The 144179-nt window shown below is 43.3% G+C and overlaps 2 protein-coding genes across 3 annotated transcripts; both read right to left on the bottom strand.

Moving 5' to 3' along the window:
* Positions 1-73204: 73204 nt before the first annotated feature.
* On the bottom strand, positions 73205-116386 carry cops8 (COP9 signalosome subunit 8). 2 transcript variants are annotated; one of them, XM_084310877.1, is made up of 7 exons: positions 116255-116386; positions 115181-115251; positions 99925-99973; positions 99226-99367; positions 86764-86871; positions 78555-78617; positions 73205-74524 (listed from the first exon to the last, which is right to left on the bottom strand). In XM_084310877.1, the coding sequence occupies exons 1-7, from the start codon at positions 116324-116326 to the stop codon at positions 74445-74447; spliced, it is 585 nt and encodes a 194-aa protein (XP_084167003.1). In that variant the 5' UTR covers positions 116327-116386; the 3' UTR covers positions 73205-74444. The 2 variants fall into 2 exon arrangements, with proteins under 2 accessions (XP_084167003.1, XP_084167004.1); XM_084310878.1 differs by lacking the exon at positions 86764-86871.
* trim63b (tripartite motif containing 63b) lies at positions 89566-91166 on the bottom strand. Its single transcript, XM_084310876.1, has one exon. It carries the CDS (start codon positions 91040-91042, stop codon positions 89987-89989), a length of 1056 nt encoding a protein of 351 aa, XP_084167002.1. The 5' UTR covers positions 91043-91166; the 3' UTR covers positions 89566-89986.
* Positions 116387-144179: the final 27793 nt, after the last annotated feature.

Here is a 144179-nt window from a genome sequence, read left to right as displayed (position 1 = left end):
AAGTACTTCCATGCAGTAGGACTAGCTAAGGTACAGATGTGCTTTCGGGCAGTGAGACAACATTTCTGTTTGACCATGTAAAAATACTTACTGTACAGAAACACACACACACACACACACACACACACACACACACACACACACACACACACACACACACACACTGAAAAACACAGAGGAGAAAAGCAGAGCTCCCCTTTTTCTTACTGACCATTGGTTTGTGAATATTGTTCATGTCAAACAACCTGTTTGTGTAAATTCTGCTCACCAGTTTATCTGTATTCACTCTCTCTCTCCATTTACCTCTCGCAATTACACAAGTCTCAAGGTTAGGAACTAACCTCAGGACCAGGATGTAAATGGAGGGCAAACGGTGGAACCATGAATAAAGTCCCAATCACTTTTGGCTAGAAGCCCTGCCATGTTGGCCGATCCAAGTCCTACAGGATATCTCAACTTGTAATAGTGCTTATCTCCTCGATGAGAGATGTGACGGATTGGGGCCCATAGCCATATCCGCTAACGCTTTCACAGCGGTTGCATAGAATGGAGAAACAGCTGCATCTAAAAGTGCATCTAATTCTCCTTCCGTGAGAATTAATTCTCACCTTTTCTTTTGGTTCTCATGGGCTGTGGGGGTCTACTAGGTGGTGTGGTTAATGTATGCAGTTGACAACCGCTTCATCTTGTCTGTCAGCAACTCTGAGCATGTTTCTGCCACGTACAAATGGTAAATGGACTGCATTTAAATAGCGCTTTTATCCAAACATATGCCTCACATTCACGGCAGAAGGAACCATGCAAGGTGCCGACCTGCTCATTTGGGAGCAGTTATGGGTTAAGTGATTTGCTCAAGGACACTTCGACACGCTGCCGGGAGGAGCCGGAATCAAACTGGGAACCTTCCGATTACCTGCCGGCTGCTCTACCTCCTGAGCCCCAGTATAGCTGCCTTCGTAGAGCTGCTTTCTTCTATGTTCACCTCAGGATAAACATGAGTACATTTCTGTCTCCCAGTGGAAATTGTTGACACTGTTGACACTGACACTACTGTTACTGTACCAATAGTAACGGATCTGACATCTAATAATAACCGATCAGATGTGTCCCCTTCATGTCAATCACACACTTTTACTTAATCAAAAACAAGAAGTTCATGATAAATAACATTAAGTAGTATAATACTACAACAAAGCAGCAGATACGGCCGCAATCTGTTTTTAAAGAACTGTAACAGGTAAAGGTGGTACACTTCACAAGAGGATCAAAATACTCTCTCAGAAGATAATATAAAGTGCATCGGCTTCCAGATCTAAGGCAGCGCAGATTTCCCAGGCCTTATCCTTATCTCTGTCTCTCATCCTCTTCCCATTATAGGAAAGAACTATCTGTGTCCTCTGTACGCACCCACGAACAACACCCCCCCCCCCCTTGACTTTTCCCTACGCTCTCCCCGATCTCCCTCCTCCCACTCCTCTTTCTCCAATTCCAATTCCCCCTCCCTCTCTCTCTCTCTCTCTCTCTCTCTCTCTCTCTCTCTCTCTCTCTCTCTCTCTCTCTCTCTCTCTCTCTCTCTCTCTCTCTCTCTCTCGCTCTCTCATCATCTCTTTTTCTTTCCAATCTCCCACATCCTCTTGGATGCTAGTCTGAGTCTCATGCGTATGACTCACCGTCCCACATGGAAACAGTTTCACTGTGTGGACGTGCAGGGAAGGTTTTTTTCTTTTTCTTTTTCTTCTTCTGTTTTTGTTAATGAAAAATTAAAGGACCCCCCCTCAAGAGGCAGAGGTGAATGAAAACACATGAAAAACATCTGTAGAGCTTTTATTTTCATGTCCATCATGTACTTTGGATGAATGCTTTTTAAACATATTAATTATGCTTTTTTTCATCTTTTCGAGAGTGTTTCGTGGCAGATATGGCCCTCAGCTTTCGGGGGCCCATTTACAGTGAGTAAAGAGTGCCCCCTACTGGTTCAGCCCCTGCAATAGCAGCTCCTCTATTCAGTGGTTCCCAAAGTGTGGTGCGGGGAGGGATCCTTCAGGGGACTTGGAGAGCCACGGGCAAACCAGGAATAATTTTATATTAGCAATATTTCAAATACTACATTTGAAAAAGAAAATGTTTAAGAATGTCATCGCTGTTACCTCCTATGTACCTCCACCCACCATATTGGCTCCCACTCAAATATGGGATACACATCAAAATACTTCTTATCACCTTCAGAGCCCTCAACAACCTGCCCCCCCCCCCCTGACCTCAGGTCGCCTCAGGTCTGCTGACGTCATCCTCTTACTGCTCATCAGGACAAGCTCCAGACCTGGGATGACAGAGCCTTTGCTGCAGCTGCCCCCTCCCTCTGGCATGCCCTCCCCAGCCACATCTGCAATGCCAACACCCTACAGTCCTTTAAAACAGCCTCACAACCCACTTTTTCACTCTTGATTTTGACCCATAGTTGTTGTTGTTTTTTTTGTTTTGTTCAACCTGTGAAACATAATTACGAAAATAACGTTGAAAAATTATTTCACGCCAGACGGCTCCAAGTTTGACAGAGGCTGGCTTGAGCTGGGTAGTGTAGTTTTATGGGGACCCCACAGCTTAACAGGTTAAAGCATCTTTGAGCACAGAGAAAAGCGCTATATAAATAAAATATATTATTACAATTATTATTATTATTATTCTTTAGGGCCAATGTAATTTTCAATTGGCTGGGAAAGTTGGCAACAATTGCAGCGTGGTACTTTCATTTATTTTCCTTCCTGCTATCGGACTTGGCTGAACTTTATCCCAGTTTTAATCTAATTTGTCACAGACCAGCACTAAACAGTCAAGGGGAAACTGAAGCAAATAGACCTTTTCAGAAAAGTTTCATTGCTAGCTAACAGTTTTGGCCTCTGTTTATTTCCTGTCAGCTACTGTATTAACAAACATTGCAACAGGACATACAAAGGGGCCTATTTAGAATTTGTATGTTATGTTCAACTTGACATAGACACAATAGAGACCAAGCTAATAAACAAAAATGGACATCAAACTCTGCACATCAGTTTTTGTGGCAGATTAGCTCCTCCTGCCACCTTCTAGCCACACATCCCGCATGTGTTTCTTCACAACAACAACCCCCAACTCTGAGTGAAAACAGGTGAAGCCCGGAAACACACCTGGGCCCTGTTTCTTGTACCTGGATAACTGAGTTAGCCGGATAACTTTAACTGGATAACTGGGTTAGCCGGACTTTCCGGTTTCATGTACGTGGATTTTCCAAATCACCATGACAACATATCCAAAAGTTTGAGCCTGGTCGAAAGCAGAGTTCAAGTTCAAGTTAGCCTGAACCATCGCCACGCCCCCGCAAAGAAGTGACAGCCCGTTTCCTGAAACTATTCCCACAGTCTACGATCTGCATTATACCATTCTGAATTACGTTTTTGTGCTCCATTCTTCCAGAGGGGGCTTTTGAAATGTAAAATAGACCCAAAATGCTGATACTAAATTCACTTTGTCCTAAATAATGCACGTTATATATACCGTGGCGACGGTGGCGCTCGCTCGTGCGATGTACACATTATGTGGTTATTTTAATTGTAACTGGGATTAAGATGTCTGATGAGATGCGCTGTTTGACGGATTTGAGAAATTGAATGAGCCGTTGACGTCACATTAATGAATGAGGATAAAGAGATAAACTTCATTCAAAACAAAGGATATTCTAAACACGGGTCTCTCGTTCATTAATGTATAAACAATGAATTTATCCCATCTGGCCCAGTGGCCCAGCGGTAGTGCTCAAGCCTGCCAACCCAGTGACCGGGGTTCAAATCTCGGTGTTTCCAATATGATTTTTTTGAATATAATATTAATGATTATACGCCAAAGTAGCCTGGTTTTAAGTTAAAATATTATAAATCTACATGCATTGAGGATGTCATTCTTTATATAGCTCTCAACGTGCACCAAATTGAATTATTCCTATATTGCAAAAAGAAGGAGACGACTAGGGTCTTGAACCCCGGTCGTCCGTGTGAAAGTCAAAAGAACAACCCGTTAGACCACATTGGAGATAAGTTAAAGATTGACTATACATCAATCAATGGGTAAGAGAGCCGTATCGTAATTCTGTATAACAGTTAACTAATTATTTTCGCTAGCAAGATCTCATTTGATTATTCAATCCAGCAGGCAAGTTTAAAGAAATATAATCTGATTGATTGAGGTAATGAGGGACTTAGAATTAGCCTATAGATAACGCATTTAACTTGTCGGCGAGGCGATTGAGCCGTATTGCAATCTGTCAATAAAGTCTTAAATCAATTAATCAATCAATGCCGTTGAGAATCAGGATCTCTGCCATCGATACGTGCTGGCTTTTCACCTAAAACGGCCGCGCGCATTTAGCCTGAGTCGCAAGTCTGGCTTGAGTTAACGAGACTGAATCCACCTTCGTGAAACAGGAAAATCCCGGCTTCAAACATCGGGTTAACTGAAGCTGGATAATGACATCTTGATCGACTTAGTTGAACCACGTACAAGAAACAGGGCCCTGGAGGCCCCACTGACTTCAGTCAAATATCCCAAATAGTAAATACTATTGGCTGGTTTGTAACACTTTTCATGTCCCCCGATTTATACTGTCATTAGCCTACCTTGTTATTACGGGATCCTAATATGACAAAAATTTACTTCAATTTAGTCATTAATTTGCTTGAAAATCTTATGGAAACAGGGATCTAGAAGCCATTTTCAGGACCAGAAAACATTGGACCCTATTTGCCAAGGCCTAACAATCTCCCCACTTTGATGTTACTTTCACATGCAACTTTTGACTGGGTAGATGACAGAATCTCAGAATCTGGTATGAATCCATATGGTGGCACGAGAGCAAAGGTCATGGGGTATCCAAAATCAATAGGTTGTATCTTCTTGGCATCATGAATGTTCACAGTAGATTTCATGGCAATCTGACCATTACTTGTCTAGATATGTCCCGGTCAGATACACACACACACGCACGCACGCACGCACACACGCACGCACGCACGCACGCACGCACGCACGCACGCACGCACGCAGACTTGTTGGTGGAATGTAGACTCCCGTTAGTTGTGGCCAGAGATGGCGGGATGGGCATGAGCTCATGCTGGAGGATATTGTCAAGGTCTACCTTACGACCTGCTCTGTAAGCTGTGATGAGCATTTGTAGAATCTGCCTGTCCACTTTGATGGTGTTTTGCTTGTTCTTGGAAAGTTGCACAACTTCATACAAAGAGGCAAATGTCTTTGGCTTTGTTCTTTCGAATGGGTGATTTCAGGTTCAGGTGCTGGTCACTATCTGGAGGTTCACACAAACGTTTGTCCACAAACATGTTCAGTTGTGCCTGTCCAAGGTGTTCTGCGCCAAGTATGGATTCTTGAATCTCCGGTGTGACTACGTCCTTGTTGATGTATGTAGGAAAACTTACAAAAGCACATTTAATTCAGGTTTGTACCTTGTGTAGTCACACTTAACTCATTAAGCCCCACCATTTATTTTTTGAAAATTCGCCTAAAACAGCATGCTTACATTAAAATGCTTATATATCCAGATTTATAAGAGCTACTTGCATAAACTTGGTACCTGAAGAAAGCTAAGACTTGGGGGATTCTAATGTTGGTGTCGAACACTGTACAGTTATTACCAAATTGCTGTAGTATTCCTGCAAACACTGAAGAAATGTCATTTTTTGTATCCTCACCTATACAAAGATTACAGTTAGACAGTCAAAAACACCCTGTTACTCATGGTTGCACCCCAGCTATATTCCTACTTTCTTCCTCCATAGGTGGGCTTCGGCGGCGGCGCGCTCTGCTTCGGCGGCGGCGCGCTCTGCTTCGGCCCGGTCTCTTACCATATTCTCTTCCGTCTGAAGGCGTCTAATCTCTAGACGTATACGATCTTCGTCGCTCCGTTGCTGCGCTTGAAGGCGTTCTCTTTCCATGGAAGAATGTTCGCGCTCGCTAAGCATCTGTGCTTGGAGTCGATCGCGCTCTGTAGAGGCTGCTAGGCTGGCGAGGAATGCCTGTGCCAGCATCTTGTCCGCCCCGCTGGGGGAAGACGCTGGTTGAGGTGATCCGCTCCTGGCAGTACTCGTTGGAGATCTGTTCTCCTGTGGCGAGTCCTGGAGATCCATCTCCGGGGTCTCTTCTTCTTGTAGCGGGTAAAGTTCCATCCCTGGAGAGCTGTCTTTATCCTGGAGCTCTCCGGGGACTACTTCTTCGGTCTTGGCGGGGGGTAAAGTCGTGTCAGGTCCCTCCTGGTCCCTACCGTGAGCTTGGTCAGTTACATTAGAACCCACTAGGGCCTCTATTGGCGGGGTAACCTGGGCGATAGGGTCGGACATAATTTTACTATCTACTTTTTCCGCGTTTACCGTCTGTAGAAGGCTAGGTAGTATACTGGCAACGTAATCCTCTAAGTACTGAGGTGTCTGCTGTCTACGCTGCGGGCGATCTACTTTAGGAGAACCGTTTTGTGGAGTGTTCATCATAGGCCATGTCAATATTAATACCACTATATTAATATTACACTAGTTACCCTCCGGCTTGTAGGACCAATTGTAACTGAGGGGTACAATTCCCTGACTGTATTGATAAGTATGGTATCATTAAACCACTACCGCTTTATGTACTTGTAAGGCAAAGGAGTATGCGTAGGCAAATCAATAACGAATGTCCATTCTCTGGTTACGCAGGAGGTAATTATACAACCTGAATCTTAGGGAATTATATCTATGGTACACTAGTAATATAGCGGGAGATACTGGAAGGGGTTCCCACTGGTTGTAAGCCAGCAGGGGGGGTAGAAGATCTGTCGGTAGTAGGACGTCTGGTCAACGATGACTAGGGAGACTTCAGGTACAGAAGCCGGTGCAGTAGCCTCTTGATCCACAGACGAATACAGCTTGGTTCCCTTGTAGACTGTAGCTCCACAGTGAAGAAAGCTAGTCGACCTCAGGCTCTCTGAAGCGCCGACTCGACTTGACTCCTCTCGGGGTAAATCCAACACGTGCAGGCGTCGGCGATTATCCGCTCCATAAATCACAGGACCAAAGCAAATATATTCCAGCCGCAAAGGGCTATGCAGTCGTCGGGTAGATTAATCCAGTGTACATGTCCATACGGCTCTCGTCTAGGTCTCCTCGGGTGAAAGCGCCATGTGGTCGGCCCAGCCTGGATAAGAACTCTAGCTAATACGAGAAAGCGTTGGAGATGCTGATCACTGTAGAACTTTAACTGCACGATACACTATACACAAATAGACTATTAATGACTCAATAGAAATATGTCGCACTCGACGGTATAGCGCCAAACTCTGACAATTCAGTTATTAATTCGCACGCGGTCTCAATGCTCTATTCTGGGGCCAAACAGGCCATACTTCACCGCACGTTGTATCGTGGGTGTGGCTTCAACTTATCGGTAACATACTAAGGAAGGTAAGGGTAGGAGGGTAAGGGCTAAGGGGCTTCTATATTCACCTGCGCCGTATTTATACGCACGGTGAACAAACTAGTTCCAATCTCATCTCTGTCGCGTATCCCTGGGCAAGGCCGGGCATGTCCAGACACATCTTGACGGTGACTTTGAACCTGGCTCCGGAGGCCGGTCCCTGGCGCCGGTGGACCGCTGTCCAATAGGAGAATGGAATATTATGGTCTGGGCTAAAGGGATATTCCGTGTATATGTACAAGGAATATACAGGGGATATCAAACGATATACAAATACTATGCAATATATATCAATAAATAAATATATATATTCGGTTTAATCTGATCCTTTGTAACACAATGCAATGTGGATATTGAGGACAATTAACTATACAGGTATGTGATGACAGATGAAAGGTCTGCTTAAATTTTGTATTGCAGTGTTAAGTTACTTTGCAGGTCAAACAAGAAGAATGCACTCAATGCAGACATTTGCCAAGGCCTAACAATCTCCCCACTTTGATGTTACTTTCACATGCAACTTTTGACTGGGTAGATGACAGAATCTCAGAATCTGGTATGAATCCATATGGTGGCACGAGAGCAAAGGTCATGGGGTGTCCAAAATCAATAGGTTGTATCTTCTTGGCATCATGAATGTTCACAGTAGATTTCATGGCAATCTGACCATTACTTGTCTAGATATGTCCCGGTCAGATACACGCACGCACGCACGCACGCACGCACGCACGCACGCACACACACACACACACACACACACACACACACACACACACACACACACACACACACACACACACACACACACACACACACACACACACACACACACACACACACACACACACACACACACACACACACACACACACACACACACACACACACACACACACACACACACACACACACACACACACACACACACACACACACACACACACACACACACACACACACACACACACACACACACACACACACACACACACACACACACACACACACACACACACACACACACACACACACACACACACACACACACACACACACACACACACACACACACACACACACACACACACACACACACACACACACACACACACACACACACACACACACACACACACACACACACACACACACACACACACACACACACACACACACACACACACACACACACACACACACACACACACACACACACACACACACACACACACACACACACACACACACACACACACACACACACACACACACACACACACACACACACACACACACACACACACACACACACACACACACACACACACACACACACACACACACACACACACACACACACACACACACACACACACACACACACACACACACACACACACACACACACACACACACACACACACACACACACACACACACACACACACACACACACACACACACACACACACACACACACACACACACACACACACACACACACACACACACACACACACACACACACACACACACACACACACACACACACACACACACACACACACACACACACACACACACACACACACACACACACACACACACACACACACACACACACACACACACACACACACACACACACACACACACACACACACACACACACACACACACACACACACACACACACACACACACACACACACACACACACACACACACACACACACACACACACACACACACACACACACACACACACACACACACACACACACACACACACACACACACACACACACACACACACACACACACACACACACACACACACACACACACACACACACACACACACACACACACACACACACACACACACACACACACACACACACACACACACACACACACACACACACACACACACACACACACACACACACACACACACACACACACACACACACACACACACACACACACACACACACACACACACACACACACACACACACACACACACACACACACACACACACACACACACACACACACACACACACACACACACACACACACACACACACACACACACACACACACACACACACACACACACACACACACACACACACACACACACACACACACACACACACACACACACACACACACACACACACACACACACACAGATGGCAGCAATTGCATAACCTCCATCAAGGCTTGGAGGAGATCATAGCAAAATATGTTTCTCATTCTCCAGAAGATTGAATTTACCAGACTTGTATTTCATAGCACTGAGCAGCAGATGGTGGCATTATTAGCATATTACCGATACTAGTGATATTTGATGCATTTCAAGTGTCTGAAATGCTTAAATGGGCACTCTGAAATGCTTAAATGGGCACTGGCAGGTCACCCAAAAAACAAAACAAACTAAAAGAAACATATTTTTCCTGTGTGATTTGCCTAGTTTTGGAGATAGGAGGCGGAGTCCACTCTGTCTGACCAGACGAAGGGCACAGAAGGCGAGGTGAGTTGGGTGAGGGGTGCAGCGACCCGGCTGTATAGTCCCTGATGAAATGCCGGTAGAAGTTAGCAAGCCTTGCTTCACAGTCACGAAAGGGGCTATGCCGCGGGAGATTTACCACAGCAGGTAATAGACCTGTTTTTTAAAGATAACACAAATATTTCATCTAGAAGCAGACAGAGAGGGTTACAATATGCAGTGGAAAAGTACGTTCATGAGATACACATTTACCTTAGACCTCCATGGTGATGCAAGCATTAGCTATAGATAACGTTGCATTACTTACAGTTGACTTGATTGAAGATTACAAGAACTATGACGATAATCCATGATTATTACTATTGCTGATACATTTAGTTTAAGGCTAGTGGGCCAACGCAGTATACGAGCTAGACCCGACAGTTGTGTCACTACTAGTCACTAGAATGAGGAAAAAAGTGAGAGCTGTCACTTGCCTACAATCCTCATACATAAAGGGGTGAGACGTCAGAGAATGGTATGCTGCACATTCTAGTGTACATCAGGTCAAATGATTGATTACACTAACTATAAATGTATAGTGATAGAGACCAAAGTAAAAATACCTAATAATAAAATAGACCTAATAATAGACCAGTGGCTTGGGAGTAGAGCAGTCGTCTGGTAATCCGGAGGTTCCTGGTTTGATTCTCGCTCCTCCCAGGCAGCGTGTCGAAGTGTCCTTGAGCAAGACACTGATGAGCAGGTTGGCACCTTGCATGGTTGCCTCCACCGTCGGTGTGTGAATGTGTGAGTGAATGGGTAAGATGTGAGAAACAAATTGTAAAGCGCTTTGGATAAAAGCGCTATATAAATACAGCCATTTACCAAAATACCTGTAAATCACAGTGGGTACAGGACATTTTCTTTTTCTTATAACACTAAGTATAAGTTATATTTAATATAAATATAAATAAATGCATATACAACACATTCTCAAGATAGATCACTCTGATTAGAAAAGAAAACCCACAACTAAAGTGTACATAAATAGCCACTATTTTTAATATATACAATAAATATACATGGATTTACAGTTACACAAATGGATGTACTGTGGTGACCTATATTAAGAGACATTCACCAAGGTGGGCTTGTGCCTTTAAGAGTGTGGGTTTTACTGTTTAGGTTATTTGTAAATGCTATGTGAGTGAGAAGTAAAGTACCTCAACTCGAACCACGTCTCTGGCTCGCTACTTTCTTATCGCCACATTGGTGACCCTGTGAAGAACATTTGTAACGTTAACAGCATTTAGCGTTATGTCTCAAGACAACGGCGTCGCGCAACCGCAAGCACCCGCACCGAATGCTAACGACGCTAACATGCTACAAGCGAACATTTACGCTGCAACCGTCAAGTTGCCCGACTTTTGGCAGCATAATCCCCGGCCGTGGTTTCAACACATCGAAGCCCAATTCCAGCTGAGAGGAATAACACAAGATCTAACTAAGTACTTCCATGTTGTGGCGGCGTTTGATGCTTCAACAACGGCACGGGCGATGATGCTGTTGGAGGATCCGCCGGCAGCTGACAAGTACAATGCGCTAAAGACATTCCTTCTGAAGTTGTATGAACTGTCAGAACTGGAGAAAGCGGACCGCCTGCTGTCCCTCAACGGCCTCTGCGATGGCAAACCGTCGGAGTTGATGGAAAAAATGCTGGCTGTACTGGGATCAGCTGATCCCTCTTTTCTATTTACACACATTTTCTTGCGACAGCTTCCAGTGCCTGTGCGCACAGCACTGGCGAGTTCCCTCCTCTCCTCCACCAAGGACTATCGCGGCCTGGCTGCAGAAGCAGACAGGGTTTTCCTGGCCAACAGGCAGCAGCAGTTTGTCCATGCGCTGCTGCCCCACCAGGGCACCTCTGCCCCACCACTGGAGGCCTATACAGACACCGCTGCTGCGGTGACAGCCCGACGCCAACCCGACGATGGGCTCTGCTATTACCATGCCAGGTTTGGGGACAGGGCCAAGCAGTGTCGCAAGCCATGCAGTTTCAAGGGGCAGGGAAACGCCAGGGCCGGCGCTCATTAGTGGCTGTGGGTGCCGGCCATGACTGCAAGCTATTGTTTATCACCGACTCCTTGTCTGGCCGGCGGCTGCTGGTGGACTCGGGCGCGCAACGCAGCATCCTGCCGGCACAGGGCGTGGACACCATGGACGGCAGACACGGGCCCCAGATGGACGCAGCGAACGGTACGCCCATACGTACCTACGGCACCAGGTATGTGGAGGTGTGTTTTGGGGGGCGCCGTTTCGGCTGGGGTTTTGTGATGGCTGCGGTGTCCACGCCGCTCCTGGGAGCAGACTTCCTCTGTGCTTTCAGCTTGCTGGTAGATGTTAAAAACTGTCGCTTGATCGATGCCCTCTCTTTTTCCTCTTACCCCTGCACACTTGGGGCGGTTGGGGGGGGCGGAGCTCTCTGCCTGTTAAACACACTTGCCACCGGGGACCCGTATGAACGCCTGCTCGCCGGGTTCCCTGACCTCACCACACCCACGTTCTCATCTGCAGTGGCCAAACACGGTGTGGAACACCATATTACCACAGAGGGCCCCCCAGTCTATGCCCGGGCCCGGCGCCTCGACTCAGCCAAGCTGGCAATCGCCAGGGGGGAGTTTTCCACCATGGAGCGACTTGGCATTGTGCGCCGCTCGAACAGCCCGTGGGCTTCTCCATTACACATGGTTACAAAGGCTGGCGGAGGTTGGCGCCCCTGCGGCGATTTCCGTCGCCTTAATAACGCCACAACCCCCGACCGGTACCCTGTTCCGCACATACAGGACTTCTCTACCCACCTGGCAGGGGCTGTCATCTTCTCCAAGGTGGACCTGGTGCGCGGTTACCACCAGGTGCCGGTCCATCCACGGGATGTGCCAAAGACGGCTGTCATTACACCCTTTGGGCTTTTCGAATTCCTAAGAATGCCTTTCGGGCTCATGGGGGCGGCGCAGACGTTTCAGCGCCTGATGGACTCTGTGCTCCAGGACATGCCGTTTTTGTTTGTATACTTGGATGACATTCTTATAGCCAGTACGTCCATAGAGGAGCACATGACACACCTCCAGCAGCTGTTTGAGCGGCTCAGTAAGCACGGCCTCATCGTAAACCCAACCAAGTGCCAGTTCGGGCAGTCCTCCATCACTTTCCTCGGACACCATGTCGCTCCACAGGGAGCCACCCCACTCCCCGCCAGGGTGGAGGCCGTTGCCAGTTTTCCTCGTCCCCGCACCGTACGGGCTCTACAGGAGTTCCTGGGCATGGTGAACTTTTACAACCGGTTCCTTCCCCATGCTGCCCACCTCATGCGGCCCTTGTACGAGGCCCTGCGGGGCAAAGTGCCTAAGGACGAGTTAGATTGGTCTTCGGGGATGGACAGCGCTTTTGGGGCTGCCAAGGCCGCGCTAGCCAACGCTGCTCTGCTGGCGCACCCCTCTCCCACTGCCCCGGTCGCCCTCACGACAGACGCCTATGACTATGCAGTGGGGGCGGTGTGCGAGCAGTGGGTGGGCGGTGCCTGGCAGCCACTGGCCTTTTTTAGCAAACAGCTCCGCGACAACGAGCGTAAGTACAGTACTTTCGACAGGGAACTGCTGGGTCTGTTCCTCGCCACCAGGCACTTTAGATTCATGTTGGAAGGCCGCCAGTTCACTGCCTTTGTGGACCACAAGCCGCTAACGTTCTCCATGGCCAAGACCTCGGAGCCGTGGTCGGGACGTCAGCAGCGGCAGCTATCGGCGATCTCCGAGTTAACCACGGACATTCAGCACGTGGCGGGCAAGGACAACTTTGTCGCCGACTGCCTCTCTCGGGCGGTCATCGGGTCCGTCCACTTGGGACTCGATTATGCCGCCATGGCGGCAGACGAAGCCACGGACTCAGACATTCAGGCCTATCGGACGGGTCCTACCGCACTGCAGCTGGAGGATGTGCTGTTCGACACAGCTAACGCCACTCTCCTCTGCGACATCTCCACTGGCCAACCGCGCCCTATGGTGCCTACGGCCTGGCGGCGCCGGGTTTTTAACATGATCCACAGCCTTTCCCACCCAGGTGTGAAGGCCTCGACTAAGCTGGTGGGGGTCAAGTTTGTGTGGCCTGGCCTCCGGAAGGATGTTAGGACCTGGGCTAGCTCATGTGTGGCGTGCCAGCGTGCCAAGGTGCACCGCCATACCAAAGCCCCTTTGGCACCGTTTATAGTGCCGGAGAGGCGGTTCGACCATGTGAATGTGGACCTGGTGGGCCCCCTGCCCCCCTCCCATGGATATACTCACCTCCTCACCATGGTGGACAGGACCACCAGGTGGCCGGAGGCTGTTCCACTGTCCTCCACTACGGCAGCGGAGGTGGCCCGGGCGTTCATCGGCTGCTGGGTGGCCCGTTTTGGCACACCGGGGGACATCACAAGCGACAGGGGCCCCCAGTTCACTTCGGAGCTCTGGACTGCAGTTGCGGAGCACCTGGGGGTGAAGATCCACCGCACTACGGCGTACAACCCGCAGGGCAACGGACTTTGCGAGCGGTTCCATAGGGACATGAAGGCCGCTCTTTGGGCTGCCCTTACGGATGGCGACTGGGTTGACCGCCTCCCGTGGGTCTTGCTTGGTCTTCGTTCTGCCCCCAAGGAGGACCTCCAGGCCTCGTCCGCCGAGCTGGTGTACGGCCAGCCGCTGCGGGTCCCTGGGGAGTTTCTTCCGGAGGCCACAGCGTCCTGGTCCGTCGCCTCCCATCGAACAGTGTCCCGGGGTGTTGCCGATGCCCTTATTCCCATTCCAACATCCCGCCACTGCCTTCCCCAGTCCTACATCCCCAGGGACCTGCCATTGGCCAAATATGTTTTCATCCGGCACGACAGCCATCGGACCCCGCTGCAGCCCCCTTATGACGGGCCTTTCCGTGTCCTGGAGGCAGGCACTAAAAACTTTGTTGTGGACATGGGAGGCAGGCCGGAGCGGGTCACTATAGACCGTCTTAAGCCTGCTCACTTGGACAAGGACGAACCAGTTAAGTTGGCCCTACCCCCGCGGCGGGGGCGCCCCCCGGTTTCGGCTCAGACCCCTGCCCTATCCTCTGCTGGTCCCACTTATCTCCCTTAGTCCCCCTCTGGTTAAGCGCAGTCGGTTCGGCCGCTTGATCCGTCCCCCTCCACGTTGACTATTTCGTGCTGTGATCTGTTCACTGATGGACTGTTCACTGGCTATTAATTAGTTGCAGTTTTTGTATGGGTGAATTCTGGGGGGGCCTGTGTGGTGACCTATATTAAGAGACATTCACCAAGGTGGGCTTGTGCCTTTAAGAGTGTGGGTTTTACTGTTTAGGGGACAGGTTAAATACCACTTCCGGTTCCGGGTTAACTTTGTTGTTATTTGTAAATGCTATGTGAGTGAGAAGTAAAGTACCTCAACTCGAACCACGTCTCTGGCTCGCTACTTTCTTATCGCCACAGTACGATATAAACTGGAATAGCGAACAATATCATGTGTTGTTGTGATACATCTATGGTAATTTACCATTATATTCTTGTAGCCAAATGAATGCTGTGACGAGGCTTAAAATTGATTTTGTCCCAACCCCAGACCCATAGTTCACAAATCGAATTAAAATGTTATCGCTGGATGCACATTGTCAATCTCCTGACCCGTTAGTCATAGTCACAACATTTGCTGTGATTATTGATGACCCTTGGAAGGAGAAACAAGTTGATTTTGGTTACCCTTTCTTCTAGTACCTCCATTATGGATTAATAGCCTGGTCTGTTGACATTTGCAATATCAGCAACTGTTGATGAAGATTAAGTAGTAGATGCCTATAGAATATGTACTGTACTTTTACTTTTGAAACTTAATACAGTACTGTAGTGATTGTAATGGTACATAATTCACCCACGGTCCTATTGTTAGGAACATTCTAGAAAATGAGTGCCGCCCGAACATTCTGGAACGTGTGTGATGTTATGGCAGTACATTCTAGAACCTTAGTCTGTCCGATCATTCTGGAACGTTGGTGATGATGTCATAGTAGGACTTTCTAGAACCTCTAACATTCCTATAACATTTTAAGCATTCTTTAGCTTTCTAGTAATGTCCACCTTCCGGGGAGCCTGCTCCACAGGCCGGCACTCCTCATCTGGAGTAAGAGGGGAGGAGAGAGGGGTGATGGATAAGGAGAGAGTGGTGATGGATAAGGGGAGAGGGATGAGGGGGAGAGGCAGTAACATCTCCAGCACACCTCATTCTGTGAAAAAAACACAAAAAGCTGAGTATTAGCTAAGCATAGACAGATAATAATAATAATAGTTAATTTATGGAGCATCTTTCATACATAAAATGCAGCTCAAAGTGGATTTTATTGATTCCTACAAACTGGTTGATACACTCACACTCATCTGTGGCCTTTTGGAATAAACCTAGTGGCTACAGTCAGCGTTAGAGTATGGTCAGGGTTAGCTTATGGTTATGGTTGGGGCTAGGTTATGGTTCTGTATATAACCTTTATTTACCAGGGTAGGTTCTGTGTATAACCTTTATTTACCAGGGTAGGTTCTTCTGTGTATAACCTTTATTTACCAGGGTAGGTTCTGTTTATAACCTTTATTTACCACTAGCTGGCTCTACTAGTACTAGCCCTGCTATCAATCCAGTCCAGAGTATAGCTAGTTATGATGCAGAAAGCTAACCTTATGATGCAGAAATATCTGCGGTATCGTTACATGTTGGCAGCTAACGTTAGCTAGCTGCTAACGTTAGCTAACTGGGCTGGATATACGATAGCTAGTTCGCAGTCTAATTGATTGATTGATTGAAAATTGTATTAACAGATTGCAGAATGGGTACAGTACAGTACAGCTCAATACAAACAATTGTTAAGGGGATGCAGACCAGAGAAAGACTTTTGTCTTGTTTACATCAGGGTCCCCCATTTTCAATTCATCATAACATATATGACATACATGACATACAGATAGACAGTACTGCTACATCTATACATTTATGACATACCAGATTTGCAAACACAGTACTGTTTGTGATACGAAAAGAGTCCAGAAAAGAGAGTATATACATTTGACATAGAAACTGTACATTGGAGGAGGTTGGGGGGGGGGGGGGGGGGGTTGGGTAGGAGGAGTGGGTGGGGGACACTGTACAACTGAACAAGCAAAACTGTACATTGGAATATTGACAAGACCATACTTGGTCATTTACTGTACATTGGGGGGGGTTGTGTTAGGACATTTACAGGGGCCAGTTTAGAATTGCAGTCTCCCGTAGGTGTTTTTTGAGAGTGTTTTTGAAAGTGGGTAGTGATTCACATTCCTTTACAGCTTTGGGTAGGGCGTTCCACATTGATGTGGCATAATTGCGAAACGTGTTTAGTCCCTTGTTTGAGCCGAATCTGGGTTTAACATGATTTGTGGAGCTCCCTCTGGTGTTGTGATCGTGGTATTCACTGACCTTTGGGAAGTATTTTGACATGTACATGGGTACCTTGGTCGTGTAGTGTATCTTGTAGACCAGGCCCATTGCAAGTTGCTGTACTCTGTCGTCTACTCTAAGCCATCCTAGGTTGTCAAAGTGGGCAGGGGTGAGGTGGGTTCTAGGAGTAAGGTCAAGCAGTAGTCTGACCAGTTTGTTTTGAGATGTTTGTAATTTTGTTTTTAGCGCCTTTGAGGTGCTTTGGTACCATGAGGTGCATGCATAGTCGTAGTACCCTTTAATGAGTGCTCCTGCCAGAGTCTTCAGGGTATTCTTGTATTCTGCTCTGAGTTTCGCAAAAGTCAGTCAAAGCTTACCATAAGCACGAGCAGTGAACTCCAAGCCCACGTGACTGAACTCAAACTGGAAAGAAACAGACTAAGAAATGATGTAAACTCCATGATCAAAACAGCAAAAAAAAATGCATCAATGACAAAACCGAGGAAAACAAAAACAAACCACATGAACTTTGGAAATTATTCAATAACCAACTAGGCCGCAGTAAAAAACTTAAAACCAGATTCTCAAACATAAACATAAAGACAGACAACACGCTCATCACAGAAAAGCTGGATGTAGCCAATTACTTAAATAGTTTCTTCACAAACATAGCCACAACACTGGTAAACAAACTACCCTCCCACTCAGGGCATTATGGGGTAGAACACATAGTAGCATACTACAAGAACCTAGGGGTCCACAAAGACGACTTCAAACTGGAAATGGTAACAACAGATGAGGTACTCAAAAAACTGAGCGCCCTCCAACCTAACAAGGCCACTGGCCATGACAACATCCCCTCCAAATTCCTCAGAGACTCAGCAGCCGCCATCACCCCAGTCATCACACACATAATAAACCTCTCCATAAAACAGGGACACGTCCCCAAGGACTTCAAAATTGCGAGAGTGACCCCTCTGCACAAAAAAGGCAGTAAATTAGACCCAGGCAACTACCGCCCTGTTTCTATCCTTACCTCCATCTCGAAAGTCATGGAAAAAATTGTATACGAACAGGTCGAAAAATACCTCACGGAAAAAAATCTAATCTACGAATTCCAATCTGGCTTCAGAACATCCCACTCCACTGACACATGCCTTCTCTATTTAAACGACCACATCAAACAAGAGGTGGACGCGGGCAAATACTGCGGCATGGTCATGCTGGACCTACAAAAGGCCTTCGACACTGTCAATCACACCATTCTGATTGACAAGCTAAAAGCAATTGGTTTTGATAGTCTATCAGTGAGCTGGATGCAATCCTACCTGGAGGGGAGAGAGCAGATGGTGGAGGTAAACGGTACCCTATCCCCCCCCACTCACAGTAAGCTGTGGTGTTCCACAAGGAAGCATACTAGGTCCGCTACTGTTCCTAATTTATGCAAATGACATGTCGTCAGCTTGTGACTGCAACTTGTTCCTGTTTGCGGGACGACTCAGCCCTGCTGGTCTCTGACAAGAACAAGTTACAGGTTGAAAAAACCCTCAGCTCAGAACTAGGCAAAATCTGCATATGGCTCGCTGATAACAAACTATCATTACACATGGGCAAAACAGAGTCCATTCTCTTCGGTTCAAATAACAAACTCAGCAAGACCGACGGCTTCTCAGTTACAGTGGGTGCCAATATTGTCACAAGGAAAGAAGATATTACCTACCTGGGTTCCATCCTAGAGGCAAATCTTTCCTGTGACAAAATGGCATCCAATGTAATAAAAAAAGTCAACCAACAAACTCGATTCTTGTACCGGATCTCCCCACTGGTAAACAAGAATACCCTGAAGACTCTGGCAGGAGCACTCATTCAAGGGTACTACGACTATGCTTGCACCTCATGGTACCAAAGCACCTCAAAGGCGCTAAAAACAAAATTACAAACATCTCAAAACAAACTGGTCAGACTACTGCTTGACCTTACTCCTAGAACCCACCTCACCCCTGCCCACTTTGACAACCTAGGATGGCTTAGAGTAGACGACAGAGTACAGCAACTTGCAATGGGCCTGGTCTACAAGATACACTACACGACCAAGGTACCCATGTACATGTCAAAATACTACCCAAAGGTCAGTGAATACCACGATCACAACAGCAGAGGGAGCTCCACAAATCATGTTAAACCCAGATTCGGCTCAAACAAGGGACTAAACACGTTTCGCAATTATGCCACATCAATGTGGAACGCCCCACCCAAAGCTGTAAAGGAATGTGAATCACTACCCACTTTCAAAAACACTCTAAAAAAACACCTACGGGAGACTGCAATTCGAAACTGGCCCCTGTAAATGTCCTAACACAACCCCCTCCAATGTACAGTAAATTACCAAGTATGGTCTTGTCAATATTCCAATGTACAGTTTTGTTTGTACAGTTGTACAGTGTCCCCCACCCAACCTCCTACCCAACCTCCCCCCCCCCACTCCTACCCAACCCCCCCCCACCCACCCACCCACCCAACCACCTCCAATGTACAGTCCCCCCCCCCCCCCACCCTACCTCCTCCAATGTACAGTTTCTATGTCAAATGTATATACTTTTTTTCTGGACTCTTTTTGTATCACAAACAGTACTGTATTTGCAAATCTGGTATGTCATAAATGTATAGATGTAGCAGTACTGTCTATCTGTATGTCATGTATGTCATATATGTTACGATGAATTGAAAATGGGGGACCCTGATGTAAACAAGACGAAAGTCTTTCTCTGGTCTGCATCCCCTTAACAATTGTATGTATTGAGCTGTACTGTACTGTACCCATTCTGCAATCTGTTAATAAAGTTTTCAATCAATCAATCAATCAACCAGTGAGGAGATCCGGTACAAGAATCGTGTTCGTTGGTTGACTTTTTTTTATTACATTGGATGCCATTTTGTCACAGGAAAAATGTGCCTCTAGGATGGAACCCAGGTAGGTAATATCTTCTTTCCTTGTGACCATATTGTCACCCATTGTATCTGAGAAGCCGTCGGTCTTGCTGAGTTTGTTATTTGAACCGAAGAGAATGGACTCTGTTTTGCCCATGTGTAATGATAGTTTGTTATCAGCGAGCCATATGCAGAGTTTGCCTAGTTCTGAGCTGAAGGTTTTTTCAACCTGTAACTTGTTCTTGTCAGAGACCAGCAGGGCTGAGTCGTCCGCAAACAGGAACAAGTTGCAGTCACAAGCTGATGACATGTCATTTGCATAAATTAGCGGACCTAGTATGCTTCCTTGTGGAACACCACAGCTCACTGTGAGGGGGGGGGGGGGGGTAGGGTACCATTTACCTCCACCATCTGCTCTCTCCCCTCCAGGTAGGATTGCATCCAGCTCACTGATAGACTATCAAAACCAAGAGGGGCGGAGCCAGGCGTTCATGGGGTGAGACGTGTTTCACGGGAGCTCCCTATTATTGTGCGAAAAACACTGTCACCCCACTAGTCTTTATTTTATTTGTATTTCTTATTGATCTTTTTGTTGAGTGGTGGAGCTTCTACCACTTTCATCGACCTTTTTCGACTTTTTGCGATGTCGAAGCCGGGAACCAGAGCCAACAACGCTTCAGCCGACAAAATGGCACCGGGCCCGTCCTCGCTTTCGCCTGAGACAAGCGAAATTCTCTCGGTCGTGACCAAACTCCATGCGGACTTTGAGGTACGCTTCGCCGAGGCGCAGTTGAAAGCGCAGGTGGAGCTTTTTGATGCCTTTCGTCGGGCAATGTCGGAGGAGATCGGGCTGGCAGTGGGCCCGTTGAAAGAAAAGATGGAGTCACTGCACGCTGCCACCACAGCTAACGCTAACAAAGTAGCCTCGCTAACGGCTGAGGCCTCTCAACAAGGCGAGAGGGTAGCGGGTATGGAGAGCTCCCTGCTGGCTGCGCAAGCTGACGTCGCCAAACTGCAGTCGGTAATTGTGGAGTTGCAGTCCAGGGAGAGACGATACAACATCAGGATTGTCGGTGTACCGGAGGGCGGTGAGGGAGGACGTCTCTCGGAGAACATGCCGGAGCTGCTGCAGAGGATACTGGGAAAGGATGTCCTTCCCGATCCGCCCTTGTGTGAGTCGGCCTACAGAGCGGGCAAGACCAGTCCTGGTGTGGGCAAGGAGCCGAGGCCCATCATTGTCAAGCTAAACAGGCTACAACAGAGAGAACTTATCATGCGGTCGGCCCGGGCCAGAAGGGGGGATCTGGGTTTCGACAATCACAAAGTGGCCATTTTCGAGGACTTCACGCCGGAGGTTCAGGCACAGAGGGGCGAATACAAACTGGTCATGACCAAGCTTTGGAAACTGGGCTTGAGGCCTACGCTATTCGCCCCCGCAAGATTGTCTGTGCTTTGTAAGGGCGATGACCGTCGCTCATTTTGGTCGTTGGCCAAAGCGCAGGAATATCTCGGGGGGTTGGCCGAGACGGTGGCCTGATAGCTTTGTCGGGTGAGTAATTTAGCGTTGTGGACCTAAATACATTGTTAGGGCGGACTACACACAATTGCTTGTTATCAGGCCCAGACAGGCTAACTACCAGCTGCCCATCCGAGCTCTATGGAGGCTAACGAGCTAACTGAACATTGTACATGACAGATTCTAGCGTGCTAGCCGGATTCGTCACTAGCTTGCGTGCTGGCCTCGGGCTGGCTAGCGGGCTGCGTCTATCGTCTGCGCCGTGACATTCGAGACCCGTTAATGGTTACGTATTTTGGTTGCTGTTGCTGTTCAAAGTGACATGGGTTTGCACAATTCAAGGGTGATCGGGTCCTTAACTAACTTCTTGTATGCTTTTATTTTTATATCCAGGTTGTTTTGAGCTTTGGGATCCAATAGTAGAAGCCAAGGTCGGTTGAATATGCATATACAATATATGATAACAGGTTGGGTCGAGTATGGCTTGCACTTTATGGCTATATGGTTATATGGCTTGCACTTTAGCCATAACCCTCTTTTCCTTTTTTTTCCTTATTGTCGCTGTTTTTATGTCATCTGTATGCGCGATTTAAATGTGATCCGATTCTACCTTGGACTAACTGCTGATATGCCTTAATTTTGTTTTGAATTTTCCGTGATCCATTTATGCTATAACGTTCCGACATTAATATGCAGACTCCAAGGTAGATGGTTACAGGGTTGATGTTGAGTAATTATATAATAATGGCTAATTTTTCCATTATAGCTGTCATATTAGGGCCAATGCTCACGTTGGCTCTCGACCGAATATACATAAAATATGTGATAACAGGCTGGGTCAGGTTTAGCTTTGCTTGCACTTTAGCCATAACCCTCTTTTTCTTTTTCCTATTATTGTCGCTGTTTTAATGGCATTTGAATGAGCAATTTAACTGTGATTCGATCCTACCTTAGACTAACTGCTGATATGCTTTGATTTTGTTTTGAATTTTCCTTTATCCATTTATACTATAACGTTGCAACATTAATATGCAGACTACGAGGTAGATGGTTACAGGGTTGATGTTGAGTAATTATATAATAATGGCTAATTTTTCCATTATAGTTGTCATGTTAGGGCCAAGGTTCACGTTGGCTCTCGAACGAATATACATAAAATATGTGATAACAGGCTGGGTCAGGTTTAGCTTTGCTTGCACTTTAGCCATAACCCTCTTTTTCCTTTTCCTATTATTGTCGCTGTTTTAATGGCATTTGAATGAGCAATTTAACTGTGATTCGATCCTACCTTGGACTAACTGCTGATATGCTTTGATTTTGTTTTGAATTTTCCTTTATCCATTTTTATGCTATAACGTTGCGACATTGATACAGACTTGGAAGAGGATGGTTACAGGGTTGATGTTGAGTTGTTATATAATAATGGCTATTTCTTCCATTATAGTTGCCTCATGTTAGGGCCAAGGCTCACCAAGGTGGTTTTCGACCGATATCTATATCTTTATTGAATTTAATTTTAATTTGTGTTTATTGGACTAGTGGGGGTTTAATTAGGGGTTTATCTAGAGGGGGATCGGAGTGGAGAACGTCTTATTGGATCCATGACTCCAGTGGGTAATGAGAGGAAGATGACCATCCTTAATGGATGGGGCATAGGGAGGGGATTGGAGAGTGGGTATAGGGGTATTAATAATAGGACGGGTGGGTTAGTGTTTAGAGTAGAAGGAGGGGGGGTTGTAACTGGGGTGGTATTGTTCTGTGTTTTATGTACTGTTGTCTTATATGTGTGTGATTGTTCCTCCTCTGAACTCCTGAGATTGACCGTCTGGGCCCGCCTGGATCAGCGCCTCTGTACTCAGCCTGGCTGCACTGGTATGTTCTCTACGCATTTAGACAAACTCGACCATGGCTAAATTGAATATTTTAATTTGGAACGCAGGAGGTCTTAATGCCCCACACAAGCGTGCCAGTGTCCTTTGGTTATTGAAGAGAAGAAATATTGACATTGCTCTCCTTAGTGAGACGCATTTATTGGTGGGTGATGTGTCAAGGCTAGCAAATCGACAATATCACGTTATCTCCTCATCCTCAGCCGATGATAAGACGAAAGGAGTCGTCATAGTTACAAGACGTAACCTTGATATCAAAGTCCTGGATGTGTGGTCGGACACGGAGGGAAGGATTACTATAGCAAAAGTTGAGTTCTCTCATAGGAAGATGGCAATAATAGCATTGTATGCTCCTAACACATTTGATTCAGCGTTCTATAATACAATCACGAAGAATATGTTGGAACTTAATGGATACGCTCTCATTGTGGGTGGCGATTTTAATGCGTGCTGGGATGCGGAGATGGATAGGTCCGGGCCCTCTGAAACGAGCGACCAAAAACGGGCCTCTAAGGCCCTCAGGATGTGGGCCCAGGACACGGGGCTCACAGACCTTTGGCGCTTATCCAACCCCACCCTCAAAGATTACTCTCACCTGTCAGCCAGACACAAAAGCTTCTCTCGAATTGACTATGCATTCGCGTCCCCTAATATGTTTGATAGTTTCGATGTCTCATTGGTTCCCTTGGCTCTCTCAGACCACAAGGGGATTTTCCTTACGGCAACCTTTGCCAGGCTCTCCGCAAGAGCTCCCAGATGGCGTTTTAATTCGACCTTGCTAAAGAACGATGACTTCTGTTCTGAGTTCAGGAGTAAACTAGCTGAATTTTTGCAGATCAACGTTGGCACAGTAGAAGACCCTAGGGTCCTGTGGAACGCATTGAAAGGATTTATCAGGGGTCATGTCACACTATTTGCCTCCAATTTGCGAAAATCCCGGTCAAAAAAGCTAGAAGGACTGGAATCATTATATGCGGACCTATACGCATCCTTGCAAACTAACTATAGTGAACGACTAAACACACAACGTAAGATAGTCAAAAAAGAAATAAACTCCATACTTAAACAACAGTCTGAGTTCTTGATACATAGGACAAGACAAAATTACTACTTTCACGGCTCCAGACCTAGCCATCTATTGGCAATGAAAATACGCTCAAATGATCATTTCTCGGATATCCCCTCGATCAGGACGAGCCAGGGTGCAGTCACTACTGATTCGAAAAAGATCAATGACACTTTTAAAGAGTTTTACTCACAGTTATATAGCTCAGAGGGTAATCTTGATGACTCTAAATTTGAATCGTTCATTGGCGGGCTTGAGATACCCCACATTTCTGAGGAAGAGGCCAAGGAACTGGGGAGACCGATTACTCTCGTGGAATTGAGGGAGACAATTGTTGAAATGCAGAGGGGTAAGGCACCAGGCTGGGATGGTATTCCACCCGAAGTGTATTTAGCTTTCTGGGACCAACTGGGTCCATTGATGCTCGATATGATCAATTACGCTATCGAACAAGGGGAGTTCTCAAGAGATGTCAATATGGCGTTGATTTCTTTACTTCTCAAGAAGGACAAAGATCCCAATGATTGTGGTAGCTATAGACCCTTGAGTCTTCTCGGGGCCGATTTAAAAGTGTTTGCCAAGGTGCTGGCCCGTCGCCTGCAGAGATTTATGTCTGTATTGGTACACTGCGATCAAACTGGTTTTATCCCGGGGCGTCTGGCTGCAGATAATCTTAGGAGGCTGTTGCATGTAATCGATAACAGTAAAGACAATACAACTCCATCCACAGTTCTGTCTTTGGATGCCATGAAGGCGTTTGACAGACTTGAGTGGTCATACCTGTGGAAGGTACTTGAGGTCATGGGTCTTGGGAAGAGTTTTATTCATATGATTAAAGTCCTGTATGCCTCGCCGTCTGCGATGATACTGACAGGCAAAAACTGTTCCACACTCTTTCCAGTCTCCAGATCTTCTAGACAGGGTTGTCCTCTGAGCCCAGGACTGTTCGCGCTTTCCCTCGAACCTTTGGCCCAATTTATTAGGCAATCGGAGGACATCGTCCCCATAATGGTCAATAATACTCCACACAAAATTGCTCTCTATGCGGATGACCTGCTGATTTTCATGGACGACCCCTCCCGGTCGGCCACAAAATTATTGAGGATAATCGGCGACTTTGGTAAATTGTCAGGCTTTAAGATTAACTGGAACAAATCAGCCTGCCTACCTCTTAATGAGCTGGCCAAGGCGGTATGACTACCAGCTGATATCCCCATAGTAGAACATTTTAAATACTTGGGCATAGAGATATTCCCCACGCTGAACCAAACTACTAAGTACAACTTCACGGGTACTTATGATAAAATACGCCAGGATCTAGACAGGTGGTCGTCCCTTCCTAACTCCTTACAAGCCCGGGCTTCCATAATCAAAATGAACATCCTGCCTAGGATAAATTTTATTAGCTCAATGCTCCCCCTGCCCCCTCCAATAGACCACTGGCGCAAGGTACAATCGATGGTATCTAAGTTTATCTGGAATAACAAACGCCCGAGAATCAAAAGGGCTACTACTCAACGTAGAAAACGAGATGGGGGCCTCGCAATCCCTGATTTTAAACTTTATTTCTGGTCCTTTTCTCTGAGACCTCTGATGTGCTGGCTAGACCCTGTAGAGGCTGTATCGTGGCGCTCCTTAGAAGCGGCGGCGGTATCTCCACTAAGATTGCAGGATGTAGTGTACTCCACTGTCTCTATTTCGAAATGCCGGCTGAGGTATGGACCGATCATAACTCACGTGATCCAAACGTGGCGTAATGTACAGAGGTCGTGTGGGGTTAAATGCCCATGGCACCTGGACTCTCCAATTTTTAATAACCAGCAATTACTTGTTGGGCACAAGCCGGTTAATATTCCTCAATGGCAAAGGAGGGGAGTGCATACTCTGGAGGATATTTATGATAAGAACGGCCTCCGTGCGTTTCAGGACTTAAGAGAATTTTATGATCTTCCCGGCGAGTCCTTCTTTCTTTACCTTCAACTAAGGTCAGCACTGAGGGCGCATGGCGTACCGTGGGCTCAAGCTTTGCACCCACACCCCTTCCTCAGGCTCATAGTGGACAGGACGACATCCAGAGGGTTTGTCTCAGACTTTTATACACTCTTAATTCAATCCACGTATAAAAATGTATCATTGGATACAATCTGGCGTGTGGATATCCCGGAGTTAGACCCCGAGTTTGACTGGGATGATGTTTGGGCAAATGTGGCATTATCTTCCCGCAACCCCAATCACCAGCAAATTAATTTTAATTATATTCATAGGACCTATCTTACACCTAGGAAGCTATTTGCTATGGGACTGATAACCGACTCTCGGTGCACTTTGTGCTCTCAAAAGGCCACTGGCACTTATATGCATATGTATTGGGATTGCCCACCAGTGGCCCGCTTCTGGAGGTCAATAACGGACAAACTTTCAGATCTGTGTGGCTTAACTATCCCATTCACAGCTGTTACGCTACTCCTGAACGATATAACGACACTACCCGCGTCCGTACAACTGAAAAGGGTTGTCCTAGCGGGCGTCACAGCAGCGAAGAAGCTAATAGCAATGAGATGGAAGGAGCCTGAGAAGCTTACAATGATTAACTGGTCCCTAACTCTATTGGATGTGATTTATCTTGAGATATCCACGGCTCGGGTGATTGGGGTAGGGCAGGCTGGCATTGACCTGTGGTTCGCAGCAGCTGAGAAGGTAAAGACCGCCGTGTGCGGCTGAGCGGGGTTGGGGCGCTTGATCGGGGGGGTCCGGCGGTCTCTGGGGAGGGGGAGGAGGAAATGTCTTGTCTGTCTTGGTTTTTGTCTTGTCCTTCTTAACTTTGACTGGGGGGATTTTAGGGGGGGTTGATATTTAGCTATTCTGCGCTATATGTCAATTCACATGCCATCTCCCCAAGGGACTAATATTGGCAGACTGATTGACCTGTCAACCAACTTGGAGGAAGATTTTCTTTCTTCTTACACTTTACCTTCTGCGAGTTTGGCAGTCTTGAACATGTGTAAGGGACCTAGGCTATCTACAGTAAATATGCGGCAACACTCTCGTAAACAATCTTTTAAGTCACTCCACTTTGTAAAGGTGGGGAAAGGTTGCCATGTTTGAAGACCTTTTTGTTATTGAAGTAGCCATCTATATTTGATAGGTTGGACGCTGTTTCTTTTTCTTTTTGTCTTTATAATTTATTATTCTGTATTATTATTGTTTGTTATTCTCCTGTGAAGTTATGTTTTTTGTTACTGTGGTTATTGTGTTGTCTTGTTTCATGTAATTAATAATAAAAAAATTTGATAAAAAAAAACCAAATCAAAACCAATTGCTTTTAGCTTGTCAATCAGAATGGTGTGATTGACAGTGTCGAAGGCCTTTTGTAGGTCCAGCATGACCATGCCGCAGTATTTGCCCGCGTCCACCTCTTGTTTGATGTGGTCGTTTAAATAGAGAAGGCATGTGTCAGTGGAGTGGGATGTTCTGAAGCCAGATTGGAATTCGTAGATTCGATTTTTTTCCGCAAGGTATTTTTCTACCTGTTCGCATACAATTTTTTCCATGACTTTTGAGATGGAGGTTAGGATAGAAACAGGGCGGTAGTTGCCAGGGTCTAATTTACTGCCTTTTTTGTGCAGGGGTGTTACTCTCGCAATTTTTAAGTCCTTGGGGACGTGTCCCTGTTTTATGGAGAGGTTTATTTTGTGTGTGATGACTGGGGTGATGGCGGCTGCTGAGTCTCTGAGGAATTTGGAGGGGATGTTGTCATTGCCAGTGGCCTTGTTAGGTTGGAGGGCACTCAGTTTTTTGAGTACCTCATCTGTTGTTACCATTTCCAGTTTGAAGTCGTCTTTGTGGACCCCTAGGTTCTTGTAGTATGCTACTATGTGTTCTACCCCATACTGCCCTGAGTGGGAGGGTAGTTTGTTTACCAGTGTTGTGGCTATGTTTGTGAAGAAACTGTTATTGGCTACATCCAGCTTGTCTGTGATGAGCGTGTTGTCCGTCTTTACGTTTATGTTTGAGAATCTGGATTTAAGTTTTTTACTGCAGCCTAGTTGGTTATTGAGTAATTTCCAAAGTTCACGTGGTTTGTTTGTGTTTTCCTCGGTTTTGTCATTGATGATTTTTTTTTTTGCTGTTTTGATCATGGAGTTTACGTCATTTCTTAGTCTGTTAGTCAAAGTCAAACATTAGCAAACTAATAGTTTGGTCTACGTTTCTAATACATGCCGTCAAATATTATGTCTTTATGAATTGACCTTACCTTTGAGCAAACATATAAGTGTCCTTGGTAATGGTAGCTGCTAACTTTAGCTAACTAGGCTGGATATACAATAGCTAGTTCGCAGTCAAAGTCAAACCTTTGCAAACTAATAGTTTGGTCTACGTTTCTAATACATGCCGTCAAATATTATGTCTTTATGAATTGACCTTACCTTTGAGCAAACATAAGTGTCCTTGGTAATGGTCTTCACATTCAGTTGTGTATGTGGTCGACGACACAGTAGAATCCACCGCTTGCACTTCTCTAGTTTTCGTTTGGGCTTCGGAAAAGGTATGAAATATACTCCTTCATCCAGTCTTTCAGGGTACCTGGTGTCCGAATTACAGGTACCCCACACACAGCGTTTCACCATCGGATATTATGTAGATAATAACATAAAACTGAACTCCTGACAGTGGTTTCGATCAAAGCCGTCTGGTTTGATACAGCCTACCAACCTAGTTGACCGAGGTTTGTGCAGCTAGGATTTTGCTGTGATATGATTGGACAAATTCTATTTTGGGGCGTGGTTTAGCGACAGGTCTATTTAGGGCCGGCATGAATTTGTTACCCTTGCACATGACGTAATCATGTGCGCAAACGCATTTCATTAGACGCAGACCAGTCACCAGCGAGGATCGAGGCGCCAAGTTTCTTTTTAATATTGTGACTATTTGACATGGAGGACAATCACAATGGACATCAGAAAGTTATTTGCCATGGGCAGAGATAAAGCGTTGCAGAGGAAAAATGAGAGAGGTAAGAGTTGTAAGACCCGCATGAATTTGAAGAATCTCCCATTTAACCGTAACGTTACAGAAGGAATTAGCTGCTAGCTAGATAACATTACTAAGGATAGAGGCTAGCTATACAAAGGCTACTGACCATGTAATGTGCTTACCAGATATAGCCTAGCTAGGACCTGTATACAGTAATAGCCTATCTGCCTATGCCAGTCATTTTTGTATTCTGCAGCTATCTTTTGGAACAGTCTGCCCACTGCCCAGTGACTTGAAAATCGTCAATGCTGTTAGATTCAAGTCCAGCCTGAAGACATGGCTCAAAAGGGACTATAATTAACCTAGACACTCAGCAAAAAGGCACCCTTGCATGTTTATGAGTCTGTTAACTATAAATACTAGTAAATGGTATGTGATGTGTTGTGATGTGATGTGATGTCATGTCTGTATGCTGCATGTCTAAGCATGTCATTCCCCTAAGCATGTCATGTTTTGAACTATTGTGGTGGATTTTGACGTCTCCAGGGATGCTTAAGTAAAATACAGAGACAAGAGATTGGCCTTAAATCAGCGTGCAAACCACCAGGTTCTCCACGGACATCCAGCAGCCTAAAACAGTGTCACACTGCGAATCAGGTATTCTGAAATAATGGAACAGGAGATAAAAGACAGCCGGAATACTCACGTTAAATGAATACAATACAGGTTTATTGGAAAAGAAAATATATATATACAGTACGCCCATACGGACGGACTTTCAGTCTGTCAGAGTGCATATTCACAGGTCTGTCAGAGTGAAAGTGAAGACAAAGCAATATTGTAATGGCTTAACACAGTGAGATAGAGACGCCTCCGTCTCTGATTGGGTTGGCTTTATATGGTCATTTGGGGAGTCGGATGGGATGGGCCCTTGCGGAGGGCTCGCTGCGGCCTTGGATGCAAGCGTTATCTGGCCTGCTCTGAATATAATGAATGGATATAGTGTTTTAACAGTTTTTGAGAGAAGGATAACATGACTTCATGGATTTTAACGATCAACCCTGTTGTGGGGCCCCAGAGGATTAAGACTCTGAAATTACACTTCACACTATGGATACCGAACAAAGGTTTGGGACGGCTTTGAACGGTTGAAACAGTAATTTAGAACAGTTTTACCATTGTACGACTTTGAACTGTTGAACAGTAATCCAGAACTATTTTATTGCACTGTAAAATATATATATATATTTTTTAATCTATTCTATTCTACAATTTTATTGCACTGCACTATTGCACTATTTTACTCTATTTTAGCTTGCTCCTTTTATTATTGTCTATTTAAAACTGAATCAATCAATATTCATCCTATATATATATATAACATCATTTTCATGTTGCTCCAGACAAAGTGGAGCAAAATGCAAGAAGAGGAGGAGGAGAGATGGAGGTTGAGCTGGCTGAGTCAGGGGAGAGAGTAGAGATTGTAGAAAAGACGAGAGGTAGGCAGGTGAGCATAGATGGTGATTTAATATAGATAGCTTACAGGGGATGACACGATACAGCCTAGTCGTATTGCTGCTATCCTGACTGGTGTTTACTTTCTGAGTGACGTCAGAGTAGTACGGAGGCCGTCACGTATCAAGCTTGTGTATCGGACTAACACAATGCTCTACATCCTTCCTCTTAAGTTGTGCTCTAATGCAAATACTAACAATACTCTACAGCAGGGGTAGGCAACCCTAGGCACGCGTGCCTGCATAGGCACGCAGGGGAATTTTCATAGACACAGGGGGCACATTTTTTTTATTTTTTATTTTTTTTAATATTATAGTGAAATATTTTGCACTGTTGTCGCATTTATCTTGTTTAAATCCTCCCACAGGTTCTTTTTACTACCACATATTTAATTGAGACCCTTTATTTGTTTATTATTTCAATTTAGCTGGAAATACATTGCTACATCATTCAGTAACATTTGCAGAGCCTTATAACAAAAACATTATTACGGTCACCATTGTGACCAGTGGGATTAATCAACAAATTTTATTATTTATTTTTCTATTTTATTGAACATTGCACATGTTAAAAGCCATTTTTTTTACTCAAAATGTGAGTATTACCAAGTCAACTTGTGTTCTTAAAACAATGACAATAAACATAGTTTTATTAGGTTGAAATAATGTGGTTGTGTACTTATTTTTCTGTTAACTTATTATGGATTGAAAACTGAAAACCTTAATGCACAGTAACTGAACTCAATATTTTTAAGTTCTGGTAACTTATTATTATAAAAATGTTTACAGTGTAGTCTTGCGATCAATCAAAACGTATTTACACGATATACCTCACATTCACCCTCCTTTCACATCCTGGTGTTCTCCTGGTGTTCTCCATTAGGCCTGTAGGTGGAGCTATGACAGCACACGTACAGTACACACACCGATGGTGTGTGATGTGTCCAAAAATGAATGGGCAAATGTGAGTGAAATGGTTAATAATAACAATAACAATAATGATGTAATAATGTAAAAATTATCATTAAAAAGACCTGATTATGAGGAAAAAAATGTACGATGCATGGAATATTGTTGAGGCACACTAGTTACAACTATATTTCAAACAGGCACTCCATGTCAAAAAGGTTGCTGACCCCTGCTCTACAGGCTAGTAGGCTATAACAAATTAAGCCATGAAAGTGATTACTACTAATATCTAGCATGTGGCTATTTGAACAAACCATAGGTTAACTGTACTTCAAGTGGTAATACACAACAGGTGTATAGTATGAACATCATTACTCCTTCTTATTTTTATTTTTTTAACAGTCCTTGTGACAAACACTACATATATCTACTGTTTGGCCTGCAGACGCGGCCTGCCCGTGAGATGTGCAGAGACTGAGTGTGCGGGTGAGTCTTTTGAACAGTCTCTTGTATTCTGGCATGTTGTTGAGTGTCTGCCTCCTCGGTGACGGGGTGACTGTTGCCTTCGGGTTGGCCAGTCGGAGGTTGGAGAGTGATGTTGGGGTCGCAGGGGTCGCTGAGGTCACCCTGTGGCGGCTCCGGTTCCGAGATGGAAAGAAGGTGTCTCCAGTTCCTTCTGTACTCTCCTCCTTCTGACTCCATGACGTAGGACCTTGGTTCCTTACAGATGCTCTTGATTCTGCCCATCCGGTCGAATCCATGTGGAGTCTGTAACCGCACTACATGTCCCTGGGCCAGTGGCTGGAGGGGCCTGCTTGATCTGTCATAGCACGACTTCTGAACGCTGCATTTTTTCTCGAGCTGTGCTTTGATCATCTTGTTGTCCTTCGCCTTGGGAACCAGTAGTGTCTTGCAGATGGGTAGGGTGGTACGTGTCTGTCTTGACATGAGCCGCTCAGCCGGTGACCCAAGTGACTGGTCACGTGGAACGATACGGAGGTTGAGCAGATTTAGGAAGACGTCTGTTCCGTCCCGTCTGGACCTCTCCATGAGTTGCTTCGCGCTGCGCACAGCTCTCTCCGCTAATCCATTCGCGGGAACTCCGGGCTACTGATCACATGGTCGAAGTCCCAGGCCGAGGCGTACTCCTTGAAACGCTGGCTTGTGTACTGGGCCCTGTTGTCCGATATTACTTTGTGTGGGGCTCCATTCACAGCGAAGTTTCTTTTCAGTTTTGTTATCACTGTGTTGGATGTGATGTCACACAGCAGGTCCACCTCGAACCAACCTGAGTATGAGTCAACCAGCACCAGGTGGTGACGTCCATTCCACTCGAAGATGTCGGTCGCCGCGGTTGACCACGGTAAGTCTGGAATGGGATGCAGCTTGAGTGGCTCCCTTTGTTGGTGTTGTTTTGTGCTGTTGCAGATGTGGCATGATGCCGTTTTCTCCTCGATATCCTTTGCCATGGCAGGCCAAAAAACAATGTCCCTCGCCCTGCGCTTGGTTGGCTCTGTGCCAGGGTGGCCTCTGTGCAGGATCGTGATGTAGTCCATTTGCAGCGATTTGGGAATGACGGCTCTTGAGCCCTTCATGATGACGCCATCGTCGATTGTGAGCTCATCTCTGAATGCAAAGTATTGGCGAGCCCCTGCCGGTAGCGTCGACTCCCTTGCAGGCCATCCGTGGTTGATGATGTTGCATATTTTCTGCAGGGTTGAGTCCCTTTCTGTGTGTTCCTTGAGCTCGTTCAGGCGTGATGAGGAAATGTGTCTCACTGCCATGACCTCAAAGTCTGTCTTTTCACCACTAAGCCGGTCTGTGGTTTGTCTGGGAGCACGTGACAACATGTCCGCAAGATACATGTCCTTTCCCTTCTTGTATCTCAGCTCAAAATCGTACCTTTGGAGTCTAAGCATCATACGCTGCAGTCTGGCTGGAGCCGTGTGTAGGGGCTTTGACAGGATGGTGACCAGCGGTTGATGATCCGTTTCGATTTGGATGTGCTTTCCGTATATGTAGTCGTTGAATTTGGAGCATGCAAACACCACTGCGAGAAGCTCCTTCTCAATCTGCGCGTATCGCCTTTCCATCTCCGTCAAGGTGCGGGATGCATAAGCGACTGGGACACCGTCCTGTAGACATGCCGCGCCTAGGCCATACTGGGAAGCGCCGCACGTGAGTGTGACAGGCTTGCGGACGTCGTAGTACATCAGCGTGGGTGGGTTTGAGAGACACTGTTTCAGCGCGTCAAATGCATCTTGGTGCTGCTTGTACCAACACCATTCCGTGTCATGGTGCGTTAGGTGTCGCAAGGGGGCTGAGATTTCACTGAAGTTTGGGACGAACCTGGCCAAGTAGTTTACCATGCCGAGGAACCGCTGCAGAGCCGTTACATCTTCTGGTGCAGGCAGTTCGCTGATTGCTTGCGTCTTTGATGGGTCTGGCTTTAGACCCTGACTTGTGAAGAGGTGTCCAACGTAGCCGACTTCCTTCAGTCTGAATCTGCATTTCTTGGAGTTGAGCCGTAAGTTGACTTCACATGCTCTGTCGAGGACTTTCTTGAGATTTTCGTCATGCTCTTTCTCGCTGCTTCCTCCAACGATGATGTCATCGACTATCACTGCACAGGGCTATCCTGTGAAGATTTGCTCCATTGTGTGTTGGAAGACTTCACTGGCGCTGCTTATGCCAAAGGGCATTCTGAGGAAACTGAAGCGTCCAAATGGCGAGCTGAATGTGGTCAGTAGCGATGATTTGTGATCCAGTGGTATTTGCCAAAAGGAGCTCTTGGCATCCAGTGTTGAGAACACGGTTGAGTTTGGCATATGCGCTGCTAATTCCTCCACAGTGCGTATTGGGTGATGTGGGCGTTTGAGCGCCTTGTTTAGGTCTCGTGGATCAATGCAGAGGTGTATGTCGTCTGAGTTCTTCTTGTGGGTTGCTACCATAGAAGATACCCACTCAGTGGGTTCTGAGACTGGGGTTATGATGCCTGTGCTTGCCATTCTGTCCAGTTCCATCTTGACCTTCTCTCGCATAGCGACTGGGATCCGGCGTGCTGGCCTGACGACAGGTGTGGCCTCTCGGTCGATTTTCATGGAGTAGGTGTAGGGGAGCCTACCCACCTCGTCTTTGAAGAGGTCCGAATAGTCCGAAAACATCTTGTGTGAAAAACGTCCCTCGTCTGTCAGATGTAGCTGGTGTATCTCCTTGCTGAGTGTGACCAGTCCCATGCTAAGGCTGTCTTGTAAACCCAGCAGCGTCTGAACGTCTTGTTGCACCACGTGGAACTGTAGGGAGTGGGACTTGTCTGTTATGTAGCATGCTAGGGTTGCTGTCCCCAAGGTGTGTATGCCTGAATTTCCCCAAGGGGATCAATAAAGGAATATCTTATCTTATCTTATTTCATTTCCTCCATAAGCAATCAGCCTCGCTGTTCTGGAGCGATCCACTCTTTCTTTGTATTTCACTTGGTTGAACGTTTTGCGAGATATCACGTTGCACTTGGCTCCGGTGTCCACTTTGAGCTCGACTGGGATTCCGTGGACCTGGACTCTGCAGAATATTTCACTCTTTTGTGTCGCTGGTGATCCCACAGTATTGACTGTGTTCGTCGCTACTGTGACCCCATCACAGTAGAACGAATCGTCGCTATCGCCTGACGATACTGTTCTGTCAATCTGGTTCACAGCATGCTTTTTTCTGTATTGGTGCTGTTGATTGTCTCTGTGACTTCCTGGAGTGGATTTGCAGTATTGCTTGAAATTATTCATTTTCTCACATCCGTGACACTGTTTGCCGAATGCAGGGCACCATTCTCGTCTGGCCTCGTGGCTGCCTCCACAGTTGCTGCAGCTGGCTATGGACAGAGTTGAATGCTCTGTATTTGGCTTTTTCTTGTAAACACGTTCTTTCATTCTGTGCCGTAGGCTATCTACGTTGGTTGTGCTTTGCTTTGGTGCAGCCAGTGTCCTAGTGTGTTGTTCTGTCATTTCGTGGATCTGACATATATCAACTGCTTTGGTTAAAGTTTGTTTGCTGTCACGGAGTAGTAGCTTTCTCATGCCATCATTCATTATGCCACACACAAGTTTATCTTTGATTAGCTCTTCACGCAAATCTCCGAATTGACAGCTCTTTGCTTTGATTTTTAAATCGCTGACATTAAATTGTCTCATCTTGTTTCTGGCTCCTTGTATTAAACTTGTGCCTTTCCATTGTGACGTTTGTTTGTTTATGGATTACATAACTCATGGAATTTCCTTTTCAAGCACTCCGGGTCTTCTCTTGATTGTGCAGGGACTATTTCTTGTCCATCCCCCTCTTCTCCATCGCGCACGGCTGCTGTATATATGAATGCCTGTTCCCGCTCTATGGCTTCCGAGCCAGCCAGGTTTAGTAAGATGAAGGCTTGAGAGCGAGGCAGCTTGTCATAGTGTGCGGCAGCAATGAATATATCATACTCTTGCACGAATATTCTCCAGTTATCTGCAACGTGGCTGTCAAACACGAGTCGACCTGGTTTGCGGAATCCTTCCGCCATGCTGAATGTAAGTCTCCGGTTAGCGGGAGCCTCTCGCGCGTTATATAGCCTAGTTGTAGGCTACCTCCTAAACCTTCACTGTTCACTTCCGGATGTGGGTTGACGACTGTGTCCACAACGTCTGACACCATGTAGAAAAGACGAGAGGTAGGCAGGTGAGCATAGATGGTGATTTAATATAGATAGCTTACAGGGGATGACACAATACAGCCTAGTCGTATTGCTGCTATCCTGACCGGTGTTTACTTTCTGAGTGACGTCAGAGTAGTACGGAGGCCGTCACGTATCAAGCTTGTGTATCGGACTAACACAATGCTCTACAGAGATGGATATCGAAATTCGATTCTTGTTGAAGTGAATCGATTCTTTAGACGATTCCGCTATCGATTCTTGATTCACTAATTCCAAAGAATCAATTCATTTCAGTCCATTGACTTGCATTAATGTTCAGTAATTTTGTCAAAATGTTGTAGTTTGTAGGGGAAATATTGTTTGCAAGTGTAGCTGTACAATAAATGAGTCAAGTTGGGATGTGTCTCAATGCAGAACACAAGTAAACAGGCTCAGTATGCCCACAGGGTGGAGCTGTAGACCAGCCTGTAACAAATATTAGGTTAATGTTGTAATGATATGCAACTGAACTAGTGAACTGAACTGTTGAACTGACAGAACCAGTGAAGAGGTGAGACCTGGCTGACAGTTTTTCAGCGTCTTTTTGATTTATAAACGGCCGTACCTTAGCTATGTTTCTAAGGTGGGAAAATTATGTTTTTGTCACCTTGTTGATGTCTGATTTAAAGCTTAGGTCTGAGTCTATTATAACACCAAGACTTTTCGGGTTTGATCCAAGGAGTAAGTTGCCCCATATTGCTCTGTAACATTTCTCTTTTTGTTATAGGACCGACTAGTAGGATTTCAGTTTTGCCCTCATTTAATTTTAGGAAGTTGTTCGTCATCCATTTGTTTATTGCTAAAAGACAGGCGGAAATGGAGTTTATAGCTGTATGATCATTTGGTTCAGCGGACATGTACAATTGTGTGTCATCTGCGTAACTATGGAAACATACATTGTGCTTTCTAATGATGTCTCCTCAATGTTCAATGTTCAATGCAAGTAAAGCACTTTAAACTTTAAGTATGACTAAATGCTTTCTTGACTATATATATAGTAACTGTTCCTGTTTTAGGGGTTTGGGGGGCTAGCTCTTTTTAATATAAATGTCAGATTGTTTTATTTATTTCATAGATTTCTATGCATTTCAGGATTTTGGGGGGCTGGCTCCCCCAAAATAATTAAATAACATAACTCTAACCTAACCCTAAAACCGAAATAAAGTAAAAAATAAATAAAAATAGTTACAAAATCCACCCATTTTCGACCAAAAAACGCCCAAAACCGGCAAAAAGAATTAAGTGCCCCCCTGTGCCCCAGTAGAGTGCTTGGTCTAGATACGCCCCTGATGTGACCTACACACCTCTGAAATGGTAGAGAGTAATGTTGACACCAGTGCCATTTCTGCCGGGCCCAGTGATGACTTTAGGGAACTTAAAGAGTGTTTCTGTAGGCAGCAAGCTCAACTTGACGCCATTCTCAAACATGTAGGTATACCAGCTACTGCTGCTAGCCCCACAGAGCCCCAGGCTCACCCCAGTGGGGCACAGTCCAGGCTCGTACCTTTTCCAACCAGATGGCAAACCAATATGTATGCGTTGCAACAGAGCAGGCCATATTGCTAGGTTTTGCAGAGTGGAGCTGGGTGGGGCCAGGGGGGGGGGGGGAGTCAAGGTCACAGGACAGACAGGTGGGGGCAGGGGTGAATGCAGTGGAGCAGCAGGGAAACTAGCACCCTTCTGTGTTGAGAACCAGGCACCAGAGGGGGGTTATGTGGGTTCAAATGAGAGCAAGGTTGCATCATGTTTAATTGGACAGTGCCCAGTGATTCAGGCCAGAATAGGGGGGGTGGAGGTGCCGTCCCTACTTGATACAGGGTCAATGGTGACTACAGTGACTCAGGCCTTCTTTGAAAAGCATCTTAAACCCGAAACCAAAGAGCAGCTGAAATCCTGTAACTGGCTTCAACTGACCGCAGCAAATGGGTTGCATATCCCGTACTTGGGATATGTGGAGCTAGATGTTGAAGTCCTGGGAAAAGTCCTCCCACAGATGGGCATCTTGGTCGTAAAAGACCCTCCGACCCGCTTACCCAGCGTCGGAAAGTAGCTGTGCCTGGCCTGCTGGGAATGAACATTATCAGTGGTTGCTATGATGAACTATTCAGTGAACACGGTAACCACCTCTTCTCTGTCCCCCTAGTTAAACAAGCAGGGACAGAATGGGCGAGCGCACTATCCCAGTGCCAACAAAAGGAGCGGCTCCTGGAGACCGGCAGAGTGGGAGAGGCAGTGTCATTACCGGGCAGGGCAATCCGGATACCGGCGGGTTCTCTACGGTTTGTCCAGGCCACATGTAATCAGGGCCCAGCGCTCGATACAGTACTACTGGAGCCACTGTCGTATGGAGAAGGTAATCTGCCCAACAATCTACTAATCTCCAGTGCCCTCCTTTCTGTTTCCAGAGGGGCCGTCAATGTCCCTGTGGTTAATGTGGGGGAGGAAGACCAGTGGCTGAAACCACGAACGGTGTTGGGGACACTACATCTGGCTGAAGTGCAGTCCTCATCCCAGACCGTACAAGTGGAGGAGCAGACCAGCCATCAGGGCCTCGGCGCAGTACTCTCACAAGAACAAGATGGAGCATGCAGGCCGATTGCGTTTGCCAGCAGGGGGCTTAGGAAGACTGAGAGAAACATGTCAAATTACAGCTCCATGAAGTTGGAGTTTCTGGCGCTGAAGTGGGCGGTGACCGAAAAGTTTCGCGAATACCTCTTGGGAACCACGTTCACCATCTACACAGACAACAACCCCCTGAGCTATCTGCATATAGCTAAGTTGGCAGCTGTAGAGCAACGATGGGCCTCGGAGTTGGCCAGTTTCAACTTTGACATTAAGTACCGACCGGGCCCTGTCAATCGAAATGCTGATGCCCTTTCTCCCCTCCCAAACACTCAGCCCATCTCTGCAGCCCTCCCTGGCATCACCATCCCATCGCAAGTGGCAGACCGCCACACACAGCGCCCCAGCAGGACACCAGAGCTCACAGCCAACACTATGGCTGTGGACGCAGCTTCAGTGCGCACCCAGGCTGATGGAGCAGAAAGGGTCAGAGAACCGCCTCAGGTGTTGGAGCTGGCTCGACAATGGAAGAGGATCAGGGAGAAGCACGGGGTACTTTACCGGGAGATCTGGATACCCTCAAGCCAAGAGGCTGTACACCAGCTACTGCTACCCAAAGCATTGCAGGTCGAGGTACTGACCAGTCTACACGACAATCATGGCCACCAAGGAGCAGAGAGGACAACTGGCCTAGTCCGGGAGAGGTGTTACTGGTCAAACATGCATGTGGATATCGACCGGTGGTGCAAAAAGTGTGAGCATTGTGGCAAAGGCAGTACGGCCAACAGTCCGGACCACCATGGGACATCTAATTGCTTACAAGCCATTGGAGGTAATAGCCATTGATTTCGCTACCTTGGAAAGGGCCAGTGATGGCAGAGAGAATATTCTGGTCATCACTGATGTCTTCTCCAAATTCAACCAGGCATATCCCACGTCTGATCAGAAGGCTCACACAGTGGTCAAGATCGTCACCGAAAAGTGGTTCTATACATACGGAGTGCCAAAATGGATTCACTCTGACCAAGGCCGCAACTTTGAAGGAGAGCTACTCAAGCGCCTCTGCCAGTTGTATGGCATGGCAAAGAGCAGGAGCACCCCATACCACCCAGAGGGGAATGGACAATGCGAGAGATTTAATAGAACCATCTTCGATCTCTTGCGCTCCCTGCCAGAGGGGAAGAAATGAAAGTGGCCTCAAGTGCTCCCTCAGCTACTATTCGCATACAATACCACTGCCCACCAGTCAACAGGCCACTCGCCCTACGAACTGATGTTTGGTCAGAAGCCCCAGCTGCCTGTCGATCTGCTTCTGGGTCAAACAGAAGAAGAACAGACGGCCACCACACTGGAAGATTGGGTGACCAGACACCAAGATCACCTAGCCTCTGTCTATGTGAATGCCCGGAGGTATCTCGAGGCAGCTGCTATGTCCAGAGTGCACCGGCGGCCTGAGCCAAACACACCCATCCTCTTAACAGGGACTTTAGTCTACAAGAAGAACCATGGAACAGGATGACGAAAAATCCAAGACATCAACGGTCTACCAAGTCATGGAATCCCTGGATAAGGCTGGCACCGTATACAAGATCCAGTCCCGAGACCACCCAGAGCAACAGAAGAACATCCACCGCTCAGCATTGAGACCGATCACAGCCAATGAAGCCCCGGTGTCCGAACCACTGACGGGGTTAATCCCGGCTAGAGCAAGGGACAGAGTGCCTTCACTAGAGTGGGAAATGGACGACAGCTTTCTGTCAGGAGCCCTGACCCCTCCGCTGAACCAGCAGGACCAGCAGCAAATGAAAGCACTAGAGCCCCGACCTCAAGAGACTGGCCCTGTATCAGCCCCCCCTCCCCTTAGTCGAGGACTGCCCTGCCACGAAGCCATCAGAATCCCCCCCCCCCCCCCCCCTCTGCCCCGCAGCCATCAGGACTAATGACCGGTTTGCAACTAGGACTGGTGGCTGGGAGACGGCAGGTCAGCATTCTAACCCTTTCAACCTACCCCAGCCTTTAGCTCCAGCCGTTAATTCCCACCAAGTAGTCTTCAGGCCATGGGACTAAGATTAGGGTAGGCCCAGTTTGGGGTAAATTATGTTGCCGGGACGGGGGTGTATGTAACCTGAGGTACACTAGGACCCAGGAGCTCTCTGGCCAGGTACTGCCAAGCCTTGAAAGGGAAAGTCCCGTGAGACTTGGACCAAACTCACGTTTGTTCTCGTCAGCTGGCATTTACACTCCAGGTGATTACAGCAGCAGCAGAGGTTGTGCTGCCCCACTGGTTTCTAAGGTATGAGCAGGCTAAACACTAGGATTTAATAGATCTGTTTCACCATTTCCATTAATTTAATGTCCTATCTTTTGTGTAGACGTGTTTTGTGTGGCCAACCATCCTGGTGTCTGGGAGCACAGTTGCTGGCTGGCAATTGGGAGCTTGAGGTGGGCGTGATATTTTAATTGTTAATTGATGCCTTTGTGTGGCACATTCCGTATTACATTGTGTTAAAAATAGTTTGTATTTCTAGGCTGGACCGACACAGCGTGTAGGGCAGCCACTGTTTTTCCTCGTTTAAATTTCTCTGTACGTCCTCAAGTAATTTCCTTTTTTAGAGTTTTAATTAGTTTCCATTTTTGTACCTCTGTGCTATCTGACCGCTTTATTTTATTGTTTATTATATCCAGCAGTGCAGTGATGTGTCTTATTTATTAGAAGTGTTATGTGTGTGCTCTATAGAGGTGCAGTGCTGAGTTGGTGTGCAATATTATTTTTAATTACTAGTAGTGGTGGTCTAGATTGGTCCAGTTGGGTATGATCCCTTTTTAGTGTTTGTTTATTTAATAAAGTGTCAACTCTTGGGAATACAAAAACCTCTGTTGTACGCCTGTTCTTTTATTAGAAACCCTGTGTGGTCTGGGAACTCAGTAGAACATCAAGTCAAGTCAAGAGTTTTATTTGTCACGGCATACAAGTATACAATGAAATGTGGGTGGTCTTGCCCGCAACGATGTGCATAATACAATAGTGATAACATATAATAGAATCCAATAGAACGACATTGTGCAATAAAACAAGTAAACAGAGTAAGGCATATCGGTATATGTACATAAGTTATTTACAGAGCATGGTAGGACATGCTAGGTCCTGTGGTAGTGCACTACACTGTTAGCTACGGATGAGGCACTGGGTCTTTATGTACATGCTATATTATACAATCTCAAGTTATACTATTCTTAAAGTGACCTTTCCTTAGTGGCCATAAGTGTGGGCGTGTGCAGCATGAGTGTGTGCTTGCTGATGTTAAAGTGGCTGCTAGTGTGTGAGCGTGTACAGTGTGTGTGTCGTGTGTGTGCTCATGTGTGCTTGTGTGTGGAGAGTTCAGTGTTCAAGGCTCTGATGGCCTGGGGGAAGAAGCTGAGCCGAAGTCTCTCTGTCCTAGTAGCTGGTGTTCGCAGGCGTCTGCCTGACCTCAGCAGCATGAACAGGCTGTTGTTGGGGTGGTGAGGGTCTTTCATTATTCTGCAGGCTCTGGATTTGCACCTCTTGTTGTATAGAACCTGCAGGGGTGGTAGTGCAATACTCGTGGTACGCTCGGCTGAGCACACCACTCTCTGTAGGGCCTTCTTGTCCTGTGCCGTGCTGTTTCCATACCAGGCAGTGATGTTTCCAGTCAAGATGCTCTCTACAGCTCCGGAGTAGAAGGACTGGAGTATCTTCCCCGGTACTCTGAACTTCCTTAACTGTCTCAGGTGGTAGAGGCGCTGCTTTGCCTTTTTTACGACTGAGTCTATGTGTGTTGTCCATGTCAGATCCTCTGAGATGTGGACCCCCAGGTACTTAAAGCTGCTCACCCTGTCCACGGTATCCCCGTTTATCCTCAGTGGTGTGTGTGTCTCCTGCTGTCCTCTCCTAAAATCCACGATCAGCTCCTTGGTTTTACCAATGTTCAGGAGCAGGCTGTTGTCCTGGCACCAGCGTTCCAGTACCTCAACCTCCTCCCGGTAGGCCTTCTCGTCGTTGTCCGAGATTAGCCCCACCACCACTGTGTCGTCCGCAAACTTCACTATGGAGTTGGAGCTGAACTTGGCCACACAGTTGTGTGTGTATAGTGAGTACAGAAGGGGGCTCAGAACACAGCCCTGGGGGGACCCGATGCTCAGGGTGATGGTGTTGGAGGTCTGACCCCCCACCCTCACCGCCTGGGGCCTTTCGCTCAGAAAGTCCAGTATCCAGGTGCTCAGAGCGGAGCTCAGACCCAGCTCGATCAGCTTGTCTACCAGTCTGGTGGGGACTATGGTGTTGAATGCTGAGCTGTAGTCAATGAACAACAGTCTCACATAGCCCCCCTTCTGGCGGTCAAGGTGAGAGAGGGTGCTGTGCAGTACTTGGGAGACCGCATCATCAGTGGACCTGTTTGGCCTGTATGCAAATTGCATAGGGTCCATATCATTGGGGAGGGAGGCACAAATGTGATCCTTAACCAGCCTCTCAAAACATGTCATGGCCACAGAGGTGAGTGCCACCGGTCTGTAGTCATTGAGACATGTTGGGGAGGTTTTCTTCGGTACAGGGATGATGGTAGACATCTTGAAGCAGGCAGGGACCACTGACTCTGCCAGGGATCGATTAAATATGGCGGTGAACACAGGGGCTAGCTGGTTAGCACAGGACTGAAGTATGCGTCCTGTTATTCCATCTGGGCCAGCAGCTTTTTTGGTGTTCACCTGCATAAATGCTCTTCTCACACTGTGTACCGACAATGAGAGAGCATCCCCGCCCCCCCCCGCGGATGCCCCCCCCCTCCACAACAGCCGGCGCGCCAGTGACGTCACTAGCCGTTGAGCTAGTGGCGCCACTGTCTGCACCAAACTGAGCGTAGAAAGAGTTGAGCAGTGATGGGCAGTAGCTAGCTACAAGTAGCGACGCTACATAGCTTAACTACATTTTTCAGTAGCGTGATGGTAGCGTCGCTACTCTTGAATCAAGTAGCGATCTCTGTAGCGCAGCTCGTTTTCGAATCAAGTAGTGCCGTAGCGTCAGCAAAACGCTACACGCTACATATCCGGAGAAACAGACACAAAAAAAAAGTGTCTTCGGTCCTGAGAGTGTCATGTTCTTATGTCCTGCAGCTGGATGCTATTGGAGAAAACCCACTATGATTGGTTGGTTGGTTTAGGTATGAGTATGACGACTCACGATTAGACCAAAACATTACGGGTAGGCCAATCAGAGGCAGGATAGGGCGGGACATGCCACTCCAGCTCGGCAAACCGGGAAGTAAAAAAAATCTAAACACAGACCATGAATGAATGAACGAACCGTTAGTCCGCGCGAAATAGCAGAAGGATTCGATGTTTCCAGGGCTGATGGCATTGATGAAGATGATGTCAATAACAACAACATATGTGTTTATTGTGTCCGCCAAAAACGAAGCTTCTCTCAACATCCCACACCACCAGCACTAACTTGAGAACACATATTCAGGTAAGCTGATGAAAAGCTTTACATAAACATTGTCAACTGTTCCCAAACAGCACACAAGTCAGTGCACTTTTTGTCAACAGATTTAACTAACATGTTTCACTGTAGGCAGAAAATGAACAATATTATGGGGGTGGAGAAAAGAAAAAACAAACTACCATAAATAGTACATACACTAAGAGGGAAAATATCACCTAGAGCAGTGGTTCTCAACCTGTGTGTCAGGACCCCCAGGGGGGGTCCCCACATGATTTTGGGGCCATGGAATGTTTTGTGAGTTACATATTTAAATACATTTGGTCATTTAGCTGACGCTTTCATTCAAAGCAACTTACAAATTGTGTACAACAAGTCAGCAGGAGTGGTACATCTAGCAGCCAAGGATAAGTAGTATTGTTTGTCTAGCAGTGTCGAGCTTGAGTGTTATACTCTTGAGTACATACTGTACTGTAGTAGTATAGACATATTAGCATAGTTGGTGGTAGTATAGACATGGTAGCATAATAGTAAAATGCAGTAAGACAGTTATTATTAGTTAAAATTCAGATATTGAAGAAGTGTGTTTTTGGTTGATAAAGTGGGCAGGTTTCAGCTAGGAGAGGGTATCAGGCAGCCAGAAGATGCTGAGTTTAGGGATAAATAATACATAAAGATAGAATAGAAAAGAAAAAGACCATTACTGAATCAAAAGTAAACAAAGTATACTATAAAAACGTATCAAACCAAATGGTCTCTTTCTTTTCTTTTGTAGAGGCTGCACCCAGCTAAACTTGCCTTCCTGGATGTTGTACATAATACAAGTTCATGTTAAAAGGATGACACAAAAAGCCAGACCGAGGGCTTGTTTCAGTTTTATAATAAACAATCAAACTGAGCATTTATTTTGCCTGTCTATTTGTTTGATGGAAACTTGATCATGAAGTTAAAAAAAAAAAAAAAATAGTGCCGATGTAGCTAGCTATTTTTGACATGTTCTTGTAGTGTAGCTTGCTACATTTATCTGGGGATAGCTTCCATTGTAGTTGAGCTATATTTAATCGAGAGTAACTTGTAGTGTAGCTTGCTACATTTTCCAAGTAGCTTGCCCATCACTGGAGTTGAGTTTGTCCGCGAGAGAGGCGTCGTCGCTTCCCATTGAGGGGGCGCTGACTTTGTAGTCAGTTATCGTCCTCAGTCCCCGCCATAAGCCTCTAGTGTCATTCTGTGCCATTTGTGTCTCCATTTTGTCAGCATACGTCCGTTTTGCAAGTTTAACAGCCCTGCGCAGAGTATATACTGTAGCCTTATACTCCTCCATGTTACCTGACTCTCTGCCCAGGTTGTAGGCAGTGGTGCGAGATTTCAGGGCTGCTCTGATAGTACTGTCCACCCATGGCTTCTGGTTTGGGAACACCCGCACCTTCTTTGTGGGGACAATACTGTCGGCAAGTGATGTTATGAAACTCACGACCGTGTCTGCGAACTCGTTGACGTTACTGGCACTTCCTTGAAACATCCCCCAGTCTACGTCCTCGAGAGCATCCTGCAGCGTGGCCTCTGATTGGTCGGACAATTTTTTTGCCTCACGTGACACGACGGTGTCACGTGATCTGTCTGTACGCAGGTATCAGGTAAATGGAGTCATGGTCGGACGTGCTAGTCGCCCCCGCTAGTGGCGGAGCCGGTACAGCTTACACAACATAAATGTGTAACAATGAATGAGGGTCTCTCCCCTTAACAGTAGGGTTGGGCATCGTTTGGATTTGAACGATTCCTGTTCCGATTCCGATTATCCATATCGATTCCTGTTCTAAACGATTCTCGATTCCGATTCTTTGAGGTGCAGGTCAAAACAGGTCACAGCTTATTTCGCAGGAGAATCTTTTTTTCATACTATTCACATTTTCAGTTGACTTGATAGAGTTTCATTTGATTGCTGTACTGTAACTAGGGTATTAATTAACAAAGTAAAAAAAAATGTAAAAAATTTAAGAATCGAAATTAACAATCAAAATGCAAATATGTTACTTCTGGTTCCAGAACCGGAAGTTAGGAACCGGTTCCTATTAGAACCGGTTTTCGGTGCCCAACCCTACTTAACAGAGAGTGGCGCAGTTTCTATATTCAACCATTAAGGTTACACATGTAGGAAATATATACCTATGTACACATACTTAACACTTTTCCCACCAATCACGTCGTACGACGGGTTTCAAGTTCATGCGAATTCTGCCAATAACGGCGTACGACGTGTTTCAAGTTCATATTTCATATTTTCGTCATGGTATTCATATTTCACTCACAGAGCCTTGTCATATGCTGCGGGAGCCATCACAACTCTGCAACGCTTCAATACTGCCACCTGGTGGCTGATCGGCGAGTTGCAACCGGAAGTGGATCTTTTGTGATCCCGGTGCGTCTGCCTATTCCGTCCGGCCACTTGTTTATTGTCGCGGGACTCAATACACACACCGTGGATATGGATCTGTTGCCATAACTCAATAATCCACATAACTGGGATCTGTTTGCTCCACTCTCATCGCCCAACGGTACGAGGAGACTGATGTGAGTTTCAGCGTTTTTCTTTATCATTTTCGATACAAACTGCTCTGATCTATATATCACCCATACTACATAAATCATTTAACGTCGGTCACGGAATTATAAATGACCCCCCCCCCCCCCTCCGTTCACCCGCGGATGATCAGTCATAACGTTTAGGACCATGTACAGTTGAAATTTTTAATATAATGTTGATCGGTATCAAACGCATTTGATAATCTAATATATGCATTTATGTCTATATCTCACATTCTAGGAAATACTGCAGAAAACGATAAAAACATATTTATACTCTAGATCAGGGGTGGCCAACCAGTCAGAGACTAAGAGCCACAAAAATGACTGTGGTACCACAAAGAGCCACACCATATAGCGTTTCTCAACCTTTCTTTTTCAGTCACGGCACCCAATCATGTGTTTATAGGTCTCACCCTCTGGCCTCTGAAGTTGCTAATGTCTTTTTTATTTGGGCCTCACAGGGTTAAAAGTACCCTGTGAGACCCACGTTGCAAAATTACAAAATCACTTTTAGCCATTTAAAAAAATAATGTTTATTTAAACAATTTTAAAGGGGAACTATTTTACTATTTCGTTCACTATTTGGGCACTTTTACACAATTCCTGTGAGTCTATGGAACACCTAGGTTTTTTTCAAAAAAAAATGCATTGTTTTGTATTTCTAATCAAGTACTAAAAACCGCATTTTTCTACCTCAAGATCTTAAGCCGTTTTGAGGCTGGGCGCCAACCACTGTGTGGCCTGGTGCCAACTGCCACATCAACTGCCACATTATTATGCAGCTGAGAAATCTCTGACATCACAGATATGCACATTTTCAGATGACTCAGTTCAGTGAGGGTGAATATTGTGAGAGGAGAATTGGAAGAATGCGCCAATATGAGAATTAGAGACATATATCCTATTAATATAAGTCCACATAGCTAAGAAACAATGGTAAACACTGAAAAAGGCCATTTATAAGATAGTTCCCCTTTAAGCACATGTATAGTCAATTGGTCCTGTTGTTCAGCCTCACAATGCTATTTTATAGTAAATGTGTTTATATGTCCCACCCTCTGGCCTCTGAAGTTGCTAATTTCTTTTTAATTTGGGCCTCACAGGGTTAACCTCTTAAGCCCGAGATATACAGTAAAAGTGTATATTTTCAGCATTACGTTTGTTTACCAATTATTTTAACTGTTATTAGTGAAATATAAGATTATAGAAATCTCAGGGCATTGAGTCGGAAACCGGCGCATATTGACAGGAGGAAGTGGCACAGCCAAAAGTGAGTGTAGTCTTTTGAAGGAAGAGACTCAGGGCTTTCAAATTTCGAAAAACTACCCTACCCAGCTCACACCAGCCCCTGTCAATCATCTGACTTCTGGATTTACTTTTTAATTTCTCTTATTTTTTTGGATTATCTCCCACAAACCTGAACGTTATTGCCATAAAACAGAACGCAGTTAGTTTCTCTACCTTTCTGTGAACGTCTTGCAAAAAACGGTGTTGCATTATGATGAAAAATGGTGGAGAAATTTACATTATAAAAAAGATGGCAGAATTCAGTACTGTATCTACAAAACCTTCTGTTTAATCATCTTCCCTTTATTCATTTGCTTAGATTTTTCAGGTCTGGTGAATTTTAGCATAGTGTTATTCACAGTCAAAGATAATTTTTTTTTTAAATAGAATTGATATTCTCCTTTGGTTCATTACAATTTTCTCAAGCCTAGTAACAGACACACTATTTCTGACACTGATCCATATATGTCCCTAGATTCAGATACCAAGAACATGCAAATGGACCATTTAAAAAAAAATTGTAAATGTTTATTCTACGTCCTTATGGAATGAGTGACATAAAAAAAAAATAAAAAAAATAAAAAAAAAATAAAAAAAAATTAATATTAAAAAAAAAAAATGTTATGGGTGGAAGAGCCGCACATTGACGGGCAAAGAGCCGCATGCGGCTCGCGAGCCGCGGGTTGGCCACCCCTGCTCTAGATGGTATTTTCGTATGAATGTGTGAATGAAAAAGTAAAACGTTCCTACATCCTGAACGATAGCTAATCGATGTTGAATGGGCCATAGTAATGTCAATTTAGCAATACAATTTAAAAAGTTATAGCCCTGCAAAGAAGGTGAACATCTCCATAGACTTACAGTACTGGCAGAGAATGGTTTAGGATGATCAAAGTGGTGGCAGAGAATGTGTTAAAATAAGCGGAGATGTAAAAAATTCATATCTATGCAGAATGTTCTCATTTACTTTGTAGTAGCTCTGCCATGACTTGTCATAGAAACACAGATGAGGGCTTTTTCGGAAAGGTATGGTTGTGCTGAATCCAGCAATACCACATGTGTAAATATAGCATGCATGGTCAGGGAGTTACATCAGTAAATGTATGAGGTGTCCTAAATGAAAGAAAATTAAACATTGACAAAATGAAGTCTTCAGTCCAAAGCCCATTATCAGTGGTGAGAAGCATGTTTACAAATTCAATGTTACTGCAAAGTAAAGTCACTTGAGGTAATGTTCTATAATGTTAATATATTTATGATACATTTAATAAATTATACATTTCATATGATACATTTTATGATACTTCATATGGAAACAAAGATCCAATTGAATCAGGTTGAAATTGAAATAATAATGTCAATAATAATAATATAATAATATAGTATCAATGTCCCAATGTCCTCAATAATAATAATATACCATCAATGTCCCAAGTGCAATAGTGCTAGTGCAAATAAATAAATATTACAGTGACAGTCCAGTGAGTTAATGGATGTGGAGGGGGGGTGCGTTGACTTGCAATGGATGAGATAGTGTATGCAATGCAATGCAAGTCCGGTTCACAGTTATTGTTGTAATGGAGAAGTGGGAGTTATGTCACCGGGGGGGTGCAGGGCGGCAAGTTGATGTTGATCGTTGAGCAGCCTGACAGCCCGTGGATAGAGGCTGTTGGTCAGTCTGCTAGTTCCGGACTGGATGGATCTATACCTTCGACCAGAGGGCAGCAGTTGAAAAAGATGGTGTGCTGGGTGGTACTGGTCCTGTAAGATGTTATTCACATGACGTAGGCAGCGGGAGGTGAAGACTGTGGAGATATCTGGGAGGCTAGCTCCAGTGATCCTCCTTGCAGCCTTGACCACTCTGTGGAGGGCCTCCTTCTCTGCCCTGGTGCAGCTGGAAAACCACACCAGTAGTCCGTACGTGAGCACACTCTCTACTGCGCAGTGGTAGAAGTTGGCCATCAGTCCCTGTGGGAGTTTAGCCCATTTAAGCTTCCGCAGAGAGAAGAGGCGTTGCTGTGCTTTCCCCACAGCAGAGGTAATGTTGATCCCCCAGGACAGGTCATCAGACATCGTCACGCCCAGAAACTTACATTTTGAAACCCTCTCCACCTCCTCATTTCCAATGAGGAGTGGAGAGTGGCTGAGGTCACCAGTCCTGCGGAAATCAATGATCATTTCCTTGGTCTTCGTGGGGTTGAGAGCAAGGTTATGACCATCGCACCACTCCACTAGTCGCTCAACCTCCCTCCTGTATGAGGTCTCATCATTTCCTTTGATGAGGCCAAGTGTAGAAGCCAAAACCGACTTGGTGGATTTATATTGTTAGAATATTAGAATTTACATTGTTTAAACACTAGGGGGCACTCCACATCCATTATAGCCCCACCTCTATAAGTAACCTAGCTGATTACTGCCATTGCATGCACCTGCAAGGATTCACTCTCAAACCTGCTTTCACTGTTGAAACTGCTTATCTGTAACAAACAATTGACAACTGTTCTGTTCAACTTCATCATCATTCATCTTTCCTTTGGACAATAAAACCCTGCAAAATACATCGGCTGCAACTTGGACATTCAACTCATTCATCATCCACAACTTGCTGAGTATAGGAAATATCTGGTAGGTGCATCGTGACGCTTGTCGATTCATTGGGGAGCGACAAGCGGCCACTACAAAGTTTGAGACTTCCCTCATGAAACATGATAAAAAGGATGTGAGTATAAACTTTAGGACAACTTTCCTCACAAAAGAAAACGAGAGGTAAGAAGATTTGAAACCTCTGTTATTGGATTACCTGAAATTGCAATGGATAGTAGCGTGAAGAGCTATAAAAGCCTTCCGTGAAGATGAAATAGTTTGGACGCTATGCTGTAATTGCAAATGGAAAAGTGAGTCGAAACATTGTCACATTGCTACATTGTTGCGGTTCCGTGCGAATGCCATGAGGAGGATCCTAACATCAGACTAATTAATTGTGATATTGTGGATTATGGAACGGACTGGAAGCCGTATTAAATGGAACGGATTGGATGCCGTATTATGTTGAACCATTGCATTAATGTTGTCTGGACGTGTGGAAACGAAATTGTTCGCTTGGACATTGCGGATGTGTGGCAATAAATTCCTAGTTCCATATAGGCCTACATCGGTGAACATTTTTAGTTTATTTTTAAGTGAATGCAACGTTCAAACTACAAAGGATAAATAAAAAGAATAAACAAAATGCCTGAAGCCAAGAGGCAAACCAGCAAATATATGCTAAGAGAGGCTGAAGCTGAAAAGGCAAGCTTAATGGTACGCCTTGCCAATTTAAAGAAAAAGCAAGAGCTTGAGAAACGACAAAGAGATTTGAAATATGAAACTGCCCTTGCCAATTTAAAGAAAAAACAAGGGCTTGAGAAACAACAAATATATTTGAAATATGAAACATTGGAATTGGAAAACAGACAAGCCAAGCAAGCAGCCAAGCAAGCATCATCGATAAGAGTCTTGACTGAGAGGCGCAGCATTGAACCGGCCAATGAATATTATAATAATGTTTTTATTAATCACTGTGTTGATTTCAGCTCCAAGGAGTGCGAGCACAAAATACGTAAACTCCCCCTTGAATTTCGCAAGTCGTGGTCGGAGTCCAGAGGAAAGGACAGCGATGAAGGAGAGGACAATGGTGATGGGGGCGCTGAAGAAGACAGCGATGAAGAAGAGGGCAGCGAGGATGAAGATGAAGATGAGGATGATGAGTGGATGATGAAGAGCCACCTGCTGGATCCTTCCCAGAGAGTTCCTCAGAATGAAGGGAACGACGACGGTGAGGATAATAAGGAAGAGGACAATAATGAAGAAGAGGATGACGATTCGATTCCCATTTATGTCCCCTCCAGGGAGTGGTTGATGAAATGTGGCCTGATTGAGGAGGAAGATGAAGATGAGGAGGACGAGTCGATCCCCATTTATGTCCCCTCCAGGGAGTGGATGATGAAGAGCCACCTGCTGGATCCTTCCCAGAGGGTTCCTCAGAATGAAGACAAAGACGAGGACGGTGATGAGGAGGATGAAGAAGAGGACAACGATTTGATCGCATTTTATGTCCCCTCCAGTGAGTGGTTGATAAATAATTGCATCTTAAAGTCTGATGTAATCATTGATAAAACAGAAAGTGCCCAAGATGACAGCCTGTTGACCCAAAATGCAGTTCTGACTGTGCCTCAAGAGGACATCGAAGATGATGATGAGGAGGAGGAGGACGATGAAGATGGGGACGACGATGACTATTCAATCCCACTTTATGTTCCCTCCAGGGAGTGGTTGATGGGGAGTGGCCTGCTGGGTCCATCCCGGAGAGTTCCTCAGAATGAACCAGAGGATGAGGATGATGAGGATGAGGATAAAGAAAGTAAGAGCGACCATCCGATGGATATGTTGGATTCTTTCCAGGTCTTGGTCAGTGTTGAAGACTTGACTGAAGTGGATGCAAAGGACAACCAACCGGTCAGCGATGACAAATAAATGGAAAAGCAACTACCTGAAGAAGCTTATCAAGTGATAGACACATTTCTTAAAGACATGGGAGGCAAAGATGAGGAGATGCCTAAAGAAGATCATTTCCAAGTCTTGAATTCAGACGAACAAACACATGGTCAAGAAAAGGAGGCATGTTCAATTGAACACCATGACAATGGAAAAATGAAAGATCAATTATATAATCTATCTGATGAAGATGAAGAGGATGAAGGACAAAAGACGGTTGAAGCAAGTATGACAATCGGCAGTGGAATGGTTTCTATGGAATCCCATGGTGTTACCGGGGCCGGTGATGGCCAAACACTTTAGATTATGCCAGTTTCCAAGAGAAAAAACTACAAGAGGAGACGAAGCAGGGAAACCTGGGAAAGAATGGCTGAAACCTCCTTACCGACTTACCGCAGACAGTCCTGATGACCCTGATGGAGAGTCACAACCAGTAGACATTGGCTGTATGCCTATCAGAGCTAAGACTCTTTTTGAAATATGGAAAGTATTATTTTTGACTGCTGAAACCTGTAACAGAGCGGCTTTAACCTGCCTGGTAAAAGTGCGCCTGTCCCTTTATGGCTGTCAATTACGGATGCGCTCATATGGGCTCTGATAGCGGATAGGAGAAGAGACATGACGCGGAAGTGAGAGCGGCGAGTTCGGATGTTTGTTTCAATGAAGGAAGACGTGCAGCCGATATAAAGAACAGTGAGAAAGTGAACCGTATTAGATGATGTTGAAAACACGCAAGTAAACCTTACCTGGCACGGGATGACCAACGTGGATTAGTCCGGACATCTACCTGATCATCTTCTTCACCCAACGCGAACTTCGGTGTGGTAGGCTACACGCTGCACTGTGTTTGTTTGCCCTGTTCCGAGGCTGTGACGCAAGCGTCTCCGACTCCAACATTCCCCTCTCCAAGCTTCCTACAGGGGCTACACATAGCCGACACCTCACGGTCCTCTCCAGCCCTAACCAAAACGCCCACAAGCCCAAACGCCCCTCTCTCCCCCCTGCACTCGCATCAGCCCCAAGCCAAACGCCCCTCTCTCCCCCCTGCACTCGCATCAGCCCCCAAGCCAAACGCCCCTCTCTTCCCCCTGCACATGCATCACACGCACACACATCTTTTCTTTTGCGACTTTCTATTTTTCATTCATTCGCTCATTTGCGTTGCGGTCATCACAAACTATTGAAAGTCTGAACTATTGACAAACGCATATACATGTTCACGAACTGAACTGAACTGAGTGACCTGACTGGTTTATGGGAGTTTAATCACAGGCTGGACTGAAAATGAATTGTTTGTTTTATGAAATGTTTGCTTATGATTTTGACTTGAATCCAATACATGGACATTTTGATTTTGAATTGAGCATGACTCTTGAGTGTTTTTTGAATTTATGAAAAGGTAATTGATTGTTACATTTTAGCAAACTAACCTATGATTTAGCTTGCTCAGTAGTCTAGGCCTACTATTTATTAGATTGTTTGTCTACCTTTATGTGGTACAGTCTTATGGCGGAGCTATAGGCCTCTCTTTGGATCCTCGTTCCTGGGGTGAGGCTCGTCGTCGCTTCCTAGTATTCCACGGGAGGACGGCGTGTGCCCATCCCGTTCCCCTTGGACCCAGGCTTGTCGTCGCTCCCTAGTATTCCACGGGAGGATGGCTTGTTCCCATCCCGTTCCCCTTGGACCCAGGCTCGTCGTCGCTCCCTAGTATTCCACGCGAGGATGGCTTGTTCCCATCCCGTTCCCCTGGGACCCCCTTTGTTCTGCGCTGCCCGTCTGCAGCATCCGAGGAGGAGGATTCCTTCCTGAGCAGCAGAGCCCTACTCGGTGTAGGGACGGGAGGAGGATCTCCGTGCCCGGCCCCCGCTGTCGGGCCCCTGTCCCCGTGCCAGGCCTCCGCCGTCGGGCCCCTGTCCCCGTGCCAGGCCCCCGCCGTCGGGCCCCTGTCCCCGTGCCAGGCCTCCGCGTGTGTTAAAGGTGTTAAAGGTGCATTACACTATTTTCTTTAAAGGTGCATTACGCTATTTTTTTTAAAGGTGCATTACACTATTTTTTTTAAAGGTATATTACGCTATTTTGTTTAAAGGTGCATTATGCTATTTTGTTTAAAGGTGCATTACGCTACTTTGGTTAAAGGTGCAGTTGACGACTTTTTGAAAAGTGAAAAAAAATTATATTGTGAAGGTTTGAAGCATTGCTCTGCTATGTGGGTTCATTAATGTGCTGTGTGCTGCTCTAAATAATTGATTTTTGTTTATAACCTTACATAAAGCACATTCCACCCACTGATTTCACAATGTCTAATGGCGTTGGTGCTGCACCTGCACCAAGCAAACCGCCTCCAAACCCACCAGACCTAGACACAAAAACAGAAGGTCTAGAGTTGGATCTAAAGGGACCAGACCCTCCAGATGTTGATACTCCCTTAAAGTCTGATACTGAGAGACCTGACCAAAGGGGTATTATACAAATGAGATTTGAGAATTGTCAACGTCTAAGGGGCGAGGAGTCTCCAATGCATTTCCCGACAACAAAGCCTAAAGATGGTGTGCATTTTCAGGAACCATTACTAATCAACCTCCAAACGGACCCTGCTTCGCTAACAGGAACAGAGGAAACCAATGTTCTTCTGCAACCTGGACAATTCTCAACTGACTCTGGAGAACACAAGGCTGCCTCTTCGGACTCCATGTCTCCCCCAAACGCCGACGCCTTGTCCCAAATTGGCTTACCAGGAGTCATGGCTACCCCGGCAAGGGATTTGAACCAACTGGCTTACCAAACTCAGGGAAATTGGTTACAGTTGTGTCAGACAATGGATCAGCAGAAATTGACAATGCAACAATTGACCAAATATGTGCAGGACTTCAATAACCGCTCTGACACAAGACTCCAAGCTATTGGAAATCAGTCAGTTGCAAACTATAATAATCTCAAGACATGCATCGTCACCCTCCAAGATAATGTGTTGAAAGACATGGGTAATCTGGCCAAAACCACCAAAATCATAATAACTGATGAGAATCAAGCATCTGAACAAACCCTCACCCAGCAGATTAATTTCATGGTGGAACAGTCCCAAGTAGAAGTTCAGAAGGAAATCAAAGAGGTGAAACAAGCCACACAGGAAGGAGTGGATAGGTTATCCAAAGGAGTGGACTACTGTATTACACAGGTGACTCGGGTAAACTGCCAACTGGAGGAGATAAGAGTAAAGATGAAGGAGCAATCAGATAGCCACGAGAGCAAAGTTCTCTACATGGAAATGAAACTGGATGCTGTGGGATATTTGTGGATATCCTGATGAAGAATGTTCTCAGTCAACCGAGGTTTGGATAATATCAAGGTTTATTAACCAAACAGATAGAATACATAGAGAGAATGGCTGAGGGCTTCCCCCAGGTGATCAGCTGAAATGATCCAGGTGAAAAGACCTGGATTGATCTCGGGAGGAGACTTATATAGTTAACAAGGGGGGGATGTGGTCCCATTTGATAGGTCAAATGGGGGGGGGGTACAGGTTTGGGGAGAGGGGCACAGGAATGTCTTATTCCACAGAGAGGGGGGGGGGGGGGCACAGGGGAGGGGAATATATTTACATGAGGACATTATATTATACCACAATACTCACTTTTCTCTCTTATAATGTGGGTGAGATTTATGTATAATATACCAGGATTGTTTGGAACAGGTAAAAGTGAATAGGTATGGTAAAAGAATGGGATCGATGTAATCCATCGGTTATCAGATAATGAATAAAATAGAAAATGTTGGCCAATGTGATCTGTTGGTTAGCATAACAGTTTAAAATGCTATTATTTATATACATGATTCATGACATGATCGACTGGACTGCGTTCTGTGTTATTTTGATATCAGAGATGTGGGGATAGATATCACCCTTTTCAAAATACCTATATCAATGATTGGTCCTCAACTCTGATATCAAACAACAAACAACATAATCATTAGAGGCTATATCTGTGCACATATCTTGGCATACCTTCAGTCGCTCATGTCGTGACTCAGGGGAGCTAATGTCATGGTTGTGCATACAGGCATAGTAATAAACCTATTAAATACATGTGAGCACTGTCTCTGTGTGGTCAGAGTGCACAGGGTGAAAACACAAAATCGTGTGCATAATTATTAGGAATAGGATTTACACATAAGCATTAACCTAATGGCTAATGTGTACAAAAACATTTTAACAACCGTTAACCTAGTGGTTAATAAAACTGATATAAAAGGTGATTATGATAATCGTTATGCATTGTTCTGTGGTGCATACTATCAATGGTCAAAACAAACTTGGTGTCTTGGAACAACCCAACTGGTTCTGCCCTGTTTAACAATACCATTTTGCAATGTGACTCTGTGATCATTTCTCATTGCCATTATAAAATTGGTTAATGCAATCTTACTGATTGTATTTCATCATATTCCTAGTCAATAATTTTCCAGATACATATGAACTCTGTGAAACAGTTCTTGTTTGTGAATCTGACAGTTGCTGTGAAGTGTTGATCATCTGTTCTCGGTCTGTCGTGTGGCAGGGCCAAACAGTAACACAGTAAAAATTAAATACATACATAACAATGTGGGCAATGTGTGTTCAGAAGTATCTTGTTCCACAGGTCTCTGATGATGTCTCTTCTTGACGATGCAGTCGGGAACATTCACTGGTCGCCGTTCATTCCCTGTCAAGGGTCACCTGTAGCAGTGTGGCGGTCAACTATAGTGGTCTTGCAGACTCTTTTCCTGGAGCCTGCGCTGCTCTCCATCACCACCACACATCCGTCAATGTGCTCACGCTTGGCCCCCCTCAGGCCCAGAGACATGGTGGTCAGGGCGTTTTTGAATGTGTTGTGCTGGTTTCGCTGTCCTCTCCTCGTCATTGTGGTACCACTTGATGGAGGGCAAGGGCCCGCCGGTGTAGTGGCTAGTCAGTAGGACGCTCTCTCTCACACGGATGGTGATCTTGTCATCGGAATCCATCTTGATGGTCAGGGCTCTGGTTCCCTTCTGTAGATGGTCTGCCGCGGGCCGCCGGGGTGAGGCTGCATGTCGTCCTTTCTGTCTCTGCTCCCCTTCCTTTGGGGACGTCTGTGTTGTGTGGCTGGGTTGGATGGCGGCTCTCCCACGGTTGCTGTCGTCGTCCTGGTTGTGTCCGCAGCTCCTTGGCGGCGTCCCTGGTGGTCCTATGTTGTCGTGGGTCGCTCAGGTCGCTGGGTTGTGTTCCTCTCTACCTGGTCCTGCCGTCGTTCGTGGTTCAGGTCACGCGTCGTCTCACTCCTTCTCACTTGTCGTGTCCTCTCACCAATATGATCTGAGGATGATAAAATTGCCTTAGAAAACCTCCTCACATAAATGATTCAACGCCTTTCTGCTAAAGAGGAAAATCATTTTGGGATTAATTCAATTCATTGTGTAATATCATCATGCATTTGATATCGTTTGGATCCGATCTTTGCATGGAATCAGAAACATTTCTTTTTATCTTTATAATCTGTGATGTCAAATTGAAGTTGACCTTACCTCAGGCCGCATACGATGGTGTGCTTCTTCAAGATACTTACCTCACCATGACTTCTCGGTTGTTCTTCACGTCTCAGTGTGGCTCGTCATAATTTAGCATGGGGAAAAACATAAATTCTAGGCAGCCAGTTAATTTTGCATGAAATACATCCATTAATTTTCTCGTCTACTCTTAAGTAGCATTAATTTAATTACCTCTAATATACCTTGTGCATTTTGATAATCATTGTGTAAATTGATTATCCTGCTTCCAACTGATATAATTAAATCTAACCCTAACTAACCTTACTGTCATGCACTTGTCCTAATAAACTAACCTACACTGTAGCACTCAACACTTTGATGAACATTGTTACTCAGCTGATAGAGTTGTGCCCTTTTTGATGTCCTGTCATACAGAACCTGTGAGTCGCTTTTGGATAAAAGTGTCAGCTAAATGATCAATGTACGTGTATACCTTGTACATTTAGATAATTCTGCTCCAATTTTGGTGGTTGATATTTGCAGTCATGGAAAAGAAGAGTCATGTTATTGGTTATAAGCAGAGAATAGAAGGAGGAGATTGCAAGTGACGTTGTTTTCATCATTAATCTTTCATCTCGGGCACTTCTACTTTGTCTGGTTTTATTCAGAATTCATATCTCTAATTCGTGTGCCTCTTGAAAAGAGATGATGAAAACAACTGGTTAGTTATTGTTAGTATGGGAATTAGGTAGATTTTCATGACTGCAACATCCTCACTTGTGTCTGATTCATGTTAATTAAGTGGTTCCATCAATTGTTATCCATTGTCAGGTGAGTCCACCAAGCCTGTGGTCAGAGTGCAGGCATTTGCATTGCTTTGTCTCCCTCACGCCATACCCTGTGGGTTTCAAGTGCCCACTCTGAATAGCGTCTGTTATCGTCTTCGTTCCTGTAAAAGAAATTTACATGTGGGTGTTTGGATGCAGATTTGTTTTAAATGGTCAATCGATTGTCTCTCAACTCCACACCATTTTCGGTTGAGTCTCGTGGTAACAAAGAGAAAATCTGCATCTAAAGCGATACTTTCTACTATACTAAGTATAGTGGAGATACTAAGTTGAGTCTCTATAGGTGTGGTCAGAGTCCTCTCTAGGCATTTGCATTGTCTTTCAACTCCACATCGTCCTCAGCTGGTTTGAGTGAGTGTTTAAACACTGCTTTGTAATTCAATTTAGAGTTAACTCAGTCTGCCTCTCCTGTAAACACAAAAAACATGTTAATTTTCCCACTCCTCTAAGACCATTTTTGAGTGTGTTTTCTTTGATTTTGAGTTCAAACACACATCATCTAGTCTTCATCTTATACTGGAAGTAAGTGTGTTACTCATAAATTGTGTTGTGTTCAGTTTATGATGCATGATTTTCTATGGTACCCCGTATCAAAATGTGGGAATTAAAACATACACTGTTTTATTAAAATAGAAATGATTTGTTGAATAAACATAGCATGTTTTCCTTATTACTAGCCTTGTGCACATTTATAAGATATAGAAACCTATTTATGAGGAGCGAGCCTGCCTGCGCGCCCACAGATACATTTACACATCTGAAACAGGCATTGAGTGTAGCTTTCTGTGACTTATAACGTGTACAGTATTGAAAAACAATCACTCAAGCGATATGGGATAGCTGTAATTTCTGCAAATGAAAGGATGGTTATGTCATGCGTCATAAGTTTGTTTCATACTCATCGGAAAACGCTGCCGTGTTCACGTTGGATCCTCACAGTTCAGTTTAGTTATTGAATAACCATATTAACTGACCCCCTTTTGTGCCCATGTGTATCTTTAATCGAATAGTGGTTCCTGAGGCTGTAGCACGTTACGTGTTGTCAATGCACTGCTCGTTTCTCCGGTGGTCTGGGATAATGCAACCCTGGAAACACTCTTCTGCATCTCGCCACAGCAACTCAACACTTTCCAATAGCAGCGCGCACATACATATACAAATAAAACATATACTACACGTGGATTTTACGCACGCTCGGCCTCGGGCACACCAAACTTTACGTTCGCCCATGGATAGGCTCAAAACAAAACCATAACTCCACGGCGCGCATAGCGTGACGTCATCGCTCCAAGCGACGTTCGTGCATTCCCATTCGCCTCGGAAATAACGCTTTGCAATCCATGCAGTACTAGTTCCGCGAGCTCGCAATAGCCTGGAATTTACCTAAAACCAGCGTTTTGTAACCGAATGAACGTCACTTGTGCATATGTGAAATGGAAACAAATAGAAACGATAAAACTATAATTTCCAGCCGGACGTTGCATGTCGCGCGAGTTGTACCCCAATGTTATTCCCATAATGTTAACTCGTCTCTCAATGCTCGGCGCGATATCAGTCGGCATACTGTGCACATACAAACAAGACTTTAAACAGACAAATAAACATTAATACATATAAGTTAACGTGTGTGTATATCTGACTGTATTGGATCGCTGTTCGTTTAGTCGACCAGCACTCTGCTGCGACAAGGCATTTATACCCTTGGTTTAACTATACATCGTTATTAAAATCATAACGACCGAACCTGACTTCGAAATTTACCAGCGATATATTAGATGTGAATATACCGTTTAATCATACTCTCGGTCTCTTAACCCGCGACTAACGTCCCGTTTAATGTACTTTCCGCGACTAATGTCCCGTCTAATGTACATTCGCGTACTCCCGGGACATCGCGTAATCATGTACTACTAGGACATCGCGTAATCATCTTCCCGCTATCTGTATGATCAATTGGTTAAAGGGGAACTATTTTACTATTTCTTTCACTATTTGGGCACTTTTACACAATTCCTGTGAGTCTATGGAACACCTCTGTAATATATATATTTTTTTTATTCATTGTTTTGTATTTCTAATCAAGTCCTCAAAAACAGCATTTTTCTACCTCAAGATTTCGAGCTGTTTTGAGCCTGGGCTCCTAAACCACTGTGTGGCTGCGCCGCCTCTTGAACATTAACATGCAGCAGTGACTATATGACATCACATATAGGCACATTTTCAAACGACTCAGTTCAGTGAGGGTGAATATTGTGAGAGGAGAATTGGAAGAATGCGCCAATATGAGAATTTTGAGACATAGATCATATTAATATAAGTTCACATAGCTAGGAAACAATGCTAAACACTCAAAAAGGCCATTTATAAGATAGTTCCCCTTTAACTTAATCCGAATACATCGTTTTCAGGAATGGAAGATTTTGTGGGCTTAGTTTGAGGTTGAAACAATGAATATTATGACGTTACTCTGGTAATTCTAATTATGATTCCATCAGCTTCTCGGTCCTAACTTCCCGCCTCTTTGCAGAGGAATCACAGAACGTTTTTAACAGAGTGCCTTGTTGCCTATATTTTAGTCTGCATCAGCTAGACTTGGGTTAGCAATCCAACAACCTTTATTGTGCCCTAACTTTCGGTTTGGCAACAGCTCAAATCCGGGAATAGCACTAACAACCCATCCTCTCAGAACATCTGTCCAGATAAGGACCCAGGTACACGCGTTTCCCCGGTACGATTCTCAATACAGATCAGATATATTAATACACGTTATTCTTACTCAGCCATGATCTCAATATTTGACAACATTCTGTAATATTCACCTGGCACAGAGAAAAGCGGGGAGGTTTTAATTCCTTGCCATACATTTTTGGTCGACCAGTCTATTATACTCACTTTTCTCTGTATAGCTGAAACAATACAGCACGCCGGGAGGACGCAAAAAGGTCCGTCACAAGTTCATAGACGCCAATTGTGGGATATTTGTGGATATCCTGATGAAGAATGTTCTCAGTCAACCGAGGTTTGGATAATATCAAGGTTTATTAACCAAACAGATAGAATACATAGAGAGAATGGCTGAGGGCTTCCCCCAGGTGATCAGCTGAAATGACCCAGGTGAAAAGACCTGGATTGATCTCGGGAGGAGACTTATATAGTTAACAAGGGGGGGATGTGGTCCCATTTGATAGGTCAAATGGGGGGGGGGGGTACAGGTTTGGGGAGAGGGGCACAGGAATGTCTTATTCCACAGAGAGGGGGGGGGGCACAGGGGAGGGGAATATATTTACATGAGGACATTATATTATACCACAATGCTCTCGAACTAAAACTCACTAACATTCCTCCCGCCTCACTGTTTCATCCCCCAAACCATCAGGGATTGCCTACAGGCTCCATTTTCGCACAACCTTCAGCATTCAGTACAGTTTCTCCGCTGGCAACAGCCAGCTCAAGTACTGTACCAACCACGGTAACAACCACAACCACTGCTCCAACCACATTATCTACAAGATCAGTCATCACCAAGAGTATCAAGCTGTCTTTTCCAACCTATGGAAAGCTGGATGATGACCCTGATCCACTGAATTATCTGACCAAATGCCATGATTTTCTGGCTCTACAGCCCTTATCTGACTGGGATCTCCTGGCAACATTCAGAACTGTGCTTCATGGTACAGCTTGTGACTGGTGGGAGATTGCCAGATCCTCTGTAACTACATGGTGCCAATTTGAAACTGCTTTTATGTCTGCTTATCTAATTATGAAGATGAGTTAGCAGACCGAATCAGAAAAAAAATCCAAGGAGAGAAGGAAACTATAAGAGACTTCGCTTTCTCTTATAGGGCTCTTTGTAAAAAGTGGAAACCCTCTCTCACTGAAGAGCTCATAGTAAAAATGATTTTTAAAAACATCAAACCGTATCTTGCAAGTCAACTCCGAGGGCGAGTTCAGACCACCGAGGAGTTGGTGCGTCTGGGAATCCAACTTGAAAGGGATCACAAGCTCCAACTTGAGTATGACAAGAGGGCCAACCTAAGAGCTCCTCAAACTCAGAATAGGACGCCCAGCGTTCCAAATCGAGTCCAGGATGGACCGCCTGTGATGTGTTGGAGATGTAAAGGACAACATCCTCCTGGCTTTTGTCCCCAATATAAACCTCCTGACCACTCCAAACCCTTCAATCGACAACAAAAAACATATTCTGCGCCGAAAGGTCAACACCCAAGTAACAGCTTGGTGTCCACAGCTGTCACCTCAAAACGACGTGACAAGTCAGCACAACCATCCGTGGAGAACCTCTCTCCGGTTCAGAGTACTTCAAAACAAAGTTCTCCTTGTGGGCCCCCTACCCTATTGGTGGTACCCATCACTCTGGGAGCATGGCGGGGAAAGGCTGTCTTGGATACAGGTGCAAGTTACACCCTTCTTCATGAGTATCTATGGGCGGAGCTCAACAGAACCAAAGAAGAGCTTACTCCCTGGGAAGATGGACCTTTGTATCTCGCTAATGGACAGGCACAAGTTCCACTTGGTTGGGGGAAGCTGGAAATCGACCTTCACGGGAAACTCTTCACCTTACCAGTGGTCGTGCTGGATCAGAGAGGCCTGGCTTTTGGAGTTGTCCTGGGGTTGAACTTCATTTCTCTCAGTGGGCTGCAAATCAACGTGGCTGACGGAGAATATAGTTTCAAATCTAACCCTGCAGAAGTCTTTCCATTTCAACCAGGTAGTGCTAATGGTCCTAGGAAGGAGAAACGACACTACACAAGGAAATTATGCCTGATAAGTGCTCTTCCTCCTCCTGTGTTGATGATGGAACCAGTACGCCTGGATGCGAAGGATTATATCCACAATGCTGTCACACAAGCTCAACTGCAAGATGATGAAAAGGAGCAGTTAAGAGTAATTCTTGAGTCGAACCCCAAAATGTGCACAAATGAGGCGGGGAGAACGGATGTGCTACTTCACAAGATATACCCCACCACCAATGTGCCGATCAAACAAAGGCCTTACAGGATGTCTCCGGGAAAGCAAGCCATTGTGGAGGAACAACTGAAAGATATGCTAAGTGCGGGGATCATCGAACCATCATACTCAGGATGGGCCTCCCCAGTGGTGCTGGCTCCAAAGAAGGATGGAGGTCACCGTTTTTGTGTGGACTTCAGACGGGTCAATGCTGTGACCGAAACTGATGCGTATCCGCTACCCAACATCAACGAGATCCTTGAATCACTCTCTGGATCAGTGGTCTTCTCTACGATTGATCTCAACAGCGGCTATTGGCAAGTGCCCATGGATCCAGAGAGCAAGTCAAAAACTGCATTCATCACATCTCGTGGATTGTACCACTTCAACGTAATGCCTTTTGGACTGAAAAATGCTCCTGCAACATTCCAAAGACTAATGGAGACTGTCTTGAGAGATCTCCGTGCTCATATCTGTCTCGTCTACCTCGACGATATCATAATTTATTCTACGTCTGTGACCGAACATTTCCAGCATCTACAGCAAGTCATAGAGAGGCTTGCACAAGCAAATCTGACCATCAACCTGAAGAAGTCCAAGTTCTGCCTCCAGGAAATAAAGTTTCTTGGACACATCGTCAGTGCCAAAGGAGTTTGTGCAGACCCTGACAAGGTTGAGGCCATCTGAACGTATCCAGTTCCGAAGAATATCAAAGAAGTTAAGCGGTTCCTGGGGTTGTTTGCCGGATGGTACCACAGATTCGTTCCAGGATTCTCCAAGATTGCTGAGCCAATCAATGATCTAAAAAAGAAAGGACGACCATTCATATGGAGTCCTGAGTGCCAGAATGCATTCAACAAACTGAGGGAATGTTTGTCATCTCCTCCTATCTTGGTTCATCCCAACCCAGATCATAATTTTCTTGTATACACTGATGCAAGTGATACTGGTCTTGGAGCCATACTGACACAGAAGAAGGAAGGTGGTACTGAAGAGGTGCTGGCGTACGCAAGTCGGACATTAAACCGAGCAGAAAGCAACTATTCTGCAACAGAGAGAGTGCCTTGCAATCATTTGGGCTCTGGAGAAATGGCAGCACTATCTGGAACCACGACTCTTCACTGTCATCACTGATCACTCTGCCTTGCAGTGGGTCCTGAGATCCACGAAGACTACAAGTCGTTTGATCAGGTGGGCTCTGCAACTTCAGCGATTCAACTTCATCATTGAATATTGAAAATGAAAACTGAATAGTGCTCCAGATGCACTTTCCAGGATTCCAACAGGTTCTGGATGCAACCTGTATTCCGGCAAGAAGGATTCTGGAACACTTCCAATATCCCTTGCACAGGTATGGGAGGAACAACACAAAGATGCCAAGAATGAGACCATCTTTAAGGCTCTGGCAGAGGAAGGAAGTTCTGTGGAAAATGACTACGCAGTCCTGGAAGATAAGGTGTACCGAAAAACACAAGGACAAGATGGACAGTTTCATTATCAGGTCTATGTCCTAGCAACCCTGATTCCGCAAGTCCTCCAGGCTTATCATGAGAACCCGCTATGTGGACATGGGGGTATCTTCAAAACCTACAAGTGGCTTCAGGAAGTGGCATTCTGGCCAGGAATGTGACATGTTTAACATGTCAAGGAACATGTTAAATGCTGTGTGAAGTGTCAGAGCCTGAAGTCCGACAACAGGAAGCCTGCAGGAATTATTCAGCAACACTCAGTAAGGGGACCAAATGAGTTGCTAGGAGTGGATATAATGGGACCCCTTCCATGCAGTCCAGAACAGAATGAATATCTTCTTGTCCTAGTGGACTATTTCACAAAATGGGTGGAATTCTTCCCCATGCGACAAGCGAACTCGCAGACAAACGCCCGCATCCTGAAGAAAGAAATATTTACGAGATGGGGTGTGCCTGATTTTATACTGTCAGACAGAGGATCACAGTTTGTGTCGTCTTTATTCAAGGAACTCTGTGAGAAATGGACAGTGACACCCAAACTTACGACAGCCTATCACCCACAGACAAAGATGACAGAACGGGTGAATCGCACTCTGACATGTATGATCTCCTCCTACGTGGAAGACAACCACAGGAAGTGGGACCAGTACTTACCAGAGTTCAGATTTGCCTTGAATTCGGCCGTTCAGGAAACCACAGGAGTTACACCTGCAGAGTTGCAGCTTGGAAGGAAACTGAACAGTCCAATGGACAAGGTCCTGAGAGGCAAGACTCTTCCTCCTGATGCTCAAGCATATGATGTGGTTCATCAGCTGAAGACTCTCCACGCCAAAGCTGAGGAAAGTAGCAAGAAGGCTTGTGTGAGACAGCTACGGAATTACAACAAGAACAGGAGGAATGTCAGTTTCAAGTTCCAAGAAAGGGTGTGGGTAAAGAACTTTCCACAGTCCAGTGAAGCCAAGAACTTTACTGCCAAGCTGGCCAGCAATTGGAAAGGACCCTATCGCGTAATAACACAAACTGTCCCGTCAACTACCAAGTTGTGCGAGAGGACACTGGTGGAGATGTGAGGACAGTACATGTCTGTAACCTCAAACCTTTCTACCCTACAGCAGAGGATTTGGACAAACAGGAAAAGAAGGAAGTCCTGGAGATACTGAATGAAGATAGCTCAGAAGACAAGTTCCTAGGTTTTGAGTAACTGATGTTCACCACCAAAGGTGGTTTTTCACAATGGGGGGGGGGGGTGTAACAGAGCGGCTTTAACCTGCCTGGTAAAAGTGCGCCTGTTCCTTTATGGCTGTCAATTACGGATGCGCTCATATGGGCTCTGATAGCGGATAGGAGAAGAGACATGACGCGGAAGTGAGAGCGGCGAGTTTGGATGTTTGTTTCAATGAAGGGAGACGTGCAGCCGATATAAAGAACAGTGAGAAAGTGAACCGTATTAGATGATGTTGAAAACGCGCAAGTAAACCTTACCTGGCACGGGATGACCAACGTGGATTAGTCCGGACATCTACCTGGTCATCTTCTTCACCCAACGCGAACTTCTGTGCGGTAGGCTACACGCTGCACTGTGTTTGTTTGCCCTGTTCCGAGGCTGTGATGCAAGCGTCTCCGACTCCAACATTCCCCTCTCCAAGCTTCCTACAGGGGCTACACATAGCCGACACCTCACGGTGCTCTCCAGCCCTAACCAAAACGCCCCCAAGCCCAAACTCCCCTCTCTCCCCCCTGCACTCGCATCAGCCCCCAAGCCAAACGCCCCTCTCTCCCCCTGCACTCGCATCAGCCCCCAAACCAAACGCCCCTCTTTCCCCCCTGCACTCGCATCACACACACACACACACGCACACATATCTTTTCTTTTGAGACTTTCTATTTTTCATTCATTCGCTCATTTGCATTGCAGTCATCACAAACTATTGAAAGTCTGAACTATTGACAAACGCATATACATGTTCATGAACTGAACTGAACTAAGTGACCTGACTAGTTTATGGGAGTTTAATCACATACTGGACTGAAAATGAATTGTTTGTTTTATGAAATGTTTGCTTATGATTTTGACTTGAATCCAATACATGGACATTTGATTTTGAATTGAGCATGACTCTTGAGTGTTTTTTTGAATTTATCAAAAGGTAATTGATTGTTACATTTTAGCAAACTAACCTATGATTTAGCTTGCTCAGTAGTCTAGGCCTACTATTTATTAGATTGTTTGTCTACCTTTATGTGGTACAGTCTTATGCCGGAGCTATAGGCCTAATTAACCAATTAAAAAGGTAATTTGATTTGCATTGGCAGGGTTTGGCCCTGTCTGGCGCCCAACGGGAAAAATATTATAGGCACTATAAGTAGACACCGCTACAAACCTAACATTTGCTCTTCCCATTCACAGGGACAAGTGGAGGCCAGGACCCAGTCAAGTTTATTTATGTTTAGAAAATGAATATGAAATTGGTTGTCGGTAGCTTATTTTATATATATATATATTTTGTAATTGTGTTTAGTTTAAAGCACAATTAGGGGCTGTTGGAACTGCTTATCTGTAACAAACAATTGTTCTGTTCAACTTCATCATCATTCATCTTTCCTTTGGACAATAAAACCCTGCAAAATACATCGGCTGCAACTTGGACATTCAACTCATTCATCATCCACAACTTTGATTGCTGAGTATAGGAAATATCTGGTGGGTGCATCGTGACGCTTGTCGATTCATTGGGAAGCAACAAGCGGCCACTACACCAAGTATATTGTGTCGTCTGCAAATTTGATTATCAGGTTAGATGGAGAGGAGGAACAACAGTCGTGGGTGAAAAGTGTATAGAGAAGTGGGCTGAGTACACACCCCATATGGGCTCCGGTGCTAATGGGCAGGGTGGGGGATGTGTGCTTGCCAATCCTAACATGTGTGCGATTTGTAAGAAAGTCCAAGATCCAATTGCATAGTGTGGTGTTCAGTCCGAGTTTGTGTAGTTTACTGTGAAGCTTGTTGGGTAGAATAGTGTTGAAGGCTGAACTAAAGTCAACAAAAAGGAGTCTACCATTTATCAAAATATCGCGCCCTTTACTGCCGACTAAGTACTTCTCTGTAGGTTCTAGCAGCTTCCACGCACTTTCCTGAACTTTTCTGTGGTTTAGACATCCTAAAAATCTACTTAAATCGAACATTTAGCATGCAATCCATTCTTATGTTTAAATCCCAGTATCTCCACAATGGCCGCACATCCGGGTTACTGACCAAAGTGACGTAAGTGCAAACACTCTATAGTGACAGTTGTCTCGATTATGTCAAACTAAATAAATACTTCCTCTCCAACCAGAGGGCTTTACTAGCTCAGTCTTGAACGATGTTTGTTCAACAGAATAGTTTTAGATTCATACTGTAAATCAAACACAGCAGTGAAAGTGGACAACAGCTGATTGCAAGTGCATCACAAACAGATGTGAATAGTTGTAATGTGACGGTGCATCATTACGGTCAAGGAGGAATGATTTCAGTCATCTTTTATTACTTAAAACAAAGTACTGAAGCTGCTCCATAAACGTATGCTTGGTCCAGCTGTACTACATTTACATTTACATTTAGTCATTTAGCTGACGCTTTTATCCAAAGCGACTTACAAGTTCTGTATGACAGGTCATCAGGAAGGGTACAACTCTATCAGCTGAGTAACAATGTTCATCAAAGTGTTGCGTGTTACAGTGTAGGTTAGTTTATTAGGGCAAGTGCAAGGTTAGTTAAATGTAAGGTTAGTTAGGGTTAGATTATTTTTATTTTTCATTATTTCAGATAATGGTTGAAGAAGTGTGTCTTTAGTCAACTGCGAAAGATTAGACGGGATTCGGCTGTCCTAACTGGGGTGGGTAGTTCATTCCACCATTGTGGGGCAAGGACTGAGAATAGGCGGCTTCTCTTTGATGACCCTCCCGGAGCTTGGATAGGAGTAGGTCTGAGGCGGCCAGAAGATGCAGAGCGTAGGGGTCTTGAGGGTGTGTAGTTAGAGACCATTGACCGGAGGTAGGCGGGAGCGGTTCCCTTTGCCGCACGGTATGCTAGGTCGAGGGCCTTGAAGCGGATACGTGCAGCAATGGGGAGCCAGTGCAGGTCCCTAAGAAGTGGGGTGACATGGGTCGACTTCGGTAGGTTTGAGATCAGGCGGGCCGCTGCGTTTTGAATGAGTTGAAGAGGCTTGGTGGCAGTGGCAAGCATAGTCTTGTTTCATCTGGCCTATCGTTTTCGCTCTAGATAATATCATCTGGGACGTGTCATTGTCATTTCTGACACTTTTCTGGGACTGGCTACTTTGTTTCATGATGGCTGTACCGGACATAAGATGCACAAATGCTTGTTGAGACGCTGGAGCAGGGTTGTCAAACTCAATTACCACGGGGCCGAAACTAAAAATACAGATGGTTTTTTACGGCCAGACACATTAATAATACCAAAGAAATTTGCATTTTTCCTAAGGTCACTAGCTGGTAATTTTCAATGTGTGTGTACCAGCTCAATATTCTTGTAAATGCACTTCTGTTCATACAGCATCTCAATGAATACAATGAGGGCTGTTTAAAAGGTGGATAAGGAGGCATCATTTATGGATTTATTTTTTAGAGATTTAAATTACATATATTAGGATTAAATAAATTATTCACCCACAAGAGTTTGTAAGAGTTTTCTGAGACCGAGAAGCGCCAAAACGGTAAAAGCATACCGTACGCAAGAGAATGAATGTGCGCCTGTCTCTCCGAAATGCAAATTGCGTAATCTGTTGTTGATCTGTTGTGTGAGAAGGGGTTTAAGTTTAAGTTTATTTGGATCCCCATTAGCCACAGCAGTGCTGGGGCTATTCTTCCTGGGGTCCATAACACGTAAAATACAGTTAGACTTATACACTCACAACATTCACATGTCATACAGACAATTAAAAAAACTATAAAAACCCTAATCAAATTCATAATACAATACAACAATATATACGCCTTATGAATTCATAATACAATACAATAATACCTACTCATAATTAATTCATATACAATACAGCATAATATACTATTTAGCTTTTACATACATTATCTATGTTCATATCAGCTAATTATACAATATTTTAATAATATATCCCTATCAGTCAGATGCCTTTACATATATACCTATCTCTTTATCAGACACATACATTTTCATTTACGTACACACTATCTATTAGGGAATGTCACTTTCTTTGGTTGAAAATGTTGTTTTACCACGATTTTGAAACATTTACTATTCTCCTGCTTAACATGTCTGGGAAGAGAGTTCCATTCCTGCATACCACGGAACATGACATGGGGGTGGTGTATGTGACAAGCGATTAGTGGGGAGGGGGGGGGCTGAGGTAGTGTTGACTCATCTCACATTACATACATTTTTTGTGATATTGTTATCAACTTTGGACATGTTCTAGATAAGACTTCAGGCTATGGCCCCAGCAGTGTTTTCAGCTAATATAGAGTAGATAGATCTGCGGGCATCCATTTGCAAAATAATTCAGACGAAAATGAAAAAAACATTGTAACTCTGACAATAGCACTGTGTTTCCTTTAAAAAGAGGCCAGAGTTTGCTACAAATGGTTCCAGAATAGTGTCCAATTTACTTTCAGTATGCAATAGACAAGCATTTTATGCAAAATGTGCAGGACTGTTAACTCATTCAGCGCCAGGGATGACCATGTCCCGTTCTAGCTATGCCACACTTTAAAGATAGGGGTGCGTCACCTTGTTTGTAGAGCTATATCTATATTCTATATTATAGCTACATGTATGGAGATAATACTATAGTCATTTGACAGTGACTTTCTTCCATCGAACATGCAAAAGAGAGATAATTTATTCATGCATGCGTTATCCCGTGGTGATGCAGAGCTGGCTCTATTTCTGCTGGGCTACCTTACTCTTGCTAATTTCTCTGAAGTTGCTTACCACAGCATTAACACTTTGACTGCCCAAACTTAATTCCTTTTTACCCCGTTGAATGCCCAAGGCCACTTCAATGTTAACTGTTTTAAATTATGGCTATGTGTCTAATCTGCCGTCGCATTATCATCAATGACCTATTTCCAGTCAACATTGTCGAAGCAGATTGTTTTTTTATCGGTTCATTTCCGTTCCATAGGATTTAGAAAACTCCTCGTTTTCCATGATAATCGCCTTTTACTGGAATAGAATACGTTGTCATTGTTCGGCCTATTTATGAATAGTTTTCAAATAAATGCTAGATTATCGATAGTACATGTGTACGCATGCACACTCGTGGCGCGCGCTGAAAATCTCTTCTCCTATTTCCTGACGGCACGCGCATAGTCAAACAGCCATATCACATAAAAGCTTATATATACGTGAAAACTGGTCTGATTATCCTTAGACTTGTAACATAGATTCCTCCGAGATCAGATGGTAGCCAAATGGATTATTCCAATTCCTGATCGCCATTCGAAAAAAATCTATCTTTTTATTGATTTACAGTGTATACTGTAAAACACATATTCCCGCTGCTCTGAGAGTCCAGCATGAAGCTGGTAGATGCCGGCTGCGTGAGTGAGAAGTAAAATGTGGAGTGCGGGTTTTTTCTTCTCATTCATTGAGTTCAATCCAAAAAGGTGAATTACCACCTGGGAGACGATAGGGGGCGCTTTTTTCACATCTGAGCACCTGAGGTAGCTGAATTTCCAACGGTAGACTTGGTTGATGAAATATGATTTCAGACCGCTAAAAAAAATAAAAGAGAAAATACGAGAATTCTCGTGAGTGGGCATTCAACCCGCGGGGGGTAAACCCGAGAAATCTCAGGCGTGGCATGCAAAGTGTTAAGAGCCAACTAGATTGGTTATAACCATTAGACTTTGTCAAGAGTGTCAGGACTTATTACAGTAGGACTCACAATTAAAAACATTTGCCACCAACACCCTAGAAGTGAACAGAGACAACGTTAAAAAATTATAATAATAAATGTCGGAGGAAGAAAAAATTTCCAAATTAGAAACACATCAAAATATTTATTCACCCGTGAAAACAAACTTCAAATGCAAGGTCTATAGATAGATGGAAGAATTTGTTGGAGAGAGTATCACATTGCTGAGCAAGCCCCTCACATGCTGCAATACTTAATGCAGGTCTGACATATCCAAATATAAACTCTCAACGCATGACACACGCCAAGAATTATCCGTCACCTGAAGAAATACGATTGAAGGCAAGTGCTGAGATAGACTGTACATAATATGCTTTGAGGATTTTGTACTATGGGTGTGTCGAGTGCATTGTGTTCAATTGTTACAGCATTCTACACTCGATATAATTGCATGTACAGTAGCAATAACATCACAGATGGTGATAAGAAAGCCTGTGTCTGAAATCAGATCCAAATACATACAGTAGGTCAGGCAGTTGGGGGGTCACAAAATAATATAATACAACATTACAGTCTGAAAAGTAACAACACTTTTCAAAAGGGTATGGTAAAACTGAGCAAGTGATTTTAGACAATGAATGTAGATAGGTCAAAGGCCGGTCTGAGAGAAACCTTAAAGATACAGTACAATGAAAATCTTGTTTTTCAATCTCATTAAATTTTTTTAACAGAAGGTATGTTTAAAGTATGCTATATAATGTAAAATAATCCAAAATGTTAAAACTGTTGTTGTGAAAATGACGACTAAAGCCTGCTGATGTCTATCCCACTGGATATCAACAAAACCAAGCCATTTCAGATATCCAATCTGCTTCCTCTGAAATATCACATAATACACACAGGTTACTCTGATTGGTCCATCTCATCAGTCGTATCTAGCTGAGTGAGAAGACTCACAGGATGAAATGAGGAGTCCTTAACAGTCAAACATCAAGGCCACGCCCCCTCAGCCTACTGAGAGTTGGCTGAGCTCAGAGAGGGTGACCTAAAACACTTACCAAATCAAATGATACATCTGAAGCAAAAAGATGATACTTGTGACTTGGATTAATAGTCCAAAATAAGCAATTTATGATTTAATTTAAACATTATTGTACTGTATCTTTAACTTGCAACATTGCGTGAGGGGAAGTGTATGAATTTGTGTGTGCGTGTGTGTGTGTGTGTGTGTACATCCAAGATCGAGACTGAGGAGCGTTAGAAGGGTCGATCTTGGCTATCATGGTGTCCATGGTGTTTTCCCTCAGAACGGACCAGGCAGAAACAGATGGTGGTGGTGGCGAGATGGTGGAAAGGGGGTCATCCTCAGTTCTCAAGGAAAGCCACGTAGTCAGTGAGTCTGGCCAACTGCTGTTCGTTTGGAACCAAGGAGACCGGGGGAGGATCTGCCCAGAGAGAGAGAGATAGCACAGAGAAGATAAAGACACAGCGGAGGAGGCGGTGGTGAGTGGGGGTTTCCCCATGGAGCCAAGTGCTCCGTCATGTATTCCTCCCCTAAATCCAGCTGCTGAACAAGGCACATGCTGCCGCGGTTCAGAGCCTCAACGCGGTATACTGTAGGTATCAGTTCACAGACACACACCATGGAGATCAGCAGCACATGATGAGCTCACTGCCAATTCTGACTTCTAACTAAAGAGCAACTAGACACCTGGCTACACCACAGGATACCAACATCAGCCCAATAGCAATAGCATGCATTTGTATTACATGGCAGTATCTCAGTGAGTTTATTTTTGACATTTAGTTACTCTCAGTATTGGAAAATAAACATTGAGTTAAAATAATAATAATAAAAAAAAGAATTATTAGAAAGATCTAATATTTATATTTTGTCAAATTATGTAAAACACGTCAGCGGGGGGGGGGGGGGGGGGGGGTAAGCCTCTGGCAGCTAAGGGTAAGTTGTATGGTTAGTTATCAGTGCCGAATTTGTGTGCTTCGCGAGTGCATACTGTAGTAGTGTAGACATAGTAGCATAGTAGGTAGCAGTATAAGCATAGTCGCATGGATATTGATTGAAAAAGTGTGTTTTTAGTTAATGGCGGAAGATTGGGGGGGTTTCAGCTGTCCTTACTGTGGTAGGACAGTAAGTTCGTTCCACCACTGTGGAGCCAGGACAGAGAATAGCCTGCTGCTTAGTTTCAATGAACCCCCAGGAGCACAAAGAGGAGTGGGTCTCAGGTGGCCAGAAGATGCAGATCGTAGGGATCTTGAGGGTGTGTAGTTAGAGACCATTGACCAGAGGTAGGAGGGAGCCGTTCCCCTTGTTGCATGGAATGCCAGATCAAGAACCTTGAAACGGATTTGTGTGGCAATAGGAAGCCAGTGCAGCTCTCGGAGAAGTGGGGTGACAAACTAACTAATATCTTAGTTATATGTGGCAAAAATGCTTTGCTTTTATTTCTGATGTGTTACACGTAGCTTAGGTTAAAAGAAAATAGCCTGGGGGGGCAGATGGAGAGTGTAGAGATCTAAGCATTTGCCTACTACCACAGAGAACCGGGGTTCAAATCCCGGTGTCAGCTGTACTACCGGTTTAGTCATCCCTACGAAAACAATTGGCAGTGTTCAAGGGTGGGAAGCCGGTGAGGTATGAATTCTGGTCGTTGCAATAGCAACTTCTACTGGTCGGTCGGTCGGGGTGCCTGTTCAGCAGGGGCAGAATCTGGGGGAAATAGCATTGTTACACTCTCTCAGTGAAACTCCTAGCTGTCAGGTGATAGGAAGTGGCTAGCGACTCCACATGTATTTGAGGACTGACCATGTGGTAGTTAAGTCTACATCCTCCAGACAGTAGGGCAGTGCAACGACCAGGGGGGAATTGGCATAACGACTTTGGGGGATGGGAGAAAAGGTAGAAAGCCAAACACATTTTAAATAGCCTGGTAAAGGTCTGATATGTGATAGTCTTCCCTAGTCTGTATAACATTCACTCCATCACTAAAACCAACCGAGCGTGCACGTTTGAGTGCCAATGGCGCTGAAGGTAGAGAAAAAAGGTAGCCGCGAGAGGATTAATGGGGGAGCGAGCGTGTTTGCCGCATTGGGCCGGACATGTGCAGTGCAGATGCTCCTCAGGCTTGAAGCTCCACTGATTAGAGAGAAAGGAGGCTGTTGTGCTGCACCAACCGACGACCACAACCTCCCACTCCCATGTTTGCATAAATAAATATGTCTCTTGTACAATTTGGATCAACTGCCACCCACTAAGCCTGTCGACGTGACACTGGGTGCCGGGGGTTTTGGGGACAGATGAGGTGCTGAAAGTGAAAGAGGAAAGGAGGGGAGAAGAAGGGCCCTCTATAGGGCATCTATAAGCCATCTATAGGCCATGTATAGGCCATCTATAGGCCATCTATAGGGCATGTATATAGGCCACGTATAGGCCATCTATAGGCCATGTGCATCAAAGTGAATGAGTGACTGTGGATTAAAGCTGCACCACATGAAAGCTTCAGACAGAAAATTAACAGTTGTATAGGTATTCCAGGACATTTTTGAGTGGACATAAGATCCATGACCAGAGAGAACACAACATCTGTCGTCTTTAAACGATTAGCTAATTCCCACATCTCTCCAATTTATAATCTTAGATGAAAACTGCTCTCAGCGGAAAGCTGGGTCCGTGGGGCACAGTTTGAAGCTAGTTTGAAGTTACTGCTTCATTGTGCTGTTTACATGTGCAGGGCCTATAATTCCGTTTACGATATGATGTATAGAAGATTAGAAGTAAGTTCTGGGTTTACGTCCACATTTGTGGTTTACAATGTCTAAAAAAGCTTTTATGAAACAGAATCAGTCTAAGAATTTTCTCCATGAGTTTCATCTCCTCCAAAATATTATACAGGGCAGCACTAAAAAGGTCCAATCTATAATTTATTTGACCATGTACATTTTGACTGTATGCACATAGATTCTAGAGTTGGACTCGAGATACTTTTCTAACTCATAACACCAATACATTTGAGTGATTCTTAGAATGATTCTGTTTTATAAAACCTTTTTTAGACATTGTAAACCACAAATGTGAACGTAAACCCAGAACATAGTTCTATACATCATATTGTAAACTGAATTATAGGCCCTGCACATGGCATGCAAATGTAAACAAAGGTTTTACAGCATTACAAATGCATTCAAATATCAGGTTGGATTGAAACACAACATATTTGTGTCAAGAGCTTAACACTTTGGTTGCCTTGGGTTAAATTAATGATATACCATAGATTGCCAGCGCTATTTGTCTATGGAGAAAGTCCCCTTCTTTGCAGGGCTATAACTTTTTAAATTCTATTGCTACATTGCCATTATTAGGGCCCATTCAAAGTCCTATATGTATTGTTCATTGTGTAGCAACGTTAAACTTTTTCATTCACATATTCATAGTAAAGTATGGTCTAATGTATAAGTATGTTTTCATCTCTTTCTGCAGCTTTCTCCAGAACGTGATATATAGCCCCAAATGCATTATATTGATGATGAAATACAGTTTGATGGCAATCAGCGCGATATAAAAAATTCCAACTAGACGTACTTCTAGAAGTTACTACACGTCATCTGATGTTGACCGGATGGGCGAGGGGGCGTTTATAATTCCGTGGGCAGCGTTATACCAATCATCTAATGTGGGTCAAATGTTGATAATAGCAGTTAGTATCTAAGACGGTAACGTTACATGCTAAAACTCACCCCAGTCTCCGCGCGCCGTTGGGCGATCATCGTCGAGTAGAAATTTTATCATTATGGGATATATTTTTACCCGGTCCATCTCCAGCTTGTATAATGGTATATACGTCCAAATCATGTTGTTTATCGAGTTATTGCCAATCGATCACCGTGTAGCGTGACGAGCCAGAGTCCCATGAACCATAGCGAGCGCCCGGAAGTACTACGGTCGTCATGACAACCTCTATTCAATATCCTGTGTGGCGATTGCGCCGATCGGCCACCAGATGGCGCTCCTGAACCGCCAGAGAGCTCAGTGGGTCCTGCTGGTGGATCTCAGGCCAGCGGAGGGGGAATATGAATCCGATCGCAGATTTTTGAAATATTGATATAAGGACGCTGTACAGCGTCCCCCGGCAACTTTAGCATGGCCAGCAAAGACGTGAAAAGACGTGTCCCGGCAGTCAAAGTGTTAATCAGGTCAGATAATCAAATAATGGATTGCATGTTGACAGAGGAAAGCAGGGAAAGTAACCAAAGCCCAAAGTTCAAACACATTATGAATAAGCCATCATTCACAGCTCAGGATGTGGCTCCTTGGATACATAATGACATCTAGCAGGAAATGATAAAACTGTGGAAAGTCCTATCAATACAGGAAGAGTGTGGAAAGAGGCTTACTCATGACGAGGAAGAGCTTGGATATTGGACTGACGGGAGTAACAAAAGAGCAACAGTGCCACCTACCTGGTTTCTGGGGCATTACCATCCTGGTGGCTGGGTCTGCCTGCCAGCCTTGGCTCACGACACCTGGAGAGAGATGGAGGAAAAAGACAGAGAAAGTAATTCAAATGTAATTGCAAAAAAACATTCATGGATCTATTAACAACAGGTAGATGGAAATCATTTGCTACAAAACACAGAAGTAATACATTTGGGTTGTATCTAGCCAAAATAGGGATGTCCGATATTATCGGCCGATATCGGCATTAAAATGTGATATCGGAAAATATCGGTATCGGTTTTCATTTTTTTTTTTTTTACATTTCTATAACCTTTATTTACCCAGGCAAGCAAGTAAGAACAAATTCTGATTTTATTTATTGTCAAAAGTATGCATAATGGCTTCCGGTTTAGCGTAATATGTAGCACACGCATTTGGCAAATGCTCCGCTCCCACCAACGTTAATTTCGTTTAAAAACATTATTTGGACAATATCAAAAGAGATTAGACCACATCGTATGTATTGATAAGACCTTCTACTAGCTATATCAAAAGACAACATGAGTAAGAATAGAGGAAATCAGGGAAAGAAACAAGATACGGTAACTTCAGGGTCGCAGAAAGATACTCGCTCAAGAAGACACGTTCCAGCCGACGCGGGTAAAGTGCCGTTGGCGACAAGCTCCGACGTGGAGAATGAAGAGGAAAATACACCGGGACCATCGACTACGGTCCCCGACAGAGAGTCAATAGATGTCAACATAACAGAAGTGACAGGAACAAGCTCCGTGAAAGATAGAGCAGCCGATCTGGATAAGATGATACTAATAGCAAAAAAATCCACCGTCACCGTCACTGCACCTATATCACCAATTGAAACAAGCAGTACAACCACACCATCCGATTTCAACACACTGTCTAACCTGATGAAAGAACAGATTACACACATCGAGGCGCTCAAAGCAAACGTCGAAGATAAATTCGATCGCATCGATGCTAAATTGGAGGAAGTCATGAAAGCGGTCGCTGCACAATCCGAGCGAATCACGTCAGTGGAGAATTCGGTGACAGATATTACACTGTCAGTCAAAGTGATCGAAAACAACATCGACAAGGGCATGACAGAGATGGCAATTGAGATAGAAATTGTGAAAGAAGCATGCCGGAGGGAAATACAAGAGGTTAAAAATGAATCGATGGAGAGGCTACTCGAATCCCAACGCTACCACAGGCGAAATAACATCCGCATTGTAGGGCTTGAAGAAGCAGTAAACTGCGAAGACGCCAACTTTCCAACAGTGCTATCAACGATTTTGGGTATCAACCCTCCAAACAAAGTGCCGAAAGTGGACCAAGTTTACAGAATCGGTCCTCGGGAGCAAAGAAACAAAGGGCCAAGAGTCATCATTGTTACTCTGCGGAAGACATCACTAAGAGATGACATCATCAAAGTTGCTCGCACCCAACGGGGGAATCTGAAATATGGTGATAATTCAATATATATCTACGAAGATCTAAGCAAAGACGCCATCGCGCGACGTCTACCATACAAGGAGGTGATGCAAAAATTGTTCATAGCTGGTCACAAGCCAAGGCTAGCATACCCGGCGCTGTTATCGATCGTGGGCAGTGACGGCCGCAGGTTTGGATTACGCACACCTAAAGAAGCTGAGGATTATTTGAATCGACATGGAGTGGATACCCCAAGGCAGGACGACAATGCCTGAAAACAGATAAGCCTCTTTCTCAGTGTATATCAGAATTTAGAATGACTTTATTGTGTTCATCAAGGTAGCAGACGATATGCAGGCCGTCTATACCAATGCGAACTGTGTATAATACGATCCGTAATACATTATAATTTCAGACTCTGGTCTCCGGGGAGACAAATATATATCATTGCAAAAAGATCAATCTGGAATATTCTGGGTTTATCGCTCGAATGCCCTGGGTCTCTTAGATCATTCTGGAACATAACAACAGTCTATTGGCACTAGGATATTCCACATCCTTCTAGAATATAATGCACCATGACAACGAAGGCCTACAACTCTAGCATTAAACATCCGGTGTGTATATACATAGCAGATAATCAATTGAATGAAGTTCAATCAGTCCTTAATAATACTTTAAAAATCAACCACATCTAAACGTATGAGCACTACAAGGTTATTCTAACAATTTAAGTAATCACTCCACTGATGAAGTGACTGGCTCATTGAAGCTCTAAAAGGCTCTGCTTTTCTATTTTATTTTCTATTTTATCTAATCAGTTAATTCGGTTCTAGTGGCTTCTCCACGTTGATTATTATTATATCTCTCATTCCTTATCTATATCTTTCTTTTCTTTTTTCTTTTTTCTCTCATTATTCTATTTTTTATCTTTATCTTTTAACTTACATTGTTCTTTTCCATTGTTCTTCACATTAAGGTGTCAATATTTCTCTACAATCTTTTCCTTTTTCCTGACTTTCCTACATGTTAGTAGAGGGTTCAAATGAATATGTCGATGAAAGTTTATTCTCTTTTTTTATTTTTTGTCATTTATCACAATATTTCTTTACAGTAAGGGAAGGTGCAAGACCAAAAGCGACATTCTATTGCATTAGAATGAAAATGTTAGATCCTATGGCAATTAGCATAGGAAGATTAGGATTACAATGCTCAGTTTGGGCAATCCGGTGGACTAAGGGAGAGAGTCATTCACGGAGGATGTGTTTTTGGAACACAGGCCTGTACGACTCTCTGGGCGAGGGGAAAATAGGGGATTTTTATTTGTATATATATGTTTTTAAGCTCGGCTCTCAACGGGACCTCATTAATTGGATGTACATCTATTGTAGCTTCACACTCCAGAAGCATTACCAAAAACTACACAATAACATGCATAGATTATGGCTAGTTTGAATATAATGGTATGGAACACCGGTGGGATAAACAAACAACACAAACGCAAAAGCGTGCTCACACTGATGAAAAAAGAACATGTGGACGTGGCTCTTTTAAGCGAAACGCACATTTTAGAGGCAGACATAAATACGTTAGCGGATAACATATACCATAATATTAGTCACTCTTCTTTTGGTACGAGAACTAGAGGTGTAGCCATAGTCGTCAGACGTAAATTAAATATCGAATTGAAAGGGGTATGGTCGGATGCTGAGGGGCGTATAACTATAGCTAGGATTGTACATAATAACAGGAAAATTGCGTTGACAGCGGTATATGCCCCAAATTTGTACGAAGTAGGTTTCTTCACTTCACTAACCGGAGAAATGTTAAACCATCCCGAGTACTCATATATAATAGGTGCGGATTTTAATGCCATTTGGAATCCAAGGTTGGACAAATCTTACCTTGCCTTTTCCAGCGAACAAAAAAATTCATCTAAAGCATTAAAAGATTGGTCAAAGTCTACAGGGGTAATTGATTTATGGCGTTCACTTAACCCCATGACCCGTAAGTACTCCTGTCGTTCGGCGAGACACAACACATTATCCAGAATTGATTACGTCTTTGCATCCCCGAGAATATTTGATAAATATGAGGTGGAAATGATACCCAATGCGCTATCAGATCACTGTTACTTAATCCTGAAAGCAACATTTGGTACACTATCTTCCCGGGCCCCAAGATGGCGTTTTAATACTATGCTGCTTAACAACAATGAATTCATTACACAAATTAAAGAAGCTCTCACAGTATTCCTTCGGGATAATGCAAACGCGGAGCAAGACCCCAGAATATTATGGATGTCGGTAAAGGGTATGATCAAGGATTTCACGGATAGATTTTCCTCCATATTGCGCAAAAATCAATGCACAAAACTGTCGGAAATGGAAACGCTTTACTCAACGCTATTTAATTCTTTAAAATACAACAACTCTACTAGACTAGAAAACCAAGTTAACATTCTAAAGACAGAGATCAAAGCAATATACAGACAAAAATCGGAAATGCAAACACGCAGCACAAGACAACAGCAGTATTTCCAAGGTTCTAAACCTAGTCACCTATTAGCCATGCGATTAAGAAGTAATGCAAAATTTGCAGATATAACTGCCATTAGAAAACAACAAGTACTTGTAACAGACCCCAAAATAATAAACGATACATTCAAAGAATTCTACTCCGACTTGTATAATTCAGAAACGACCTTTGATCAAAACAAATTAGACACATATCTTAATCAAATTACTCTCCCTAAACTTTCGGAGGACGACGCTAAACAGTTAGAAGCACCGATCACATTAGAAGAACTCAAGAAGGCCATATCCGGAATGAAAAACGGTAAGGCTCCGGGAAAAGACGGTATCCCATCAGAAATGTACCTTTCTTGCTGGGACATATTTGGACCCTTATTACTAAATATGATCTTATACTCAGTCAAGGAGGGGAGCTTCCATAAACACCACAATATCGCACTCATTTCAGTCCTTCTCAAAAAAGACAAAGACCCCACTGAGTGCGGTAGTTACCGACCTTTAAGCCTTCTCGGAACCGATGTCAAACTGTACTCTAAGATATTAGCCATCAGATTGCAAAAGCATATGACATCTTTAGTTCATCCGGACCAAACTGGCTTCATAAGAGGTCGCCTGATCAATGATAACATAAGGCGAATACTGCACGTACTAGATGCAGACAATGAGGACACCACACCTAAGGCGATGCTATCCCTGGATGCTATGAAAGCATTTGACAGGCTGGAATGGTCGTTTCTATGGGCAGTATTAGAAAGGATGGGGTTAGGAAAAGGATTCATTGATATGATTAAAGTACTATACAAGGACCCATCTGCCATGATTACTACAGGCACATTCATCTCCGAAATCTTTCCGGTATCACGCTCAGCCAGACAGGGTTGCCCTCTTAGTCCCGGACTATTCGATCTATCATTAGAGCCTTTAGCACAATTTATAAGACAATCCCAACACATAGAACCAATCGTAATCAAGGGCACACAACATAAAATTAGTTTATATGCGGACGACGTAATATTGTTCATGCAAAACCCCAACACCACATTGCCGCATCTACTCAAGTTGATAGAGAACTTTGGTGATTTATCGGGATTTAAAATAAATTGGCCTAAGTCGGCTTTCCTTCCTCTTAACATCCGGGCAAAAAAAGACACAACCCTCCCAGGCGCGATACCCATGGTTAAACATTTTAGATGCTTGGGTGTGGAAATATTTCCCACCATAAGACAAACGGTGAAGCACAATTACACAAAAATACAGAACAAAATCAAAGACGACCTGGACAGGTGGGCAAAACTTAAAAACTCAGTACAGGCAAGGGTATCAATAGTTAAGATGAATGTGTTACCAAGAATCAATTTCATCAGCTCAATGCTACCGTTACCTCCTCCAGAGGGCTACTGGAAAAGATTACAATCCTCCACATACAAATTTATTTGGAATAACAAACCACCTCGCATAAAAAGATCCACCGCACAGAGAAATAAAGCAGACGGTGGCATGGCAGTTCCAGATTTTTTACAATATTTTAAGGCTTTCACATTAAGACCATTGAAAATATGGTTTGATCCCCAGGCTTTGGTATCTTGGAGAGAATTGGAAGAAAACATAGTAGCCCCACAGAGACTGAAAGACATAGCACACACTAAACTTTCAATCAAGCATTGTGAGCGGGAATTTGGCCCCATAATTACCCATGCAATCAGAACATGGCGGGAAACACAAAAGAAATATCCTAACCCTCAAGAATGGCATAATCACACTCCCATATTCAATAACAATGCACTCTTAATGGGAAAACGCCCTATAAGATTCCCTATATGGGAAGAGCAAGGCATACACTCATTAGGGGATATTTTTAATAACCAGGGCTTCTGTAGTTATGGCGAAATATGCACAAAGTTTAACCTCACCGAGTCCACATGGCTTTTTTATATACAGTTACGACTATGTCTGAGGTCTCACGGTGTTCCATTATTCATACCAATTGAACACCACAGATTCCACAAATTTTTCTATGAAAGAGAAACATTAGGAGGTTTTGTATCAGGTTTTTATTATCAATTACTAACGTCCTCGTATGAAACCCTTCAACTAGACACTGTCTGGAGGAGGGATATACCAGACCTGGAAAATTACTTTGATTGGCAAGGAGCCTGGGCAAATGTCCGACTCACATCAAGGAACCCGGATCATCAACAAATCAATCTGAACTATATTCACAGGACATACTTGACTCTTATAAGACTGTGCAGAATGGGGCTTAAACAAGACTCCAAATGCTCCCAATGTACAAATGGGGACGAAGGAACATTTATGCACATGTATTGGGACTGCCCACCAGTTAAGGCATTCTGGAAAGATGTGTCCCAACAGTTATCAAAACTCCTATCTTGGAATATACCTGTACACCCCTCGGTATTACTATTGAATGATGTTTTTGAGTTTGCAGTGAATCCACAGCTAAAGAGATTGGTTTTATCGGGTATCACAGTAGCTAAAAAGCTGATCGCATCACGCTGGTTTCAACCGGAAAAAATGTGCCGGAAAGTTTGGTTTCTTACATATATCGATGTGATATATCAAGAAATATCTACAGCAAGAATTCTGGGTCTCAATGAATCCAAAATGTCAATGTGGGTAGAAGTGGTGGAGAGAATAAAAGCTAGCTTATAATGGTAGTGTCTGGTTAGGAGTGAGGGATAATGGAGGTACTATCCAAGGGGGGGTCCGGGAGGGGGGGGTTCGAGCTGGAGCATATGTGTGTAGGGTTTTAGAAAATAGGTATTAGGGGCATATTCTATACTAACATTTATATAATTGTAATTTCGCTGGATATACACTGTATACGGTCAAAATGTTATTATGGACTATTTTTGTTTTATCTTGTTTCTGTACTTGCATGTAATTTTAACCACCTTGACTGAAAGTTTCATTATGCATTATGTGTTGAGTACTGACTTTTAATAATTTTTGTTCTGCAATAATAAAAAAAAACATATAAAAAAAAATAAGTATGCATAATGTTGTGTTAATTCCACAACAAGAGATATGTAATGTTAATTACCTGAAATTATTCCGTTTTTGGGGGGGGGGGGGGAACCCTGCATATATCGGTATCGGTTGATATCGGTATCGGAAATTAAGAGTTGGACAATATTGGTATATCAGTATCGGTAAAAAAGCCAATATCGAGCATCCCTAAGCCAAAACCATGAATAACTAGAACGATGCACTCAGGAGACTCTACCAAGGCCTAACAATCTCCCCACTTTGCAAATCATTTCACTCAATATTTTACATCGGCGAGATTCTTAAAAAAAAATATTATTGGATGTGGGGGTCATATAGTTGACCCCAAGGCTAAGAGAATCATTAAAGACTCCAGTCACCCGAACAACTGCCTCTTTGAACTGCTGCTGTCAGGCAAGCGATACCGGAGTCTCAAGGCGAGCACAGAAAGACTCAGAAGAAGCTTCTATCCCCAGGCCATCAGGCTGCTAAACGAACAATGAACACTACACAACAACAACCACCAAATGCACATAGCACACACATCCACACGCACACACTCACTTTAAACAAACACACTGTAGCACCCACTCCACACACTTTATAGCACACACCCACTTTAAACAAACACACTGTAGCACCCACTCCCCACACTTTATATTTATTGATGAAGGATTGCACTACAACTCGTACACCTTACTGTAAATTGTACCTAAATTGTACCTCATCCCATTTCTGCTTTGCACTATATAGGACTGTACATTAGTACACTGCATAGTATTGTATATTATATGGTAACTCAGAACATTGTACATATGTCTATACCGAACACTGTGACCTCATTTTCTTCTTCTAAATTACATGCTATACTATGTTATTTGATACTATCTTGTCTAGCACAGTCTCTGGAGCGTAACAGTAAGAAGCATTTTGTATGAAAGTATTCTGTACTTCTGTATGACAACTATTAAAGAAACTTGAAACTAGTTTGGTTTATATTGATACCATCAGTAGGATATCAGAAGCAACAAAGACATGTATTTTTTTTGTGTTTTCAGTGTAGCTTACAAAAAAAGCTGTGTACAAGATTGAGAGCAGGTGCACTCATTTATTACTCCAGAGCGGACAGGTGGACAGACACACACAGACTGGGGCAAAAACATAACCTCTGTGGGGTTTCACCTTGGCAAAGGTTAAAAGACACATGTTGAGTTTGGAATGAGGAACTGTAACTGACCCTTGACTGCCTCCTCTACAGAGTAGCCCACAAAGGCAGCAAAGTCGTCCGCGGCGATGGAAGTGTACGCCTGAGCCACCAGACCATATGCTCTCCGCCGCGTGCTCTCTGTGAAAGCAAAGGGACAGGTGAGCCATACGAGTACACGCCGGACAGCATACGTACACGCCTGTTAAAAAACTGACACACACACAAAATTATGAGCATGTTCAGCACAGACTCATACCCCCCTGACACACCACTAACCGCCTCGGCAAGTCTTTCGTGCGAGCGGCCATCTGGCTACACAACCATGGGCAGGGACTGCGGCCAGCAGCCGGAGAACAAATGACAGCAGAACTCAAGAACTCCTAGGAATGTCTGACCACTACTGTAGGTGTGTCTGACTCTCACCATCTAACCTGCACACTACACTACAATGTATAACGTATATATATATCATTCCAGTCAGGGTACCTTATGTATACTGCACCTGTGTATACGGTTCTCTTTACTTTACTCATAGTATATATTCAGATTCAAATTCTTTATTTCCCATAATTATTGTAACATATAATATAACCGATAGGGCATACAGACCCTCATCTGCACCTTTGATTACACGGTTTACTTTATCATATTCTTAATTTAAGAATTTTTAATTTTACCTCGTATTTTTTTATATTCAGATCAAATTGTATTGCCTATTTATGTCTTTCTACTATTACCCTTACATGTAGCCCCCCCCCCATGCTGCTATGATGCATTTAGCACTTTTGTACCTCATTGTTTGCATTTTGTACATTAGGTTGTATATTTTGAGTTTTCTTTTAACTTTTTTACTGTATGAAGCACATCCTCAGGGGGCTCATACATTTCCATTGGGTTTATCTTATCGGGGGGGAAACCCTTGCGAGCACAGGGAGAACATGCAAACTCCACACAGAAAGGCCTGGGAGATACCCCACATGAGTACCTGGCATCATGGAAACTTCTTCTAATCACAAGCGACAGTCGTAAGTGTACTGTAGAGGAGCAGGGCATGAGATACTGTAGGTCAATTGCAGCAGCCCCAGTTCAGGTAGCAAATAACATAAGGGCTACCTGAATAGAAGGAGTGGAAACCCATCATCTTGATTTGTTTAGACACAGATCAAACTAAAAAAAGTTTAGTTTAGTTGTTACTATTGATGTATTTTGTGCTTTTAACATGTTTTTATCTTCTATTCCACCTCTCCTTCCATCAAGTGGTTCTTGTCGCTTGCCAGGCCACCACTGTAAATACGAATTTGTTCTTAACCCTTTCACTGCCGCACTACCAAACGGATAACCCTTTCACTACGACAATACACAGAAGGTTAACCATTTCACTGCCACACAACAGCAGGTTAACCCTTTCACTGCCACACTACAGGGGTTAACCTTCTGTAGTGTGGCAGTGAAAGGGTTAATGACTCACCTGGTGAAATAAAAATAAAAACAAATAAACGACAAAAAAAACTTGGTGGTATCAGTTTGTTGCTCCTCAGACCACTATCACGGAAATGCCTCTAAGTTATGGCCTTTCCTGCTTTGCAGCCTAGCAACAGACTGTGTGTGTACCAACAGCCGGCCCCCGGTCATTGCAGGAGCATTAGCAGCAGTAACAATAACAAGTAGGATGAGAAAAGACAACTGTGAGGGAGGATGGGAGAACTGTCAAGAGCGTTCTTTCCCGTCTCCTGTCCAAAGTATCTGTCATTTCATTTATGTCTGAATGCCACATTTAGTAGAATTCAGACAGTAAAATATATCAACTGTGGAAGTACAGACACACACAATAGAGTGTATAGTAATATGCAAACAGATACAAAGATGAATGGATATCAGATACTACTTAAAAGACCCACAATGATATCTGTTCATGTACTGTATGTAGTACATTTTTAAATATGCAAAAAACAAACAAAATAACACCTTCTCTGAAAATGCAGCATATGGATAAGCCAAACTGTAAAATCCAGGGATGTCCGATATTGGCATTAAAATGTGATATCGGAAATAATCGGTATCGGAAACTAAGAGTTGGACAATATCGGTATAAAAGCCAATATCGAACATCCCTAGTAAAATCAGCATCGACAGACTGTAGCTCTTACAGCTAACAGACAGCATGTAGCAGAAGGAACAGGGACCCTTTGAACCAATGCTCAAACTCAGTCAAGCAGGTCACTTCTAGGTTTAAAAAATAATAATAATAATAATAATTACATTTCTAACATGGCCCCCTAGTCAGCAGGTCACTTCAAGGGGGGGGGGGGGGTTGTAACATGGTCCCCTGGTCGACATGTATTTTTACCACGGCCTCCCGGCCGACAGGGTGCTATCCGGGGATGACTCATGTGGCGCCTTGGCCACACATGCCTCCCTCCTACAGCACACGAGTTGGGCTGGAGCTGCTGAGCAAGACAGTCCATGACGGGGGGGGGGGGGGGGGGGAAGGAGGAAACAGGACCCAACCTGCCCTTCACAGACAGTCTATTCCAGGGTCGCTATCATTTCTCACCCTCACGCCTTTTAAAAATAGCCACCACTCTTCACCAGCAAAGGCAAAGCAGAGAGGGTTTTGGCAAGGACTTTTATTTTTAAACACGGTCACCTGCCACATAAGAGTAATAATTTGGACAACTCAAATGCAAATATTATTTTGCTAAACTGTTTTGTTTTGCGTGTCTTGAGGGCCTATCGTAAACAAAGACAAATGCACTTAAGTAATTTCAGGCACCTTTATTTCAGCCTCCATTGAATACAGATCGCCGACTTTGTTTCCTATCACCAATTCAATTGCACACAATCGTTTCAAGCATTTATCAATTTGATACAATCATGACATCTTAGATATAGATGAGAAAACAAAAAAAAACTCATCTCAAACTACATGTGATAAAGAGTGTAAACAATCTTAGCAGACATTATCTATAGTATAGCAATATAGGCCTATATTGCAAATAGACAAGCATGAAACTGGCACAGAAGTACAAAAGTATAAAAATAATACATTAAAAGTTTGTATGAGTACAACATTGAAATTAAATATTGCACTCAAATTAAGGGTACGCCATTATACCCAAGTCCAAACTTCTTCATTTCCATCCGTATCTCAAAACACATTGCAACTAGAGTCCCTGCCATGATAAATGAGGTTGAAGAATCTGCAACAGTACATAATAATTCTTAACAGTCCATATTAACTATTTCAAGTTCATTATTCCCCATCATCCCCTGCTGCATCCTCAAAATCATCATCGTCGTCAACCATTCCGAAGTTCATTTTTGCAAGGACCGACTGAACATGCTCCGTTGCCAGAGTGAAGTGGTCCATCTTCTCAAAGCCTGGTTCTGGCCTCTCTTCACCCAGCGAGCCTTTGGCAGCATCTTTGGTCTGCGTGATGAGGCCCTTGGATGCCAGCAGGAACTCTGCGGCGCCACTCTGCTCCAATGCCCGCACCGCCGTGTCGGTCAGCTCCGAACTTTGCGTCAGTCGTTCACCGTAGCGCTGAGCCAGTGCCCGCAGAGCCGCCACCTTGTCGTCCTGCTCTTTGCCGACCTGCTCCAGCAGCAAGGTCTTGCGCTCTTCGAGCACAGCGTAGAGCAGGTCGAAGCGCTCGCCCAGGCCTTGCTTGGCACGCTGAGCGTTGTCCTGCACTGCGCGGCAAGCGTCTTCCATCTGATTGAGCAGAGCTTGCAAACGGCCATTGCTGGCCACCAGGGTGTCGATAGCGTTGCTCAGTTCGCCCTTCTGGGCCTGGTAAACGCTTGCTAGAGGCGACACCTCGCAATCCTTGTGCTGGCCAAACACCTTGCACATGGAGCAGGTGGGTACCTGGCACGTCACACAGTAAATATTGATCTTCTCTTCCTCGTGCTCCAGGCACATGGGTTCCTTGGATTCTTTGGGCTTTATGGTTTCTGTGGTTACACCACCACCACCACCACCACCACCACTACCTTCCTGCTGCTGTTTATAGAGATCGATAATGTTCTCCACTAGTAGGTTGCGCTGCAGTCCATGCACGCCGTGGCGGTCCAACACCACCTCAAAGCGGCAGGTGGGGCAGCGGAAGACGCCCCCAGAGAAGCGGTAGGGGTTGCGGGAGTCGTAGAGGTCGCTGGCACATCCGCGACACAGGTTGTGCTGGCAGGGCAGGATGACGACTGGCTTGGTGAACATCTCCAGGCAGATTGGGCAGCTCAACTGCTTCTCCAGGCTCTCCATGGGGCTGGGGGGACGGACCACGGAACCTGTCCTTTGGACGTCCATGATGGAAATGGTTCAGTTTAAAATGTCGGGCCAGAAAATCTGCGTTTGAGCTTCTTGATCTCCACACTGTGAAAACCACAGGGTTTTCTTTTGCTACTGGCTTCAACAAACCGGTGAAATGGTGTATAACTGCTAACTGTCCTTAGTGTCTACCGTTACTCAGAAGGTGCTGAAATCTGTTCTGCCAGGGAGCTAGCAGCTCCGTCCTTTATACCAACCTTCAACAGCCGGTGACACCCGATCCCTTCCACGAGCCACAGCACACATTCCTCCCTGCTTATTTGACAGGGATCTTTTCAGAGCAAATGGCCCCAACCCACCGGCTGCTGTGTGGGTCACATGTCATACTGTGGGGCACGTCCCCTCTTGGAGGGATGGAAATGTGACAGGAGCGGTGTACTGAGAAGAGATAAACAGGGCCCATGTGACTGGCCCAGACAAGTCCCACCTGAACACGAGGCCTCATTTAATGGGTAAACAACATGTCCACGTCAACACATTGATGACGCAGTTGTTGTGTTTATCACAGATCTTCTGTTCAGAGTTCTGGCATAAGGCAAGCATCATTTTTCATTCCCAATGTACATGTACTTCACTATTTATACTGCCAAATTTGTTTGAAACTAAACATTACATGACGTAACTGAAGGAAGCCTTGAGGCAACACGAAACAGCACTCTCCATGGATGGATAGCATGCTCTCAATTAGGGCTGCAACTAATGACTAATTTGGTAGTCGACTAATCTGCCGATTATTTTTCGATTAGTCGACTAATCGAAAACCAATGTAAACAACAACACAAAAAAAAAGAAAAAAAAAAAGGATTTTTTTTTTTTATTTTTATTACCTATCTTTGTGAAAGTGGCTTCTCAGCTCTGGTCCAGCTGAAGACAGAGCAGAGGAACAGATTGGACATTGAGCATGACCTCAGAGTTGCTTGTCTACCATCACCCCAGACTTTGAGACTCTTGTCAGGACCAAACAACAACATCATAACATGATGATCCCATAGCAAATTAAAATAATGACTCATGAAACATTTGAATTTGGATCTTTAAGCCACTTTAAATGAAAATGTATTTGAAGAACAATACAGCAATCACTCATAACAAGATAAATAAATTAAATAATACAAATTAAAGTGGAAGTGTACTTTAAATAACTTTTGTTTGCTGTGTGTGAGAGGAGTCCGTGTGTGTGTGTGTCTTACTCTGATCGCTGTGTGAGTGAGAGGAGTGTGTGTACTGTGTAATTTGTGTGTGTGTCTTACTCTGATCGCTGTGTGAGTGAGAGGTGTGTACTGTGTAATTTGTGTATGTGTGTGTGTCTTACTCTGATCGCTGTGTGAGTGAGAGGAGTGTGAATGTGTGTGTGTCTTACTCTGATCGCTGTGTGTGAGAGAGAGGAGTGTGAATGTGTGTGTGTCTTACTCTGATCGCTGTGTGTGAGTGAGAGGAGTGTGTATGTGTGTGTGTCTTACTCTGATCGCTGTGTGTGAGTGAGAGGAGTGTGTATGTGTGTGTCTTACTCTGATCGCTGTGTGTGAGTGAGAGGAGTGCATGTGTAATGTATTGTGTGTCTAGTCTGATCATCATCTCCTGCAGGGGAACAATGTTTTCAATGTCCAAAATTTGCTATGGGATCATCATGTTATGATGTTGTCTGGAACCCTGAGAAGCCACTCTCACAAAGATAGGTAGTGCAAAAAAAAAAAAAAAAAAAAAAATTATATACGTTTTTTTTTTTTTTAATGACTAATCGACGCAACAATTTCTCGTCGACGATTTTTTTATAATCGACATCGTCGATTATGTCGACTAATCGTTGCAGCCCTACTCTCAATACATCATCAATTCATCAGAATGTCATGTATATAATGTATAACTATGCTTTGAGGTTGAACAAATACTCACATTTGGCAATATTAATTTAATAATTGATCATTCATTTTCTGTGCTTTTTAGGCCACTCCATCCATATTAAAGGCTGTAGCGAAGATGGTGGTGTGACACCACATAAGTGCATCTAACAGCTGTAGATATACTGCCATCACTAAACTAATGAATTTTGATAACGGCAATATATAAATAATCAGACTCAATATTTTATTGGCTGCGTATCAGCTAAAAAGATTGACATGCCCAATTTACCTGATTATTTAACCTTCATTAAATAACTTATTATAATTGTTAAAAAACGAAACTCTAAATCCTTTTTTGCAGTGAATGTTTAATTTATTAATGTATTTAAACATATTTAACTCATTCTAATCAACACATTTATGATGATGTTTTAAAGAAGCATTTTTCCAGTGTGATGAGATTCATAGTGGCTCCCCAATCCTACATATTTTTAGGATTCCTATCCCTTTTTCCATTTCAAGGTTCCAGACAGACCTTGATTTCTGTAGTGGATTTTGAAGATGTCAGTATGAGCCTGAGGTATGCCGACAGCTGCTGGATAAGACTGTAAACAAGGTCACTACACTAGAGCTGAAGGCAATATCACAATATGTCAAACTTAGTGGGTGTACATTTACTAGTACACAACATACTTGCAATTAAGGTCTGGTTATGGAAATGTCTCACTGATGCTTGTGTATGCCTCTCCGGTGTCCATGAAAGACAAACACAAAATACTGTCAACATGAGGGAAAAACTATTCTTAGCCTCTCTTGTTGAAATGTGGTCAATATGTAAACAGGTGCTGAGGTAAATTAGCCTATATTTCCCCATTTCATTGCATGGATGACGGCTCTCACAATTTTTTTAAATGTATTATGCAATGGTGTGTTGTTTTGATATCGTGTCTATAACATCCAAATATTACATATTATTACATACAAATATGACAGATCACATACTATATTAAGTGACATACTAGTACATTACATGTATTTTTGGTCACAGACCTAAACATGTAAAATCCAGTGTTGTAGAACCTAAACAGAATTTAGGTTTCCTCTCAGCAAAGATAATTATTTGTATGAACTGGAAGGTGCACAAGCCCTCCTGCTGTGCACCGTGTGGACGGCTCAAAGACTACCTGGACTTGCTAAGTATGGAACAAGCTTAGAGGCAGCTTCTTGACTTCGATACGGACGTGCAAGAACACAGGGACACAGCATGTCCATTCATTGACTCAAACAAACACATAACATGATTATGAAGACCACCCCACTGTTATGTGCCATGTATATTTATACTGTGATCTGTGTAAGTACTAGGGCTGTCTTAAATACTTCGAAGCTTCGTTCGATGGCACAAGCTTCGAACATTAAAAAAAAAAGACGTTAAAAAAAAAATATATATAAATTTTTTTTTCAAAAAAAAAAATGTTTTCAATTTTTTTTTTATTTCGATGTGTGTGTGTGTGTGTGTGTGTGTGTGTGTGTGTGTGTGTGTGTGTGTGTGTGAGTGAACTACCCATCCCAGTTAGGACAGCCGAATCCCGTCCAATCTTTCGCCGTTGACTAAAGACTCACTTCTTCAACCATTATCTGAAATGATATTAAAAAAAAAAAAAAAAAAAAAAATCTAACCGTGACTAACCTTACTGTCATGCACTTGTCCTAATAAACTAACCTACACTGTAACACGCAACACTTTGATGAACATTGTTACTCAGCTGATAGAGTTGTACCCTTCTTGCTGTCTTGTCGTACAGAACTTGTAAGTCGCTTTGGATAAAAGCGTCAGCTAAATGACTAAATGTAAGTGTGTGTGTGTGTGCGCGCGCCTTGTAGAATTCCACACATAAGAAAGAAAGATACTGGGATGAATAAACAAAATAGGAAATAAAATGTAGAAATGCATGCAATACATAAATAAATATGAATCTCCATATATGAAATATAACATTTAGATAAGGTGCTACTGAGATGTTTTGGTGAGTTCTTTGTTTTTTTGTGGAAGTTGCCCTTCTTAAAAATGCATGAACATTCACTGATAATTAGTCTGTAGTGGAGTCTACAAGATCTACATTGCCGGACCATGTAGAATCCGGACCTTGTAGACTGACATAATTCTGTGCATAGTTTAGTCTACACAGGCCATATTTCAAATAATCAAAATCTTACTTCATTCATCTTAAACATTCTTGATTTGGGGGATTGGTAGTTCCCATGAAATCTGAAGTTGTTCAAACGACAACAGCGATCCACCTTGAATTAAATCACACAGCCGAGTGAAACCTTGTTGGCACAGTCACGAAAGGGGCTACTTAATTAATTAATCCAACCCACTTTATTTATAGAGCACATTTAAAAACAACAAAGTTTACGAAAGTGCTGTACAAGTCCCACAACAAAAGATAATTTTTTTTTTTTTCTCGAAGCTTCGAATTAAAATCGAAGCTCGGCCCCGAAGCTTCGATTGCCAAAAAAAGCTTCGAAGGTCAGCCCTAGTAAGTACTGTAACTACATACCATTGTACAACCCCCCGCCCCCCAATCTCTCATGTTATCTTGTTTTTAGATGTGTAGATATGTATATGTATACGCACTTGTAATCATCATTATGCTAAAGTTGTTGTTATGTTGTTGTTGTTGTTATGAAGTTCCCTGCGCCATGCAGTCTTCACACCGGACAGCGTGTGCCACTCAAGCTCTTGATAGCCATTTGACTTTAGATTTCAAAGGTCTGGACCTGAAATAGACTCTCGCTCATTTTGATCGATCGAATAGTTTATCGTGACGCCTCTAGTATGTAAGATAAGATCTTTGTTGATCCCGTAGGGAAATGTGTGTCTGGGGCGGTTATGGACGTGTACATATACATGAGCATAATGTACTCACAATGGGTCTCATTCCCGAAAATTTTCCAAAGAGTTATTTTGGAAGACTCATCTTGGAACCGACTGAGACAGAATCAATGACAAGTTCACTCTGAGTCTCGAACGTGCTGGTAATATGTCTTAAGTGGCTGAAACGGTTGCACCTGTGACATGATCTGATATCTGCTTGGCGAATGTGATTCTGTCTTAAACTCAAAAGCGCGTTCCCGTGCAGGTCATTTGCATACAAAACAACGCCTCCAGAGCTCCTTATAAGGCTGTGTCTTGCGCGACCCATCGAAATGAGATTAGATTAATATATTGTCATCATATATAGTACAGCTCGTGGTACAACTGCCGCAGCGCGCACGCGCACACACATGCGCGCGCGTGTAAACGGCGTGTAAACTGTATACTGTAGCCTACGGCGTAATGAATGAACGCAGTATAGGCTTATTATTCCATTAATGCCTACGGCGTAATGAATGAACGCGGCTTATTATTCCATTAATGCCTACGGCGTAATGAATGAACGCAGTATAGGCTTATTATTCCATTAATGACTTGTTGCATTAGGATTTAGTAGATACTATATGCTCTGCCCTACATACAGTATAGGTACAGTCTGTACTTATACTATACGTAGGCCAGAGGCAGAGCATATATAGTATCTACTAAATCCTAATGAAACAAGTAACTAGAATATATTAAGCCTATACTGTTCATTAGACACGTAGGCCTGGCACACACAAGACTTGCTATTTCCATGCGATTAGCTTTAGTTCTTATTTATTTATTTATCCACTGTCATTTCAGTGTTGGTGTATATAGGCTATATAGTGTATTTCAATATAAGTTTAATTGATTAATGATATATTCAGGTTTATAGCTATATCAACCCCCTCCAATGTACAGTAAATGACCAAGTATGGTTGTCAATATTCCAATGTACAGTTTTGCTTGTACAGTGTCCTCCACCCACCCCTCCTACCCAACCTCCTCCAACAGTTTCTACGTCAAATGTATATACTCTCTTTTCTGGACTCTTTTTGTATCACAAACAGTACTGTATTTGCAAATCTGGTATGTCATAAATGTATAGATGTAGCAGTACTGTCTATCTCCTATGTCGTGTGTGTCATATATGTAGGGATGGGTACCGAATTCGGTACTTTTGAGGTACCGAACCGAAACACGTCGGTACTACCGAGTATCGAATCAAGTGAGAAACCGAAAAAAAAATTTAAAAAAAATTTAAAAAAAATATTTTTTATTCCTTTTTTTTTTACTTTTTTTTTTTACTTTTTTCTTTTCATGTCAACGTTCACACCCACAATATATGCTTACCTAGGATTTGACTTGATTCAACAACAAAGCAGTCGGAGCAATGACAAGCCGAAAACTGTCGAAATTGTAGTTATTTGAAGTTTGGATTTTTTTTTCACGACTGAGGTAGGTAAATTAAATTTCTTGAGACTAAAGTACCGAAAAAAGGTACCGCTGGGTACCGGTATCGGTATCGGTTCAAATGTGAAAGGTACCCATCCCTACATATATGTTATGATGAATTGAAAATGGGGGACCCTGATGTAAACAAGACGAAAGTCTTTCTCTGGTCTGCATCCCCTTAACAATTGTATGTAATTGAGCTGTACTGTACTGTACCCATTCTGTAATCTGTTAATAAAGTAATCAATCAATCAATCAATCAAACAAAGGTCTGTCCCATTGTATACCAATCAATGGGATACATTGCATGTTGACCTGCATTCTTTCAAATGTATATAATTAATCATTAAAACAGATGTGTAACAAATAAGAAATACAAATTCCACAGAAGGCATTAAATAATTATTATTTTCAATCATTTCACAATAATTGCATAATTGTGTTTGAATATCTGAGTAATTAAAGTAATTATACATTTGTCCAAAATAGCTGGTTCAGATATGGTTAAGCAGCTGCCCTGTGATCAGATGAATCCATATTATTTATTTTTCCGACATCAAATGCGTAATTTCTTATCGTACAAATATTGTCATATTTATTTTAATTATGATTAAGTAATTAATTCCAAGGAGGCCTATAGCGTTAACATGAAGGAATCACTATGAGAACACAGTCTGTCAAGTTAATCCAATTTTCAATTAGTCAATCAATCATAAGAGTGCTCCTCAGCACTCTTAAATCTGCTCTCAGCCACGCTCAAATCTGATCTCAGGAAAATTTGGGGACTCGCGCTACCAGCCCTAATATGTCTTAAATGGGCAGAAATCTGCCTAAGAGGAAATTTTTGTCGTAAATTCGTTCGGGAATGAGACCCAATGTTTTCTCTTGTGCCCGAGCCATCCACCACATTTCTTTCTTTTGTATTTAAAAAAATAACTCTAAACTTTATTTAAAAAAAAGTTACATACTAGTATCTGAATTGCAGCTTGGTTTTTACTGAACTTGATAAACTGAATTAGGCTACACTATATCAATATACCGTACCATATTTGTCATGCACTGAATGTTTTTACAAATGGAGCAGCGCTCCCTCTATTTATTAGCCAAGATGTTTCCTTTGACTGCTCAGCTCAAATGGAGCATTCAAGTGGCAACACCTTCTGATCACAACTCTTAATTAGATGAGAACAGGGTAAAGGAAAATGGTGACGAGAATACTTGTCAGTGTGATTTCTTCAGTTAAATATTATATTATCGGCCTACCGATATTGGCATTAAAATGTGATATCGGAAAATATCGGTATCGGTTTTCAAATTGAATTTGTTTTTTTTTTACATTTATATAACCTTTATTTACCCAGGCAAGCAAGTAAGAACAAATTCTGATTTTATTTATTGTCAAAAGTATGCATAATGTTGTGTTAATTCCACAACAAGAGATATGTAATGTTAATTACCTGAAATTATTCAGTTTTTTGGGGGGGGGAAACCCTGCATATATCGGTATCGGTTGATATCGGTATCGGAAATTAAGAGTTGGACAATATCGGTATATCGGTATCGGTAAAAAAGCCAATATCGAGCATCCCTAGTTAAAACCAATCTTTCGGAATACAAAAATTGGTATTCAGAATATGGCATTCGGTCGTATATAATGTATAATGTATAATGTAGACGTGTGTGGTGGTAGGCACCTGTCTTCCCGACAGCCTCGAACCCTCCGTTCAACTGGCACCATGTGACTACGTATGTTAAACCACGACGGTCCTATCTGTTCCGCCACCTGAAAAGGATCCAATTCGGGTGGCGAAGTGGGGGTATTTAAGTGCGTTTTAGACAAAGAGGCTACCAGTACCCTTGCAAGGTTTCAACCTGGTCACACTAGCATCAAGGCTGTGATAAGAGAGAACTGATCTTCACAAGCAGGAGGTTAAATGACAAGTGATTTGTTCAGCCGTTACCTCGAAGAGCCTCCATGACTGGCAGAATGTTCTCAGACCATTGGTAGGCTGCGATGGTAGTGTATATCCCTGGAAAGTCTCGCTGCCATATGCGCTGGCCAACAGCCCACATTGCCGTTAGCTCAGGGGTTGCCTGCAATCCCTGCGTACAGCAAGAGGAAAATGTGTTAAAATGTTACAAATGACAAGATTATAGACTACTACAAAAGGTTTAAAGGAACACAATATGGGAAATGTGCTTACTGTCATCACCAGTCGGACAAGAAGATAGATACCAATTTCCTCCCTGTGCGTTCAGTAGAAAGCTAACCGACTGCAAGCTAGCCTAGCTTAGCACAAATGATTCGAAGCGAATATGGACCACTAGCCTAGCTTGAAACTCCAGGAGAGATGTTTTTGGTCAACAGCTAAGCTAGCTGGTCCATACCCGCTTCCATTAATTTGTGCCAAGCTAGGCTAGCTTGCAGCCGGATAGCTTTCTATTGAATGCAGATTTGGTATCCATCTCCTTGTCTGATGCTGGAGAAGATTAGATTAATTCATTCACCATAATGTTGGCATGTTACTTAAGAAGGAATTATCTGTGTTATGTTCTTTTAGCAAGAGAAGGTAAAGCATAGGAAGTTACTATTGTTTCATTAAAACAAACTGAGGAATTATCATGGGCTTCGTTAAGCCAACGAAGCCACACTTACTTACCGTTTTTATTGCTTGGGGAATCCGCTTCCAAATATACCTGGCATTATTCCTGTTTAAACAGCAACACCACAAATCAAGTACACTGCAGATAATTGATATTCACACAGCGACCATTTTGCTCCCATGTCATGCTCAGGATGGGATTCCTTTCCACCCTGTTCCCACCCTAGGTATTACATAAGAGCAAAATGGCCACCAGGTTAATATGGTCAATAAAGTAATGTTTTAATAGGAACAAGATAGGATTGATGATTTGTGTTACAAATATGAACTCTCAACAGTGACATACGCAGTAATCCAGCAATGTATAACACTTTAACACAATCCCACCCAACAACGTATATATCCGTGTTTTTCTTTAAGCCATTTTGAAGGGACGGTTTATGGTCTCAATTGACAATGAGAATGGACAGATAGCAATACTATAAAGTATAGATTTAGCTCTACAAACAGCCCCACGGACTGTGCAAGTCTATTTACATATGCTGGCCGTCTAGAGTGATATTAGACGCATCCCAGTGGCCGCCAATGTGTTAACACTTTGATTGCCCAACCCGAGTTCTCTCGGGTTTACCCCCCGCGGGTTGAATGCCCGAATTCTCGTATTTTCTCTTTTTTTTTTTATTAGCGATCTGAAATCATATTTCATCAACCGAGTCTACCGTTGGAAATTCAGCCACTACAGGCGCTCAGATGTGAAAAAAGCGCCCCCTATCGTCTCCCAGATGGTAATTTACCCGTTTGGATTGAACTCAATGAAAATGAATGAGAAAAAAAATCCCGGACTCCACATTTTACTTCTCACTCACGCAGCCAGGGTCGATCAGCTCCACTCTGGAGCCTCAGAGCAGCGGGGATTATGTGGTTTTACAGTATACACGGTGGATCAATAAAAGGAACGATTTTTTCGAATGGCGATCAGGAATTGGAATAATCCATTTGGATACCATCCGATCTCAGGTAAGGAATCTATGTTACCAGTCTTAGGATAATCAGACTCGTTTTCACGGAGATATAAGCTTTTATGTGATTATGTGATATGGTTGATTGACTGTGCGAGCGGTCAGGAAATAGGAGAATCGATTTTCAGCTCACGGCCAGAGCGTGCATGCGTACACATATACTATCGATAATCTAGCGTTTATTTGAAAACGATTCATAAATAGGCCGAAAAATGACAACGTTCTAGAATATTCCAGTAAAGGGCGATTATCATGGAATGTCTTATTTTTTCCGTGAAAACGAGTGCTTTTCAAAATGCTAGAAAACGGAAATGAAGCGATAAAAAAAACAATCTGCTACGACAATGTTGACTGGAAAATTAGTCTTTGATAAGCGACGGGCAGATTAGACACATAGCCATAATTTAAAACATAGATTAAGCGATATTAACGTTAACATCCTCTGCATCCTCTGAGGTCTGCATCCTCTTAACAATTGTATGTATTGAGCTGTACTGTACTGCAATCTGTTAATAAACTTTTCAATCAATCAATCAATCAATGATGAATTGAAAATGGGGGACCCTGATGTAAACAAGACGAAAGTCTTTCTCTGGTCTGCATCCCCTTAACAATTGTATGTATTGAGCCGTACTGTACCCATTCTGCAATCTGTTAATAAAGTTTTCAATCAATCAATCAACATTGAAGTGGTGCTGGGCATTCAAGGAGGTAAAAAGGAATTAAGCTTGGGCTATGAAAGTGTTAATAGGCTACAACCAAACTCCTGCAATACCAAATGTATAGGCTATATCTGAGATACCAAATGATTTGAAATTGTATTATTGTATTCATAGTATTCTAATGACGTGTTGTTAGGGTGACCAAACGCCCCAATTTGTGTGGGACAGTTCCACATTTTAGCCCGTTGTCCTGCAAACAGAAGAAAAATGTCCTGCATTTCAATAAAGTCATGCTTAAATTTTTTTATATATTAATTGTTATTGTTTTTGTCATCCATCTATGCACTAATGCACCGCAAGTAGCCTAGTCTACACACCAGCACATACATGCTGGCTAGAGATGTGTTGTCGGCACGCACACTTCGAGTACCATGGCAACTTTTAATGTGCAGTCATGGTAGATCAGGTCAAAGCAAATTTCCCTCTAACAAGACTTTTATAAACATGTTCACACACCAGCCTTGTTTAATCTGGTTGAATCTAACCCTGGAGCGTTTAGCCCTGTGGTGCAGTTTGTTTGGGCTGGTGTGAACACAGTAATCAAAACTCAGGTCTGCACCAAACAACCCCAGCCTGGTCCACCTGTTCAGGGTGGTCTCTGTTCATCTCCAAGTGAACTCTCAATTTATTTGAGGTTTCAATGCAATTCAAAAGCAGAAAAAGATCCAAGAAATCGCACATGCAATGATGCCAGGTTTTCCTGACATTTCCCATATACCTTCAACTTTTCATCATCATACAATTATTATTTTCACGGCTGATATTGTTCAAAATAGCCAAATAATGTTGTAATATTAAACAAATATCTTGCATGCATAATTAATTACAGACTTGGAAAACATATAGTAGCATTTTTTTTTGTTCACATATAATCTGCCGTTTATCAAAACGTTTTTAATCAAGTTGTGTAGGGACATGAATTAAATCATGCTTTGTATGGGAGATATGTGTTGCCAAATTAGATTTAGAAACTGTCTTATCTCCTATATACACTACACTTAATTATTCCTGCACAACCTGGCAACCCAGAGTGAATGTAGGCTATATCGAAAGGAATGGGGACAAAACTACCTAAATGAAAGAAATATCCCTGCAAGTTTGAAGCCCATTTTTCACAGCATAATGTTGGCAGGTATGAAATTCTAAATCATGTCCAATAAAAGGCTGACCTGGGTGATCCCATAGCTGTTTAGAAAATTGGCTATGTGAACCTTAGTCAGAACAAGGCTCTACTAGAAGCAGCACAGTAGAGCAAGAAAAACACTAAGGGCGGGATCAACAAAGGGTTTGCGCGGCTTTTTCCGACGGAAAGCCGGTGCATATCGCTCTGAAACTCTGTTTGGTATCCACAGAGGACGCGCAACTGGTGAAATGAGGTGGCGCATGCGTTGGGTCAGCATTGCATCCGGTGCAATTGGCGCGTATTTAAATGAGGTAATATGGGCGGAACATGTCCCCTTTCTATGTAAATGAGCCTCGTCGGAATCTGCTCGGTATGCAGAAAGGCCGGCGACAATTGCACCGACCAGTTAATTCGACACACCAACCGTCTTCACAGACATGGTGGTAAATAAGCGCAGATCCCCAAGTGCTATAAAGAGGCATCATGCCAGCGTCACAGGTGATCATGGCAGCAGTAATTGTTGCCAGACGCAGGCATCGTAATGCCAGGCGTGCCCGTGAAAGAATATTTCAAAGGAGAATATCACCTTTTTTATTTAATTGAGACCGAAATCATCCGGACACAGGTTGCCAGCTAAGATAAGATAAGATATTCCTTTATTGATCCCCTTGGGGAAATTCAGGCATCATAGCAGCATGGGGGAAGGGGGGGTAGCTCAATCAATCCTTGATCTACTGGATGAAATAAAGGATGACATTGAGCCATGCAGCCACCCAGAGATCCCATGCAATCGTATTTATTATTATTTAAAGTTATTTTGGCTTTCCCAATGTTGTCGGCGTTATTGATTGATTGATCTTTAAACGAGATTTTGATTTTGCATCATGCTGCCATTTTTATTTGTGTTATGCATTGCTCTTGCTGTGTGTTTTATTATGTATTCATTATATATAAAGCACTTTGAACTGCAATCCGTGTATGAAAGGTGCTATATAAATAGTTTATTATTATTATAATTATTGACTGCACTCACGTAACGTTCCAATTGTACCACCGCACAATTATGCTCCAGAATATGCTCCAGTCGTCCCATGAGGAGTATAGACGCTGGAAGCAGGCCAATGAAACGTTTATTCTGGAGGATAATGCTGAGGTTCTATTATAACTAAACATTAAATACAAATTGCTCACTCAAAATATTCGTCAATTATAAAATATCTTCACTGGCACAGTGCCTTAATTGTCAAGAGGGGTGTGTTGTCGCGGGAATTACAGTATAGTACAGTAGTATAAGGACGCTCCCTTACATTTCATCCTGTACAGCGAGAATCTATGGACGGATTTTGTTGATTGAGGTTTCGTTGGAACAGCAGAAAATAGATCTTATAAACAGTATATAATTTGTTCGAGAAATATGCAGCTCCAGGCAAAGATAGCCTTCGCAAAGTGGCGTGATTTGGTCCAAGTCTGGCAGTGAACACTATTATAAATAAGGCTAAGCACTAAACCAGGTAATTTAAAATGCTTGGTTCTGAGATTATCATACAGTAAACATTTATTTCTGATAGGCGTGCTGATCAGCAGTAATGCAATGATTATTATTATTATGAAGTTATTATTATTAAATGAAAAATAACCGCTCTCCTTCACTCCTTTTGGTGCTGCAGGGTTAGGTTATAATCACAATAAAGAGGTGGTGTAATATTAAATGAAATATGAACTAAGTTAAGCATAATATAATTATGAAATCAAATAGGCCAGGGCTTTACAACTTAATAAAGAGATTGAATACAATTAAATGGGATATAAACTAAATTAAATATAGCACAATAGAATATAGTACAATTATATGTGACAAATGTAATTGGAATAGGACATTACAAACATATGCAATGACGAAAGTGACAAAAACACAGGACACAATGTGTCATGAAAATACAAATTAACTCAATGGGTGCTAGCCATTAGACGGGGCCTGCTGTAGTTAGGCCAGCTTTCCATTACAAACTTTCACTGTGCGTCACGTTGTTTGTAGAGCTACATCTATATTTTATATTATAGCTATGGATCCAATATCATTGTCAATTGACTAAGAACCTTCCGTTCAAGATGCAAAAAAGAAAAGTTAACGTCGGAAGAAATTCCACACTAAGCCCTAAATTCAGAGCAGCGCAGTATCCTAATGACTTGTATATGACCAGCGATAAGGTGTTTTGCAAATTCTGTCAACATGCCGTGGACTGGACTCGCAAAACACATGCGAAAATCACTCTCCAAAAGCCATGTCAGGAACACGGAAAAACACTGTGCTTCAAAACAGAGTAGGGTATATCTGCAGTGCCGCAGCCCCATACACACCAGCTCACTAACGATGATCCCTGGTGATCACAATAGATACAGTTAGAGGGCGAAGCTAATCACGGACACTATTGTGATGAAATAGCTATGTAACGTTGCAGTACATAAAGTACACAGGACTAGAAATTATAGCTTCTTGCTAAATCTGGTGCACCCATCTATTTGTTTAATGCAAATGATTGTCAGTACACACTGTCCTTTATAAACTAAAGGTGCCTAAATTATGCATTACTATATTTCATCACAATAGAATAGATATAGCTAGGCTACTTACATTGTGATAATGTCAGTAGTAGCTAGCTGTATCTATTGTTTGTTTACACTTGAAATGTGTATTTTTATTTTGTCAGAATATTATTTGAAAAATAGTGTAAAATTGAACTGTATTTCTGAGTTGCAGCTAGAGCTGCCGCGGTTACCGCGGTATCGCTGTTACGTCACGCCCACCGCAGAGTTAAGCTGAATACCGCATCACTGCTGTTTTTTATTTTATTTAAAATGTTTATAATAATAATAATTATTATATTATTATAATATATTATTATTATTATTATAATATATATATATAATATAATATAATTTCCACTCGCAGTTGCGCAGTTAACATTCTGATCTCATCGAACCCCATGTGCGTTGCTGCTATACTGAAAGTTTTCGCTTTGAATTCTGCTCTTCAATCAACTCAAAAGTAAACATGCCAACATGGATCTTGTAGCTAAACCGAATGTTACTTCACCTGTTTGGGAACACTTTGGCTTTGAGCATGATGAAGAGGGAAAGCCTAAGAATGTAGATGAGGCAGTGTGCCGCATTTGCAGCAAGAAAATAAATGTGATGCGAGGAAACACGAATCTGGCATCGCATCTTAGGACCACTCATCGCCATGCATACGATGCAATGAAAGGCACTGCATCTACCTCGGGAGGTACCGGCTCGGCACTGCGTCAGTTAGGAGTTTCCGAGGCATTTGCCAGAGTGACTAAATATAACCGGGACAGCAACAAGTGGCGAGCACTTACAACAACTGTAACACAGTATTTGGTTGCGGAGATGGTGCCCTTCCGGACTGTAGAAAAGCCATCATTCAGAGCTATGCTTCAGTCCTTCGACAAACAGTATGAACTGCCGGGCAGAACATATTTTTCGGAAACAGCCATACCAGAAATGTACTTTAAAGTAAGAAACGAAATCGTAGCACAGATAAAAGAAGTGGACCATTTTTATGTCACAACGGACATGTGGTCCAGTGTAAATATGATGCCCTACATGAGATTCACGTTGCACTACCTCACTCCCAACTGGGAACTGAAATCCAAGTGCCTGGAGACCGTTTTCACACGAAAAAGCTTAGTTCTGGTGAGTTAAATAGCCTATATAGCCATTAAAATGTTTATATGAAATGCTTCAGTTTAATTAAATATATATTTGTACGTTAATAATAATATTTACATTTATAATTACAGCACATTTATATTTATTACCGATATTCCGATATTGTCCAACTCTTAATTTCCGATACCGATATCAACCGATACCGATATATGCAGGGTTTCCCCCCCCCCCCAAAAAACTGAATAATTTCAGGTAACTAATAATTTCACTGGATATATATATAACAAATATTGTTATTGTTTTTTTCTTTTTTTAAACAGATACCGATATTTTCCGATATCACATTTTACTGCCGATATCGGCCGATAATATTGGTCGGCCGAAAATATCGGACATCCCCAATATATATATATATATATATATTTATAGGGCAAATATAACTGAGCGGGCATATAAATCCTCATCTTGCACCGTGACCTTTTTACACTGAGGCATCAAGAGGCAATATACTTGCCCAGATGCTTGATCTACTGTAATGGTTCCTGCCACACATCAGATTGAAAACAAAGCACGGGCCAACCACACACTTAACAAAATAAATAGTTACTGTATGAATTTTCATCTCAAAGAACATATTTGAAATAAGTGGCATTGTCAGCGTTTTTAGCTTAACTTTTTGGCTAAGTGGCTATATCTTTTACTGCGTATTTTACGTCTATTGGCAATAATTATTATTAGAGGCTCCATTTTTCGTGGACGAAAAATACACCAGTCTATATATATAAATGTCCCTGACATAACGCTACTTGCCGCGACAAAATCTGTGCCTTGGTTATCCAGATACAGATTAATTATCGTCTCAGAATAACGTATAATTGGCTAAGTGGCTATATATTTTACAGCATATTTTACGTCTATTGGCAAGAATTGGTGTGGCCTTATGTTAATTTAAAAGCCATGTTCAAGGCATTGTTTATTCCATATATAGCGGCTAAAATTGAGAGAATAAATGCAAAAATGGCTTTTCATTACTTTATTAGATCCTTGTATTATTTCATTATTGTTTTTTGTTTTTTAAACGAGTGGCCTTTATTCAATAAATTGCAGCAATGAATGTGCACTTTAGGATTTATTTGTATTTTATAACTTTGCAGTGCAAAGCCTTTATAAATGTGTAATGGCCTATCTGTTTCTGTTATATGCACAGTTAGTTTCAAGAACAATTTGTTCTGTGTTCTTGCCAGTTGCAAGCGTCAATAAACAGTGTTCAGTAGCCTATGTTGTCTGTGTTTCACTTTCAATAACGAATGCGTGCTTGCCGAATCCCAAACAATATTCCTGCTGCAAAGTCATCCTCTAAAGATAGACATTTAGACTAGAGGCAGGCTATATGCTATAAAGAATAGACTACTACAGAAATAAATGCATTCGAATTTTTTATTTTTTTTTGGTTACCGCAGCGGTTTGAATAGCTTCGCAAATTTGTGCGGTAAGGAAAAAATCAATACCGCGGCAGCCCAAGTTGCAGCACTTAAAAACATTAAATGAACGGTTATATCTTATTAAATTGTGGACATTTATTCATTCCCACTTATTAGACACTATTTCTGATGGTAAAATGAGCGTACAAAGCAAAATACAGAATTATGAAATATTAAAACGGAAAAAACGGAATTTGGAAGAAAAAATTTTAATTAAATTTGGTATTTCCGCGTTCCCGTTTTGCGCTCTGATTGGCCACGCACGTTTCTGGTCATGTGACATGTGCGCCAATCGTGGGACGGCAAGTTTTTGGACGGTTAAGCGGTCCAAAAGACGGTTTCGAAGTTGGTTAAGGTTAGAGTTTGTCTTAGAGCATGGCGATATAACGCCTGCCCTGATTCCAAACTCTAACCTTAACCAACTGCGAAAGAGTCGCCTAAGCTTAACCAGTGATAAACTAGGCGTTAGGTAGTTTGCAGGCTTAGACCCGGAAATAGGCGCAGAACTTGCCGTCCCACAATTGGCGCACATGTCACATGACCAGAAACGTGCGTGGCCAATCAGAGAGCAAAACGGGAACGCGGAAATACGAGTGGTTTGGTATTCGAATAGACGCCACCCGGTCTGCAACAGGGGTTACTGCATTCTCGAGACAGCACCACTACCAGGATCTGGTCGGTACTGCACCTTCAGAGTCCCAATATGCCTTTTCCAGGCAACATACAGCTCCATGACATTGAATAGGATATTAAAATCGAAAAACGAACCAAAAACGTAATATTACGTGGTTGGGACCCAGCGGTTGTCGGGCAAACGTGTAATATTACGTGGTTGGCCTCGAATGAGTTAAGCAAGTTCTATACATTACGAAGTAAACAAAAACGTATTTTTCACCATTAGTATTCCGTTGATTTCGTATTGTATTTAGTTTACTTCGTAATGTATAGAGCTTGCTTAATTTGATGCAGGGGGGTTGACCTGTCCTAACCTTCATTGGTACTACCTGGCTGCACAATTGAGAACTGTAATGTTTTATTTCTCTAAGGAAGAACTACCATCATGGATGGGAGACGTGGAAGCATACCCAATGCAACTACCACTACACTTATACATGTATTCAGCTGAGCCAAAATATTTAAGAAAACATACTACACACCCCATAGTGCTCAACATGATTAATATATGGTATGAGGTAAAGAAATTTATGAAAATAAACAACTCCATGTCGCAATTCAGCCCAATCTGGGGAAACGTCTCATTTAAACCAGGCAAACTGGATGCTGGATTCAAACTATGGGCAAAAGAAGGAATAAGTCAAATATCTGACCTTTACAAAGATGGGGTCTTGATACCTTTTGAGGAACTATCAATAAAATACAACATCCCAAGGAAGCATTTTTTTAAATACTTGCAACTGAGAAGTTTCATTTCCTCTCTGCAAAACCAGTCACTGGCAATTCCTACACTTTCATCTTTAGAAAAAATTATCATCAAGAACTGCAACAGCAAAGGCCTGTTATCAATGTTCTATAACTGGATTGTATCTGGTTCAGACGAGACGTCACTATCTAGATTGGAGTCATGGAGGCTGGACTTGGGAGAGGAGATCTCAAACGAGGACTGGAACAGAGCATGCGAGGAGGCTCAGACACAAACAGCCAACACTAGCTTAAAACTACTTCAATACAAATGGCTGATGCGGACTTATATAACCCCTGTCAAACTGAATAAATACAACAGCAACACACCAGATAGGTGCTTTAAATGTACCAAGGATCGGGGAACTTTTATACATTGTATTTGGGAATGTGACAAAATCAAGAAGTTCTGGGGGGAGGTTAGGGCTGGGCGATATAACGATAACGATAAATATCGCGATATATTTTAATAATCGATATCGAATATCGAAATAAAAAAAAAATCGAAAAATCGTTTTTTTTTTTTTTTTACCTGCAACAGGGCAGTTTTAAAACCAGAGACAGTGGACAGACTTGTCTTTCTTGCCTGCAACTTAAAGTAATGGCTTTGCTTGTCCAAATGACAATACTGACCAAATTCAGATTTCTTTTTCTCTTGTCCATTTATTTTGTTTGCTTTCTAATTTAAAATACATTTTGAAACCGTCTGTACACAGTAGGCTATGTGTGCTAGCAGAACTAGACTCCAGTCACGAGTCACAGTGCACATGTGCAGTGGTTTGTCCACCAAAAAAGCACCAAAAGATCGAAAATAAACTAGCAGAGCCAGAACTGTTCAACTCCTCTGGAGCCACAGCCAGCAGAGAAGCCGGTTTACTTTAGCTTTTAAACCAGCTGCAGCCTGAGAACTGGAGTGTGAGGGGATGTAACACTAAAGATGGCGGCAATGACAAAGAATTGCTGCAAAATAAACATACATCTGTTGTTAAAAAAAAATAAAAATAAAAAAAAAAATTTATACTTATAACAATTCGATAATTATCGATATCGAGAAATAAAATAAAATTATCATATCGTTATCGCGATATGATTTTTTTCCATATCGCCCAGCCCTAGGGGAGGTGGTGAATAAAATCAAAGATATCCTGTCAGTGAATATCCCACTAGACTCCAAAATGATACTGTTACATTTATATCCAATAAATCTGAACCTGAGAACCAAACAATTTAAATTTATTGATTTTGCTATACTACAGGCAAAAAGAACAATAGCTTTCAATTGGAAGAAAATAGACGCACCCACAATCGGTGCTTGGATTAAAAACATGGCACAATGCATGTCTATGGAGAGAATAACGTATATCCTCAGGAACAATATAGAGATTTACGAGGATATATGGAAACCATTTAATGAATATCTGAGAAGGGAAGATATAGGAGGGCTGCTATAGGATGAGTCCCCCCGCTCTCTCCCGCGGTCAGCCGTGACCCGGACCCCGGGAGAGACCGGAGACACGTCAGTGAAGGTGTTGTAAAGATGTCATTTATTTTTACTTATTTTTATTTTTATGTACATTTTCTTTTCCTCTTTTCAATTATTTATATTTGTGTACGAGCTATTCTAATGGAGGTACAAATGAATGTACATATTATTTCTGTATGAGAGCAGTAAAAACAAAACCAAAGATGCTAAGAGAGAGAAAAGGGGAGGGGGGAGGGGGGTATGTGGGTATAGGTATAATCTTGTGGAGAAAAGGAATTAAGAATAACTGACTACAATGAAAACCTGAAATGTGTACTGTAAAACCCAATAAAAATATTGTACTAGAAGAAAAGGGAGGTTTAAAGGAAATAGAAGGATACAGGAGGAAGGAGGTTCAAGGAGTGTCCCTGGACCCATGACGCGCATATTTACCTGAGTCAGAATTAAAAAAAATTTAGAGCAAGTATTATAATTTGATATGATGGTTTAAGGACGACATACACTAAGTATTAGTACCAAATATCTGGGAAATCAACTGATGTGGGATTAATAGCCAAGGATGATGGGGTATATATGTATGTAAAACAAAATGCAAGGTAAACCGAGTTAAAACATTTTCTATATATCCCTGTTCAAGGAAGATATACATATCGTCTTTGGATTTTGTACAGGCCAACGAATGTGCGATTACTATTCAAAGAATGACTTAGTCAATAATTGTATATATTCTTCTTTCTGCAAGAACGGTATTTTTGTATTTTATTTTTTTCCCTTTATGGTTTAGGCCTGTATAAGGGCGATGTACACTGTCTGTGTAAACACCTGAAAAGCCAAACGGTGGAAGATTGACAATCAAAGATGTTATTATTTGTATGTTTGTGAATATAAATGCAAATAAAAATTGAGTTTAAAAAAAAAAAAAAATTATTTTGTGTCTATAGTCCAACGCACACAGCAGGCGATTTTTGCCAGACGACCGACTTTTTAAGCGAGGCGACCGACAGAATTGTATCGATTACATTGTTATGAATGAAACTAGAGCCATATGAAATCCGTTTTATTATTTTCCAAATTCCATTAAATTTTTTCCCAAATTCAGTTTTTTCCGTTTTAATATTTCAGAATTCTGTATTTAGCTTTTTATGCTAATTTTACCATCAGAAATAGTGTAATAAGTGGGAATGAATAAATGTCCACAATTGAATAAGATATAACAGTCCATTTAATGTTTTTAAGTGCTGCAACTCAGAAATACAGTTCAATTTTACACAATATTTTTCAAATAATATTGTGACAAAATAAAAATACACATTTCAAGTGTAAACAATAGATACAGCTAGCTACTACTGACATTATCACAATGACAATGTCAGTAGCCTAGCTATATATATTATATTGTGATGAAATATAGTAATGCATAATTTAGGCACCTTTAGTTTATTTCGTTTTATAAAGGACAGTGTATAATGACAATCGTTTGTATTAAACAAATGGATGGGTGCACTAGATTTAGCTAGAAGCTATCATTTCCATCTATAGTCCTATGTACTGTAACGTTACATAGCTATTTAAGTTTATTTAGATTATAAGGGACAGTGTGTAATGACAATCGTTTGCATTAGGGCTGTCTTAAATACTTCGAAGCTTCGTTCGATGGCACAAGCTTCGAACATAAAAAAAAAATCGAAGTAAAAAAAAAAAAAAAAAAAATCAAAAAAAAATGTAAATTTTTTTTTTTTACTTCGATTTGTGTGTGTGTGTGTGTGTGTGTGTGCGTGTGTGTGTGTGTGTGTGTGTGTGAGAACTACCCATCCCAGTTAGGACAGCCGAATCCCGTCCAATCTTTCGCCGTCGACTAAAGACTTCAACCATTATCTGAAATGATTAAAAAAAAAAAAAAAAAAAAAATCTAACCATGACTAACCTTACTGTCATGCACTTTTCCTAATAAACTAACCTACACTGTAACACGCAACACTTTGATAAACATTGTTACTCAGCTGATAAGAGTTGTACCCTTCTTGCTGTCTTGTCGTACAGAACTTGTAAGTCGCTTTGGATAAAAGCGTCAGCTAAATGACTAAATGTAAGTGCGTGTGTGTGTGTGTGTGTGTGTGTGTGTGTGTGTGTGTGCGTGCGCGTGGGGCCATTGGGTGGGGCCGGGGGACAAATACACTGGAGGAAAGTAACCCAGCTCAGCACTGCCCAAATTATATCATCACTATTGCCTGTTTGAAGGATATCATCCTCAAATACATATACACCTACATGCCTTGTAGAATTCCACACATAAGAAAGAAAGATACTGGAATGAATAAACAAAATAGGAAATACAATTTAGATAAGGTGCTACTGAGATGTTTTGGTGAGTTCTTTGTTTTTTTGTGGAAGTTGCCCTTCTTAAAAATGCATGAACATTCACTGATAATTGGTCTGTAGTGGAGTCTACAAGGTCTACATTGCCGGACCATGTAGAATCCGGACCTTGTAGACTGACATAATTCTGTGCATAGTTTAGTCTACACAGGCCATATTTCAAATAATCAAAATCTTACTTCATTCATCTTAAACATTCTTGATTTGGGGGATTGGTAGTTCCCATGAAATCTGAAGTTGTTCAAACGACAACAGCAATACACCTTGAATTAAATCACACAGCCGAGTGAAACCTTGTTGGCTCAGTCACGAAAGGGGCTACTTAATTAATTAATCCAACCCACTTTATTTATAGAGCACATTTAAAAACAACAAAGTTTATGAAAGTGCTGTACAAGTCCCACAACATAAGAAAAAAAAAAAAAATGTTTTTTTTTATTTATTTATTTTAAAAAGGTTGGAATTAAAATCGAAGCTCGGCCCCGAAGCTTCGATTGCCAAAAAAAGCTTCGAAGGTCAGCCCTAGTTTGCATTAAACAAATGGATGGGTGCACTAGATTTAGCTAGAAGCTATCATTTCCATCTATAGTCCTATAACGTTACATAGCTATTTAAGTGTATTTAGTTTATAAAGGACAGTGTGTAATGACAATCGTTTGCATTAAACAAATGGATGGGTGCACTAGATTTAGCTAGAAGCTAGCATTTCCATCTATAGTCCTATAACGTTACATAGCTATTTAAGTGTATTTAGTTTATAAAGGACAGTCAGTGTGTAATGACAATCGTTTGCATTAAACAAATGGATGGGTGCACTACATTTAGCTAGAAGCTAGCATGTCCTAACGTTACATAGCCATTTAATCACAATAGTGTCGCAAGTGTTTTTGCGGGTCCAGTCCACGGAACATTGACAGAATTTGCAGAACACCTTATCGCCGGAGGCATAAAAGTCATTAGGATACTGCTCTGCTCTGAATTTAGGGCTTATTGCGGAATTTCTTAGCTTCTTGAAGACGTTAACACCGAAGCAGCGACGCTTGAGCACTGCTGTGTTGTGTGTAACCCGCTCTAGCTTCCCTGCCTCCCCGGTCGCGTGTGCACCAAACGTTCCACCCAAAAACTGAATTTCAGTCCAGATTAGGCCAAATTCTGCAATATACCACGTTTTGCAGTTGATTCCATTTTTATTGGTTAATTCCGCGATTCCGTCCGCGATTCCGTGAACGCGGATTTCATATGGCTCTAAATGAAACAAACCCGTTTCTCTCTCTCTCTCCCTTCTCCGTCTCTCTCTCACACAAACACACACTTACAGACGTTGCTCGCCTGCCATGTGCATTGGACTTATGCCTCATTTCGGGCTTATTTTTCCACTTCCTGATATCTGCCAACAGCGCTGTCAGGAGTGCAGACTGCTCCGCAAGCCACACATAATGTGCATGTCTTCGCTGGTATCTAACTCGCGCAATGTCCTTAGTGGATAGCTCGCAAAGAGGGAGCAGGATCCGCATGCAAACCCCGCGCAGTTAAGGGTGCAATTCCGACCGCGCTAAAGGTCTATATACGTGCAAAGCACTCTCCATGGTGCTGAAATATTTATCTCAGATATACCAAATCTGTGTTTTGGGAGAGGTATGGCCTAGGCACCCAGTAAAACAATGAAGATGCTATTTATAATAGACTAAAATGTATGCTTTTTTTCCTGCAATCGTCTGACATGCTGTCTTGCATTTGGATCATGGATTTGATCACCCAACGTGTTGTCATACAATATGATGAATGCCCCAGCTCATGCCACTGTTGTAATAACATCTCGACAACAACCTTGATTACAATCACATTCATGAGTTGTCCCTTAAATGACAGGTGCTATGTCTCCAGTTCTGCCTGTATTGTGTAGATCAAGTTCTGTGCTCTGGGCGGCTGCTGTTGACAGTTGATTTATTATCATGATTATATTCAAAGAATGAATTTGCTATTCAGCCAAGCTGACTTACATATCGTTGTGTAGTAAGTACAGGGACAGTAACTGAGCATACACTTGTGGCGTTGCGATGCCCCCTGGTGCCTGGTGAGAAATAAGAGCATATTTATATGGAATGAATGAATGAAAACGTTATTCAACAGATTGCAGAATGGGTACAATACAGTACGGCTCAATACACACAATTGTTAAGGGGATGCAGACCTGAGAAAGACGTGTGTCTTGTTTACATCAGGGTCCCCCATTTTCAATTCAAATCGACATTTATGACATACACAACATACATGACATTTATGGCATAGGGACATACAGGTATTTAGTACTGATACATTTGTGACATAAACGGTATTCAAATATACAGTACTGTTACCCATAGATCCTGACAGAGTATGTACATATGATGGGGAGGGGACTGTACATGGGGTCACTGGGGTGTCATGAAGAGCGCTATATAAATCCAATCCATTATTATTATTATTAGGAGGGGTGGGTGGGTGAGAAATATACATTCGGTGGGGTGGAGACTGTACATTTGGAGGGGGTGAGTGGGTGGGGAGAGAAATATACATACGGCGGGGAGGGGATATATACATGCGGGCATACTTTACGATATCACCACCACCTATGTAAATGAACAAGCCAACAGGTTAACTTGTGGTTAATTAACAAGCGTTGGACTTTCGTACCGACGATTTATTTGAGTTATGAACGCTTAATCTTAGCTGACGTATGGTTCGCAGACGTTAGCATGCAGCTAGCTCATGTTAATGTTGACGTAAAGTTAGTTATTGGTCACATCGAAGCATGAATGCTAGCGCTGCTATGACGTTGACGTTAGCTACCTAGCTAGCTAAGTCAATAACATTATGATTGAAGAGTACTACTGACACTGGAAAGGTGCTAGCAACGTATAATACAATAACAAGTGACCCAAGCTAACGCTATCTTTAACAGAAAGGTGGCCGAATGAAAGGCTAATGTAAGCTAAAGTTGTCAAGCTTGGGTGGGTCGTGCCAATGATGACCGGCAACTAGCTATAAGCTAATATAGCACATCAATACATGCAAATATAGGCTGCAAAACTTACCTCAAGCTCTTGAGCTTCACACTGCTCCAATAATTTATCATAATTGTCCTCCATAATCACAGCAGTAGGCATGATTATGCCTAGCCGAGCTGTTGCACGCTAACCTCGAGCAAAATATGTTGTACCTCCGGTTCATGTTTTTCAAAATAAAAGCTAAAATTAAATGTCACGGGAATGAGAAGATTATGACTAGTGCAATATAACCGTTTTCATTGATGTTGTCCTATGTAACAGTTTTTCTCTGCCGTTGTTGTTGGGGATTGAACATAGCCTATGTTAGCTTATGTTCAATCCCCAACAACAACGGCAGAGAAAAACTCTATCACATCGTCAGATTAAAATATTTAATGACCATGATCCAGGCATGATTGATTGATTGATTGAAAACTTTATTAACAGATTGCAGAATGGGTACAATACAGTACAGCTCAATACACACAATTGTTAAGGGGATGCAGACCAGAGAAAGACTTTCGTCTTGTTTACATCAGGGTCCCCCATTTTCAATTCATCAGGACATATATGACATACATGACATACAGATAGTCAGTACTGCTACATCTATACATTTATGACATACCAGATTTGCAAATACAGTACTGTTTGTGATACAGAAGGAGTCAAGAAAAGGGAGTATATACATTTGACGTAGAAACTGTACATTGGAGGAGGTTGGGTGGGGGGGGTTGGGTACACTGGGATATTGACAACCATACTGGGTAATTTACATTGGAGGTGGTTGGGGGGGGGGGGGGGGGGCACACTGTATAAACAAGCAAAACTGTACATTGAGGGGGGGGAGACTCTGTACAAACAAACAAAATTGTACATTGGACTATTGACAAAACCATACTAGGTAAATGACTGTACATTGGAGGGGGTTGGGTTAGGATATTTACAGGTGGTGGTGGCCAAGTGGCAAGGCAATATTGATCTCGTAAACTGAGGATCATGGATTCAAATGCCTTTCAAATATAAACCTTTTTATATTATATAATCATATCATAGTCTTGCAATAACTTATGGTGAGGTGAATAAAATATATAAAAGTATACAGGTATTATAATTAACTTGTTAGATCATCTTACTGATGGACCCATGTAAACAGGGGGACCCTGATGTAAACAAGACGAAAGTCTTTCTCTGGTCTGCATCCCCTTAACAATTGTGTGTATTGAGCTGTATTGTACCCATTCTGCAATCTGTGCCCATTTATCTGTGCCCTTTTCATATTAAAGGTGAACTACATCCAATTTACGAATTTACACATGTTATACCGATGGTCTAAGACAGCAAAAATATCAATATCGCTGTAGGGTGCCTTTAGGTGTCCTGTACATAAATAATACATTTGTCATGTCAATTTAACATAAAGATTATTATGAAAGGGTTTGGTATATTGGGCTAAGTCTTTATATTAATAAAAAAAACATTACCTGGCTCTTTAAATACATTTTCCAGATTTTTTTTCAGTTTTGTATGAGAGGATGCATGCTGTTTTGCTATGTCCCATGCACTGCTCATTCAATTTCAATGTGCGTAAAAAATAGTCAAATAAAAAAAAAACATTATTTTGTTTTCATAATATTATTTAGTTAAATAAGATATTACTCAACTTAAGTGTATTATCTTATTTAACAAAATTAATATTTGTATTTATACTAAAAAAATAAGAGTTTGTGTGTGCCACCCTGTCATATTGGGGAATCCGCCCCTTTAAGAAAAGGCCATCCACTCTAGTGACATCACAACGACAGTTTTTTCCTCTCTTCAGTGGCGGGAAATTCAATGGCTGAGGTGAATGAGTAGCTGACTTTCCTATTGACACATTTTCTTTCTATAAGTTTGCTTACTTGCTCTGACCAAGCTTAACATGTCCACCCTGTCAGCATAAAATATGCTGGAAGTGATTAGAATACAATATTTTCAAAATATGTAAGTTTAACTATACCAAATTCTCTTCAACAACCAGACTAGCTAGTTAGCTAGTCACAGTTTGTTGTAAGCTAATATGCTAACTGAAGCTCAAAATGTCCACCCTATCGTTGTCCCAAAATGTCCACCCTGTCGACCACTTAGACCCGACAGGGTGGACATACACATGACAGGGTGGACATAGTTAATTTGTAATTTGTAGATGGATGTTAATTTATCATCCCTTTGATAATGGACTCAACCACACACACACACACTAGGTCATATTAGTCTATATTATTGCTTATTCCTTGTTGGGTCAAGTTGTATATTAAGTGTAGCATCATTATGCATTAATAAAGCCTTAATAAACATGAAATAACTATTTTCTATAACGCTCTAACTCTAATGTTATTAAGCATACTGTCATATATGGAAGTATATAAGATATACGTGGGTAGTTCTAAGGCCTGCGCATTGATCTGGAGTTATATTGTTACACTGAACGTGAATGAGTCAGTGGGTTACTGCATACGGAAGTTGTCAATAAATTAGCAGAGCTCGCACCAAGTCAAAGCCTCCAGACGATTAATCGACAATAAATGGTGTCAGAAGTAAAGTAGACAGAAATGGCAAAATTTCACCCACCGGCGAGTTTTCCTTTCGACAAACCAGGAGAATGGCCCGATTGGAAGCAACGTTTTGTGAGATTCAGAACGGCTACCAAGTTGGATAAGAAAGATGGTGCCGTGCAGGTTAGCAGTCTGATATATGCTATGGGAAGCGAGTCGGAGAATAAGTCTCCCGTAAGTTGCAGCTGACAAGGGACTTGACACTCGCGCTGACCATAGAGACGGTCAGGCAGTCTGAAGAGGTTGCTTCGCAGATCAGCATGCAAGGAGAGACAGCTGGAGGCCGGTCGATACACAAGGTCACTCACAACAAGCGCTACAAAGGCAATGGCAGCCAGGGTAAGCCACAAGGGGGCGACAGAGGACAATGTAGACAATGTGGGAAAGCGTGGCACAGTAGAGATGAGAACTGTCCAGCTAAAAAGTCCACATGTAATACCTGCGACAAAGTAGGGCACTGGAGCAAAGTGTGTAGGAATAGGAAAGCAGTACGTGAGGTCAGAGAACAAAAAGAAGTGCAGCAACAACAGCAGGACTCCGGGTCAGAAGATGGGTACTACATGCGGGAAGTGAGTAAAGCAGGTGGGTCACCAAAGAAGTGGGCCGTCAAGGTGTTGATGGGTTCCACACCGGTCAAGTTCAAAATCGACACTGGGGCGGATGTGAGCATCATTCGTGAGGAGACCTACCACTCACTCATGCCAAACAGACCGCTGGAGCCTGCGGAAATACCACTGGACAGCCCAGGTGGCAAGCTGCAGTGCATAGGACAGATCCAGAGCACTGTGACCTATAAGGGTAAGACACACCCACTTACAGCTTATGTCATCCGGGGGCCTACAGTAAACAACCTACTCAGCAGGCCAATATCAGTGAAAATGAATCTAGTGAGAAGAGTGGAGGAAATGGTGAGCAGCAGCGGGAAAAATGTACATTTGCAGGCAGGCATGGGACATTTCAAACTGAACCAGTAAGAATACTGCTGAAAGGTGGCGCCCAGCCGTACGCTGTATACACAGCGCAACGTGTACCTCTCCCTATGCTGCAGAAGGTCATGGAGGAACTCCAGAGGATGGAGGGGAACGACATCATCGAGAGGGTGACACAGCCTACCGATTGGTGTGCACCCATGGTGCCGGTCCTGAAGAGCACAGGCAAAGCCGTGTGGATCTCAAGAGGCTGAACGAGGCTGTTAAAAGAGAACAGTACACCCTGCCCACTACCGACGAGATCACAGCAAAGCTAAGCGGGGCCACAGTCTTCACGTCACTCGATGCCGCCAGTGGATTCTTCCAAATCCCGTTGCACCCAGACAGCTGTAAACTCACCACCTTCATCACGCCGTTTGGCAGGTTCAACTTCAAGCGACTGCCATTCGGGATCACAAGCGCGCCTGAAATCTTCCAGAGGAAGATGTTGGAGACCCTGGACGGGTTAGAGGGCGTCGAGATCTTTATGGAAGACATTCTCGTCTATGGGGCCACAGAAAAGGAGCATGACAGTCGCCTGGAGGTGATGCAGCGCATAGAGATGGCTGAAGCTGAATCGAGAAAAGTGCTCCATCAAGCAAAGTCAGCTACGGTTTCTCTGGCACATCATCGACCAGTCCGGGATCCGGCCTGACCCAGCGAAAGTGGAGGCTATCCGGCAGCTGGCGCCGCCAACAGATATGCAGGAGCTGAGGAGGGTGCTGGGAATGGTGAATTATCTCGGCAGGTACGTCCCAGACCTCTCAACAGTAGGACAGCCGCTGTATGAGCTCCTGAAGCACAAGAATGCATGGGCATGGAATTATGCCCAGCAAACAGCTTTTCAGAGGATCAAAGATATGTTGACCACAGCACCAGTACTCGCCTTCTACGACGTGAGCAAGCCCACCGTCGTGTCTGCAGACGCAAGCAGTTACAGGTTAGGGGGCGTGCTACTTCAACTTCATGGCGAGCAGTGGAAACCTGTGGCGTACTGCTCAAGATGCCTCACCGAAGCAGAAACGCGCTACGCCCAGATTGAAAAAGAAGGTCTGGCGGGCGTGTGGGCGTGCAAGAGGTTCGACCGGTACCTCAGTAGCCTGGACCAGTTCAAGCTAATAACTGACCACAAGCCCCTTGTACCTCTCATTAACACTTGCAGCCTGGACAATGTGCCTCTCCGATGCCAGCGACTCCTCATGAGGCTCATGAGGTTCAATGCGGCGGCAGAGTATGCTCCTGGAAAGACTCTGGTCGTCGCAGATAGTCTGTCATGCAGCCCAATGGCCAACATAGGTGCAGACTTGGACACACAGCGTGAGGTGGCATGCTATGTGGTTAGTGTAATGGAGGGGATCCCATCGTCCGCAAGCAAGATGGACGAGATCAGAGCGGCCACAGCAGCTGAGGCCGAACTGCTGTCAGTCGCCAGACTCATCAAAAAGGGATGGCCTGAACACCTAGCCGAGGTGCCTATCGAGGCGAGATCCTATGTCCCAGTGAAATCAGAGCTGTCAGAGCGAAATGGACTTGTCCTAAGAGGGAACAGGTTGTCATGCCGAGACCGATGAGAGGAGAGATCCTTCAGAGAGTGGTATATTCTATGGTATATTCTATGGTATGTTCTATGGTATGTGGTATGTTCTATGGTATGTGTGTGGTATATTCTATGGCATGTGGTATGTTCTATGGTATGTGGTATATTCTATGGTATGTGGTATGTTCTATGGTATGTGGTATATTCTATGGTATGTGGTATGTTCTATGGTATGTGGTATATTCTATGGTATGTGGTATGTTCTATGGTATGTGGTATATTCTATGGTATGTGGTATGTTCTATGGTATGTGGTATGTTCTATGGTATGTGTGTGGTATATTCTATGGCATGTGGTATGTTCTATGGTATGTGGTATATTCTATGGTATGTGGTATGTTCTATGGTATGTGGTATATTCTATGGTATGTTCTATGGTGTGTGGTATGTTCTATGGTATGTGCTATGTTCTATGGTATGTGGTATGTTCTATGGTGTGTGGTATGTTCTATGGTATGTGATATGTTCTATGGTATGTTCTATGGTGTGTGGTATGTTATATGGTATGTGCTATGTTCTATGGTATGTGGTATGTTCTATGGTGTGTGGAATGTTCTATGGTATGTGATATGTTCTATGGTATGTTCTATGGTGTGTGGTATGTTCTATGGTAAATTATTTATTTCAAATAGATTGAGAATGTACCCATTTTCAAAGTTGAATAAATGTTTCATTTTCATATTTTGTGATGCTTTGTGTGTTCTGCTTTATGTGTCCACCCCGTCATGTGCTGGTCCACCCTGTCATGCACTGGTCCACCCTGTCATCTTGATATTTTTTAATAATAATTCAATCATACTGTGAGATATGTTTAAATAATCTAGTGTGTTCAATAGCTAAGTGGGGGGCAATAATATGCAAATAAAAAACTGCATCCAAATATCACAGTTTTCTCCTAATTATAAAATATATATGTGCGAATTGTATGTGTGTCTTTTAAAAACAGATGGTTTACATAAAATCTTTTATTTATTTATAATTTAAAGCAAACAAATAACCCTGTTCAGGAAAGGGACATCATACCTTTCTGAAAAAGTAATTTTCATCTTAATATTGCAATGAAAACATATTTAACAGTAATGTATTATGTCCATGACGGGGTGGACATAGCTCATGGTTTATTCTGCGAATATATGCCCATAATTATCTGAAAATATGTGTGGGAGCTCAGCTTATATATATTTCTACAACTTGAGTATCTACTATTTATGATAAGACATAAAGGGAATGGGAAATTAATATAAACATTTCTGAGTATTGTGAGGGTTGAAAGGCACTCTATGGTGATATTGACCTTAATTACTGACATTCAAATCTGCAAAATTGCACAAATTCAAGCTTTGATTACAGAGTGTTTCTAGATCTCCTAAATGTTGGGGTCCTTGGTACCTCCTTCGGGGGATCGAGATCAGTGGTACCAGTTACAGAGCTAACTTCACACAAATTATGTTGCTTAGTCATCCCCTACATTACTAAAGACAGGATGCTAACTATAGAAAACCTAATTGTAAGAGGGATTTGTGCATGCATGTTGGCCAAGTGGTAAGGCGTCGGTCTCCTAAACTGAATCTCATGGGGTTAAGCCTCGTCCGTGCATTTCAAGAATGGAATTAAAGCCTGGTCTATCTTGGCGATCATTCATAGTGAATTGGTTGAAGATATACCAGTTTATGAGAAAAACACTCAATAGACAATGTGATTCTAACCATCTTATCATAATAAAGCATTTAGTCACAACATAAGCAATTGAATATGATTGCAGAGTATTTCTAGATCTCCTAAATGTTGGCGTCCTTACCACCAGGTAATCTAGATCAGTGTTTCTCAACTGGTGGGTCGCAGGGCCATTTTGAGTGGGTCGCGGATGTGTGTAAAAACGACCTATCTTTGTGAACCATCACCCCAGACTTTGAGACTTGTCAGGAGCAAACAACATCCCCAGTTATCCCATTAGTTCGCTGGGATGTTAAGCTAAGAAGTCTGCTAAAGGATATATTATTTATTATTATTATTATTATTATTATTATTATTATTATTATTATTATTATTATTATTATTATTATTATTATTATTATTTATTATTATTATTATTATTATTATTATTATTATTATTATTATTATTATTATTATTATTATTATTATTATTATTATTATTATTATTATTATTATTATTATTATTATTATTATTATTATTATTATTATTATTATTATTATTATTATTATTATTTTATTTCATTATGTTTTTAGCCCTAGTTGCACTTTTGTTGCAACCCCAGTTATCCCATTAGTTCCCCCAAACTTACGGTAGGTCTGCTATGTTAAGCTAAGAAGTCTGCTAAGAAGCATAATTATTTATTATTATTATTTTATTTCATTGGGTCTTTTGCACTTTTGTTGCAACCCCAGTTATCTCATTAGTTCCCCCAAACTTAGGTATGTTATGTTAAGCTAAGAAATCTGCTAAGAAGCATATTATTTATTATTATTTTATTTCATTGGGTTTTTAGCCCTAGTTGCACTTTTTGTTATGATGCAGGTAGGTTTTGAGCTCCAATGGTAGAGGAAGAAGGAGAGGGATAAGTGTTTTGCCCTTCTTATCAAGTGTGTCCTCTTTATTGCAAGAACACTGAGAGCAGGGATAGCAATAATAACAAGAAGGACGCCAAGCGTCAACTGAGAACAGACTAACGATAGATGCTGTTGAAATATGACACGTATATCACGTACATTTATAGCAGCCTTAAATTCTCTCTATCTACGGACACTTAGCTAGCCAGAGGGCCACTCACAGATTCTTATCAGTGACCATAAAAACTCACACACACATGCTGCAATATCCTCAACTGCCCCCCAAGACACACACACGCACACACACACACACACACACACACACACACACACACACACACACACACACACACACACACACACACATACATACACTCTCACTCCACACCCCCCACACTCTCAAAGCACACACACACACAAACCTACACACACGCACACATCTCCCCCACACGCACACACGCACGCACGCGCACGCGCACACACACACACACATACATACACCCTCACTCTCAACGCGCACACATTGACTCCTTTGGTGAGAGATCTCACCAGACTAGCCCGGATCAAATAATTCAACTCATTGTCACAAAATGCCACAAGCCAACTAATATACGACCCAGTCAGTTACTGGTCACATACCACAGTCTCCATTATTCACAGATCGTTATCGATAGAGACACACGCACAAATGCGCACGTAAATGTGCATACCACGCACTCATGCACGGCGGACATACTGGCTGACCAATACACACAGACACACAACGTGAACGCAGGACGAAGACCACAACCACACTGATCGATTGGGGGACCAATAAAACACCCTGACAGAGAAGGGACTTGACTTCTTCTTCACTTCCCTGCTTGACTTCGACACGACTACACTGACTGGACTGGACGGATGAGACTGGACTGACGGAACAATAACTTGACTGCATTTTCTTTCTTTTATACTCGACCGGCCGGTTGTAACAATCTAGATTTCAATTGTACCTTGCTATATTCACCTTGTATAATACTTTGCTTATTCACTTTTTATATTACATTGCTTGTTAACTTTTTATAATAAATACCTTCAAAAGTGTTTCATCTCTTATATCTTTAAATATCTTATTACAACTTTCACGACTGAGTCTAAAACGTGACAACTTGGCGTTCCCTGGGTGGGCCTTCATTCGGACTTGCCAACCTGTTTGCGTACAATATTGACTGAACATCCACTAAGAGGATCCACTTTCAGGTAAGCAGGACCTGTTACTTTAAGTCGAAAACTGCATAGTTAAAACAGCCGTTATGAGTGGATGCATTCTCATTATTGTCTTGTGAATAAATTGCTAAAAATATAAGTAAACCCATTGAATTGTGTTGTCGAAATGGATATTAGCAAGGTGCAATCTACATTTAAACTTTTTAATTTAATATTTTTTCCCTCAAACCTTTCTCTCACTCTCTTTCTTTTTTCTCCTAATACCAAGTTAGAGTGACCCATATATTTAAGTTAGGGTCGTTTATTTAAGTTAGAGCCAAAGGTAGAAATACCACTATTTAAGTTAGGGTAACCCAAATACCTCAGGGCCTGGCTGTAATGTACAGGGACTTGAACCCTGGCCAGAGTTATTAAGTAGACAAAAACATAGGATTGTGGGTCTGAAATGCGTGGGAATTACGAACAGATTACGGGGGGCGAAGGAGTGATCTGCCTCGCTTAGTCCTGTATTAGTCTCTTAATTGCGTCAGCCAACTGCAATCCTAGTCTGCAAAATAAGCTTAGTAGATTAAAAAGGTTATGAGTCACGTTATACCCATATTGGATATGGTTAGGTTATGAGTCACGTTATACCCATATTTTATTCCCATATTTCAGTGTTGTATATTGTATTATACAGGCTTCTTAAATTCTAAGTGTTATTTTATGTCCAAATGTGTGGAATGAATGGTATATATACATTGCTATAACTGTTCTTGGTAAAAAGACCATTATCGTCATATTAATATACTGGTGGTAGGGAGGCCAACCTGTGGCGTGTCCTTTGTGTAGTTATGCATATTGGGACCCGATCACGTTGAAGTGCAAGCATCGTTTCTGCAAGCGCTGTATTGGAGACTTGTGGAGTGACTCCACAACCGGTCCGTATTATTGTCCCGAGTGGCGGTGCAACACCTCGTACAAGACGCTGCCCTTTGAGCGGAACGCAACACGGCCATCCACGTCTGGACCCCTCGCCCTCGCCCCTCGCCCTCGCTGCACCGCAGGTATGTCAGAGCTTCAATTGGTCATTCAAAACTAAATTAAAAGATAAACATGTTTACCACATGCCCCCCCACCCACCCAACCTCCCAGGTGGCCAAAAAGTTCTGGCCCATTAATGGCCCGTATCCGGCAGGCCGGAAGAAATTAATCGGCCCAAGTCCGGTTGCCGGAATCGGCCAAGTAGGCGGCAATGACTGACTGGCCGATTCCGGCCCGAGTACACTGGGCCAGGTCCGGGGTTGCCGGAAGTGGTGAACGTCCGGAATTGGCGGAATCGGCCCAGTAGGCGGCAATGACTGACTGGCCGATTGCGGCCCGAGTACACTGGGCCAGGTCCGGGGTTGCCGGAAGCGGTGAACATCCGGAATTGGCGGAATCGGCCCAGTAGGCGGCAATGACTGACTGGCCGATTGCGGCCCGAGTACACTGGGCCAGGTCCGGGGTTGCCGGAAGCGGTGAACGTCCGGTTGCCTAAAGCAGCCCAGATGCGGCCCAAACACACTGGGCCAGGTCTGGTTGCCCGAAGCCTAGCCGACACTGCCAATGCAATACTGGTACCACACAGTAAATTCCGCAGAGTACATTTGACTCAAACTGAGTAAAGAAATGTTACTCAGTTTGAGTGAAATGTACTCAGTTTGAGTCAGCGGAATTTACTGTGTACCCAGTATTCTGCCAGAGCTACTCCACTATCTGCCTATGACCGTACATTACCGGAAATACAGTAGGAAATGGTTGATTAGTAATACAATGCCACATATTTAAGGACCCTTCCCTTTACCAATTCAGTATTGGCATGTCCCTCATTGAAAAATTCAGAAGTTTACATGCTGTCTCCTACCTCACTGAAATATATTCTCAGTGTATGTGCACATTGTACACAATATACATCATTCTGCAGTGAAGCTCAAATATCAAGTAAAGTAACAATGCTACTTTTTCCAGTTAAAAATGACAACTTGAATAGATATTTAAACATTTATTAACAAAGAAATATCACATGAATCACATTAATGACTTTACTGGGCCATTACACCCAAAATGAGGTTTAATCAAATCAACATCACAATAAATTATAGTACAGATAGATTACTCAAATGCACATAAGGAGACACATTTGAAAATACTATTATTGCTCATTATGTAAATATACCTACACCAACATACATATAGAATAATGTATTCTCTCTCTCTCTCTCTCTCTCTCTCTCTCTCTCTCTCTCTCTCTCTCTCTCTCTCTCTCTCTCTCTGTGAACATTAGTAAACATTTATTACCATAAAACAGGCCTTGAGATAATTAACAAAACATGTAACAAAATAAAATAGTCCATACACCCAACATGGGTGTAAAGAACAAAGTGCAATTAGTCAAAAGTACATTTGTACTTTACTTTAGTATTAGGTTTGCGGATTGGTCCTTGTGCAAGACTATAGAAGGCGGGGATCTTTGATTAAACACTGCTATCAGAAGAATAGACAGTCAGAAAAAAAATGTGTACTTTTAACTAAGTACATTTAAAAGTAGAAACTTTAGTAGACTTTTACTCGTGTGTTTTACTTGAGTACAATTTTGAGACGGTACCCATACTTTCACTTAAAACTCCCAACATTTTGTGAAATTAGCTTACAGTCTTCTCCAGAGAGAGAGAAGAAGATAGATACCAGTCTCCTCTCTGTGCGTCGAGTAGAAAGCTATCTGGCTGCATGTTAGCCTAGATTAGCACAATGAATGGAAGCGGGCATGACTGGTTAGCCTAGGCATTGTCCAACTAACACCTCTCCCGAAGGCTATACACAGTCATGTCCGCTTCCATTCATTGTGCTAAGCCAGATAGATTTCTACTCAATGCAGATGTAGCAGGTATATAAAATATACTAATGTTGTATTCCACAAAGATCCCTCCCTAACGTTTTATTTTAAATTGTTTATTATTATCTTTTACTCGTAGCCTTTTATTTTGAAATCGTCACTTCCTGCCGAAGTGACGTTTTTCCCCTTGCACCTCCCCTCTCGCGCCAGACTATCTGGAATGCTGACAGGGGTAAGACGTGCTTTCAGTGTCTGTAAATATATCAGGTCTAAAAGAACGCACTATTGTAAATAAGTTGCCGGGCAATGAACCGGAGTTGTATATAGTGGTAACTGTGTTAATGTGAACAATTCTGCACCTTTTGTAACATGGTTTAGCTGTGGTGGCGAACTATTGTATGACACATGCTGACTGAGTTTGTGGTAATGGCTGAACAATGCGTGTAGGCCTCGTTCTGATAGCGTGACATTTCTCCCCCACTGTAGCCTATGCAAGTTATTGACGCCATCTGCTGGCCAAGTGTTGATATGTGCCTGTGGAATGTCTTCTCAGGTAATTTGAGATATCTTATTGTTTATTTTGTATTATTTCATGGTGTATTTCATTGTAAATGTGATATTTCAATATACCATTCAAAATGGCCAGACTATCTGGAATGCTGACAGGGCCTATGCAAGTTATTGACGCCATCTGCTGGCCAAGTGTTGATATGTGCCTGTGGAATGTCTTCTCAGGTGAAATAAAACACAATGACTGGCTGCAACTGTCTCATCACTTCCAATACACGACGACGACACAGAGGGTGGCCTTAGACCAGTTACAGTGGTGCCGATGACCCGGACGACGCAAGTACCAACACCAGCTTGGTCACCGGGAGGTCGTCGAACAGAACTACAGAAGAACAAAAGAAAGATGCTGTGATCACTAAAAAAAAAAATTTTGCAATGAGGGTCAAGGCCAGCTTGATCATCGGAGGTCGGAGGAAGAGGAGGAAGAAGAAGAAAAAAAAAGTTCCCTTGGGAGGTTTGTGTCGAAGTGACTGTGTCACAGTTGAGAGGACATTGTGTTCTTTCTAAGAAGAAGAGAGAAGAGGACATCGTGTTCTTTTTGAAAGAAGAGGACAGTTGGGTTGTTGAAAAGGACTGGTGGTCAGTTTTTGTTTTTCTGTTTGGTTAAAGGTGCTGAAGCATTTGGAGATTTTTTTTGTGATTATTGGGAATATGGTTATATGGCAGTGAGCAGAGCCTGGAATTTTATTGTCATGTCACTGGAACTCTCTGCTTTGGTGCAGAGCTGGTGCCCTACAGTATACAGAGTCGGGAACTCTCTGTCATGTCACAGGGATTCTGTGCTTTGTGCAGAGGCCAATTTTTTTTTTTTTTTTCTCACGCTCCTTGATTTCCGCGTCCTGTGTTTGTATCTTAAGTGTTTAGGTTGGAGGGCAGGTTGCCGTAGTTGCTGCAGTTAGCTCACACCGTGTGGTCAAGGGGCAGTATACTATAGTGACTGCGGTTAGCCTTTGCAGGGCAGTGTACTGTAGCGGCTACAGTTAGCTCACACCGTAGAAACCGACGTTGTCTAGGTCAATGGGCAGTATGCTGTAGTTGCTGTAGTCAGTGCATATTTGTTTAGTCTGTGTACACTTTAGTCTTGCAATGTGTCACTGTAAGTAGTGTTACTGCATGTGCTCACAGGTAGGATATGGGACTTGAGTAGGCCGGGTAGGTTTGGTGTATAAGGCACCAAGCGTTTCTAGGAGGGACAGGGGCCTGATCAACCTTTTGTTTTCTCTGAACCTGTTTGACAGGTAGCTTCTAGCTGATTCTGAAGATACGTTTCTTCATGTAAACCCGTGCCGGTTCTGACGTGTGTTGGAGGTCCCAGTTAGTGTGTCCTGTAGGTTCGGGATTTTAGCAGAATTCAGGGGGGGAGTATGTAGCAGGTATATAAAATATACTAATGTTGTATTCCACAAAGATCCCTCCCTAACGTTTTATTTTAAATTGTTTATTATTATCTTTTACTCGTAGCCTTTTATTTTGAAATCGTCACTTCCTGCCGAAGTGACGTTTTTCCCCTTGCACCTCCCCTCTCGCGCCAGACTATCTGGAATGCTGACAGGGGTAAGACGTGCTTTCAGTGTCTGTAAATATATCAGGTCTAAAAGAACGCACTATTGTAAATAAGTTGCCGGGCAATGAACCGGAGTTGTATATAGTGGTAACTGTGTTAATGTGAACAATTCTGCACATTTTGTAACGTGGTTTAGCTGTGGTGGCGAACTATTGTATGACACATGCTGACTGAGTTTGTGGTAATGGCTGAACAATGCGTGTAGGCCTCGTTCTGATAGCGTGACATTTCTCCCCCACTGTAGCCTATGCAAGTTATTGACGCCATCTGCTGGCCAAGTGTTGATATGTGCCTGTGGAATGTCTTCTCAGGTAATTTGAGATATCTTATTGTTTATTTTGTATTATTTCATGGTGTATTTCATTGTAAATGTGATATTTCAATATACCATTCAAAATGGCCAGACTATCTGGAATGCTGACAGGGCCTATGCAAGTTATTGACGCCATCTGCTGGCCAAGTGTTGATATGTGCCTGTGGAATGTCTTCTCAGGTGAAATAAAACACAATGACTGGCTGCAACTGTCTCATCACTTCCAATACACGACGACGACACAGAGGGTGGCCTTAGACCAGTTACACAGATACGAGACTGGTATACATCTTCTTGTCTCTCTCTGGAGAAGACTGTAAGCATGAATATGATCAGTTCAAAATGTTGTCTACCTATGGTGGTAATGTTCTTATGTTGGTCCACCACTCCTGAATGAAGTGTAGAGGAAACTAAACAATTTTGTCTTTCAGATCCTTTACTTAGGGATGGCTGGGGGATTTACTGTGTTTGCATGTGTATACGACAGTGGTTTGGTCGGTAGAGCAGTCGTCTTTATCCGGAGGTTCCCGGTTTGATTCCCGCTCCTGGATAGATAGAAAGATAGATAGAGAAAAGTAGGGGGAGGGGACAGATAGTTAGTTCAGGGATGTGATTGTGCCTTAAGAAAAAAACATGAAAATCTTCTAAATGATATATATATTATAAACACTCCATTTGAATGAATGAACACATTTTATTTGTATAGATTGAACTGTTCCCAGGGAAGAGGAAGGTGGGAGAGGAAAGGGACAAATAAAATGCATCAAATATCTCAGTGTCCCCCTAAAAAATGTAAAGGGGGTCATCGGACCCCTCCCAAGTCATCCTGGCTCAAACACTAACGGTAGGACCTTATCTTTTCTTCTTTGCAACCAGATTGTGCAACACCTGTAACCGCCTCCTCTAGTCTTGCCTACTGTGAAGGGCTGCAGTTGGCCTAATGGACTCTTTTACTCTCAAGTCGATTTTGAGAATGAAGGTGGTGACATTTCTCCATCTGCTTCTTGGTTATGTCTAGGTTGGCTTCTGTACCTCATGCTTGAGAGTTTGATGTTTCTACAGAGCGGTACACTGGTGTCACCAGGGTGGAGTTTTCAATACAGTCTTCACTGTGATAAATCAATACATTGTGATAGTGTAGGCTATTATAAGTGAAATAATCTGTCTGTAAACAATTATTGGAAAGATTATTTGTGTCATGCACAAAGTAGATGTCCTGACTTGCAAACACTAGTTTGCCAACATGAAATCTGTGGAGTGGTTAAAATGTAGTTTTAATGACTTCAACATTCAGTAAGTATGTAAACGTAGACAGACAGACCACAACTTACTAAGAATGAACTTGTCTCAAGGCCCGCTCTCTCCTTCCTCCATCTCCATCTGCTGAGAGCTGAAGCCACCTTTTAGTATAGCGCTCTACATCTGCATCAGATGCACTTTTAGTGCCCGCATTGAGTCTCACAGACCCTAAAAAAAGACAAAGAATGGGACAGGTGAAGCCCTATCATAAGAAACTTCCATTAACTTTTTTTTTTAATGCTTTCTTGATACTCATCCAACTATAAGTGTTTTGAGAGTCGGTCAGAGTGATGAAAGGCATTAGATTTACATCTGCTCAGAGCTCAAATAAATCAAGGATGTGATTTTTCCGGCCTGAAAATGTGATCCACGTGAATCCACGTACATTTCCGTGCTAATTCATATTTAAAGTATACAGACATGAATGGTATCAATCTCCTCAACTCTGGTCAAGAAAGCAAATAAGCATATTACCCAAAATGTTGAACTATTCCTTTAGAAGATTAAGAAACCATATAATAATAAAGCAAAACTTACTCAGGAAAACATCTTTAATTGCAAGTGGCTCGAAGGCCTGCTTGCCATTTGCCCCACGCCAGTTAATTTTCTTGGCCAGCTGGTTTGTCACTAGTTTCGCCATAGTCCTCCAAACAGTTTCTTTAACAGTCAATCCCGCAGCCATCGCCAAGTAAAGGATCTGAAAGACAAAATTGTTTAGTTTCCTCTACACTTCATTCAGGAGTGGTGGACCAACATAAGAACATTACCACCATAGGTAGACAATTGGAAACTGATCATATTCATGATAGCAAAAAAAAGAAGAAAAAGCATTTAAGGCCTAGTGCGTAGAAGTAGCCCTAATCATGATCAAGTAACCAAATATATAATAATAAATAGAATGGGAGAAAAAAAGTAGATAAAAAAAGGGGGGCCATAGGTCAAAAGTCTCAGCAAATGTCAATTCTGACTGACTAGGGCATGGTGGTGGTGTAGACTGACTAGGGGCATGGTGGTCATGTAGACTGACTAGGGGCATGGTGGTGGTGTAGACTGACTAGGGGCATGGTGGTGTAGACTGACTAGGGGCATGGTGGTGGTGTAGACTGACTAGGGGCATGGTGGTGTAGACTGACTAGGGGCATGGTGGTGTAGACTGACTAGGGGCAGGTTGGTGGTGTAGACTGACTAGGAGCATGGTGGTGGTGTAGACTGACTAGGGGCATGGTGGTGTAGACTGACTAGGGGCAGGTTGGTGTAGACTGACTAGGGGCATGGTGGTGGTGTAGACTGACTAGGAGCATGGTGGTGGTGTAGACTGACTAGGGGCATGGTGGTGGTGTAGACTGACTAGGAGCATGGTGGTGGTGTAGACTGACTAGGGGCATGGTGGTGGTGTAGACTGACTAGGGGCATGGTGGTCATGTAGACTGACTAGGGGCATGGTGGTGGTGTAGACTGACTAGGGGCATGGTGGTGTAGACTGACTAGGGGCATGGTGGTGGTGTAGACTGACTAGGGGCATGGTGGTGGTGTAGACTGACTAGGGGCATGGTGGTGGTGTAGACTGACTAGGGGCATGGTGGTGGTGTAGACTGACTAGGAGCATGGTGGTGGTGTAGACTGACTAGGGGCATGGTGGTGTAGACTGACTAGAGGCATGGTGGTGGTGTAGACTGACTAGGAGCATGGTGGTGGTGTAGACTGACTAGGGGCATGGTGGTGGTGTAGACTGACTAGGGGCATGGTGGTCATGTAGACTGACTAGGGGCATGGTGGTGGTGTAGACTGACTAGGGGCATGGTGGTGTAGACTGACTAGGGGCATGGTGGTGGTGTAGACTGACTAGGGGCATGGTGGTGGTGTAGACTGACTAGGGGCATGGTGGTGGTGTAGACTGACTAGGGGCATGGTGGTGGTGTAGACTGACTAGGAGCATGGTGGTGGTGTAGACTGACTAGGGGCATGGTAGTGTAGACTGACTAGGGGCATGGTGGTGGTGTAGACTGACTAGGGGCATGGTGGTGGTGTAGACTGACTAGGGGCATGGTGGTGGTGTAGACTGACTAGGGGCATGGTGGTGTAGACTGACTAGGGGCATGGTGGTGTAGACTGGCTAGGGGCATGGTGGTGGTGTAGACTGACTAGGGGCATGGTGGTGGTGTAGACTGACTAGGGGCATGGTGGTCATGTAGACTGACTAGGGGCATGGTGGTGGTGTAGACTGACTAGGGGCATGGTGGTGTAGACTGACTAGGGGCATGGTGGTGGTGTAGACTGACTAGGGGCATGGTGGTGGTGTAGACTGACTAGGGGCATGGTGGTGGTGTAGACTGACTAGGGGCATGGTGGTGGTGTAGACTGACTAGGGGCATGGTGGTGTAGACTGACTAGGGGCATGGTGGTGTAGACTGACTAGGGGCATGGTGGTGTAGACTGACTAGGGGCATGGTGGTGGTGTAGACTGACTAGGGGCATGGTGGTGTAGACTGACTAGGGGCATGGTGGTGGTGTAGACTGACTAGGGGCATGGTGGTGGTGTAGACTGACTAGGGGCATGGTGGTGGTGTAGACCGACTAGGGGCATGGTGGTGGTGTAGACTGACTAGGGGCATGGTGGTGGTGTAGACTGACTAGGGGCATGGTGGTGTAGACTGACTAGGGGCATGGTGGTGGTGTAGACTGACTAGGGGCATGGTGTTGGTGTAGACTGACTAGGCACAGGTTGGTGTAGACTGACTAGGGGCATGGTGATGGTGTAGACTGATTGGGGCATGGTGGTGGTGTATACTGACTAGGCGCAGGTTGGTGTAGACTGACTAGGGGCGTGGTGGTGGTGTAGACTGACAAGAGGCATGGTGGTGGTGGTGTAGACTGACTAGGGGCATGGTGGTGGTGTAGACTGACTAGGGGCATGGTGGTGTAGACTGACTAGGGGCATGGTGGTGGTGTAGACTGACTAGGGGCATGGTGGTGTAGACTGACTAGGGGCATGGTGGTGGTGTAGACTGACTAGGGGCATGGTGGTGTAGACTGACTAGGGGCATGGTGGTGAACCCTAACTCAGGTGACCAGGAATACCTGTTTTTTCCAAAATTCAGTTCAAATGCCATCTTGGAATAACAAAACAACGATTGTGTGCAGACAATTGAAAATGTTGGGTTCCTTTCCACTTTCTTGAATATAGAAAACATTTAAATACTTGTTCTAGAACTGTATTTTTTGCACTTGTTTGTTAAGTTACTGGGAATACCCTTTCCTTGTTTTTGCTCATTTTAACAGACAAAACACAACACATTCTAGTCATTCTGGTTTACACCTAACCCTTATTATTGCTGTTATGATTTCCAAAAATAAAATCTCACCAATCTTTAGTAAAATAGGAGATGTAAGTGTTTATCTGGAATTGTGAGGATAGGTATTCGCGGTAACCTGGGATCAATATGTGAAACGTAATTATCTCCTAAAATAATTGGCCACAAAAGACTAAACTCATTTTGGTCGTTCATTGGGGTGCCAAGATCATGCCCAAAACATATCATGCATCTGCCATGAAAATTAAGCCTTTTATGTTTGTTATCAATTGAAGGCCATGAACTATGTTGACTCATATCCCATACCCGGATTTTTCCTTCAGATTCAGCTACATTTGAATTCTCTTGAGATAACTCGGGGAGAACTATGGTATTATGTTACATGATGATGATATCCCTACAAAACAACAAAAACATTTTAATTCTCTCTTAAATTGGAGGAGATAGTGAATTGGTATTCCCGGTAACTTAGGTCAACTTTAGAGGTCCGCCATCCCTCATTACATGATTTTTTTTTTTAAAGGTGAATTATTTGGCATCTATAACAATCATTCTTGACATGAGAAAAGATTTTAATGTTGTTCGTATAACGTCCTGGGTTATATGGCTTAGAAATGGGGCAGGTTACCGGGAATACATGCGTTACCCATATAGAGAGAGAGAGAGAGAGATAGAGAGAGAGAGAGAGAGAGAGAGAGAAGGCATTACAGGATGACTCTTTGAAATGATGTCCCAGATTAAAAAGTATATATTATATATACACAGTCACACACAAAATAAAAAAGAATGTATACATCACTTACGACCACTTGAAGTAGTTGTTATTGAGCTGTCTTCTGCGTTCATCTCATTGATGAGATCCAGCACTGTAACAGTATTTGCAACAATGAAATTATATATTTTATTACAACTCTATCAACTGAGTAACAATATTCATCAAAGTGTTGCGTGTTACAGTATAGGTTCGTTTATTAGTGCATGACAGTAAGGTTAGCATACTTTTCACACTATAAGCCCCACCTGAATGATAGCCAGTTAGCAGCTCCGAGTACAGTAGGTACCCCAACGTTACCTCTCATAATGTTAGCCAGTTAGCAGCTCCGGGTACAGTATGTACCAACGTTAGCTCTCATAGTCATAACGTTAGCCAGTTAGCAGCTCTGGGTACAGTAGGTACCAACGTTAGCTCTCATAGTCATAACGTTAGCCAGTTAGCAGCTCCGGGTACAGTATAGGTACCAACGTTATCTCTCATAGTCATACCGTTAGCCAGTTAGCAGCTCCGGTAGTTTACAGATCCCGCCAGTTTCATAATATCGAGCTAATAACGTTACAGTAGTCACTGAAAACACAGACTAAACAACACTCATTTATATCAGCGGCACACATTACTTATAAATAATAAAATATATGTGTTGCACAATTACCTGAGGAGAAGATGCAACAGTTGCTCACAACGTGGTGCAGGCTCTGTCTGTAACGCGCTTCAATTCAAATTTCAAACCGGGATCCCCCACAATGCAACGCATCAGTGTTGCCAGATTTGAGAGTCTGCCTTCATCTGACAAACCTTTGATAATAATGGGCGGTTCGGATATTGTTAATCCGATCTGGCAACCATGCTCTTCCTTGTTTCTCCGCACAGACTGACCACGGTTTTGATTGATTGATTGAAAACTTTGTTAACAGATTGCAGAATGGGTACAATACAGTACAGCTCAATACATACAATTGTTAAGGGCATGCAGACCAGAGAAAGACGTTCGTCTTGTTTACATCAGGGACCCCCATTTTCAATTCATCATAACATGACATGTGACATACAGATAGACACTTCTATACATTTATGACATACCAGATTTGCAAATACAGTAGGTCTACTGTTTGTGATACAAAAAGAGTCTAGAAAAGAGAGTATATATTTGACGTAGAACCGTACATTATAGGTGGGGGGGGGGGTAGGTTGGGTAGGAGGGGTGGGTGGGGGACACTGTACAACTGCACAAGCACAACTGTACATTGGAATATTGACAAAACCATGTTTGGTACTTTACTGTACATTGGAGGGGGTTGGGTTAGGACATTTACAGGGGCCAGTTTCGAATTGCAGTCTCCCGTAGGTGTTCTTTGAGAGTGTTTTGAAAGTGGGTAGTGATTCACATTCCTTTACATCTTTGGGTAGGGCGTTCCACATTGATGTGGCATAATTGCGAAACGTGTTTAGTCCCTGTTTGAGCCGAATCTGGGTTTAACATGATTTGTGGAGCTCCCATGGTGTTGTGGTCGTGGTATTCACTGACCTTTGGGAAGTATTTTGACATGTACACATATACCTTGGTCGTGTATGTATCTTGTAGACAGACCCATTGCAAGTTGCTGTACTCTGTCGTCTACTCTAAGCCATCCTAGGTTGTCACGTGGGCAGGGGCGAGGTGGGTTCTAGAAGTAAGGTCAAGCAGTAGTCTGACCAGTTTGTTTTGAGATGTTTGTGTAGCAGGGTGGATTATCCCTACTTTATGAGATGTACACTGTCACCAGGTAGGGGGGAACGCAGCAGATCTGAGTCCAACTGAATTCCCGACTTTAGTGCAGGAGTGGAGCTTTAGCAGAGTGGATGGGGCCTATGATTTACTAACCTAGGAGTAGTGCGCTGGTCCAGCTTTAACAAATTATCTCTGTATCTTTTCAATGTAAATAATAAAGTAACCTCACAAAGATACTAATCTAATTATCTTTAAAGTGCACTATGCAGTGAGCTGCTGGTTAAAGGCATTAACCACGTATTGTTGGAGACTCGTGTGACTTGGAGACTTGTGTGACTTGGAGACTTGTGTGATTTGGAGACTTGTGTGACTTGGAGACTCATGTGACTTGTGTGACTTGGAGACTCGTGTGACTTGTGTGACTTGGAGACTCGTGTGACTTGGAGACTCGTGTGACTCTTGTGACTTGGAGACTCGTGTGACTTGGAGACTTGTGTGATTTGGAGACTCATGTGACTTGGAGACTTGTGTGACTTGTGTGACTTGGTGACTTGTGTGACTTGGAGACTCGTGTGACTTGGAGACTCATGTGACTTGGAGACTTGTGTGACTTGGAGACTCGTGTGACTTGTGTGACTTGGAGACTTGTGTGACTTGGAGACTCGTGTGACTTGGAGACTCGTGTGACTTGGAGACTTGTGTGACCTGGAGACTCATGTGACTTGGAGACTCTTGTGACTTGGAGACTCGTGTGACTTGGAGACTCGTGTGACTTGTGTGACTTGGAGACTCATGTGACTTGGAGACTCGTGTGACTTGTGTGACTTGGAGACTCGTGTGACTTGTGTGACTTGGAGACTCGTGTGACTTGGAGACTTGTGTGACTTGGAGACTCGTGTGACTTGGAGACTCGTGTGACTTGTGTGACTTGGAGACTCATGTGACTTGTGTGACTTGGAGACTCGTGTGACTTGTGTGACTTGGAGACTTGTGTGACTTGGAGACTCGTGTGACTTGTGTGACTTGGAGACTTGTGTGACTTGGAGACTCGTGTGACTTGGAGACTTGTGTGACTTGGAGACTCATGTGACTTGTGTGACTTGGAGACTTGTGTGACTTGGAGACTCGTGTGACTTGTGTGACTTGGAGACTTGTGTGACTTGGAGACTCGTGTGACTTGGAGACTTGGAGACTTGTGTGACTTGGAGACTCGTGTGACTTGGAGACTTGTGTAACTTGTGTGACTTGGAGACTTGTGTGACCTGGAGACTCGTGTGACTTGGAGACTTGTGTGACTTGGAGACTTGTGTGACTTGGAGACTTGTGTGACTTGGAGACTCGTGTGACTTGGAGACTTGTGTGACCTGGATACTCGTGTGACTTGTGTGACTTGGAGACTTGTGTGACTTGGAGACTCGTGTGACTTGGAGACTTGTGTGACCTGGAGACTCGTGTGACTTGGAGACTCTTGTGACTTGGAGACTCGTGTGACTTGTGTGACTTGGAGACTCGTGTGACTTGGAGACTTGTGTGACTTGGAGACTCGTGTGACTTGGAGACTTGTGTGACCTGGATACTTGTGTGACTTGTGTGACTTGGAGACTTGTGTGACTTGGAGACTCGTGTGACTTGGAGACTTGTGTGACCTGGAGACTCGTGTGACTTGGAGACTCTTGTGACTTGGAGACTCGTGTGACTTGTGTGACTTGGAGACTCGTGTGACTTGGAGACTTGTGTGACTTGGAGACTCGTGTGACTTGTGTGACTTGGAGACTTGTGTGATTTGGAGACTCGTGTGACTTGGAGACTTGTGTGACCTGGAGACTTGTGTGACTTGGAGACTCTTGTGACTTGTGTGACTTGGAGACTTGTGTGACTTGGAGACTCGTGTGACTTGGAAACTTGTGTGACCTGGAGACTCGTGTGACTTGGAGACTCTTGTGACTTGGAGACTCGTGTGACTTGTGTGACTTGGAGACTCGTGTGACTTGTGTGACTTGGAGACTTGTGTGACTTGGAGACTCGTGTGACTTGTGTGACTTGGAGACTCGTGTGACCTGGAGACTCGTGTGACTTGGAGACTCTTGTGACTTGGAGACTCGTGTGACTTGTGTGACTTGGAGACTCGTGTGACTTGTGTGACTTGGAGACTTGTGTGACTTGGAGACTCGTGTGACTTGTGTGACTTGGAGACTTGTGTGACTTGGAGACTCGTGTGACTTGTGTGACTTGGAGACTCGCGTGACTTGTGTGACTTGGAGACTCGTGTGACTTGGAGACTCGTGTGACTGTAGGCTAGCTAAGCTGCATGTTAGCCTAGCACAATGAATGGAAGCGGACATGACTGGGTAGCCGTCGGGAGAGGTGTTAGTTGGACAATGCCTAGGCTAACCAGTCATGCCCGCTTCCATTCATTGTGCTAAGCTAGGCTATCATTGTGCTAAGACTGAGCGAATTTTCCAAAATGTTGGCGTGTTCCTTTAAACTGTATAAAGTTAGCTGTATTGTCTATAAAACACTTAATATTTCATTAGATGATATGTGTACTTATATAAGCAGATAATTTTCTGCAGAAATGTTGTGCCTCTAATTTAATGTGTTTCAGATGTACTCATGTATGGGATGCATGACTTTCATGTTCAGTTTTACTGTAAAAGGTAATGTACAATTAGCAATTCTGTATATTTGGCTAAACCTTTCTGAAGCAGAGACTTAGTTAGTAGCTCCCCTGTTAGCCTCTTTAGCTCCCATGTTAGCTCCCCTGTTAGCTCCCCTGTTATCCTCTTTAGCTCCCCTGTTAGCTCTCCTGTTAGCCTCTTTAGCTCCCCTGTTAGCTCCCCTGTTAGCCTCTTTAGCTGCGGCTGTTAGCTCCCCTGTTAGCTCTCCTGTTAGCCTCTTTAGCTCCCCTGTTAGCTCCCCTGTTAGCCTCTTTAGCTGCGGCTGTTAGCTCCCCTGTTAGCTCCCCTGTTAGCCTCTTTAGCTCCCCTGTTAGCTCTCCTGTTAGCCTCTTTAGCTGCGGCTGTTAGCTCCCCTGTTAGCTCCCCTGTTAGCCTCTTTAGCTCCCCTGTTAGCTCCCCTGTTAGCCTCTTTAGCTGCGGCTGTTAGCTCCCCTGTTAGCTCCCCTGTTAGCCTCTTTAGCTCCCCTGTTAGCCGAATCTGGGTTTAACATGATTTGTGGAGCTCCCTGTGTTGTGGTCGTGGTATTCACTGACCTTTGGGAAGTATTTTGACATGTACACCGGGTACCTTGGTCGTGTAGTGTATCTTGTAGACCAGGCCCATTGCAAGTTGCTGTACTCTGTCGTCTACTAGCCATCCTAGGTTGTCAAAGTGGGCAGGGTTGAGGTGGGTTCTAGGAGTAAGGTCAAGCAGTAGTCTGACCAGTGTGTTTTGTTATGTTTGTGTAGCAGGGTGGATTCCCTACTTTATGAGAGTAGATGTACACACTGTCACCAGCGGTAGGGGGGAACGCAGCAGATCTGAGTCCAACTGAATCCCCGACTTTAGTGCAGGAGTGGAGCTTTAGCAGAGGGAGTGGATGGGGCCTAGGATTTACTAACCTAGGTGTAGTGTGCTGGTCCAGCTTTAACAAATTATCTCTGTATCTTTTCAATGTAAATAATAAATCAGTAACCAGTATTGTTATGTTAGCGTACTGAGCTGCGGTTAAAGGCCTTAACCACAGTTGTTATGTTAGCTACTGAGCTGCTGGTTAAAGGCCTTAACTACAGTGTTGTTATGTTAGCTACTGAGCTGCTGCAGGCCTTAACCACAGTATTATGTTAGCTATGAGCTGCTAACTATAGTTAAAGGCCACACAGTATTACATATACTCTTGTTAGCTTTAGGCTACATCAACACGCTCCTATGAGTGCAGCATATGTTAGCTTTATGAAGCTACATCAACATCCTATGAGTGCAGCTATAATGTTAGCTTTATGAGGCTACATCAACATGCAGGCTCCTATGAGTGCAGCTAATGTTAGCTTTATGAGGCTCTGCCCCCCCCCCCTCCACTCCTCTAACACCCACCTCGCTCTGCCCCCCCCCCTCCACTCCTCTAACATTTTATTTATTAATTTTATTATTATTATTTTATTTGTTGCCATTAAAATAATAGGCAAGCATAGGGCTAAAACATTTTCATAAACAATAATATAATTTTTTGTTATTTGGTTATAATAAGGGCTTTTCTATGCATTTGTCTGATTGATTGATTGATTGATTGATTGATTGAAAGCTTTATTGACAGACTGCAGAGTGGGTACAGTACAGCTGTATTCACTGGTTGCGGTGGTCTCAACGGAACCATTTTGATTGACAGTCGATTCTGCCAATCACACCGCTGTTGTGTGTGGGGGCGGCGTCGCTTGACTGAAACTTCGGCTCTTCCCCGGCAACCATTGCCGGGCCAGAGCCGGTTTATCTTTAGCGAGCCCGAGTCGGCTCTGCCCCGGCAACCATTGCCGGGCCAGAGCCGGTTTATCTTTGGCGAGCCCGAGTCGGCTCTGCCCCGGCAACCATTGCCGGGCCAGAGCCGGTTTATCTTTGGCGAGCCCGAGTCGGCTCTGGCACGGCAACCATTGCCGGGCAGAGCCGGTTTATCTTTGGCGAGCCCGAGTCGGCTCTGGCACGGCAACCAGAGCCGGGCCAGAGCCGGTTTATCTTTGGCGAGCCCGAGTCGGCTCTGCCCCGGCAACCAGAGCCGGGCCAGAGCCGGTTTATCTTTGGCGAGCCGAGTCAGCTCTGGCACGGCAACCATTACCGGGCCAGATCCGGCTCATCGTTGGCGTGCCGTGCCGGACATGTGCCGAGTGTGCCAACCGGTAGCCGGAATCGGGCAGAGTATGCTGGCCACCTGGGCTCCTCCAATGTACAGTTTCCCCATCCCACCTACCCAACCTCCTCCAATGTACAGTTTCTTCCCCCTCAAATGTATACTCTCTTTTTTAGACCCTTTTTGTATCACAAACAGTACTGTATTTGTAGATCTGGTATGTCATAAATGTATAGATGTAGCAGTACTGTCTATCTGTATGTCATGTATGTCATATGATGAATTGAAAATGGGGGACCCTGATGTAAACAAGACGAAAGTCTTTCTCTGGTCTGCATCCCCTTAACAATTGTGTATTGAGCTGTACTGTACTGTACCCATTGATTGATTGATTGATTGAAAAGTTTATTAACAGATTGCAGAATGGGTACAGTACAGTACAGCTCAACAATACATACAATTGTTAAGGGGATGCAGACCAGAGAAAGACTTTCGTCTTGTTTACATCAGGGTCCCCCATTTTCAATTCATCATAACATACACGACATACAGATAGACAGTACTGCTACATCTATACATTTATGACATACCAGATTTGCAAATACAGTACTGTTTCTGCTACAAAAAGTGTCCAGAAAAAGAGTGTATATACATTTGACGTAGAAACTGTACATTGGAGGAGGTTCGGTAGGTGGGGTTGGGTGGGTGGGGGGCTGTACATTGGAGGTGGGGGGGGGGGGGGGGACACACTGTACATTGGAATACTGACAAAGCCATAGTTGGTCATTTACTGTACAACTGGGTTAGGACATTTGTAGGGGCCAGTTTCGAATTACAGTCTCCCGTAGGTGTTCTTTGAGTGTTTTTGAAAGTGGGTAGTGATTCACATTCCTTTACAGCTTTGGGTAGGGCGTTCCACATTGATGTGGCATAATTGCGAAACATGTTTAGTCCCTTGTTTAGTCCCAATATTTCACCTTTATCAAATACCGCAGCCTCCTGCGATTTGCACATTTTTAATTGTGTAGCCCTACTGTGGGTCAAAGTTGACATAGGTGTGAATATAGCCCTATAAGTGGAGCAGAGAAGAAAGATAAAGCAAACGTGTGATTGGGTTTGTTTTTAATTCAGTTCTCTGCACGTTTGTCTCCAGGCGAGCCTGAAAGAAGAGATACAACAGCTGCAAGGAACTGAACAATCACTGATTCACAGAGTGGCAGACCTCACCCAAAAGAAACAGGCTATCCAGGTAAGAGAGGTGACAAGACGTAAAGGAAGGTATCCTTGTTGGTTATTATAGCTCTGGAAAGGCACAAGATTTTGCCAGATTTTGTTTCAGGTTCCAGCCCTTAAAACAATTGGCTGTGTTGGTTTGGGGTGTGTGTGTGTGTGTCCGTCCCTCCCTCCCTCTCCAGGAGGTGCTGCGGGAGGCGCAGGCAGGAGTGCGGCAGCAGTACGCAGCCAAGCGGGAGGCCCTGGAGCAGGAGGAGCAGAGGACTCTACAGTGTGTGACCCAGGAGGAAGCCAAGGCCGTGGGAGGTCTGAAAAAACCAGCTCTGCCAGCTCCGGGACTCCCTCAACTCCATCCAGCATGGCCTCCACACTCTGGAGGGCCTCGCTGACGCCAAGGGAGACCAGCGGGTCCAGGAGCAGGCCTTCCTCATGGTAAGAATCAGAGTGACTAGAAACAGCATTCACTGTTTGTTAACAGGACATAAGATGGACTCATCATATCTGATAACGTTGTTTTTCTTCAAACCTCTCTCACAACAGGAATACAGCAAGGTAACCAAAATGTAAGTGTTCTTTATTTATTTTAATACATTTTATAATACTGCAGCTTGATGTCCCCTGGTTTCAACTTAACCCC

This window comes from Notolepis coatsorum (genome assembly GCF_963971535.1).
Source record: "Notolepis coatsorum genome assembly, chromosome: 3".
Classification (NCBI taxonomy): domain Eukaryota; kingdom Metazoa; phylum Chordata; class Actinopteri; order Aulopiformes; family Paralepididae; genus Notolepis; species Notolepis coatsorum.
The sequence above is the reverse complement of the archived record's forward strand: the minus strand, read 5'-3'. Positions and strand labels throughout refer to the sequence as shown.

Coding starts and splice junctions, on each gene's coding strand:
- trim63b (XM_084310876.1), bottom strand. CDS start 91,042: ATGGACGTCCAAAGGACAGGTTCCGTGGTCCGTCCCCCCAGCCCCATG.
- cops8 (XM_084310877.1), bottom strand. CDS start 116,326: ATGCCTACTGCTGTGATTATGGAGGACAATTATGATAAATTATTGGAG. Junction 115,252..116,254: donor GTGAAGCTCAAGAGCTTGAG/GTAAGTTTTGCA, acceptor ATTTCTCACCAG/GCACCAGGGGGCATCGCAAC. Junction 74,525..78,554: donor GGTAATGCCCCAGAAACCAG/GTAGGTGGCACT, acceptor CTCTCTGGGCAG/ATCCTCCCCCGGTCTCCTTG.